Source organism: Jaculus jaculus, chromosome 2, assembly GCF_020740685.1.
Source record: "Jaculus jaculus isolate mJacJac1 chromosome 2, mJacJac1.mat.Y.cur, whole genome shotgun sequence".
Lineage (NCBI taxonomy): Eukaryota > Metazoa > Chordata > Mammalia > Rodentia > Dipodidae > Jaculus > Jaculus jaculus.
Window position 1 is genome coordinate 68347998 of NC_059103.1, and position 144179 is coordinate 68492176.

The window sequence follows — 144179 nt, forward strand, 5'->3', positions numbered from 1 at the left end:
TCTGACAGTGTAGATCAGGTTTAGGGATGTCCATGTGGTCTGATGCCTTTATCCTGTAGCCATGCACAGCTCCTCTGTTGCTCACGTCTGGTTCCTACAGGGAGCGATTCATGAGGATGGGGTGTTTCAGAAGGCTCCACTTCTTCAGGACACATGAGCATTCCAGCAGGGACAATAAACATCCATTTTACACCAATGTAATCTGGCTTCAGGTACTGGCTTCTGCCTTGCTCCTTGAGCTTGAGTATACCTTGTCCTTGTTCGTGACCAAGAAAAGGTCCAGCACCTTGCCACTGCCTTTCCTGTTAATGTCTAACTAAGGAATGTCTTGTTGCCAACAAGTACAGAACAGAGACCTTGTATTTCCAGGTACAGGTGTGACTCCCAATGTCAATCATTTGGTATCTCTAATTATTGGGGGGAAAATAACAACTTCACCACTTGGAAAAGAGAAGCATTATGCCCAAAGGAAAGCGAAACATTCCACCCACAAGGAAGCACTCTCAAGAAACAGAACCAGAGAGTAATTTGAGGACAGAGTGCCAGCCAGGGGCACATGTGTATATATTGATGAGAGGTGCAGACTTGTAAATGGACTGGTCCTGCCCTCCAGGCTCCAGGTAAGGTAATCTTTAGCTGTTATCTGATGGTCCCACTTCTCCCTATCTTAGTCTCATCCTATTTCAGAGAGCTCAGACAGGAAGTGAAGAGTCTGGACACTAGACCAGAGCTGCATCGCAGTCACTACTTTGTTGACTGTTGGCTTTGTGGTCTGTGGCATGTTAATTTCCTTCTCTTTGAGCCAACCTTTCCTCGATGTAATGAGAGATATTTTTCTTCATTCACTGACTATTAGTTAAGCACTTACTATATATCTGGCACTAGGAATGTAACAATGAATAAATGTATCTGCTATGTTATGAGACTACTTCGCATGCATAATTTTGGTAAATCCCAGTGACAGCAGTATGAACTGGATTATCAACTACCACAACCCTATTCAAACTATGGGTCACAGTTCAGTAATGGCTTGTGAGAGTCTGTGGAATTTTCTTTTAATTAAATAGACTATTTAGTTGTCAGCATGCAATGTGCATAGAAAGGACAAGAATTGTGTTATAGAATTTTTATTTCATGTGTGTGTGCACACATGTGTGCATTCACACACATACAGGAGCAGTTGTACTGGATCAGGACACAAAATGATTTCCTAATATCATATCTTAGTCTCATAGCTATGCAAAACATTTGCTGTCTAACAACTTCTTTGAACATAGGGACTTCTTTGAACAATACCAGCCATTTCTTAGACACTGAGTTTGTAAAAGAATTGATCCTTATTGCATAGTTGAGAAAACTGAGTCTTAGCTAGTTAAAATTCCTTGGCCAAGCCAGGAATGGTGGTGTATGCCTTTAATCCCAGCACATGGGAGGCAGAAGTAGGAGGATTGCTGTGAATTTGAGGCCACCCTGAGACTCCATAGTGAATTACAGGTCAGCCTGGGCTAGAGTGAGACCCTACATCTAAAAACAAACAAAAAAAAAAAGTTTTAAAAAATTGCTTGCCAGGGCTGGAGAGATGGCTTAGCAGTTAAGCGCTTGCCTGTGAAGCCTAAGGACCCCGGTTCGAGGCTCGGTTCCCCAGGTCCCATGTTAGCCAGATGCACAAGGGGGCGCACGCATCTGGAGTTCGTTTGCAGAGGCTGGAAGCCCTGGCATGCCCATTCTCTCTCTCTCCCTCTATCTGTCTTTCTCTCTGTGTCTGTCGCTCTCAAATAAATAAATTTAAAAAAATTTAAAAAAATTGCTTGCCCAGTGCCTCCCTACTGTGAATGGTAACTGAGGGAGTGAAATCTGTATTGCCGTACAGCTGTCATGAATTTAGCCACTGCGATACAGAATTTTGCTGCTGTAAAAATTGGGTTAATACATCCACCTAGGGTAGAAACGTTAAAATGTATTGTGAAGGTAAGAAGGTTAATTACCTCTTGAGTTGCTTATCTCGTCATTATATAAGTTGCGTGAAGATAAGGGCTTTGTGGTGTTTATTGTTTGCCTTGATGCCTCACTCCCTGCTTGGCACACCATAGCTGCTCAGTAGATGTTTCTTGAATGAGTAAGTAGAACTGGGCAACTTGAAAGTTTCCAGGCCAGAGAGCAGGAGCAGGCTGCAAAAATCCAAAGCTGCTTTAATAAGATGATGAGTTCAGAATGCACCCTATTTGCTGCTTTCTGCTCCAAATTAAAGACTTGGCTTTACAAAGTGTGCAATGTACTAAGAATTGGGAGGCTAGGATGACACACAAGTGCGAGTAAAGGTGTGTCTTCAGAGGGGAAGTCCCACCAACGCCAGGGCTTTGTCACTTCACAGAGTTTGCAGTTCATATGAGTGATGCCCCCAGGGTTAGGACAATGGCTCACTGAATAAACTGTTGCTTTCCAAGGGTGAGTACCCGAGTTCAGATCCACAGAACCAATGTAAAAGCTGGATGCTATGGTGAGCATGGGTAATCCCAGTGCACCTGGAGCAAAATCTAGGTGGAGACAGGAGAATCATCCTAAAGTTCATAGGCCAGCTAGCCAGGCTATAGCAGACAGATTTAGGTTCACTGAGATGAACTTTCAGACCAGACACAATTATGGAGGAAGGGATATTTATTGAAGCTTACAGATTCAGGGGAAGTTCCATAATGGCAGAAGAAACTGGCCTGCCTTCCCAGATCCAAGAAGAGAGAGAGAGAAGTACAAGCCAAAAGGTCAAAAGCCACAGCACACTTCAGGAACACCAGCTAGGCACACTTTGCATGTCTTTAGATTGAAATCTGAAATCCACCACCACACCTTAAGATCCACCCAGTGGTACTGCCTCCAGCCAGGTGGCTGCAGGATGCAAACTACAAACCAATAAACAACTGAATATATTGGGGGCCATCTATTCAAACCACCACACTGACCAACACAATAGTGAACAGGGAGAGACCCTCAAACAAGGGGAAGTGGAGGATTAACACTGGAAATTTTCCTTTGGCCTCCACATGTGTACTGTGGCACTTGTGCACTTGTACTCACACACATGAGCACACACACAAGTGGAATTGTGTAGAGCCCAACCAAAGCATTTTTCTCATCTGCGGGAAGGGCTCTCTGTGGGGAGAGCATTAGATCAGGCATTTGTCCAGTCAATCTCTGACTACAGGACCAAAGTGGCCGTGAAGGGCAGAAAGGATGGGAAGGCTATTCTCTTTGACCTTGATGCTGATGGTCATGGTGACGACCTCTTGGTTCATCGAAGCTGCAGCCAGTAACTCCACAGAAACAAGTAAGTGGTGTGTGTGTGTGTGTGTGTGTGTGACAATGTGCCCTTTGCAGAATGGCAGTCTTAATCCCTTTCTTAGTATTCCTGGAATCAAAATAATTTTAGTTCTAAACCCCTTCCATTGATTATAGTGTAAACAGGACTCACCTGGATTTTTTTTTCTTTTTTTTTTACTCTGGCCTAGCTTTACCTGGAACTCACTCTGTAGCCCAGGCTGGCCTCAAACTCAGGGTGATTCTCCTACCTCTGCCTGCCTAGTGTTGGGATTAAAGGCATGCGCCATCATGTGGCTTCATCTAGAAATTTTTCCAAGATGCAAATTCTGTTTCAGGAGGTCTGTAGAGGGGACTGAACCTGAATTAGAAACATTTCCACATGATGCTGATGCTGGCACAAGGGGCTGGAACATCACTTAGGCTTTCTGACACTTTGCTGAAAAGTCAGAAACTTACTGAGCTGCACAGGAGATTGGAACCCCCGCCCTCCTTCACAAATCCTCCCTTTCCACTGGGTGAGAGCTGCATTGCCTTCACTCCACTTTTCCCTGGCATACTTTGGGGATGTCATAATTATAACGTGGGCTCTTGATTAAAGGCACACACATTCTGTGGTCTGGTTATGTACATGTGTGACAGCTTCTCGGAGTGGCTTGCTGTCTCAGAGTTCTCATTAAAACAAAGATTGGTAAAAGTGGATTCCAGGGGGTCATTGGGAAGGATTCAGCACGCTCTTGGGTGAAAGGTACCTACTGCCAGGCATGCAGTCAGTGCTCACTAAGCAACACATCACTGTATCACTGTTGTGTACCTTTTGTAAATGCATGTGTGCAGTGTGTGCATGTTCTTGTGTGCACAGTGGACAAATGCATGTGCACATGTGTGTGTGCGCACGTGTGTGTGTGCATGTGTGTGTGTAAACCTGACCACAACTGTGAGTGTCATCCTCAGGTACACAGTCCATTTCCCTGTCCATCTCCTTTCAAGCAGGCTCTCTAATTAGTCTGAAGATCATCAAATAGACCCAAGCAGCTACCCAGCAAGCTCCTTCTCTCTCTGCCTCCCCAGCACTGGTATTGTAGGCACACAAACTCCACCATGACGGGCATGTACACGGTCACTGTGTGGAGAGTCACACTCAAGTCCTCATGCTTGCAAGGCAGGCGCTTTAGTGACAGGGCCATCTCTCCAGACCCTTTAACCATTGTTTTTGTTGTGAAGTAACAAAGGATGTCTGCCCTGCCAGGTGGGCTTGAGGAAGTCTTCAGTAAGGAGGGGACACTGAGCCAGGTCTTGATGAAGGTTCACCAGTCAGGGACGGGGACGTGGGCAGAAGGGAGACAATCTGCGGCAGCAGGCTCACTCTTCATCCTTCCAGAGTACCAGCAGTACTCTGTGTGATTCTCTGGAATGTGGTAGAATTTGAGGTCAGTGCTGAGCAGAATGGCTGATGGGTGGTCTCGAAGAACATGGATTCCTTTGCGGAGGTGGGGGGGTGTGGAGCTGTAAGGGGGTGGGAAACTTATTGCCTGAGTTCTCACGTTCGGCTCTTCTGTCCACAGGAAAGTGCTCAGAATGTCACAGCAATGCCACCTGCATGGTGGACGGGGTCATTACGACGTGCTCCTGCCATTCAGGCTTCACAGGTGATGGGCTCATATGCGAGGACCTGGACGAGTGCGCCACTCCAGAGACTCACAACTGCTCGGCCAACAGCAGCTGTGTGAACACGCTGGGCTCCTACGCCTGCGCCTGTCCCGACGGTTTCCGTCTGACGCCAGGGCTGGGCTGCACAGATGTGGACGAGTGCTCCGAGGTGGGGCTCAGCCACTGCCACGCTCTGGCCACGTGTGTCAACGTGGAGGGCAACTACTCTTGCGTGTGTCCCAAGGGCTATGGAGGGGATGGATGGCACTGTGCCTGCTCCCCGGGCTCCTGCGGGCCAGAGCTGGACTGCTTGCCCACCGGTCCAGACAGAGCACTGGTGTGCACCGACCCGTGCCAGGAGTATGCTGTCCTGGAGCAGTACTGGCGCAGCACGGACTATGGTGCGGGCTACTCCTGCGACTCAGACCTGCAGGGCTGGTACCGCTTCCTAGGTCAGGGTGGCGTGCGCATGGCAGAAACCTGCGTGCCCACGCTGCGCTGCAAGACAGCAGCGCCCATGTGGCTCAATGGCACCCATCCCTCAAGCGGCGAGGGCATAGTGAGTCGCTCGGCCTGTGCGCACTGGAGCGGTCACTGCTGCCTCTGGGAAACGCAGGTCCAGGTGAAGGCCTGCCCAGGGGGCTACCACGTCTACAACCTGACAGCGCCCCCAGAGTGCAATCTGGCTTATTGCACAGGTGAGCCTGGCTCAGGGCGCATCCCTAGCCTGTTTGCAGGGGGCCTGGAACATATCTTGTTGATCCTTGTCTGTTTGTGACGCTACAGATCCCACCTCCGTGGAGGGGACGTGTGAAGAGTGCGCAGCGGACGAGGAATGCATTTCGGATAATGGCAAATGGAGCTGCCAGTGCAAACAGGACTCCAACATCACTGGTGAGGCCAGTGGTGAGATGGCTTGCTGAGAAAGTGACCATCAAGGGAGAAAGTAACCATCAAGGCGAGGGACTCATTTCTGGAGGTGGAGGATGGCAGCGGGGGGAGACGGGGGTGAGGTGGGGAACTCAGTCACTACCATGAAAATTGGCAGAAAAGAGACTGGGAGAAAGTCTCTGTGGTAACCTACCCCCATAACCCAAGCCCAGTACTCCGAGTCTGTCACCCAGCCCTCCTATGGTGAGATGGGAGGCAGCAACCAGAGAGTCAGGGTTATACTCGCAGCAATACACCTCCCTGCACACGCGTGCGCACACCACACACACACACACACACACACACACACACACACACACACACGACCTGGCACTCCTTGAGTGGCTCCAACACTCCTGGAATCTAGGTACTGGAGCCCTCTCTCTGTCCTTTCCCAGGTCCCCACACCCCAGCAAGCACAGAGGCTGCCACCACTTGGTGACTAGATGCCTTTGGATCTCTTACCAGAAACTGAAACACACCAGCCTACTGATCTGTGTAGGAGGCTGGGCAAGGCTTTGGTTCTCTCCCAGCCTCAGTTTCCTTTTATATCTAATGAAGAAGGCCAAGATTCTTTTTTCCAGACTTCAGAAATCTCTAGTGCTGGTAATACAATTGTGCTTTTATCCAAGTATTGCCCGTACTGTGGGTTATATGATTAATGTGTTTTTCTCCAAATTGACCAAATCCTTTCCTTAGATTAATTTGGGATGTGGGTCATCATCATGTTTGTCTACAGCAAGTGATAATAACCTTAGAAGGTTAACTGTATAAATAAACACAGAAGAAAGAAAGTTATTAAATTCCCGCAGTTGAGTAATGCTACTCACTTTTTAAAAGAAAACCATAAAAATTATAGATAGGGAGATGGCTCTGGCCCAAGGGGGAAGGAAGAGTGTTTGCCACACAAGCATGAGGGCTTGAGAGGGCCTGTGACCAGTAAACAGCTGGGTATGGCCAGACATGTTTGTAACTGGGGAGCAGAGACCTGAGAATCGCGGGAGCTTGCTAACAGGAAAAGTGGCAGTTCAGTGTTGAGTGAGGCACTCTGCGTCAAGGAGACAGGTAGGTGAGTGAAAAGAGGCATCTGATGCTCTCCTGTCCTCTGCATCACACAGCACAGCACACGGCACACGGCACACGGCACACACACACACACACACACACACACACACACTAAAATAGAAAAGAAAAATACAAAAATACTAAAAATTTAAAACTAAAAATTACTTTAATAATATCCAAAAATTCTAGCTGTTTGTTATTGCCTGCCCCAAGCGATAATCCAGTTCCCTACTGAAGAGGGAAGTTAATGGACTAGGGACATGGTTCAGTGGATGAAGTGCAGATCTCCAGAACCTATGTGAAAATCTAGGTACCACAGCACTAACAACTATCATCTCAGCAAGTCTACAGTTAGAAGAGACGGAGGATTTCATGAGCCAGCTCATCTGGCAAATGCGGTGGTGGACAAGGGAGAAGCCAAGGCCCGAGATCCGAAGTTGCCCTCTGATCTCCACGTGTATGCCATACTACGCACATGAACATGCACACACAAACACAGCAGAAGAAGGGGAACTTAGTATGTGCATAACATTAAAGACATTAGCAAGCCAGGTGTGGTGGCGCACGCCTTTAATCCCAGCACTCGGGAGGCAGAGGTAGGAGGATTGCAGTGAGTTCGAGGCCACCCTGAGACTTCATAGTGAATTCTAGGTTAGCCTGGGAAAGAGTGAGACCCTACCTCAAAAAAAAAAAAAATTTAAAAAAAAAGACATTATCATTGAGTGAGGACTGTGACTTTCAGATAGAAAGTATAGAAAAATTAGAAAAATACATTATTTTCATTTTTTACTTGGAGTTAATGCTATTCAATGCTAGTCCAGTGGAAGACCTCACAACCATCCTGCATTTTGTATACATCCAACTCTTGGGGCTGGATGGTTAGCCATTGGTCTCATCCACTGAATGATGCCCAGAATTCGGTTTTATGTCCCTGTCACTCTGAAAGGGCACTGTCATCTCTAAGTAGCCCAGCTAGCAACGCCTGGTCCCTGAGGACATGTTCGGCCTCTAAGCCTTTAATCATGGGCTTCAAGTCCTGTCCTCCCTGTTTCAGATGTCTCCCACATGGAGCACAGGCTGGAGTGTGGAGCCAATGACATCAAGATGTCTCTGAGAAAGTGCCAGCTACAAAACCTGGGCTTCACAAAGGTCTTTATGTACCTTCAAGACAGCCAGTGCTCAGGCTTCAGTGAGAGAGGTGAACTGGACTGGATGTCTGTGGTCACCCCGGCCCGGGATGGCCCCTGTGGGACAGTGTTGACGGTAAGTCCTTGTCAGTGAGGAGAGCAAGGTCAGGGTACTTGCTGCCGGGCCTGCCTAAGACCTGGGTTACCATCGTATGAGCTGGGTGAGTTGTCTGACCTGATTGTATAACCACAACATGTAAAAGCAACTTCTCCACCCCACAGCAATGTTGAGAAGATGAAATGAGTCCATGTGTCTTGTGAGACTGGAACAATCATGAGCACCCAATAAATGTTAGTGTCAAATAATGAGCATGATCTATGATAATTTTCCATTTTACAGATGGGCAAAGTAAGGTTTCTATACAGTGATGGTTCCCAGAAACTAAGGGTCAGAAAGTTACTCTCTAGTGGTGGTGGGATATGGGGGGAGGGGTCTCACAGCCAGTAGTGAAAGGTTATGGATGTGGAGTCTTGCTTACTTCTGCCTCCATCCCCTCACAAGAATAAAAAAGAAAATGGGAAGAAAAGAAAGGAAGAAAGAAGTGATTTGTCAAGGATACCATGTGAGTTACATTAGTGATGGCTTGCAAAAATTTTATCATGGGGTGATGGAAAAAGCCCAGGTCTCTTGGAACCTGTGCACTGCAGAGAAGTATTTGGTTCCTCAGCTAAACCATGCTCTTCCTTGTCCCTCACATCAGAGATAGGGAGGCTGCAGTTCTTCCTTAGGGCCACTGAAAGGGCAGTGCACAGATGTGGGAAGAGCATTAACTCAAGATTTGATCCATGGACTATGCTCATGGCAGTCAATGCGATTGTAACTCTTTATCACAGAGACAGGATGGCAGCATGCAGGGGCTAGAAATAAATGCTTCAGCTATGACTTCCCACTTAGAGTCTCCTGTACCTTTCTCCCACTCTCTCCAACACAGAGGAATGAAACCCACACCACCTACAGCAACACCCTGTACCTGGCAAATGAGGTCATCATCCGTGATCTCAACATCAGAATCAACTTTGCGTGCTCCTACCCCCTGGACATGAAAGTCAGCCTGAAGACTTCCCTGCAGCCCATGGTCAGGTGTGGCCAGCGAGGGCCCCCAGAGCTCCTGGCGACTTCACCCCAAACCCCTCAGCCATGAGGTCCTTAGCTTCCCTGCCAACTGCCACCCATATGGATCTTTGAGGGGGGGGGCGTGTCTAAGAGGCAGAGTTGCTTAGTGGGGGAAGTCCAGGGCCAAGATTCTAAATCAGGCTCTGTCACATATTAAGCAAATAGCTTGGGGAATTTATAACCTCTCTAGGAGCTAGTTTCATCTGTGAAGTGTCTTTTTTTTTTTAACTTATTTACTTAGGAGAGAAAGAGAGAGAGAGAGAGAGAAAGAGAGAGAGAGAGAGAGAGAGAGAGAGAGAGAGAGAGAGAGGCAGAAGGAGAGGTACACCAGGGCTTCTAGCCACTGCAAATGAACTAGACACATGCATCACCTTGTGCATCTGGCTTACATGGGTACTGGGGAATAGAGTTTGGGTCCTTAGGCTTTACAGGCAAGTGCCTTAACTTAACCTTCTCTCCAGCCCCTGTGAAATTGTTTTAATGATGCTTTTATTGCCTTATTAGAACTGTGGTGTCCTGCACTGAATCCAATACTACAGCACCTGGCTTTTCACAGGAACAGGGTGACTTTGCTTCTGGACACAAGGAGGGGGTCTTAGTCTAGCTATGGGACTTTGGGTAGCATGGCTTATAGTTAGATGTCCGTTTTCAAAAGAATTTTATTAATTAATTTGTGTGTATTGGTAAGGAAGGTGCACCAGGGTTCTTGGTGCTACAAACAAATGTCAGATGCTTGTGCCTCACTTTACATCTGCCTTTACATGGGTGCTGGGGAACCAAACCTGGGTTGGCAGGCTTTTCAGCTAACATTTTTAACTGTTGAACTATCTCCTCAGCCCCTATTTAAGGTTTTTTTTTTCTTGGTTTCTATTCTTCTCGGTGACCTGTAGGTGTCTGAATAAAGGGGTATTTGGACAACTTGGTAGGGGAAGGGAAGTTTCTTGCTGGGATGGAGTGGGTATCTGGAGAGGTTAAACCAGAGACCCGCTTCTCATGCTGGTGAGAAAAAAAATTGTTGCTAAATAAAATTCAAAATCTTTAATTGGGACAAATCACAGGCCAACTAAGTTGATCTCAGAAAAGATAACAGTTGTAATCACTAGCATTTCCTGGAGCTTAGTGTATGTCAAACACTGTGTGAAGTTTTTTTTTTTTTAATTATTTTATTTATTTGAGAGCGACAGACACAGAGAGAAAGACAGATAGAGGGAGAGAGAATGGGCGCGCCAGGGCTTCCAGCCACTGCAAACGAACTCCAGATGCGTGCGCCCCCTTGTGCATCTGGCTAACGTGGGACCTGGGGAACCGAGCCTCGAACCGGGGTCCTTAGGCTTCACAGGCAAACACTTAACCGCTAAGCCATATCTCCAGCCCCTGTGTGAAGTTTTTTACATGCAAACTTTTATTAAAATCTTATGGTAGACATAGAAGATATAGAAATAGTTGTTATTATCACCATTATACTGACATGGAACCTGAAGCTGAGAGAAGTTTGAGTATCCCTATATTGTAAAGCTTTCTAAGTAGCAGAAATGGGGGCCAAACATCAAGTCCAGAGCCTCCACTCTACCATGGCCTTCACCTTGTAGCTTGCCCATGTCAGTCATTACAGGAAGGCTACCAGGTTGATGAGTATGTATGGCTGACTTGGAAGTAGCTTATTGAAGACTGCTATTGGTAGGAGTGCCACTTGGCTGAGCACTGCCCTTGGGGCAATGCGGCCATGTCCTAGGCCTAGCAGGTGTAAAGAAGCAGCTCTTGTATATTTAAGCCAGACACTGTATCATGTGTCTCTAATCCCAGCATGCCAGCATTGATACAGGAATCATAGACTAGAGAATCTCCCAAAAGCTCAGAGGCCAGCCAAAATGATTCTGCTCAAGCTAAGTGGAAGGCAAGGATCAATACCTGAGATTGTCCTCTACCCTCCATACATGCATTGTGGCATGTGTGCAAACTCTCTCTCTCTCTCTCTCTCTCTCTCTCTCTCTCTCTTTCTCTCTCTCTTTCACCTATTTATAAAACCAAATCTTCTGATGCAGGTGTTGGAGTATCAATGCAAGGCCCCGGAACTCGGGTCTGTAGGGCTCATGATAACTTGTCTCTTTTAACCTGCTGTAGGCTGAAACTCAAGAAGAAATAACTTAACTTGTCTAATCTTGAGGGCAGACAGGGGTTGTAGCAGGGTCTTGAAATGAGAGGCTGGACATATGACTCAAGATATGGTCCATGGACTGTAGCATTGAGGAGCTTGCTAGAGATGCAAAACCTTAGGCCCCGTCCCTAACCTGCACAACAAGAACCTGCATCTTTCCAATATGCCCAAGGTGCCCCTTGTGTGCTCATTACAATTTATAAAGCAATGGTGGGTGGGCTCTCCTCATCAAGGTTAACATGGCAGATAATGGCAAAGCTTTGTCCAGGAATGCTGATTGGACATGGGATGAGCTCATCCTGGTCCTCTCACCATCTCCTCTTCTTCTGCAGTTCTCTGAACATCAGCGTGGGTGGGACAGGCATGTTCACTGTGCGGATGGCTCTTTTCCAAAATCCTGCCTATACGATGCCCTACCAGGGCTTCTCGGTAATGCTGTCCACCGAGGCCTTCCTGTACGTGGGAACCATGCTGGATGGGGGTGACCTGTCCCGATTTGCACTGCTAATGACCAACTGCTATGCCACACCCAGCAGCAACTCCACAGACCCTGTGAAATACTTCATCATTCGGGACAGGTAAATCAGTGGTTCCGATGTGGGGCCCAGGATGAGGTTTGGGAGGGTGGCCTTGACTTGGATGTTCAAAAGTGTATCATTGTTTTCATTACTCTATAGCTGAAGTTTAGCATTTCCATCTTCCTGAATATGGACATAAAGTAACATAAGGTGTTTAGGACACATGAAATTGGTTATGCTCAACAATCCTTTTTTACTTAGAATTCCCACTATATCTTATAATTTGATGTATTTTCAACATATACATACAAACATACATATATAACACATGCCAGATGTTTTGATATAAGAAGAGTGCTAAAATTTCATTGGCTTGCTTTATGGTTTTTAAATTATTTTATTTTTGTTGAAAAGCAGAAGTCTATTGTAAAGCTTTTCCCCATTAATACTGTGCAACTAAAATTTGTGGGTACTCTTATTTACCTACTTCACATTTGTATATTCATGTCCTATTTATATAGCAAGTGATACAAAATAATTATTATTTGTGTTCATGATCTAAAGACTGTTACAAAATAAATATCAGAAAAATTCAAGAAAAACAATCAAGTACTAGTATAGATGTTGGGACATGTAGGCAAATGGTTATAAATGTGTCTAGGCAAGAGAATAAAAGAACTAAAAGTTGGAAAATGTTCACATGACAATGAATGTGGTACCACAGAGATTTGAGTCCAACTCTTGCCTTTGTTCTGAGAAGCAAAGCAGCTCATCTAACTGGATATTCATTTTCTCCAATGTTATGTGGAGATCAACAATATGTACTCCGTAAGGATTTTTAAACTTTTTTCCCCATGTATAAAGGTGCAGTGTGAATGAAAAAGAAGCAAGAAGAAATCCAGGTGTATCTGTATTTTGGCTTGGGTATATATAAAGGAGTGGGTTGAGCTTCAGAGAAGGGGGCACTTTGAAGATACTGAACTTGGCTGGAAAGGACACTCGGGTAGGTGTGTGCTGAGGACTTCCATGGATGCTATTGAATATCACTCTGTCAATTGGGAGGACCACAACATCATCTCAATGCTTTTATTTTGCTATGTGGAGTTTACAATGTGAAGATTGGAGAGGAAATGCCACCCATACATGTTCCTTTCTCAGTTCTTTTTTACATTTTTAAATTTTTAAATTAGTTTTGAACTCATTGAATATAATCAAGTTGGTACCATTGATAGCCGCTTCCCTGTCCTCCCTCTTCCTCCTGGTCCCTTCTTGTTGAGAGATAAGGGTCATGTATTATGGCGTTAGCCCTCAGTTATGGGTAGGAAGAAACGTCTATATATATCATGACCCAACATGTGGCTCTGACATTCCTTCCGTCCCCTCTTCTGCAAATTTCCCTGAGCCATGTTGGGTTTATTTTAGGTCTGCTTCAGTGATGAGGTCTTGGGATCCTCTGTGTCTCTGGATATCTGACTTGGTAGGAGTTGATTGTTCTCTGTGTCGATCACCTTCACCTTTGTGCTGGTACCAGGTTCACCAAGAAAACAGCACCATTGCTTGTTTTGCATATTATTCTTAGTTTCAGCTGGGGCCCTTTTGAGGTATGATGGGGTGATTATCTCCTTAGGATTTGCATCTATCTGAAAAAGAGAAACAGATTCTCCAATGGAGAGTAAAGTTAGCACCAGATAAATGGGATAACCCTTATTGTTTTAGAGAGAAGTAGGCTCTCTTGTAGCCCAGGATTGGTGGTAGCTTGATATGGAGAACGGACTCATTTTTTGGATATGATTCTGACTTGTTTCTCAGCTCTAGCTATGGGTTCCGTTCCACTGAGCAGATCAGTTAGCCAAATCAAGAGCAGTTGGTTGCCCACCAAGGCTGTGTGCCACTATTGCACTTATGTGAGCATCACATCAGGTTGTTTGCTGCTAATTAGGTTAGACCATGAGTTGCTTGGACAGATATTGGTCATTTTCCCCAAGTTGCCCATGTAGCACCTTCTGGCACTACACATGCTGGCTATCTGGGAACTAACTTTCTTCCAGCTTCTAGCCATGTCACTCCATGTTATGTGTCAATTGCATATGGTATCTTCAACAGTAGGGTCTTACCACTAACATTTGGTGGGTCATCACATACACTGACAGAAATCTGTTATTCTTTTAGGAAATCTTGTAGGTCTCTCTGATCAAAAGCTTATTGTGGATGACAGCCACCTTCTGGTACTGGGAGTTACAGGTCAATGCCCACTAAGATAAGGAAGAAAAACATAAGTAATATAAAAGAGTTAGAGAGAAGGGAGAGGGAGAGAAAGAGAGAGAGAATCTGTAGAAGATTAAGCTCAGTCTTCTTTGTACCCTCTCCAGTGCCTTGTGACTCAGGTGTTCCCTCTTAGGGCCTGGTGAAGGTTCAACCATTTGGTCTGCCTTTTAGGATATAAAATTTTATGGTACCTGTAGCAAACAGATTCAGGTTCGCTGAGATGAACTTCCAGACCAAGCAGAGTTATGAAGGAAGGGGTATTTATTGAAGCTTACAGATCCAGGGGAAGTTCCATAATGGCAGAGAAGCTGGCCTGCCTTAACAGGCCCAAGCAAAGAGAGCGAGGTACCAGCCAAAAGGTCAAAAGCTATAGCACACTTCAGGAACTCCAGCTAGGCACACTTTGAATATTTTTAGATTGAAATCTGAAACCCACCACCTCACCTTAAGATCCACCCAGTGACACTGCCTCCAGCCAGGTGGCTAGAGATGCGAACTACAAACAAATAAACAAGCGAATATATTGGGGGCCATCTATTCTATTCAAACTACCATAGTACCATTTCCATTTAGGAGTAGATTTGTGTCCTTCATCCCTTCCCTTGCCCTCCCTCTCTCCCTACCAACCCTATTGTCTAATCCTTGAGATGCTTGCTTAGTATGTCAGCATCTTGAGTAGACTCAGGTTAGGTGCTGTAGATGAGTGAAACTATGCAGCAATTATCTTTCTGTGATAGGGTAAGTTCACTGAGAATGATCTGTTCCAGGTTCAACTATTTTTCTTCAAATTTGTCATTTTTTCTTACTGCTGTGTAGAATTCCGTTGTGTAGATATACCACCTGTTAGTTATCCATTTGTCTAGTGATGAACACCTGGGATGATTCTAGCTCTTAGCTATTATGAATTGAGCTGCTATAAACATGGTTGACCAAATCTCACTGGACTGAGGCTTGAAGGATTTAGGGGTACATGCCCAGTAAGGGAATAACTGGGTCTGTTGGTAACTCTATAGTCAGAATTCTTAGGAGTCTCCATATTGCTTACCAAAGTGGTGGTACCATCTTACATTCCCACCAACAGTGGATAAGGGTTCCTATTTCTCCACATCCTCGCCAACATTTATTTTCATTTGATTTTTTTAATGTTTGACATCCTTACTGGGGTGAGGTAGAATCTCATAGTTGTTTTAATTTGCATTTCTCTGATGATTAGGGATAATGAAACTTTTCTTTTCTTTTTTTTTTTTTTTTTTTTTGTTTTTCGAGGTAGGGTCTCACTCTAGCCCAGGCTCACCTGGAATTCACTATGTAGTCTCAGGGTGGCCTCAAACTCATGGTGCTCCTTCTACCTCTGCCTCCCAAGTGCTGGGATTAAAGGCATGCACCACCACACCCCGGCTCTGAAACTTTTCTTTTCTTTTTTTAAATTTTTATTTATTTATTTGAGAGCGACAGAGACAGAGAGAAAGACAGATAGAGGGAGAGAGAGAGAATGGGCGCGCCAGGGCTTCCAGCCTCTACAAACGAACTCCAGATGCATGCGCCCCCTTGTATATCTGGCTAACGTGGGACCTGGGGAACCAAGCCTCGAACCAGGGTCCTTAGGCTTCACAGGCAAGCGCTTAACCGCTAAGCCATCTCTCCAGCCCCTGAAACTTTTCTTAAGTGTGTGTTTGCCGTTTGTATTTCTTCCTCTGTGAACTGCCTGTCCAGCTCTTTGCCCTGTTTTGTGAGTGGGTTGTTAGACTTATTGTTTAGGTTTTTGAGTTCTTTGTAGATTCTAGAGATTAGGTCTCTGTCAGTTGTATAATGAGCAAATATTGTCTCCCATTCTGTGTGTAATCTATTGGCTTTGCTTATTGTAAGCTTGTCTGTAAAGACACTCTTCAACTTCATGTTATCCAATTGGTTGAGTGACTGCTAAAGATCGTGTGATACTGGGGTTTTGTTCAGGAAGTCTTTTTCCATTCCTAGATCATGGAAAGTCCCTCCTGTATTTTCTTCCAGTAGTAGCCGAGTTTCTGGTCTTATATTGAGGTCTTTGATCCATTTGGACTTGGTGTTGTGCATGGCGAGATGTGTGGATCAAGTTTCAATTTCCTGTATATGGTTATCCAGTGTGTCCAGCACCATTTGTTGAAGATCCAGTCTTTTTTTTCCAGCCTATATTGTTAGAGCCTTTGTCAAATATCAAGTAGCTAAAGTTTCTTGACCCAAGGTCTGGGGCCTCGATTCTATTCCATTGGTCTATAATCCTGTTTTTATGCCAGTACCATGCTGTCTTTATTACTATGACTTTGTAATATAGCTTTAAATCAGGTATGGTGATGCCTCCAGAGGTACTTTTTTTGCTGAGGATATGCTTGGATATCTGAGGCCTTCTGCCTTTCCATATGAAATTTGAGATGATTTTTTTTTCTATCTTTGTGACAAGTAATGTTGGGATTTTTAATTGGAATTGCATTAAATGTGTATGTTGCTTCAGGTAGGATTGCTATCTTCACAATGTTAATTCTGCCTATCCAGGAGCATGGGAGGTTTTTCCATTTTCTCATGTCCTCCTCAATTTCTTTTTTGAGTGTTTTTATGTTTTCTTTTTTCTTTTTTTTGTTTTTGTTTTTTGAAGCAGGGTCTCACTTCTGGCCCAGGATGACCTGGAATTCACTATGGAGTCTCAGGGTGGCCTCCAACTCACAGCAATCCACCTACCTCTGTCTCCCAAGTGCTGGGATTAAAGGTGTGCACCACTACGCCCAGCTTTTATGTTTTCATTATATAGCTCTTTCACTTCCTTAGTTAACATTACTCCAAGGTATTTTATTTTTTTATTGCTATTGAAAATGGGACCATGCCCCTTATTTCTTTCTCTGTATCTTTGTCATTTGCATATAGAAAGGCTATTGATTTCTGTGCATTGATTTTTGTATCCTGCTAGTTTGCTATAAGAGTTAATCACCTTCAAGAGTTTTGGGATGGTGTAACTTGGGTCCCTTATGTATACAATCATGTCATCAGAGAAAGAGATAACTTCTTCCTTTCCAAATTGTATCCCTTTTATTTCTTTCTCTTGTCTTATTGCTAGAGCTAAGACTTCCAGTACTATATCGAAGAACAGAGGTGAGAGTGGACACCCTGTCTTGTTCCTGATCTCAATGGGAATTCTTCCAGTCTCTCTCCATTAAGTATTATTTGGGCTTTAGGAGCTTTGTATATAGCCCTTATTATGATTAAATATGAACCAACCAGGCCAATTCTCTCCAATGTTTTGATCATGAAGTGATGTTGTATTTTGTCAAAGGCCTTTTCTGCATCTATTGAAATGATTATGTGGTTTTTGTGTTTAATCTTGTTTATATGGTGCATTATATTGACAGATTTCCATATGTTGAACCACCCCTGCGTTCCTGTGATGAATTCCACTTGATGAAGGTAGATAATGCTTTTGCTGTGGTGTTGGATTTAGTTTGCGAGGATTTTGTTCACAATCTTTGCATCTAAGTTCATCAGGGAAATAGACTAGTAGTTTTGTTTTCTTGTGCATCTCTGCCTAGTTTTGGAATTAGGGTGATACTAGTCTCATAGAAGGAGTTGGGGAGCTTTCCCTATTCTCCCAATTGTGTGGCACAGTTTGAGGAAGATTGGTTTGAGTTCTTCCATGAAGGTTTGATAGAATTCAGCTGAGAAGCCATCTGGTCCCTGAGTCTTCTTTTGGGGGAGGCTTTTTTAAATTACTTTTTCAATCTCAATGAGTGTGATGGGTTTGTTTAGGTGATTAATCTGCTCTGAGTTTAGCTTTGGTTGATGGTATGTGTCCAGGAATTTATCCATTTCCTCCATATTATCCAGTTTTGTGGAGTAGAGGTTTTTGAAATAAGTCCTGATGATTCTCCCAATTTCATGTATGTCTGTTGTGATCTCTCCTTTTTTATTTCGAATTTTGTTAATTTGAAGCATCTCTCTCTGTCTCTCTCCCCCCCCCCCCTTTTCTATTTTTGCTTGATCAAATTGGCCAGGGGTTTGTCAATCTTGTTTATTTTTTCAAAAAAACCAGCTCTTTGTTTTGTCCGTATTCTTAATTGTTTTCTTAGTTTTTCATTTCATTAATTTCTGCTCTGATCTTAACTATTTCTTTCTGTCTGGAGCTTTTTGGTTTGGATTCTTCTTGCTTTTCCAGTACCTTTAGGTGAATGGTTAGGTTATTGCTTTAGGATCTCTTTGTCTTTGTTATGAAGGCATTTAGTGGTATGAAATTTCCCCTGAGGGTTGCCTACATTGTGTCCCATAAGTTTTGGCATGATGTGTTCTCATCGTCATTCATTTCTATAAATTTTTGCAATTTCATTTTTTATTTCATCCACTACCCATTCATTGTTTAAAAGTGTGCTGTTTAGCTTCCAGGAGCCTATGGGATTCTTGGCTGGTCTTTTGTTGTTAGTTTCTAGCAATATAACATTGTGATCTGATATCATGCATGGAATTATGTCAATCTTCCTAAATAAATGGTGGCAGGTTTTGTGACCCAGTATATGATATATTTTGGAGAATGTTCCATGGGCTGTGGAGAAGAATGTGTAGTCTGTGGATTTGTGATGGAATGTTCTGTAGATATCCATTAGGTCTAAGTGATCTATGGTTTTCTTGATCTCTCTTGCCTGTTGAGTTTCTGCTTGGATGATCTATCTATTACTGATAATGGTGTATTGAAGTCCCTAACTATGATGGTGTTGGTGCTGATTTTTGTTTTATTGTCAAGTAACTTTTGTTTTATGAACTGTGTTGCTCTTAGGTTTGCTGCCTAAAGATTTATGATTGTATATCCTCCTGATGGATCATTCACTTGAACAGTAGGAAATGGCCATTTTTGTCTTTTCTGATTTATTTTCATTTGAAGTGTCTTTTTTTCTGACACCTGCTTGTTTCTTATACCCATTTGCTTGGAATATTGTTTTCCACCATTTCACCCTGAGGAGGTGTCTGTCTTTAGTGGTGAGATTGGTTTCTTGAAGACAACAGATTGAGGGGTCTAATTTTTTGATCCATCCTGCTAGCTTGTGTGTCTTGATGGGTGAATTAAGGCCATTAATATTTAGGGTACTGACTGTGAGGTTTGATTTTATCCCTGCTATAATATGTTGATATATGCTGTTTGATATTTTCATGGACTTTGAAGTTTTTTGTGCCTTCTCCTAGTTTGGGTATTGTGATCTGCTTCTGGTAGGCAACTGAGGTTGTTTATGTGGCTTTTCTGTGTGGATAATTTCCTGAAATACTCTCTGTAGGTTTGGTTTTGTGTTCATATAATTATAAAGCTGAGTTTTGTCATGTAAAGTTTTTCTTTAACCATATATTATGAGGGATACTTTTACTGGGTAAAATAGTTTGGGTTGGAAGCCATAGGTTCTTAGACTTTGCAGTGTTCCATTCTAGGCCTTCTGGCTTTCAGGGCTTCCATTGAGAAGTCTGAAGTAATTCTGATGGGGTTACCTTTCAAAGTGCTATGCTATTTATCCCTAGCTGCTTTTAGGATTTTTTTCTTGGTGTCAATGTTTAGAGTCTTAATGACAATATGTCTTGGAGCATTTCTCCTTTGGTCCAATCTGTTTGGAGTTCTATTAGCTTCTTGTATCTTGATGGGGCTTTCTTTTGAGAAAGTGGGAAAATTTTCTATGATGATTTTGTTAAATAAGTTCTCCATGCCTTTGGTCTGAATTTCTCCTTCTGATATTCCCATGATCTGGATGTTAGGATGTTTAAAGGTATCTCACAATTCCATCATGATCTGTTCACAGAAATTTTGAACTTACTGAAACTCTTGAACTCTTGAACTGTTTCTTCTGTCTTGTCTTCCAGATCTGAATTTCTATCCTCCACATGGATAACTCTATTTTTGAGAGCTTCTAAAGAATTTTAGACTTATTCAATTAGGTTTGCCTTTTCTACTGCTTTTCTATGTATGGTTTCTATCCCTCTGTTAATCTCCCTTTTCACATCATTTTCTGATTTTCTTGATGCTTCTTGGAACTCATCCTTGCATTTCTTTATGTCTTCACTTAGCATTGCCAGCTGATTTTTGAGGTTCCCTTTCTTTTCACTCTGTTTCATATCTTTTAACTGTCTTTGAACTACTTACATTTTCTTGTTGATTACGTCTAGTCTAGTGATGGTAGCATCCACACAATTATCAGTCCTTTGTTGCTTTTCTGCAAGTTCTACCAGTATAGTGGTTAGGGTTTCATTGTTCATAGTTTCATTTTGGTGTTCTGATCCTATTGTCTCTTCTATGTTTTGATTCCTGACATTCATTGTAGGACTGGGTGATCTAACTGGATTTTCTTGCATTTGATTTTTCATGTTTTTTTTTTTTTTTTTTTTTTTTTTTTTGTGCTGTGGTCTGCCCATCATAGTGTATGGGAGGGAAAGTAGGACTGTGGTCTGGATGGGAGGGGAAGTGGCACCTCTTCAGGGAGCTGGTCTGAGCTAGCAGGCGGGCAAGCAGACAGGCAGAGTGTTCCTAAGCTCATGCATGTGTGGGCAGATCAGCCTGAGTGCTGGCACAGTAGGCTGCTGAAGGTGGGCAGATGGGTGGGCAGCCAGTGCTGCAGATGGGGGTTTGGACCTGAGCTGGTGCTGGTGGATGGGCAGAGCAAGCTTGAGCTCGTGGGGGGGGGGGTGGACGGCAGGATCAGCAAGTGGGCAAATGGGCAGAGCAGGCTGAACTTGCATGGGTGGATGGGTGGCACGCAGGGCTGATGGACCAATCACACATGAGCGAGAGTAGCCTGGGGAGCTATGTTGACCTGGGTCCACTTTCCTATAAAAAGTGTGGGAGTATCCTGAGGCTGGGATTATGGCTACAGCGGCTGCTTGGAAGAATTGGGGTACTATTGGGCTACCCGAGAGCAAGAGAATCAGCCAATTCCCTCCCTTCCCCATGTGCCCTCCCACTAGCCATGTATTAGGGATTTCTCTCCCCTAAAAGACCCAGTGAACCCTTAATGCCTTGCCTTTCTTTCCCAGGAAGGTGCGGAGCAGCTAGGCAGTCGCCATCTTGACTGGAAGTCCTATTCAGTCCTTTCTCAGTTCTTAAAACAATCATTCAATCTCTATTCTAAATCAACTTTGTGCAAAATTGTGAAATGGCAGATGGCCTACCCACTTCACTTGCCCAGAGTGCCCGCATACCCTTTCCCAGCCCAGCACACATGTGCACCTCTGCATATGCTGTGTTGACGTGTTTGGGTGCCAGTTGTGTATGTGTGGATGGGTGCATGTGCTTCAGTTTGGTCAGTAGCAGGCAAGACCCCCAGGTCTCTGTTGTTGTGACAGGAACATATTACACAGCACACAGTAGCTGGGAAATGAGGAATTTTTAACTTTCAGATAGTTTCACCTCTGCACTGATGACTTTATTTTTGCTTTTGCTTTAGCATCAAGTGCAGGTGCCACTAGTATCTATCATTTTCACAATTTTTCTGGCTTTGGTGGTGCATGCCTTTAATCCCAGCACCAGGGAGGCAGAGGTGGGAAGATCATAGTAAGTTCAAGGCCAGGCCATCCTGAGGCTAAATAGTGAATTCCAGGACAGCCAGGCTAGAGTGAGATCCTACCTCGAAAAACTAAGAAATAAAAATAAAGAAATATTAAAAACTTTCATATATGAACACAATGGTAGTGTTCCCATTGGGTTATCCTCTTATCCTCCCCCAGCTCCATTCCTTTGAGGGCTTTCTTCAGTGGGTATTGGCAATCACTGTGGGGTCATATATGTACCAGTCATTTCCTACAGGAAGGACAATGCCTGACAGCACACTTTCCCACCCTGTGGCTTTTACATTCTTTGTACTTCCTCATCTGTAATGTTTCCTGAGCCTTGGAGGGCATGTTAGAAGTCTACTTTAGTAGGCTCTCAAATGAGGTTTAAGTCTCCTTAGTCTCTACAGCCATCTCTCTGGAAGAGGTTCACTGGCTAGCCGTGAGAACAGCACACATGTTTAATTTTCCTTTCCCTCTGCAATGCTTCCTGGGCCCTGGCAGGTGTGATAGAGATGGCTTGTCTACAGCCAGGCACCTGGTTCTCTCTTATCATTCTGACAATGTTGTATCTATCTTTTGACACAGGCTGCAGTTATGACCCCCTGTATACAGGGAGAAATTGAGGCACAATGAGATTTCATAAGCTACCTAAAAATCACACAGCAAATACATGGTGATGTGATATTTAAACCACAGAAATTAAGCTTGAGTCATTGTTTAACCAACCCTGTTATATACCCTAACATGTCCTCTACCCAGCTGTCCACAAAGGGAGGACTCAACCATTCATGTGGTGGAGAACGGGGAGTCCCCTCAGGGGCGATTTTCTGTCCAGATGTTCCGGTTTGCTGGAAACTATGACCTGGTCTACCTGCATTGCGAAGTGTCCCTGTGTGACATCAAGAATGAACAGTGCAAGCCCGTGAGTCCCGTGCCAGCCTGCATGCTGTTTGCACGCTTGCACATCTCTATCACAAAGCTTTCTGGCCAGAGGTGTAAAGAAGACAGCATTTCCGTAGCATGTCTTTGATTGGCAAGGGGACACAGAGCTGTAAGAAGGATGGGTGGGGTCAGGAAGGACACTTGAGCTTTGGGCAATCAGGAGGGACCAGTGACCTCAGAGTACCTGGCTGGTAAATTTATCTTCTCTATCTGCAAGTTTATCTCCCAATAGCAGATGACAGCATTCCTAAGCTCTGTGTGCCCCTCAGGTGACTTAGCTTGTTCATGTTTCATAAAAGTTCTATAAAGGAGGTACCAGTAGTCTACTTTCTCAAAGGGAAGAAGGGCTCCGGAAGCCCCAGTGGCTTGTGTGCTGTCATAACAAGGGGTCTATTCAGACCGCGATCTCCTGTCTCATGCTTTAGGCAGGAAGAGGCTTGTCTAAATTGTCCTTCCACCTGCCCCATGGAAACTTTTTTCTGTCACCCACCCCCTGCAGACCTGTTCTAGGACCAGATTGCGAAGTGAAGGCTTCATTGACCAATCCCGCATCCTGAACTTGGGTCCTATTACAAGGCAAGGTGAGAGACCATTTCTCCTCCATGCTTCAGGTGGGGGTTGCTGTCTGGGGAGGAGGCAGGGTTACAGAGTCTGACAGGAACAGGAACACGTGGATTCTCTATATTAGCTGTCTTCCTTTCCCACCAGTTCCCATCCATCCAGTCATTCATTACAGACATGCTTTCGTGCTGATTGTGTGCCAGACCTCATGCTAGTGGTTGGGGACCTTGTGGCAAGCAGGACATATCTGGCTGACATGGAGTATGGGGATTAGCAGAAGAGAGAGTATTCAGACAGTGCTACTTAGACAATAGAAGTGCAATTTCCTCAGTGCACTGAGGAAAATGTATGTGGAGATTTGAACTGTTATACATTGGGAGCCAGAATCAGCTGGGGCATAGTGACAAACTAACTCTGATATTTGGAAAATGGGGGCTGCATGAACTAGGATGAGATAAGGAAGGAGAAGCAGGGAAGGGAACCTTAAGTACCATGTGCAAAGGGGCTGTGGTAGGAGATGTTAGAGGAAGTGAGGGAATGCCAGGCTGGCTGGAGGAGTGGGATTGCCTGGTGCACGTGGGGCCAGCCAGAGTGGGGCCTTGTGGCTCTTTCTAAGGTTTGAAGTTTTTCTTTCACAAAGTATTGGGAAGCCCTGTAAGGGTCAGAAGCAGGGTAGTGACATAATCAAATTTGGGCTTCAAAATGATCTCCCCATTGTGAGAAGAGCTGGGGAGGGGCTATTTCAGCTTTCTTGCCAGTACACACTTCAATTCTCACAGATCCTTCTGTTTCTCAAAGGTGTCCAGGCTTCAGTGTCCAAGGCTGCCTCCAGAAGCATAGGTAAGTCCAGGATCTCTCTGCATAGACACCTGCTACTCTGAGTTTCTCTTCAGCTTCATCCTGGGGTGGGCTGTGGATCTGAGGTCCAAAGAGGTGACTTATCTGTGAAAATGTCGGTCTGAGGCTGCACATGAATGCAAACCCTCTCATGCTATGTTATAGTAGTATACAAAAGCACAGGAACACTCACACAGTGTGTGAGGATGCAAGACAGACATGTTTGCCCACACATGTTTATGTCTGCACACAGATATGCCTATCTGTGCACACATTACATACACATGTTCATATCTTCACACACAGCTCACATGTTCTTATCTACACACAGAGAGGCATGCACGGCTGCAGTTGCATGCATGCATGTTTTAATTTACAGATGTGCACATGCTTATTATAACCCTATACCACAAGAACACACACAGTTTCCCTTTTTTTATTTTTTTTTAATTTTTATTAACATTTTCCATGATTATAAAATATATCCCATGGTAATTCCCTCCCTCCCCACCCCCACACTTTCCCATTTGAAATTCCATTCTCCATCATATTACCTCCCCATTACAATCATTGTAATTACATATATACAATATCAACCTATTAAGTATCCTCCTCCCTTCCTTTCTCTACCCTTTATGTCTCCTTTTTAACTTACTGGCCTCTGCTACTAAGTATTTTCATTCTCAGGCAGAAGCCCAGTCATCTGTAGCTAGGATCCACATATGAGAGAGAACATGTGGTGCTTGGCTTTCTGGGTCTGGGTTACCTCACTTAGTATAATATTTTCCAGGTCCATCCATTTTTCTGCAAATTTCATAACTTCATCTTTCTTTACCGCTGAGTAGAACTCCATTGTATAAATGTGCCACATCTTCATTATCCACTCATCTGTTGAGGGACATCTAGGCTGGTTCCATTTCCCAGCTATTATAAATTGAGCAGCAATAAACACGGTTGAGCACGTACTTCTAAGGAAACGAGATGAGTCCTTTGGATATATGCCTAGGAGTGCTATAGCTGGGTCATATGGTAGATCAATCTCTAGCTGTTTTAGGAACCTCCACACTGTTTTCCACAATGGCTGGACCAGATTGCATTCCCACCAGCAGTGCAGAAGGGTTCCTTTTTTTCCACATCCCCGCCAACATTTATGATCATTTGTTTTCATGATGGTGGCCAATCTGACAGGAGTGAGATGGAATCTCAATGTAGTTTTAATCTGCATTTCCCTGATGACTAGTGATGTAGAACATTTTTTTAGATGCTTATATGCCATTCGTATTTCTTCCTTTGAGAACTCTCTATTTAGCTCCATAACCCATTTTTTGATTGGCTTGTTTGATTCCTTATTATTTAACTTTTTGAGTTCTTTGTATATCCTAGATATTAATCCTCTATCAGATATATGTTTTTTGATTGAATGTGCACAGTTTCCCTTTGGCACTTCCAGAAGATCAAGGCTCATTTCTAACACCATTTTCAGGATCCACACACCAGGTTACAATATTTGTTGAGGACTATTTAGGACAAAAGCCATGCTTGGTGTGAGGTGAACACATCAAACAAACACAAGACCCTGTTCCTTTGAGCCTCAGGCCATAGCCAGGAACTGCTGGCATTTTATGGCCTTTGATTTCTATGGTTAATATGTTGTCTGGAAGTCCAAGTGAACATTGAATCTGCACAACCATTGGCTTTCTTGGCTTGTATCACCTGGATCCATAGGATTGTTTTACCCAGCTGGTGTTTACTTGTGCCCAGTACTGGTGAGCTCAAGGCTGGACAGTCAAGGTGCTCCTAAGTCTTAGGCTTATCTTCTATAAATATGTTCTGGGGTTTCTAAGGATGGCTGAATATGCAGGACAGTACACAGAAGTGTTCTATGGAGGGTGTCCCAATCTCGGTGCCAGAGAAGACACTACTGCCCTTTTCAAGTTAGTCTGCCTAGGTGGGAACCTTTCTCTACTTTTCCATTCAGAATAGACCTATATTCTATGTGTTATTTGGGTCTGACCAGCACAGAGTGGAGTCCCTTCTTAACTGGTTTGTCTACAGCAGTGTCTGATGCCACTCTGTGCAAAAGCACAGTCAGTGGTACCCCAGTGTCTCACAGCTGTTTCCCTTTCAGCATTCCTGAAGATATGGCTGCCTCTGTTTCTATCAGTCGCTTTGACCTTGGCCTTTCAGTGATGGACAACAGGAAAGCCAGTGCTCTGTGGTTCCCAGCTTACTTCCTGCCGGCCAGGAGGGAGCTTCAGCCATAGTAGAGTGAGCTCAGGCTGCCTCCAGACTGCTCTTATCTTCCTCTCAGCCCTGCCAGCCATAATTCTTGCTCTAGAAAACAAGCCTATGTCAATAAATTCTGCTTGTTCTCCAAATGGAACTTGTGACATGTCTGTCCATGAAGCCCTGTCTCCTTAAAGAGTATGACAAAATAAGAACCTTAAAATATAAGCTGTTTGAGTTATTCCTTCATTCAAGTATTTGCTGAGCACCTACTAGGCATCAGCACTGTCTGTGGTACTGGGGGTCATGTTGTGGGAATAAAATAAACACGGTCTCTGTCTTGAAACTGGTGTCAACAAGTTTTGTTGTGTGGTCTTAGGGGTGGCACACAACATCTCTGAACTTAATTCATCCATCATGTATTGCTCCGTTTGTTCATTCAAATACCATGTGCTGAACTGCTGCTACTATGTGCCTGGGACTATGTTAGATGTTGAAGATACATAGCAGTGAGTAAGTCAGTCATGATCCCTGCCCCAGAGTTGATTCTCTGACATGAGACAGAGAATTTGAACAAGCAATCCCAAAAGCGGTCAAGCATTAAATTAAACATTGAATTAAACATCTGCTTTTCTACAAAGGAGATATTCATGATGCCGTCATAGCGTGCTTTCAGTTTTTCAGAACCATACTTGAGGACTTTGAATGTTCTAGGCCCTGTGCTACGTGTTAGAAAATTCTGCTCTATGACACAACCCAGTATCTTGGTTCTTTTATTTTTTTTTTAATTAGTTATGGACATTCTCAGTATGTAAACAGCACTTGCTGGTACCATTCTTACCCTCATCCCTGCCCCCTCAAAGGGACCCTCTTCCTTGGGGATGCCAGTAATTCCCATGGGGATTGTGGGTCATGCATGGTGGGGGTAGCCGTCAGTTATGGGGAAGAGGCAATGTCTCTGTGTGTAATGTTCTAACTTGAGGCTCTAACAATCTTTCCACCCCATCTTCCATGAATTTTTCTGAGCCATATTGGGTTTATTTTAGGTCTACTTCGTGATGGGCTCTTAGGTTCCTCTGGATCTCTTGTTTAGTAGGAGTTGAGTGTCCTCAGCGTCTATCTCCTTCACCCTCGTGCTGATATCAGTTTAATCGAAAAAACAGCACTCTTGTTCATTTCCCCAATTCCTCTGTGGTTTCAGCTGGGGCCCTGGTGAAGTGTGATGGTCTGTTTCTCTCCTCAGGTCTTGCTTCCATCTGAAAAACAGACAGTGAAGTCAGCACAAGTTAAATGGGAAATCATTGTTAGTTTAGAAAGAACTTAATTGGTGTAGACCCTCTTGTAGCCCAAGATTGGTGGGGGCTTAATACTCGGGAGTGAATGTGTTATCTGGATATGATTCTGACTTGTTTCCCAGTCCCAGCAATGGGTTCCTTTCCACTGAGTGGATCCATTAGCCAATCTAAAAGCAGTTGTTTACCCATCATGGCTGTGTGCCACTATTGCACTTGTGTGAGTATCACATGAGGTTGTTTGCTTCTGAGTAGCTTAGATCTTGAATTGTTTGGACAGATGTTAGCCACTTTCCCACAGTTATTCATGTAGCACCTTCTGGCACCAGATGGGCTAAATGTCTGGGGACTGATTCTCTTCCAGGTTCCAGCCAGGTCACTCCTTGTTCAGTATTGATAGTATATGGTGTCTCCAGCAGTAGGGTCTTACCATTAACCTCTTGTGGGCAAACAAGTGCTCTGATAAAAGTCTGAGTATCTTGATTCTTACAGGAGCGATGCATATACAAGAGCAGGGGCCTGGCACATCCTTGGGATTCCTTCTGTTGGGCTCCTCCCTCCCAGTGAGGAAGTTGCAGATATGTTTCCAGGGCCATAGCAGCAGTGGAGGGAAGTTGCATCCACCACCCCACTCCCCAACTCACACACACTGGTGGAGAGGCTTTGTAGGGCTCTTCAGAGAGGACAAGCAGAAAGCCAGCAGCTGCTGTGCCCAGATAGCCCAGGGGTCTCTCAGCTTCTTTGCCAAGCGAGCAGAAGTTTGCTGAACCTCCTGGGAAATCTCTGTCTGGACCCAGCTGCTTCTCTGGATTCCAGCTGGGCCTTTGGAAGGGAGGCCACAGCCCTGTCAAATCCCAGAGAAAGTCACACGTGTGTATCTGCACAGGGCTACTGGGACAGGATGTATTATGCTAAGGGCCTTCCTATCACATGCAGAAACACACTGCCCATGGTCAGACCTGAGTGAGCCAATGCAGACTTACTGCAGTGTGACTCAAGTGCAGCGGAGCTTAAAGTAAAATATGGGCCAAGGAAAATAAAAAGCAAGGGCCATAAACAGACACTGCAGGAAAGGAAGCATATCAGAATAAATCCTTTTGCCCTTGCTTCCTTATCCATTCATTTCCTTTATTGACTTCTATTAGCTTGTTGCTGAGCTCCATATATCTCTCTGATAACTATTTTGGGTATAAATTCAATGCCATGCACTTTTTTCTGCTTTTTATGTTGTAGGGCATGCATGCATGTATGTATATATGTTCATGTGTATGTGCATGTGTGTGGAGGCCAGAGGCCAATGTTGGTGTCTGCCTTAATTGCTCTCCACCTTATTTCATTTTCACCAAATTTTTCAAGGTTGGGTCTCACTCCAGCCCAAGCTGACTGGCACTCACTCTGTAGCTCCAGGCTGGCCTCAAACTCACAGTGCTACTTCTACCTCTGACTCGTGAGTGCTGGGATTAAAGTTGCACACCACCATGCCAGGATCCACATTATTTTTTGAGATAAGGTTTTTCACTGAACCCAGAGCTCACTGATTCTCCCAGATTAGCTACCCAGCGAGCCTCAGGCACTCCTCTGTCTCTGCTTCCTGAGTGCTGGGATTACAGGTGCATGCCATCATACCCAGAATTTCATGCAGGTTCTTGAGAACTAAATTCAGGTTCTTTTGTGTATGTGGTAAACATTTTACCCACTGAGCCACCTCCTCACCTCCCACAAACTCTTTTATACTTACAAGGAAATAGCAAATAACCATAGCCCTTTCTGATAAAGAGGCTACCTTTAAAGAATAACTGTGATGGATGGTGACAAGTACCATGGAGAGATAAAAGCAAGGGAAGGAGAAGGAACAATAGGAGGGTTCTATAACTCAGGATGACAGGACCCAGTTTCCCTGACAAGTAGAAACCTATGAAAGGAGAACACCAGTAACCAGAAGAAGATGACAGCCAGCTGGAACAGCAAAGAAGAAAGGCCCTGAGTCATGATCTTATGTCTTTCCACCAAGGTTAAGCAACACTAGTACAGTCATACTCTTGAGGCATTGCTTGCTACAGAGGAGCTGGAGGGAACACCGTGTGATTTTGTCCATCTGTTTACTCACAAAGTACTTTCTCTATACTGATGAGAACAGCAGAGGTCAAAATCGCTGTCCACAAAGATTCTGCAGGCTTGAAAGACAGATAAGGTGGTAGGTAATTGAATCTGACCACAGTCATTCTGGAGAGAAGCAGGAAAGAGGACTATGCCAGCCAGCCTGTGGGTTTATGAAATGCCTCTTGGAAGATGCATTAGGTAGGAAAAGGCAGAACATAGAATGATCAAGGCAGAAGGAACAACACGTGAAGAAGTTGGAGGTAGGGAAGGGTTCAGAGAATCATACTTTAGCTGAGGCAGAGAAAATGCAATGATGTTACAAGGGCAGTAAAATCTGTGATCAGAGAGCCAAAGAGTACTGGCAATGGGGGGATGCAGATAGTGCACCATGACACATGGTTCCAGGGAAGACAAAATAAACAAGGGGGTATGAATGAAAGCAGGGAGACAGTCCTACAAGACAGTGGCCTGAATTTGGGTTGTTCAAATGAAAATGGAGATAGAGGGATAGAATTCAGAAGCATTTGAAATGCAAAAGGGCAAGATATAGCACTTATTGAAAATGGGGGATGGGGAGGAAAGGAGGAAATTTTGAAAAGAAGGAATCAAACTTCTGGCTTGGAAGATTGACGGACAAAAGTGCTCTTGACTAAGGTAGAGAGCAGACATGGGAGGAAGACAGAAATAATTAAATACATATTGATTGCTGCCTTGAGTGTGTCAGCTTAGGTAGAGAGGCTCTGAAGCTAAGAAGAAGGACACAGCTGGAATGAAACTCATGACCTTCCAACCTGGGAACTCACTAGCCTGTGGATGGTACTTGAAACCAGATGCTACAGTTTGAATCTGAAAGATGCCTCACTGATTCATGTTTTGAACACCTGCTCCCAGGTGGTGGTGTTATGTTGGTAGGCTGTGGAACCTTTAGGAGGTGGGTCCTGGCTTGTAGGGCTTGATCACTTGGGATGGGCTTTTAAAGGTTATATTTGACCATGCTTCTTGTCTTACTCTCTGATTCCTAGTCTGTCCTGGTGTGAATAGCCTGGACCATTTTCCCTGCTGTGATAGACTAAGGTCCTCTGAAACTAGGAGCCAAAACAAATCTTTCCCTCTCACTTTTTTTTTTTTCTGGCAGTTATTTTGGGTCACAGAAATTCCAGGAAACTAATGTCACATGAGATTATTTGAGGCCTCACTGGTAGAGTATATGAAGTGACAAGGACAATGGCACATACCAGTGTTTTATCAGCAGCTGGGGGAAGATCCTATAGGAATGCAAAGGATAGATGAATAGCTATGGAACAATAAACATACTGTTACAGACGGCTGGGTACTCAGAAAAAGCACTGAACAATATGGTGATGAAAGGACAAAAAAAAAAAAATACCCAGTAGAGTTGACTATGACCAAACTTAGCAAAAGATTTTAGTACGCAGTTCAGATTGGAATGGAAGTATCAGAAGAGGAGAGAGGAGCTGACTTTGAAAAGGAGGATGGTTTGATCAATCCCAGCCTCCCCTAACCACTCCCGTCTTTAGGAACTACCATTCTACTCTCTACTTGTATGAGATCAACATTTTCAGATTTCAGATTGTCTTTCTCGGTTTAGCTTAGTTCATTTATGTTGCCTCAAATGACAGGAATTTCTTAATTTTAGGAGCTGACTAGTGTTCCACTGTAAATATATGCCATATTTTCTTTGCCAAGTCATCTTTGATAGGTACTTAATGCCCTTCCATATTTTAACTACATAAGTAGAGCTGCAGTAAACCCAGGCTGCAAGATATGGGTTCAATGTGCTCTTTTCATAGCCTTTGAATTTATACCCAGAAATGAGATTGCTGGATCAGAGGACAGATAGTTACATTTTGTTTTTTAGAAGAATCTTCCTACTGTTTTCCATAGTGACACTACTAATTTACATCCCCACCACCCATATGTAAAGATTCCCTCTCTCCAAATCCTTACCAATTCTTCTTATTATTTTGGGAGGGGGGTCTTTTTGATGATAGTCATTATAACTAGAGTGAGATGAGTCAATCTCATTGAAGATCAAAAGGATAAGTAATTCCAGATAGATGGAAGAAATAAATAAAAGCTCTGTGGTATAGTACAGTTATGGTAGTTAATGACAACATATTATATTCTTGATAAAAATGAAGGGTAGATATTATAGGTTCTCACTACAAAAAAACACGAGATAATGCATTTTTTAACAAGCTACATTTACTTCCACTCCCACAACATACAGTCTATCTATGCTTCAAAATATCAACTTAAAAAGCTAAAATGGGGAGCTGGGTGCAGTGACTCATTCCTTTAATCCTAGCACTTGGGAGGCTGAGATTGGAGGATCACTGTGAGTTCCAGGCTAATCTAGGCCACAGATTGAGTTTCAGGTCAGCTTGGGCTAGGATGAGTCCTTGCTCCAAACAACCAACCAAAAGCTAGAATAATGACCAAGGACAAGTAATAAGAGATAACAAGGAAAAAAGAAAGGAGAAGGGCAGGACACATGACATGTATGCAGAAGGGGGGGGGGGAAACAAAAGGAAAAGAGGGGTTGGGGAGATGGAGAAAGGATAATCAACTAAAACGACAAATTTTATTTTAAAATTCCATAAGGAGGCCTGATGTGGTGGCGCACACCTTTAATCCCAGCACTGGGGAGGCAGAGGTAGGAGGATCACGATGAGTTTGAGGCCACCCTGAGACTACATAGTTAATTCCAGGTCAGCCTGGGCTAGAGTGAGACCTTACTTCGAACATCCAATAAAATAAAATAAAATTCCATAAGGATACCTAAAATATGCTAACTAATAATAAAATATAATTAAAATGATTGAAAAATGTCTGGGGAGATGGTTCAGTGGATAAAGTATTTGCCACACAAGCATGAGCACCTGAGTTCAGATCCCAGCACTCATGTAAAAGCCAGATATGGCAGCAGCACCCAGTGGTCTCAGCACTGGGGAAGTAGAGACAGGATCCCTGGGGTTGATAACTGAATTGGCAAGTTGCAGATTCAATGAGAGACCCTGTCTTGAAAATATGGTGGGGATTAATTAAAGGAGATATCCTGGTCTCCACACTTATGCACACACAACTGCACCCACATGCATACATAAATACACAGATACCACATACACATGCAGAAATACTATATGTCAGCCTAGATAAGTAAATGCCTTAATCAGGGAGGCAAAGCAAAGGAAGGGAGAGGGAAAAGAAGAGGCAGAGAGGAGAGGCGGTTGTCTCATGAGAAGGTGGGAAGCAGGAGTGGTAGAAGCAAATATTTATGTGCTAATAGAGGAAGAAGCAACATCAGATATTGTGATACTAATTTTCTTGAGACAGTGCACAGTTACCTTCTAATATTGGTGGGGTGAAGGGAATTTCAAAGATAGAGAACATTGGGTATCCCTGGGGAGTCTTGGGTGGGGCCCAGCCAGATGGATAGATCAGTGGACTATGTTGTGAATCTAGCTGATGTAAACTCCATGCCTAGGTGATATTTTTTCCAAATGCAGCCACAGCACTGCACCGTGTGCTTGTCCAGATAGCTGTTATCAAGGTCAAGAGCCCTGCACATCCTTGGTTGCCAGTAATCTTAGCTCCACAAGGAGCCCGGGAGAAACAGCAGGTCCAAGGCCATTGTTCTGCAAAAGTTTTGCCTCCTGTTTAACCCTGTGTGCCTAACCATGACGGGAGCCACGTTTCTGCCTGGAGTTCATCTTGAATAGCCTTTTCCCAGCCCTGTGCCACTCAGTGTCTGGTAGGGCCCACCAAAGAGTGCAAAGGAATGGCTATGTTGAGGCTTACATTGCCCAAGAGTCTTGGATATCCTCTACCAGTCCACGAACTACCGCTCTCAAATGCCTCCACATGAAAGATCTGAAATTGAGTAGACCTCATGGGTCAAGAGTAGGAAACTCCCATCCCTACTTCCTTATTTATTCCCTCATACTCCCAAGCCCTAAACTAATCAAGCAGAAGTGTTCTAAGATAATTAGCCAGGAACATAATGTACATTGGAAATCCATTGTGCAAACAAAGGCCTATTTGATTTCTCTACACTTTCCTTTGGGTATTATGCCTACTTGTCATTAGTGTTTGGTTTGTGGGCATAGACAGGGCACCAGCTGCTTGGGTTCACTAGAAGATTAAATGTGAGGAGTGATGGTCACAAGGCATTGGCAGTGCTTGGTGTATTCACCCTCCAGTACATACTGTGGTTGTTTATTGCGAAGCATTCCTGAAGAAGTGACTTCTGGAAGAGTTTACATTGTGGTTGGGGGCTGGGTGGGCAAAGGCCTTTCTTTCACTACCATTTGTGGGAAGTCTCTTATCTGACCTACGTCCAACAAACCCAGTGCATGTTTGGGAACTTAATTCCAGTTCTACCACAGCACCAATCATGGAGAGCCACATGGGTGGGAAACTGCAATATAAAGATGGCCCACAGCAGGCTGTGTTCCCACACTGGGCAGAGGAAGAAGAAGATACCGTGTTCTTTCTCCAAGGTAAGTCCTATTCCACATGCCAGCAAGCCTTCTCCTAACCCTGGGGTAGGTGCTTGCCCTCTTGAGCCACTGGATTTGCTAGGGTCATTTATTTTTGTACATGTTCAAAACCCAGCAGGGAACCTGAAACTTAATCATTGTGAAGTGCTTCCCAACTCACTCGACAGCTAGCTCATGGTTCTAGTCACCTGCTAGCTGTGCCACGCTAATAGAGGCTGCCCTCGCCTTCCTTCCAAGAAGATAGGGTCCCACTTGGGGTGGCATTTCTAAAAATCACAGTCCTACATTGTCCTCTCTCTTCTCTCTTATGACATATCCAAGATACCCCTTCTAGAAATGAGAGACCAACTGAGGTCTCTCAGAGACTATTAGAAGTCATCCACAGATGCCTTTTCAAAGCAAGGGCAAATGTTGCTTGAGGGTTAGCCAGCATGTACTTCTTCCCCATTTCTTTACTTATTTATTCATCCTATAATTCTTTATTAGGCAGTTCTTACTTGTCAAATTCTGTGTTTGGAGCCAGGGGCATAGAGCTCAGTCTGTCATGGTTCTCCTCTCAAAGAAATTGCAGATGTTCTTAGCAGGCAAGACCTAACACATACAACTAAGGCAATCAGCCAGTACTTTTGTATGTAGGTGTTCATAGGCACTATAATCCTTGTTTTCAATCCTAATAGAGCCTCTGTCTCCTGCCTTTGGTCTGCTTGCTATCAACTTCATCTCTTTGGAAACTACTCCTATTATCCCACCCTATTTCTGCAAGACACACTTGCTTTGAAACACTAGAATTCCTTGTGAAGGAAGTCAGTAGTTCCTGTTCTAAAGACCTGGGCCCATGGCCATAAGTGAACTATTTAACTTTTAGCAACATGCTGCCACATAGAAATAGCTTGGTAAATGTTGCTGGATTACCATACTTTTGAATCTCAACTTCTTCATCTATAAATGGGGACAATAATGGCACCTCCCTCCCTATAGAATGGTTCAGAGAGTTAAATGAGGTAGAGTATGGAAAGGGCTTAGTACGCGTGGAGTCACATGGTAGGAGCCAAGCTGATGTGAGAGCCAGTGTTACCCTTGTGTGCAACTGTAAGTATCTCTGCTACCATGACCTTCTATAAGCCTTTCCTTTTCCTTTGCACGGACAGTTTGCAGGTCACAGAATAACCTGTGCGCCTCACTTTATGGAAAGGATGAGGAGCTGTGACCTCCTCTGTCTAGCTGTGATCTCCTGTCTTCTGAGCCTGGTATCTGCATCGACAGTGCGGCAAGGTGAGTGCTCTGCTGGAACCTCAGGTGCCCATCAAGTTCTGGGAGTATCTGGAGAGATGCAGAAAAGTAATTCAGATCAGCGAGAGGAACAAGGAGTCTGAAGCAAAGACTCAGAGTGGAGGTTAAGAGGACTTAGTAAGAGAAGGGGGATCAAGCCAGTCTCTCAGGGGCAAACAGTAACTCTTCTGAAAAGTCTGGAGGAGCCAGTTACCATAACTTCCCATGCCTGTGTGGGACAAAGAACACGATTGCATGAGACCAGGAAGAAGATCACCTTGTTTCTCCTTCCTTTCTATCAAGTGGCTTATCTGTAAAAATGAAAGGGCTAAATTTAATAATCTCTCTGATGTCTTCTGTTGAGGTTGGCTCTTTTCTGTTTTTCTTTTTAAGACAGAGTCTCACTCTGTAGCCTAGACTGGTCTTGAACTTTTTTGATCCTTCTATCTCAGCCTCCTGAGTTCTGGGATTATAGCTATGTGCCACCATGCTCAATTCCAAAGATCTATGAATTGGGCCACATAAATCCTTAAAGAAAGGGTTCTCAGGGTTAGGACTAAGGTGCAAATGTGAGCCCTGTGGAGGTGAACTCAGCTCACGACCTCCCATGGGAAAACACAGGCTGTGCAGGAAATGATCCAAGAATAACAAGGACAGCAGTTCCTTTCCTTAAAACAAACACATGCATGAGCAAGGCTGAGAAATGTGGTTGTTTTTTTTTAATTTTATTTTATTTGCAAGCACACAGAGAGAAAGAGATAGAGAAGAGAGATAGACAGAGAGAGAATGGGCACGCCAGGGCCTCCAGCCTGTGCAAATGAACTCCAGATGCATGTGCCCCCTTGTGCATCTGGCTAATGTGGGTCCTAGGGAGTCGAGCCTTGAACTAGGTCCTTTGGCTTCACAGGCAAGTGCTTAACCGCTAAGCCATCTCTCCAGCCCCAAAAGTCATTCTTCTGTTTGTTTTTTTTTCTTAAGGTAGGGTCTTATTCTAGCTTAGGCTGACCTGGAATTCACTATGTAGCCTCAGAGTGGCCTCAAACTCTCAGCAATCCTCCTTCCTCTGCCTCCCAAGTGCTTGGATTAAAGGCATGTGCCACCACACCTGGCTGGGAAGGATTTTTTAAAAAATGAAAATTAAAGCTGGGCGTCGTGGCACACACCTTTAATCCCAGCACTCCGGAAGCAGAGGTAGGAGGATCACTACAAGTTCGAGGCCACCCTGAGACTACATAGTAAATTCCAGGTCAGCCTGGACTAGAGTGAGACCCTGCCTTAAAAAACTAACTAACTAACTAACTAAATAAATAAATAAATGCCTTCCTGACATTTGTTAGAATGTGATTCCCTGGCTGTGCTTCAATTATTGTGACAGAACACACACGAGTCAACAAATCAGAACTAGACACAACTGGCTTGATGCAGGTACTGCACTTCACATTATTTTATGACAATTTTCTCATTTAGTCCTCTAATCGTCCTGTAAGGCTTTATCTCCCAGTTAGAGCACACCTATCCTAAAATGACTTTAGCAATGCTTGACAAATTCCTCAAAGGCTTTAAATAGCTACATTTATTTTCATGTATATTAAATAATATAAAGTTATTAGCCCAGCTCTGTTATTGCAGATATTGTTCACTAGTTGAAACTATTCTTTTTGTTTTTATGTTTGGTAATTTTTTTATTAGATAGAGATTATTGGCATGCCAGGGCCTTCAATCACTGCAATCAAACTCCAGACACATGCACCATCTTGTACACACGTGCTTATGTGGTCTAGCTTATGTGGGATCTGGAGAGTCGAATATGGATCCTTAGACTTCGCAGGCAAGCACTATAACTGCTAAGCCATCTCTCTAACCCAAAACTAATTTTCAAAGAGAGCCATTTATTACTATAAATCAGTACTAGGAGAGGGAAACACAAGGATAGAGAGAGTATGACCCGCAGCATTGGAAGGGAGTTTGAGAACCCGTAGCCCTCAGTGGTGGTTTTGCAAATGAGTCTTAGGAGACTAAAGCTACCAGCCAGCAGGTCAGAGCTGAATTTTAACCCCCAGCCCAGATTCTGCTCTTCTCCTTTCATTTCTCTGTCTCTTCATGCCACACAGCTCCTAACAAACAGGAGACCAGCATGCCAGTCGTCCTGTTAGATCAGTGGCTTTCTTTCTGGTAGAGGTGATTTTGCCTCCCAGGGAGCATCTGGCAATGACTAGAGATGACTTCAGAGTAAGCTAATGGCCTCAGGTTGGTAGAGGCCATGGAGACTCTTAAGCGTTCTGTGAATGTTGTTTTGAAGACATCCCTACAATAGAGCATAATCCATTCAACATACCATCATGCTGAGAAAACTTGTGATAGATGACTAGTCTCCTCATGCTGCCCTGGACTGTGTCTGCTGATACAGAAAAAAATGGTGATGCTGTAGTAAGTAAAAATGCAAGTGGGAAAAGCCAAGTTGGACAGCACTTAACTGTTGTTTTTTTTTAATGATGTGTATATGCATGCACGTGTGCTCACGCAAGGGCAAACTTCAAAGATTTCAAAACAAATTTCTGATTACTCCTGAAGGTGGGAGAGGAGGTAAAATAATTTCAATTTTAATATATATTCTGCTATAAACATTAGAGTGTGACTGTAGTATAAATCAAGCAGTGTGACAACTTTTTTTTTCTTTTTTCTGGGTAACTCACTTTAACTATGTCTGAAGGTTTTCCCAGGGAGTTTGAATTGCATTTATGAGAAAAGCAAACATTGAGCAAGCAGGGCTGCCATGTGCGGCTTCACAGAAAACTTCTTGGTATCTCTGGATGGGGTGGTGGGGCTGTGCGAAGCCGTGATGCTGCATACACCATATCACATAAAGCCTTTTCTACTATTGAATCAGTGATAAAGTTCAATGTTTAACTGATTATATGCCATTACCTCGTTAGGGTTCTTCACATGTTCAAAGCAGAGTGTAGTGGGGATAAAGTCCCTAAGTTTCTTAATAAATCCAAGCTTCTTTGTTCTTTCTCAGGTTACAGGAACCCTAGAGAAGCCAGTTTCTATGGGCTAGATTTGGTATGCGGAGCCCCTGGAACCCTAGAAGCCGATATTTGTTTTGACCCCTGCCAGAATTACACCCTCATTGATGATCCCTCCCGAAGCACAGAGAACACAGCAGAAGGGCAAGAGTGTGACAGTAACCTGCATGGCTGGTATCGCTTCGAGGGAGAAGGGGGAATAAGGATGCCGGAGTCCTGTGTGCCAGTGTACCGGTGCCATACCTTTGCTCCCATGTGGCTGCAGGGGTCTCACCCCGTCCTCGGAGATGGCATCGTCAACCGCACAGGCTGTGCTCACTGGAGTGGAAATTGCTGCTTCTGGAAGTCTGAGGTCCTGGTAAAGGCCTGTCCTGGTGGATATCATGTGTACCAGCTGGATGGCACTCCAGAGTGCAGTCTGAGATACTGCACAGGTGAGCAGCAGCTGCAAGACAGGGTCACCAATGACTTCCAGGACTCAGTGGCACAAGAAGAGCTGATCAAGAGATTAATGAAGTAATCTCCACCCAACTCTTGCAGGAATCTTCTGTGGGAGTATAACCTGAAGGCTACCGGATATTTTAAGCCAGAAATTCCAATTTAACCTGAAATATTCTGACTAGCAAAAGCAGATTGCATAATACCAAGAACACAGGCTCATTTGGATTTCATGTTTGTTTGGGCCATTCATTTTACCTTCCAGAGTCTCAGTTTTCTGATCTGAGAAGAATGGGCAGTAGCAAAAATAACATCTAACATACACTGCTCACAATGTGCTTGCTACCACCCCAAGTGATTTAAATGTATTGATTCATTGAATCCTCCCACTGAGTCTATTAAATCGAATCCTTATGGTCACCCAGGCAGAGCCTTTGGTTCACAGAGGAGCTAATTAGCTCTTCCTACATATCCCAGAACTGGAAGGTAGTAAAGCTGGGATTTGAAAACAGACTGGATAGCCTTGGCATCTATGAACTTAAAATCTTTCTGCCCCATCACACATTGTTTCCATGAGGGTTAATGTGCTGGAGCATGGAAAGCACTTTCAACAGTGCCTGATCTAAAGGCAAGCATTCTTGCGCAGCCTCAAGGCTGCCACTTACTCCACTGGACTGGGAATCAGGAAATCTGAGTTTGAGGCTTGGTTCTTCCAGTAAATATCTCACACCTCAGCAACAACTGATGGAAGGAGAAGGATGGGCTTGAGGGCTTGAAATATATCCAACTCTGCATCTTGATGCTCTTCCTCCATTTCCCATCCTTCTAGACCCTTCCACAGCTGTGCCCAATTGTGAGGAACCCTGTCGCCCAGAAGAGGAGTGTCTGGATCAGAATGGTATCTGGAGCTGTGTCTGCCGTCAGGACCTCAGCAGCTCTGGTGAGCAGCTCCCAGGGATGACTACCCAAGGCAGGAGGAGGAAGCCTTAGAGAAGCAGGACAAGGTGTGACTCAGAGTCAGGGGCCATGGAACTCAGGTTAGGGGAGAATTGTGAAAATTCTTTCACTCACTCTTACAAAGTAGTGTTTTTTTCCAAGGGTGGGAGGGTGGTTCCAAGAACAGTGACTAGATCAGCTGGCCCAGAGCTTCGGGAGGTGGCTCTGGTAAGCACAAGCTTGATGGATGAGCAATGAAGGAAATGAACTCTGCCAGTGTGGGATCCTCATTCAGTTATCTACATATATTTAAGACACAAACAGTACATGCTCAGGAAGTATTCACTGAGTAAATGTTGAATGAATAAAGGAAGGGATGCTATGGGTCTGAACCTGGCCAGAGATCTGGCCTCACATATACCTAGCTTTGGGTCTAGTGTAGAATACAGAACTGTTTTTCTCCCTCAAGGGGAGCTTGGCCAATCTTATCCCTAGGATTTTTCGAAATCTTGGGCCAGTGTTCTCTTTATCAGTCTGAATGCAACTTTTATCTGAGTTTCAAGTCCCTGCAATCTATTGAGCCTTCTGGCAGGCATGAAAGCTTTGCACATAAAGTAAAATGGGCCCTCCGTACATGGCTTGCAGCTCCTTACCCACTTTACAACTTCACTATTTGCTTTCCAGATATTCAGAGCTTGCAGCCTCAGCTGGACTGTGGGGCCAATGAGATCAACGTGAAGCTGGACAAATGCTTGCTGGGAGGCCTGGGTTTTGGAGAGGAAGTTGTTGCCTACCTGAGGGACAGGAACTGCAGCAGTATTATGCAAAATGAAGATAACAACTGGATATCTGTGACTAGCCCTGCTGTGGCTAGTGCCTGTGGGAACATTCTGGAGGTGAGTGGTATTCACACTATGGCTACCAAAGGGTGAAGTATTAGCTGATGGGACTCTACTTTGTGGCTGTGAGATCTTGGGCAAGTGACTTGTCCTCCTGGACCTCTATCTAATTACACATACTGGCCAATGTAAAGAGTCTTAAGTGGTTCTGAGAAGAGCTTATGTGGTGTAGGAAGGACACAGAAGAGCAAGCATGTTGGTCTTTGACACTTTTCCAAGGTCTGTCATTGATTGCTCTAGTTTTGACTCTGTGCTCCTCATTCCCACCCATAAAGTGTTGTAGCCATAGGAGAATTGCCTCCTTGAGGTCAGAAGGCAGGGTGGTATATGGCTGGGAAAACAGACTCCAGAATAGATAGATCTGCTTTCAAAATACTCCTACACACATACATGTAAATATATGTGGCTTCACTTTTATGCCAAAGAGAAATGGAACCCATGCCATCTACAAAAATACCATCTCCTTGGCCAGTGATTTAATCATCAGAGACTTCATTGTCAATGTCAACTTCCAATGTGCCTACCCACTGGACATGAAGATAAGCCTCCAAACTGCACTTCAGCCTATTGTAAGGTAGGTGTTTACCCTTGAAGTTTTACCCATAGCTCTGACATTGGTCACACTGCCAACAGCTCATGATGTCCACACAGTGACAACAACCCCTTTGAGGAGCTTTCATTCATTTAATTTCTATCTCACAAACACTTGTTGGTTGCATGTGGAGGACACTTAGCATAAGCAAGGCACACATGAATATTTTGTAAATATCAAATATTTTCCTATAAACAAGTATATAACAGGAAGAAGTGCTTTGGAATGAAAATTCAGGAAAGTTCATTCATTTTGAGGAAGAAATGTATTCAACAGCTAATTGTAGCAATAATAACTTACAAATAAGATGAATAAATAATAGTAATAATAACAATAAATAAATAAATAAGACAAATTATAGGGGAAACATGGGGTGCTTTGGGACAGTGAAACTTATCTTGTTGAAATGGGTACAGTGGGGGAGATACAGAGGTTTTGCTAAGATTTAAGCTGAGTCCACCTTTAGAAACATGACACTCTTATCTCCATCAGAAATAGAAGCAGCAGTTTGGGTAGGGGTTGATGTAGACAAAGGTTTTGTCTGCTTTGTTCCCTGCTATACCTGTGCCTATAATGGGACCTATTGGACTAATCATTAGCATTATGAAACTTCCCAGTGGATTTTCTGAGCTTTCAGAAATCTAGAATGGTTGTCCCACTCCCTCATTACCTCTTGGGATCATGGAGTGGCAAGATGAAAAGGTTTAGAAATTCTGGTGTTCAAAGGTTTCAGGCTTTTGGAGGACCCATAGTTTATATTTAGAAAACGAAAGTGAAAGCCACTCATCTTGTTAAGATTAGACCTAACTGAAGATTGTGGAGTGCAGAGAAGGAGCTTTATGGTAAAATGAGATGTTGTGCCCAGTTTTCCAGGTGATAAACTGCTGGTTGTAAGCTAACCATTATTCCTTGAGTAAGAGATACATGAGACCAAGGGTTCAGGGGGAATGGGTAGAAATCCTCAAGACAGACTCAGTTATTTGTCAAGTTTAATGTTTAGATGTTTGTTACACTCCATTCAATGGAGTGCTGGTTGAATAGTTCATTTAGAGATCAAAGATGCACCGTTTCTTTAACTTGATACTACCTCAGAGCTTCATTGAAGTCGCTGTCTCTGGTCAAGGCCTAATGCTACCATTCTGTGGTTTTCCTTGTCTCAGTTCCATGAATGTCAGTGTGGATGGGGAAGGAGAGTTCATCGTCAGGATGGCCCTTTTCCAAGACCAGAGCTACATGCATCCTTATGAAGGGTCCCAAGTGGTACTACAGGTGGAATCCATGCTGTATGTAGGTGTAATCTTGGAGAGAGGAGATACCTCTAGGTTTAACCTGCTGCTGAGGAACTGCTATGCCACCCCCACAGAAGACAAGGCTGACCCTGTGAAGTACTTCATCATCAGAAACAGGTATCAAGGGACTCGGGGATTATCTTGGGCTTTAACCAAGTGTGAAGGAATGTTTATCTCCTCCATCTCTGACATAACTTGCATAAGTTGGTTTACCTCATTGGGAAATTATTTGCTATTACAGTTTAGAATCACACTCTGACTCCAAAATGTTTTTCCTGGTATTGTAACCTAAAGTATGAACACAATTTTATGTGAATAGGGTAAATAGTGCCAATTATTTTCCATTTCAGTATTATTGATCACGTTTCCAAAAATTTCATTGTAAAAATATAGCTTAATTAAGTAATGATGGACTATTATATAAAATGATCAGCATGAAAGTAATATGACAAATATTATTTGACAAAATATTATTGGATGCCATTCATTGACAAAAGCAAGGGAAATTCATACCTATAGACCATTATTCAAATCATAGTTATGATGCTTGATATTACTTACTATGCAGCGTGGCTATGCACCAAGCACTGTACCCAATAGTAAAGTGTTCTTAAGTGTTCACAGATACCCTACCAAGTGGATACACTGTCTCTACTTTCAAGATGAGAGCACTGAGGCTTAATTCATCTGCTCTGGATTACTTACCTAGAAACTAGCAACCAGTTTGTCTTGAAAACCAGTCAGGCTTGTGAGCTTATGGAGGAAACAGAGGTCTAGAAATGATGGTCACATGATGGGAAGGAACCTGAGTCAGAAAGCTAAGCTCTTTAATATTCTCTGAGGTCATGTCAGAAGTTACACACTTATCTTTTTCATTTCCCTAGCTGCCCAAATCAACATGATTCCACTGTCATTGTGGAGGAGAATGGGATGTCCTCAGAAAGCCGGTTCTCAGTCCAGATGTTCATGTTTGCTGGAAATTATGACCTTGTTTTTCTGCATTGTGAGGTTCATCTATGTGATTCTGTTAATGAACAGTGCCATCCAGTGAGTGTTGCTTTGGACTGCATTACTAGGAGTGTGGCAAGGGGTCTTGCATACAATAGGTTCTCCACAGACATTTATTGTAATTATGGGTGGAGTATTTGATGGAAAGAAGGGTGAATGGAAGGAAAGAGAAAGGGATGGAGGTCAGGATGAAGCAATAGAGGGAGGTTGGATGGATCTCTGAAGAGAGGTAATGACAAATGAGTAGGTGATTGATATAAGAGAGGGAAGGAGAAAGAAAGAAGGAAAAATAAATGAGTGGCCTTTGGGACAATTATTAGAGAAATTATTATCTCCCTAGGATAAAGACCAGTTTTCCTTGGCATAAGATATATTTTTAATGATTATAATAATAGGCAGAGTATCCCTGATCCAAAAAGTTGAAATTCAAAGTCCTAAACTTCTTGAGTATCAACATGATGCTCAAAAGTTTCAGATTTTGGAATATTTTAGGTTGCATATCTCTGATTATAGAGGACCTGCTAACAAAACCTAATGCTAATAATCTAAAATCTTGAACGCTCCCCAAATCTCAAATATATCTGAACACCGGCATTCAGAGAGAGGATACTCACCCTGTAGCAGGAGTTTTTCAGTGTTTACTTTGTGTTAACCACTATACTGAAACTTTCACACATTTATCTAATTTTACTCTTATAACAGCCCTTTTAGTAGGCCTCACTGTGAAGACAAGGAAATTGAGGCTCAGAGAAGTCCTTTACTCATTGACCACACAGAGTTAGGTAGTATCAAAATGGACACGTGCCTCAGTTCTTATCCCCACTGGACACTGTCTTGAATAGTTACCATTTTCTGAGTGTTTGTGGAGTGTCTATATGTTGTAGACATGCTTTATTTTAATACTTCAAACTTACTATGCTCTTATTGAATCATCCTAATTTGCCCCAACTATACAGCTAAAGCAGTGTAAAGATGAAACTCAATCTGAGATTTGTGAGTCATAGCATTGTTAATTCTCTAGGTTAAGAAAACTGTAGCATCAGAATGAGAATCATATGGTTCACGAATCCAGTGTTCTGGCCCCAGATATCCATAACTATGGCAGTCTGCAGAGGAAACATGCATTTCAATTTTGATATAATAAGAGTCCTCTCTTCCTTTATAGTCTTGCTCAAGAAGTCAGCTCCGCAGTGAAGTATCAGCCATTGAACTAGCCAAGGTTCTAGACCTAGGACCCATCACTCGGAGAAGTAAGTTTCCAGATCTTGGTGACAAGAAAAGCTGGCCAAGGGCTTATAGTGAACCATGGATGCCTGGACTGGCCACTGCTAACTACTCTGGGCTGTTTTGTCATCCCCATTGTTGACTATATCTGTCTGTGAGGTAGAGTGTACTTCCATTTATGGTGGGCCTTCTGTGCCTTAGGAACTAGGATAAACTCTAGCATCCATTAATATTCCCAATCCGCCCATGATTGTATTCATTCATGGTGGGCTGCCTATGTGATAGACACCAGGATAAACTCTTGCATCCATCAATGTACCTCATCCTCCTGTGATTCTATCCATTTTATAAGGGAGAAAACAAGGCTCAGAGAGAGTAAAGGACTCACCTAAGACCACCCTGCTTATGCATGGCAGGAATCAGTATTAAACACAGTTTAGTCTTATTCTAGAAGAGTGGCTGATTATGGAAGGTACTTCACTGGCTCAGGGTCTGTGTAACTCATTCCCTCACTGGTGAAGTCTACATTCTCACTCCTTTTTATAAAACAAGCTTTGTTTTCTGGTGAATGATGGTGTTTCCATAAGTGCAGCTACAGTACTCTGGAGATAGGATATAGGAAAACAGTTCCAAAAATTCATCCATTCTAAACATGTGTTTGTGGTATTGCCATAGCCATAATTTTTATTGCTGCCACCAGAATTTAGAAGTCAAGAAATCCATTAAAGAAAGCAAACTTTGCCTTGAAGAAATTAAGGTGCAGTAATGTTCATAACAGTCAAATAATATTTCCTTCCTAACTCTGTACTAAAAACTTTTGCATGTGTTATATGGTCTTCTCACAGTACCACTGCCATGTCCATCCCACAGATGAGCTAGCTGAGCTGTCTCATGAAGAAAGTTCTGCCTTAGTTGTCCTGCCCCTTTATCCAGCCTCCAACGTAAAGTCTCATGTTGAGTCACAGGACAGTTTGGGAACAGGAAGTCTGTGCTTTGGAAATAGACATACTGGGTGTGTTAGCTATTCATTGTTATGACCAAATAGCTGAGAAAAAAAACAACTTTATTTTGGCTCATGGTTTCTGAGGTTTAGCTCCATGTTTCTTGGTCTCTGGTGTCATGGAAGAAGGGAGTGGTGGAGCAAGGCTGTTCACTTCATGGCTGCTAGGAAGGGGGGGCAGAGAAGAGAGAGAGAGAGAGAGAGAGAGAGAGAGAGAGAGAGAGAGAGAGGGAGAGAAAACTTGTTCCATGGGCTTTCACCTTTCCCCCTTTTACTCTACCCAGGCTCACAGTCTATGAGAGGGTGCTGTCCACATTAACTTAGTTAATCTTTGTGAGTGACTGCAAAACCACACTCAGAAGTGTACTTTAACCAATCTCCTAGGTGCCTCACCATCCAGTCAGCTGGACAGTGGAGATTACCCATCATACTGGGATTTAAATCCCAGCTTTGCTGCTGACTGGCAGGTCAACTCAGTAAGCTCCTCAACACTGCTAAGCCTATCTTATCATCTTTCAAATGGAGATGTGGATGCTTTCCTCAGAAATCCTTTATGAAGGTTTAAGATGCATGGAGTGCATTTAGAAAGGTGCTTGCCACAGAGCAGAGGCCTACACGTTGGGCATTTTCACTGGTTGTGGTGAGCAGGTCCAGGAGGATGTACAGCAGCTCTGGCCCCACCGCCACAGCCAGCAGAGGGTGACTGAGGAGACCTCACCGTATGCTCTTGTCCACAGGTATTCAGGCTATTGGTGTCATGAATGAAGCGCCCGGCACCACAGGTACATGGTTTTCATACCCGCTTCTCTTCCATACTCCCTCCAACTCCCTCTCCTTTCCCCCTTCACTGCAAATTTATGCCATCCCTTCTGTGTGCAGACCCTATGCTAGGGACTCTGGCCACTGAAATAAACCAGATCCAATACTAGTTATACAGGCTAGCAGAGGAGACCACTGCTTAACAACAAACAGTTACCAAACGTCTAATGTGTGCCAGGCATTGCTCAAGCCACTGCAGATAGGATGATGAGCAAGGCAGACCAGGTACCTGCCCTCATATAGCTTGTGTTCTAGGGCAGGAACTAGACCATTAAAAGCAAATGAGACTAGAGAGATGGCCCAGTGGATAAAGTGCTTGCCATTCAAGTTGGAGTAGCTGAGTTTGATCTCCAGACCCTATGTAAAAAGTTGGAAGCTATGGTGGGCTTCTATAATCCTAGCACAATGATACTGATGAAAATATTGGAAGTTGAGCAGGAGAATTTCTTGGAAGCTCAAGGAGAACCTAGCAAAGAACATCAGAATGAGAATCCAGAGTAAAAAGAAAAAAAAAAAAAAACTGCCTCAAATGAGGTAGACAGGCAAGAAACAACCCAAAAGTTGTCCTGCGATCTCTGCACATACACACAAACACTTACATCCACACTTCAACCTGCACACAAATAAATAATAATCATAATTGGCAAGCAAAATTATTTAGAAATAGAAGGTGGTGTGGTAGAGTCTGTGGTGTGAGTAACCATGCCTTAAATTGAATAGAAGCTCATATTTAAATGAAATTGAAAGGCAAGAAGCCCTAGAGTAGTGGGGTGGTACTATGGAATCATTAAATATATAAGCTCTTTTATGTATGTAAGGTGTGGCCATAATTTGTATGGTCTAAGATGGCAGCCAGGCCACCAAATTTCCTATCTGGGCATCAGGATGGAGGAACATAAATATTTAGGAACAGTGTTGGTAGCTGACACCTCTTATCTTAATGGCTAGTGTCTAACTACGTGGCCACACCTGGCTGCAAAGGAAGCTGGGACATATAATCTTTATTTTAGGTGGCCATATGCCCAAACAATGTGTTACAGTTTTATTATCAAAGATGGAAAGAAAGCATGAATAGCAGAATGTATAAGTGGCCAAGAGCACTATTAGAGGAAGTGGTATCTAACCAAATGAAAGCTATCTAGATGGGGAAATGTTAGGAGGATGGAGCCCTATAGGCAGAAGCAACAACAGCTCATGGCATAAACAAGGCAAGGACATCCTTATGTGACAAGAGGAATAAAGAACAAAGGAAGTGCATGGAGGACCAATTAACACTATCAGAAAAGGTCAGGAATGAACTTCATGAGACAATAACATCTGAATGGGGCTTTGATGAATGACTTGTCACTGAATATGCAGACGAGTTGAAGAAATATGTTTTAGACATGATGGGAAACATGTGCTATTAAGATTTTTCTATCCTGCGAAAGACCTGTAATGGTGAACTCAGACATTAAAGGTCCTTTTATACTCATATCCCCAACTACATGGCATTCTAAAAATGTCCCAAATAAGTACAAGGTCTCTGTATGCTCAGAGCTGACATTCAGACATTCTAAGAAAAGTTAACAGTCACTGTAAAGGCATGCTGAAGTCAGGGACCTCCAGTCTCCTACATTTCTATCATTCCTTCAGGTTACAGTGTGACTTCTCAGAGTTAGCTGTCTTACGGATTTTGGAGCTTTCTGGAAAATGAAGGGATCAATCAGATGGTGAGGCAGCAAGCTACCACAAGAGGGCACTTTTGGCTTTCATAGTTTGCCATCTCCCCTAATTATACCTCAGAATTATTTCTTCATGAGAAACAGAGAGAGAGAGAGAGAGAGAGACAGAGACACAGACAGAGACAGAGACACAGACAGAGACAGAGACACAGAGAGAATGGGTGCACACTAGGGCCTCCAGCACTGCAAACAAACTCCAGACACATAATGCTCCACCTTAGTATTGGAGAATCAAACCTGAGTCCTTAGGCTTTGCAGGCAAGTGCTTTAACTGCTAAGCCATCTTTTCAGCCATATTTCTCAGATTTAGGCCTCCATATGGGTCTCATTTTGTAAGCTGGTTTTCATACACTTGTGTTTCTGAAAATTATGCTTTTTCCTTCCCCACTTTCTAGAGCATCAGCAAGTTTCTTTAAAATTGCAAGGTGGGGATTGGAGATTAATTTGGCAGTGTGGGGCAGGAGTTACATACTTTTGGCCTCTGCCTATTCCTCGTGCAAGGCAGCTATTATTATTATTATTATTATCCAGTATTGCCCTTATTCAACATTGAGTGTGCAAAAGGGTATGACCACTACCAGATCTGAATGTATAGTGTTCATTGCATTCTGGACAGTTTTGCTTTACCTGATTTACTTATTTTTAGTGTTGGCATTGCACCTAGGGTCTTACACTTGCATTCTACCACTGAGCTAGATTCTCCTGCCCTCAAACACTGTTGTTAATGTATGGTATGACTTAGCAAATTTAAGTCTTACAAAGGAATAGGTATTATTAATATTTCTGCTTTATCTACAAGGAAACTCAAGCCCAGAGAGGCTTAATATCTTGCCCAGGTCCACCCAGGATGTAGTTGTAGAGCTGAGATTTTAAGCTAAATAAGCCTTTAAGCAATGCTTTTTAACCCTGTGTCATTTTGCCTCTGTAGTATTAGTCAGTATAAGTAAGGCTTTATAACTTTATACCTTTACACAGCAGTATAATTTCCCACTAAATCCTAGAGCTAGGGGTACAGTTATGATCCAGATGTTTATTAGGAACTTATGCTCCTATTACTTTCTGGTAACTTCTGATGACCTCATTATCCCCTGTGAGTACTGTAGTGAATATTCTACAACTGGACCCTGGCTGAGAGAAGATGATGGCAGCTTTTACGACCTGGCCTATAAATGACATTGATAGCTTCCACCCATATTTCACTGATCAGATTCAGACACATGCTACCATTTACCTGCAAAGGAGGCTGGAAAACATTGCTGCCCTGTGTACCAAGAATGAAACGGGAAAAGTAGTTGACAATTAGAATTAGTTAGTTTTGCCTTGACCACAGGATTCACAGTAGTTATAGCATAGACCAATTACAAGAACCCTGTGCTTTTGCATCCTGATGTAACAAATGACAAGTAGGCCAGCTCACATTTGCTGTCACATTCCTTGACTGTCATGTCTCTTGTGTTTCAGGGTTCCTGGTGGCTTGGCCTTTGCTCCTCATGCCTGCCCTCCTGGTTTGGCTGTTTTGAGTGGCCAGCTGGGCATCTAGCCTTGAAACCAATGTTCTTCCCTCTGGCAATGTCTATGACCCACCATTCAATACACCTGAATCTCTTTGTGCACCATGTTCTAGTCCTGGTCCAGGCTGGGCTAAGTTTTGGGGAAGGGAAGAGGCACTCACACCCTTCAACAGTCTCATGACTTTGGCAGGGGTCTGCCAGCTTCACCTAGGTTGGGTTTCTCGTGTTTTTCATTGATTAGTGAAATTTGTAAGGCAAACTCACTAGTGGCACCAGCCATTAGCAAAAGTGTAGCTTGTGTTGATAACTCCTGGAAAGCGATGTCCTGCCTTCTGGGATGGGAAAGGTCATCTGTAATTTTTCCCAAACGTTATCCTGATCACGGATAAATTGAACACATTGACCCTTGCATTCTTTCTGCATCCTCTGATGTGTTTGGTCCTGGTCTCAACAGTCACCAAGGGAACATGTAATAGGTAGAAATACTTTTGGAGACTCTCAGAGGGAGGACTGGTTCCCTTGTTCCTCCTATACTGGTAACTGGGACTATGCACTCACGGAACCTGGATGCTGGAGAATGCTGTCACCCATAGAACCTTGGAGAGCTTGACTGAGTCTTCATGAATCCTCATAAGGGGCCCCACAAAGATGATACCAACAAGGAGTGCTTCCTTTTCTCACAGCTACACATCAAGCCTTTCTAAGTGGTCCTTAGGAATAACACCAGAAGCCATGGTCAGACTCAGTGCTGAGAACGTCCATCTGCTGAGAGAAGCATCTTCAGTGCACTCTGGTGTTCAGACGTGATATAGTTCTAAGACACAAACCCAATCCTATAACTCAGGCAGGGGAATGAATATAAAGATATAGGATTCTGCCTTTCATAGTTATGATTTATAATGACTAATAATATAAAACAATAACTTGTGAGGATAGAGGAACATCAATATCAAGGTCAGGAATTACTTTCTGGTTATACTAACTACAAGCAACAAATAGGAAAAACCACAAGACACCAAAATCTGTCCATCTTTCTGTCTACCATTTTTCCTGAGATTGCATCTGCTTCCTTTTTTGTGTCTCTTTCATTTCCCCCTCTCTGAAGCCTGTTTATTTCCTGATCATTTATCCCTTATCTGAATGGACTTTCCACCTGGGCATGCCTAGCCAGTTCAGTGACTAGCAGACTGACTAGAACCTTGCTGTCTCACATCTACACTGCCTCCAGGAAACTCAGATTCATTTCTTGGGATGAGACACTACCCAGGTCTCCATGTCTGAGGCTGAGTGAGTGGAACCAACTAATACAAGCAAAGCCAATGGATGTGTACCAAACAAATGGGGCTGTTTCTTTTTTATTTATTTATTTTTTTAATTTAATTTATTAGTTTTCTTTTCAGTAAATACAGGCAGTTTGGTACCATTATTTAGGCTCATCTGTGATCTACCCCCTCCCATTAGACCCTCCTTGTTAATGAAAATGGGTTGTGCATTGTGGAGATAGCCCCCAGTTATTGGTATGATAAATGTCTCTGCAAATCATGACCCAACATGTGACTCTGACATTCTTTTCGCCCCCTCTTCCGCAAAATTTCCCTGAGCCATGTTGGGTTCATTTTTGGTCTGCTTCAGTGCTTAGGTGTTGGGTGCCTCTGTTTCTTTAACATCTTTCAAAGCCTTTAGGATAGTGGCTTCTTTAAAGTTCCTAGGAGGAATTATTTCTTGTTTCCCAGTCAATTTCAGGATTCATGACTGCCACATCCCAAGGAAGGTGACGTGGTAAACTTCCCTCTCTCTAAGGCTCAGCGTTTCCATTCTGAAGAACGAAAGGTGCTGGGCTGTAATAATGTTCTCAAGACTTTAAAATGGGAAAGTCTCTTTTCAGTGTAATTCTACATGAACTCCATACCTACAGATCAAAAGTAAATAGACTCTTGTTGTTCTAAGATAGGGGCATAGCTCTTCTATTCTGTAACCCTCCTCTTCACCAGCTCCTCAAAGCATGTCTATGATAATAACACAGGGTATCATGGGCAAGGCATCGGGACTCCTTGGTATGCATGAACCTGGATATCTATGAATCAGTGGATGGAATTCCACATAAAGAGAACAACCCTGATGCCCAGCTTGCAGTCTCCATCTACCATCAAACATTTTATTTATTGGTCTATGTAACTACATATCTACCTATTATCTTATCTGTATATCTGTCTACCTATTACCTAGCTAGCTAGGTATTGCAGTCAGGTTCACATTGCTGGTAGAAATCACCCGACCAAGAGCAGTTTTGGGGAAAAAAAGTGTTTATTTTGACTTATAGAATCAAGGGGAAGCTCCATGATGACAGAGAAAAATGATGACATGAGCAGAGATTGAACACCACCTCCTGGGCAACATCAGGTGAACAACAGGAGCAGGAGAGTTTGCCAAACACTGGCATGGGGAAACTGGCTATAATATCTATAAGCCTGCCCCCAATAATAGGCTGCCTTCAGGAGGTGTTAACTCTCAAATCTCCATCAGCTAGGAACCTAGCATTCAGAATACCTAAGTTTATGGGGGACACCTGAATCAAACCACCACACTAGGTAACTAGTTGCACAAGATTTTTGTCCTCTCTACAAATGACATGTTATTTGAGTATAAAGTCTAGATAGCCAGTCTACTTTATCCATTTATTCAACATAAATTTGATGAGCAACTACTAAGTCTTAGGCTTGGGGTTCTAGGCATGATAGTGCATTAGATACAATCTTTTCTCTCAGAAGGGTCACAATCCTGTTACAACACAGATAACCAGAGATACTCACTACAAATGTACTGACCCTAAGTCTCAGACCTTGTACTCCTTAATGCTTCCATCCACACCAATGTGCATATACATTTGTGTACCAAGCTCATGAGCCCAAAGGTACATCTGGGCATGCCAGGAGCCACACTTGGGCCCAGCACTTACATATTTATTAATCTCATGAATAACACTGTAACAATGATCATTCTTTAATGTGTACTATGGAAATGTCATTCTACCCTTATATTGGACATTGAAGATGAGTACTTTTACTCTCCCCAATTTAAAGGTTTGGAGAAAATAGTTACTCACCTAGCTCTTGGGTGGCAGTGACAGCTTTCAGATGTTTGAACTCAGGTGAGTGGATTTTGGGGTATATGTCTTCATGAGCACTGTTTATATATAGTATGCAATAGCAGCTCCCATGTGTTTCATATACACACGCTCCATAAACATACATGTAGTCACAGGCACTTGGGTACACACACTTATATTCACTGATGCACACATGTACATTGATATGGTTTTCAAACCAGAGTCATACTCACTAATGTTGATATTCCATGCTAACATATGTTGATATTCGATGCTATCATGAGTTATGCATGTTTGTTTTAAGTATAGATACATAGACACACTCTCATATACATCATAGTATATAAATAGATATGAAGTCCCTAACATCTGCTGCTTATGCATATATGAACATACACACATGGATATAAATATACATACATACAAACAAGACATGGATCCTGAATTCAATGCCCTGTGAACCTGGCAGGACTCTGGCTATATCTCTTTTCCCAGTAGTTTTCTTCTCCCTCTTCTACCCTAAGTGCTACCCAGCCAGACACCTAGAAAAGTATAGTCCAGAGGGTACAGTTGACAGTGGGCTCTGGACCTGGCACACAGAAGCTCCAGAGTAAAAGCATGATGGAGGCCATGAGAAGGAAGATGATCCACACCCAAAGGGAGCCTCTGCAATTAGCTGGTGGAGGGTACTAAGGGTACAGGGCATCTCTACCCTCCAGGAGGGTAGACATCTATTGGGGAAACAGGGCATGCAGATTTCAAGCACAGAAGCAAAACAATACAAGACTAAGACAGATTATGCTACAAGATTCTGAGAAGGAAGAGCTTAGTTCAGCCTAAGGAGGAGGGATAGTTTTCATCTCAGTGAACCGAGACTTCCATTTTACAGATGGAAACTGACATCCAGAAATGACATGGCATATCCATTTTTTAAAAAATCTTTTAAAAAATAATTTATTTATTTATATGAGAGAGATAGAAAGAGAGAAGGGAACGGTCATACCAGGGCCTCTACCCACTGTAAATGAACTCCAGACACATGTGCCACCTTGTGCATCTCACTTTACATGGGTACTGGGGAATATAACCCAGGTCCTTAGGCTTTGCAGGCAAGTCCCTTAACTGTTGATTCATCTCTCCAGTCCCAGCAAGTCCATTCTTAACTTTTTAAAAGTGAGTTTGGTCAGGTAGGTATAAAAGAGGAAGGTAGAAAGGTAGAGTTAGTCACATGTAGGAGATTTGGAATGGGGTATCCAAAGCCTCTATTGCACCCAACCTACTTCATTCCTTAATCTTATCCCATTCTTCCTATCCTCCAACATCTTTCTCCGGAGGGGATAGAAGACTTTCTCTTATTTTTCTTCATATTAGATTTACCTTCTGTTATAGTAACCTTGTTGCTGAGACAAACACCTGATCTCAGGAAGATGGTTGAAGGAAAGGGTTCATTTTGGTTTACAGTCTTGAAGAGAAGCTCCATGATGGTAGGAGAAAGCAAGGCATGAGCGGAAGCTAGACATCACTTCTGCTGCAGCATGTGTAAAACAGCAGCAGGAGAGTGAACTGAGCTCTGGAAAGAGGAGCTGGATATAACACAACTAAGTCTGCCCCCATCAACTCACTTCCTTTAGCAAGGCTCTACTTCCCAAATTGTCACCAGCTAGGGACCAAGCATTTAGAACACACGAGTTTATGAGAGACATCTGATTCAGACCACCATCTTCCACCCCAGTTCCCATAAACTAATGACCATCCATGATATAGAATGGAATGCATTTAGTTCAACTTGAAAACTCCCTGTAGTTTTCATCAATCCCAACACTATTCAAACATTTCCATAGCACAAGGTCTACTAATGGTAAACTGTAAAACTAAAACCACATAATGGCAGGGAGTACACATAAATATTGAAAAAGATGATATTGGACATAGCAAAGAAATATTGAATCAATGCAAGATCAAAAACAAACGGCAAATTTCAAATCCTTTGGCTCCAAGTTTGACATCTTTAACCAGTGATGAAGTCTGTGGAGTTCAGGTCCACCCCTCCAGCTGAGCTGTTTATAGCCTGGGGAACCATTCATCCTGTACCATCAGGTTTTCTTGGCAGCCATCCCACAGTCCTGGTATCCCCAAGACATTCATCCTCATGACTCCATTGGGTCTTCACATAGGGACTCCAACAACCCTGCCTCACATTGCTCAGTGGTCACCTCCAGCAAAACCACTTTGCATATCCAATGACCCTTTCCTTCTTGCATTTGTTATACTCTCACAGTACCAGGTGGCCTGCTAACTTGTTAATGCATGGGTGGGGGTGAAGTTGTGACAAAGCTAACTTCAAAGAGAAGAACAATCCAGCACTCAGGGCCTTCAAAAGAATCTGGATTCTTCCTGCTGTTCTAATGCAGAATAGCTGGTACAACTTCAATGGTGGTTATTTATCAAACAATTGCAGCTCAAGTTGGGCTGCTGTCTCCTGCCTAGAACTTGCTATGCCATATCCTTCTGTTCACTCCAGTCCATTTCTTCTAAATTCAACCCTGCTCAAGTTCTCATGGCACAGACAGAACACAGCAAGTCTCTCAAACAAACTGCTTCTAGCCCAGTCCAGACAAAGCTCTTTTTTACCATCATAAGCCAAACCTCACAGTCCACAGATCTTACTGTATTTAGATTTTTCAATTCTGAACAAAATGGTCCATCAAACTCTGCATAGAGCACTTCAAGGTCTTGCTTGGACCAAAGTTTCAAAATCCTTCTACATTTATCCTGCAAATCAGTTTGAAAGACCAAAAGTAACACAGTCAGATTTCAAGAGGCAACAACCCCAATTCACTGGTACCACTTTTCTGTTGCAGTTACATTCAGGTTGCTGGCACATAATATCTGAACAAAAGTTGCTGTTAAGGCACCTGCCTACAAAGCCTAAAGACCAAAGTTTGATTTCAAAGGGGTAGGAAACACTAATCTAGACCCAAACAGCAATGGTACCATATAATTCTACTTCCTAAAAGGCAGACCAAATGGCTGAACCTTCACCAGGAACCTTACAGGAAACACCTGAACCACAGGACACTGGAGAGGGTAGGATCAAGTCTAACCTAAATCTTCTACATCTTCCCTCCCTCTCTCTTCCTCTCCCTTTCCCTTTTTCTCTCATCTCTCTAACTCTTGTATATTAGTTATCTTTTTCATCATTTTCTTAGTGGGCATTGACCTGTAACTCCCAGTACCAACATGAGGCTATCATCCACAATGAGCTTTTGATCAGAGAAACCTACAAGGTTTCCTAAAAGAATAACAGATTTCTGTCAGAGTACTTGATGACCCACCAAAGGTTAGTGGTAAGACCCTATTGCTGAAGACACAATATGCAGCTGACACGTAAAATGGAACAGAATGGCTGGAAGCCAGGAGAGAGTCAGTCCCCAGACAGTCAGTGTGTCTAGTGCCAGAAGGTGCTACATGGGCGACTGGGGGAAATGACCAATATTTGTCCAAGCAACTCATGTTCAAACCTACTTAGCAGCAAATAACCTGTTGTGATGCCCACACAAATGCAACAGTGGCACACAGCCATGGGGGGAACCAACTGCTCTTGATTTGGCTAACTGATCCCCTCAGTGGTACAGGACCAATGGCTGGAGCTGGGAAACAAGTCATAACCATATCCAAACATAAGCCCAGGCTCCAATATCAAGCTACCATCAATCATGGGCTACAAGAGGGCCAACACCTATTAAACTCTCTATAAAAAAAGTAAGGGTTATCTCATTTGTCCTGGTGCTAACTTACTCTCCGTTGGAGAATCTGCTTCTCTTTTTCAGATAGATGCAGATCCCAAGGAGAGAGCCACCCCATCATACCTCAAAAGGGCCCTGGCTGAAACTAAGGAAAACTGGCAAAACTAGCAAGGGTGCTGTTTTCCTGACGAATCAGACACCAGCACAAGGGGGAAGGAGACCAACACAGAGAAAAATCAATTCCTACCAAATCAGAGAGCCAGAGCCTCAGAGGCCCCCAACACCTCGTCAATGAAGCAGACCAAAAATGAACCCAACATGGCTCAGGGAAACTTTGTGGAAGAGGGGGCAGAAAGAATGTCAGAGCCACATGTTGGGTCTTGATATGTGGAGACATTTATCATACCAATAACAGTGGGCTAATCCCACAATGCACGACCCATATACCTCAACAAGGAGGGGCCAATGGGGAGGGGGTAGGCCACGGATGAGCCTAATAATGGTACCAAACTGCCTGTATTTCCTGAATACAAAACAATAAAAAAAGTTTGATGTCCCAGTACCCATGTAAATCCAGATGCACAATGATGCATGCAGCTGGAGTTCATTTGCTGTGGCTGGCATCCACAATGTGCCTAATCTCTCTCTTTCTTTCTCTCTCTCTATGCTGGGCATGGTGGTGCATGCCTTTAATCCGAGCACTCCAGAGGCAGAGGTAAGAGTCTCACTGTGAGCTCAAGGCCAGTTGTTAGTCTTTGCAGGAAAGCACCTAAACTCCTGAGCCATCGTTCCAGCCCAGAGTCCCTTCTTTTTATGTAAAAAGGGAGTAGTTGGCTTAACAACTCAGAAGATTTTTAGAAAGATACAGGGCTGTGAAGTTACCTTGCAATGCATAAGCCATAAAGCATCATGCAGAGGATAATTGCAGCATTACCACAACCATCATCACTTCTATTTTTAGCACATCTTCTCACATCTCCTTACCTCCCATATATGACCAAAAGGAGGTCATCCCTAAAAAGTGTGCTTTCTGTCAGAAGGGAATGTAAATTAGCATGCCACAAAGATACTTGCACATCCATATTTATAGTGGCCCTATTCATAATAAGAATCAGCCCACATGTCCTTCAACAAATGAATAGATAAAACAAATGTACATATAGAGAATGGAGTTTTATTCAGCTATAATAAAGAGTTAAATCATATATGTGTGTGTGTGTGTGTGTGTATACACACACACACACACACATACATATATATTTGAGAAAGGATCTCATGTAGCCTCAGGCTGGCCTGAAACTCGGTATATAGCTGAAGATAACCCTGAGCTCCTAGCCATTCTGTCTGAACCTCTTAAATGCTACGATTATAAGCATGTACCACCATATCCATGGTATAATCAAACTCAGGGCTTCATGAAGGCTAGGCAGGCCCTTTATCCTCTGAGCCACATTCCAGCCGAGAAATCATGTTGTTTGTAGAAAATTGATGCAACTGGAGATCATCATATTAAGCAAAATAAGCCAGACTCAGAAAGACAAATATGATATGCTTCCCCTTATATGTGTGTTGAGAGAGAGAGAGAGACAGTAACTTGTCAGGCTCAGAAATAAAGGACTTGGAGATAGTTTTCTTGGACTTGAGGAGTTAATGCCAGTGAGAGAGTGGCATGGTTTGGAGCAGAAAAGAAGGGGATGGAAGGGAACTGACCTGGGAGCCAAGGGGAAAGGAGCAAGTAGAAGGGAACTCTGACAAAACATGTAGAAGACAGGAGCCATGCCAGGGGAAAGGAAGCACCTAAAGGGAGAGTGGAAGATGGAAAAAGAAACTCTGAACCCAGAGGAAGAGAGGAGAGGAGAGGCGAGAAAGACAGACAGAATGAAAGTAACAAAGAGAGAGAAGGAAGAAAGAAAGAGAGAGAAAAGGGGAAAATAAGCACCACAGAGTAGGGGAGGGTTTCTAAGCCCTTTGGGAGAAAGGAAGGAAAAAATGAAAGGGGAGATTTTGCCATGCACTGCAGGAGGAGCCTTCTGGGGCCAGGCTGGCTGTACCCCCTGCTGAGCTCTTCTAGGGAATTCAGACCTTTGAAGTCTCAATTGCTATAACAGGGGGTAATACCAGAGCCTAGAGCATGACTGCTTGGGAGGGCAGGGACAGGAAGATGGGGAGAAAGGGATTCTGAGATTCTTACAGAAGTGAAACTATCTTGGAAAAGAAAAGGGCCTAGTGGAAGGAAAGCTTGAATAAAATGTCTTTATGAATCTGTTTAGTACAATGAGCATATTCTAATTAAACCACTCCCCCAAAACTTGGCTCAAACTCAGAAAGCTACAGCCTCACAGTGGACCGGTTCCTTGAAGCAAAAAGATCAGCTTGGTAGCTGGCTCAAAAATTCATTTAAGCAAGCATGTGGTACTTCCCTTCACAGGATGTCTTGACTTTATAAGATATAATTTTTAGAATGTCAGAGCTGCCTATTCATTAATTCCCTTCTCTCCAGTAAGATGTGACCAGAACTGAACAGGATATCTACAAAACTTTGTTCCTGAACACCAGTCCACACCTTCCCAAGGCCCTTCCTGAACTGGGCAAGTTGCACAGTCTCAAGGGCATGGGCATAAAAGACCCCAGATGCCACTCTCTTCCTCTAATTCTGGACCTCTTTCCTGAAATAAGGTATACATTCTCTGACTTTGAGTTTATCACTCTATCTCTTTCTGTCTCAGCCTCTCCCTAAATCTCTCTCTTCTCTTTCCTTCTCCCTTGGCTTCAGAGTACCATCCTACACATTTCCTATCCTCTCCCCTGAGTACCCTGTGGGCACATCGTTCTACCTTCTACTGGGCATTATGATCTGGTCCCTCCATCTCCCTTAGTGAGGGTTTCTGTCTTGTATACTGGTTTCTAGGAGGAATGTTTCTATCATGCTGACTGCTTTAGTCTTTGGTCTTGTGTAGTTCCCCTCCTACTCATTCTTTGCCTGAACACCCTGCCCACCCTGCCTCTTGAGTATTCTGTCCATGTACTAGTTTTTCTGGAAAACCTTCCTCCCTCTTTCCTCTTTTTCCTGATATCAATCCCATTAGGTGCCCATAGTCCTAATGCTTACTCCCTTTTACACTCCTCCTCCACTAGTCCTTTTTAGGGTCAACATATGAAAGAAAGCATACAATGTTTTGTGAATATCATTTTTCTTTACTGCTGAGTAAAATTCCGTTGTGTAAATGTACAACATCTTCATTATTCAGTCAATAGGCAACTGATTTGTTTCCAATTCCTAGCTATTGTGCAGAGTGGCAATAAACAAGGTTGAACAAATATCTCTGAAGTAGAGTGGGGAGTCTTTAGGATAGATACTGAGGAGTAGAGTAGCTAGGTCAGATGGTAAATCAATTTTTAACTTGTTCAGGAGTCTCCATATTTAGTTCCATAGTGGTTTTATAGGACAGTCTGCACTCCCATCAGCGGTGAATAAGGGTTCCTCTTTCCCCACAGCCTCACCAACATTTGTTGTCATTTAATTTTTATTTATTTTTTTTTTTTTTGATGATTGCTATTCTGGCTGAAGTAAAGGTGGAATCTCAAAGTTGTTTGAATTTGCATTTCCCTGAGGGTTAGAGATGTTGAGCATTTCTTTGAGTTAGTATTGACCATTTATATTTCTTCCTTTGAAGATTCTTTGCTCAGCTCTCTGCTCCATTTTTTTCAGTGGATTGTTTGACTTTTTTTGTTGCTCAGTTTTTTGAGTTCTTTGTAGATTCTAGTTATTGGGTATCTATCAGTGGTATAGCTGGCAAAGATTTCTTTTTTTTTAATCTGTGGGCTGTCTGTTGGTTCTGTTTATGGTATGCTTGTCTGTACAGAGCATTTTAGCTTCATGAGATCCCACTGGTTGAGTATTTGTTTAATTTCCTGAGTTTCTAGGGTCCTATTCAGGAAGTCTTTCCCCACTCCTATATCTTGGAGAGTTCTCCCTATTTTTTCTCCAGTCATTTTAGAATTTCAGGTCTTGTATTGAGGTCTTAATCCATTTGGAACTGTTTTGTGCATGGTAAGAGGAATAGGTCTAGTTTCATTTTTATACATGTGGTTATCCAATTTCTCCAGTACTATTTGTTGAAAATGCTGTCTTTTCTCCAGTGTGCATTGTTGATTTTTATGTCAAGGATCAGGTAGCTATAGTTGCTTGAATTAAGGCCTCAATCTGCTATTCTGTTGCACTGATCTATGTCTGTTTTTGTGACAGTATCATGCTGTTTTTATTACTATGGCTTTGTAGTATAATTTTAAGTCAGGTTCTTCCTGAAGTGTTTCTTTTTTCCCTGTTATTTGTTAATTTATTTGTGCACACTCATTATAAATTTGTCCAATGTAAAGCAAGCAGATATTTGACAAGGGTTTAGCAGGATTTTTAACATCTGTGCAGATACATGTAATTTATTCCTAAAGAAGCAGGTTAGAGCATGTCATAAAGCCTAATTTTAAAAAACACTTTTGCTTAAAAATGTATATGTGTATCAAAGCAGTGTAGTCATAGTACAAATCATCCCATCTCACTCAAAAGAGCCACGTGAGTTTTACACTGAGGCAGAAGTTTGCCTGCCATATCTTTAACATTTCCTCTTCCTCTCTGGTGATTTAAGTCTCACGAATGGAAAAACTCCATCTTGGACCTGACATATTTATGGCTTTCAGAAGAAAAGCAACAGGCAGAATTTTGCACCTTTCAGGTATAAAAGGTACAATGTGTTTCTAAAAATCACATTTTTATTAATATTTTCAGAATGGCCTATTTAATATTATAAAAGCTACATTTTATTAATATTGGGACGAATCCTTTGCTAAATACATTTTTGATACAGGTTACTTTTATAAACTGTATTTATTTATTTGCAAGTAGAGAGAGAGGAAAGAGAGGCAGAGAGACAAAATGAATATGACAGCGCCTCCAGCCATTGCAAACTCCACATGCATGCACCACTTTGTGCATATGACTTTATGTTTGTACTGGGGAATCTAACCCTGGGTGGTCAGGCTTTGCAGGCAAGCACCTTAACCACGAAGCAATCCCTCCAGCCCACAGGCTACTTTTTATTTTTTGTTCATTTTTATTTGTTGCTTTGATAGTGACAGACAGAGAGAGAAAGAGGCAGATAGAGAGAATAGGTGTTCCAGGGCCTCCAGCCACTGCAAATGAACTCCAGATGTGTATGCCCCCTTGTGCATCTGGCTGACATGGGTCCTGGGGTATTGAGCCTCAAACCAGGGTCCTTAGACTTCACAGGTAAGCGCTTAACTGCTAAGCCATCTCTCCAGCCCCCACAGGTTACTTTTTAATTTCCCCAAAGATAGGTTTATAATTAGTTAATTGATGTTTTGTTAGACTGAATCTGGTCAACAGTATATAAAAGTGAATAAATTAAAGTGAACAAATATAAAATCCCCTTTATTTTGCTTATTTAAAAGCTGCCTTTTATTTCTGGCACACTTAATTCATTCAAAGCTATTTGTAATGTCTAAATTATTTGAGCATTATATAATTATGTGGTATAAAATTCAGGCACAAAGCTGTATATATGAATGTGCTCAGGACCATGAGGCCCCATTTAAAGGTGCAGTCTTTCCCTCTTATCCCAAAACCAGGCACAGATCCTTCAAGAAAAGAAAACTACAGGCCTATTTCCCTGATAAACTTAGACACAAAGATTCTGAACAAAATCCTCGTAAACTAAATTCAACAACACATCAAATCCATTATCCACCTTGATCAAGTGGGATTCATCCCAGGAATGCAGGGTTGGTTCAACATACAGAAATCTGCTAGTGTAATACACCACATAATCAAGGCTAAACATCAAAACCACATGATCATTTCAATAGATGCAGAAAAGGACTTTAACAAAACACAACATCACTTCATGATCAAAACATTGGACAGAATTGGCATGGTCAGTGTATATCTTAACACAATAAAGGCTATATACAAAGCTCCTAAAGCCCAAATAATACTTAATGGAGAGAGACTGAAGGAATTCCCATTGAGATTGGGAACAAGAAAGGTGTGTCCACTCTCACCTCTGCTCTTTAATATAGTCCTAGAAGTCCTAGCTCAAGCAATAAGACAGGAGAAAGCAATAAAAGAATACAATTTGGAAAGGAAGAAGTCAATTTAGTGCTATTCACAGATGACAAGGTTCTATGTGTAAGACACCAAAAATCCTCCATTCCAAAACTCTTAAAGGTGACAAACTCCTTCAGTAAAGTAGCAGGATACAAAATCAATGCACAAAATTCAATAGCCTTTGTATATGCAAATGTCAAAAATACAGAGAAAGAAATAAGTGACATTATCCCATTTTCAATAGCAACAACAACAACAAAATACCTTGGAATAACATTAACCAAAAAAGTGAAAGGTATATACAATGAAAACATAAAAACACACAAAAAAGAAATTGAGGAGGATGTAAAAAAATGGAAAGACCTCCCATACTCCTGAATAGGCAGAATTAACATTGTAAAAATGGCAGTCCTTCCAGAGGGAATATACAGATTTAATGCAATTCCCATCAAAATCCAAACATTGTTCTCCACAGAGATAGAAAAATTGATCTCAAAATTCATATGGAAAAGCAAAAGGCCTTGGATATCCAAGCATAGCCCCAGCAAAACAAACACATTTGGAGGTATCACCATATCTGATCTAAAGCTATATTACAAAGCCATAGTAATAAAATGTAGTGAGGTAATGGCATGAAAACAGGAGTATAGACCAATGGAATAGAATTGAAGACCTGGACTTTGGGTCAAGTAACTACAGCTACTTGATATTCAACAAAGGCCCTTACTATGTAGGCTGGAAAAAAGACAACATCTTCAATAAATGGTGCTGGACAAACTGGATAACCATATGCAGGAAATTGAAACCTGATCCATAAATTTCGCCATGCACAACCATCAAGTCCAAATGGATGAAAGACTGCAACATAACACCAGAAACTTGGCTACTACTAGAAGAAAAGTTAGAAGGAACATTCTATGATCTAGGAATGGGAAAAGACTTCCTGAACAAATCCCCAGTAGCACAGGATTTTAAAGAATCACTCAACCAATGGGGTCTTATGAAGCTGAAAAGTTTCTTTACAGACAAGCATACAATAAGCAGAGCCAATAGATTACCCACAGAATGGGAGAAAATATTTGCTGAATATCCAACTGACAGAGTCCTAATTTCTAGAATCTATAAAGTACTCAAAAACCTAAACAATAAAAAGTCAAACAACCCACTCACAAAATGTGGCAGGGAACTGGACAGGCAGTTCGCAGAGGAAGAAATACAAATGGAAACACACACCTAAGGAAATGTTCATCATCCCTAATCATCAGGGAAATGCAAATTAAAACAACAACTATGAGATTCCACCTTACCCCAGTAATGATAGCAAACATCAAAAAATCCAAAGAAAAGAAATGTTTGCAAGGATGTGGAGAAATAGGTGCCCTGGCCAGTGGAGAGCTAAACAAGGACCCGAGGGGAAATTAACCTGGATGGGAGACAAGAGACACAAAGAAGGAGACAAAGTGTATATTCTGATCAAGGTCTCAGATTTATTCAGGCAAGCACAAGCTTATATACAGAAAATAAAACTTTCCAGACAGTGTCTACGTGCCCAAAGTCTGCTCCACAAATGCCTCTGTGTCTGAAGACTGTTTGCCAAGGCCATATGATAAGGCCTCTGTGCCCAGAGATCCAAAAACAGTTTCAGTTTTCATGGTCAAGGAGCAGCTACAGCTCCCAGCAAATAAGAACCCTTGTCCACTGTTGGTGGGAAGGTAAGATGGTACAACCACTTTGGAAAGCAATATGGAGGCTCCTAAAAAAAAAAAAAAACTGGCTATAGAATTACCTACAGACCCAGTTATTCACTTACTAGGCTTATACCCTAAAAACTCCACACCTCAGCTCACAGAGATTTGTTCAATCATGTTCATAGCTGCTCAATTAGGAATAGCCAAGAGCTGAAATCAACCCAGGTGTCCATCACTAGACAAATGGATAACTAAGATATGGTATATCTATGAAATGAATTTCTACACAGCACTAAGGAAAAATGACACAATGAAATTTGAAGAAAAATGGTTGAGCCTGGAACACCTTATTCTCAGTGAACTCACCCAATCACAGAAAAATAATCGCCACATAGTTTCACTCACCTACAGCTCCTAACCTGAATCTACCCAAGTCGTCAACATACCTACCAAGCATCTCGAGGACTGGACAATAGGGAGGGTGGGGAGAGAGTAGAGGGTAAGAATGGGAGGGGGTACACAAAATTGGACCCAAAAGACAATGGTACCATAAAACTCTACGTCCTAAAAGACAGACCAAATGGATGAACCTCCACCAGGAAAGGGTATGAAAAAAAACTGTTCATTATCTCCTCTTATTTATGCCGCTCTCTCTCTCTCTCTCCCCCTCCCTCTCTCCCTCCCTCCCTGTTCTATCTCATCCCTCTATCTCTTTTATAACACTTATCTGGTTCTTCCTTCTCTTCTTGGCCACTGACCTGTAACTCACAGTACCAGCAGATGGTAATCATCCACAGTAAGCTTTGGATCACAGAGACCTACAAGGTTTCCCAAAAGAAGACATATTTATGTCAGAGTGCTTGAAGACCCACTATAGGTTAGTGATAAGACCCTACTGCTGAAGACTCCATACACTGCTGGTATGTAGCATGGAGCAACATGGCTGGAAGATGGAAGGGCATCAGTCCCTAGACAGTTAGTGTGTCTAGTGCTGGAAGGTGCTGCATGAGTGACTGGGGGATAAAGGCCAATATCTGTCCAAGCAATGCATGGTCTATCTTACTTAGCAGCAAACAACCTGATGTGATGCTCATACAAGTGCAATAGTGGCACACAGCCATGGTGGGAAACCAACTGTTCTCAATTTGGCTAACTGATCTGCTCAGTGGAACAGAACCCATAGCTAGAGCTGGGAAACAAGTCAGAACCATATCCAAAAATGAGCCTGCTCTCCACTAAATTATCTCTAAGAAACAATGGTTAACACATCTACTTGGTGCTAACTTTACTCTCTGCTGGAGAATCTGCTTCTCTTTTTCAGATAGATCCAGATTCTGAGGAGAGAGCCACCTCATCATACCTCAAAAGGGCCCCACCTGGAACTAAGAATAATTGGGGAAACATACAAGAATGTTGTTTTCTTGGCAATCCGGAAACCAGCACAATGGTGAAGGAGATATACACAGAGAACAATCAACCCCTACCAAAGCAGTTATCCAGAGACACAGAGGAACCCAAAATCTCAACACAGAAGCAGACCTAATTTGAACCTAACATGACTCAGGGAAATTTGTGGAAGAGGGGATGGAAAGAATGTCAGAGCCACACGTTAGTTTGGGTCATGACACAAACTAAAGGCTAACCACTCAATGCAAGACCCATATACCCCAACAAGGAGGGTCCCAGTGGAGAGGGAAGGACAGAGGGGGGCTAACAATGGTACCAACTAGAATGTATTCATTGACTACAAAAATAATTTTTCTTTTTAAAAGGTGCATTCTTGGTCATGTGGTCCCGAGCCTTTGAGCTCTGCCCTCAGCTTGTGCTCAAAGAGTATGGTTTCCAGTCAAAATGTACCGAACTCACTCTTTTAAATGACATAAATGTGAAATGCTTGGTGTTTCACTAAGTATTCTGAAAGGATGACATTCTCATCAGGGGTATTTCTGCAGCCTGGCTGAATGCCGCAGCAACCAGGAAGTCGTGAGAGCTTCATAGAACAAGCCGCCATCTAGGTCTACTAAGTCCCACTGGTGAGAGCCAACATTTAGTCTCAGGCATGATGCCTTCTGATTTTCAAGGTTTGTGCTAGGTTGTTCCATGAAGGTAATGCAGCACTGGGTAGCTTGAGTGTACATGATGAGAAAGAGGGAAGGAGAGAGAATGTATGTAGGTTTAGAAAAAAATAAGAAGTGATTCAATAACAGGGAGGAGAACTGAAAATTCACTCTTGTGAGTCTCCATGTGTTTTCTGGTGTCCAATGTCCATGGAGAAACCATTCAGAAGGAAGAAATATGATGATGATCTCTAAGCTGTCTGATGGAGGTACAGAGGCTGATGAGTGGGTTGGATCTGCAGTTCTTGTCTGTCCACGTCAATGAGGGATGAAGGAAAGCAGAAACTCCTGATGTGTTTGTTTAGAGAGGCAGTGCTGTGATCGTAGCAGCAGGAGTTCAGCTTAAGATCAGGGCAGAGGCTACCAGGAGTGTATACTGCAGGAAAGTCAAAATGCTTCCAGATCTGCTTCTTCCTCCCAAACATCCCTTCCAGGATCTTCAGGGTCAGGCTGTGCTATGGCCCAAGGTGATGATTTCTGTGGGGAAATGGGCTTTGAGCAGGATGTCCCTCTCCTGGTTGCAGTCTAGCTCCTGGATGAATCCATACCAATAGATGACTAAGCCTGGTCCAAACCTATGCTAGCAGCTCCAGAACTGGCCATGCAGGTGGACATGGTGGCTACATTCATCACCAAATGAGGCTTTGCTTTCAATTCAGTGAATCATGTGCCCTCCCACAGCAACTGGTACTTGTAAAATAAAGTCTGGTGTTTTGTCATAACCCTTTGCAGGTAGCTGAACTTCATCAAGGAAGGACAGGTTTTTCTTTAGAAGTGAGTCTCTCAGCTGGACTTCGTGCTCATAACCAATGGCATGTTTCATGCAGTCCACCAGCAGTCCATAACAGCAGTCATTCATGATGCACTGATAGACCCGACTTGCTAGAACTCATTCTGGAATCTGAGAAGGGTCTGTAGCATACTGTTTATAACAGTTATGGAGGGTGGAGTTTGTTCATGTTCCTGTAGAAATCTCTCCAGTATAATCTGAGCCATTAATGAGGATGCACAGTCCACTTCATTGGCCCAGTGTCATTTACCTCCTGGGGACCTTGGCAGGTTATCCACACTGGGGTCCTGTGGGGTACATGGCTGATACCCCAGGCCTGATAGGCAACCTGCTATGAACTGAGGCAGTATGGATGCTTTCTGTTAACAGCTGCTCTCAGGCCCACAAGGTGCAACTCTCAACTGAGGATGACTTCCCAGTTTGCTCCACAGCTGGCCTTTGTTGTACCTCAGCCCCAACTGCATGTGGGTGCTATAGGTACAGACTCGGTGGTTTGTTTAGTGTGTTGTCTCCAATCTTGGAGAAGTGGTTGGGACCCCCCAAAGTGCTGTCCCACACACCAGCAATCAGCACTTCCTCACCCACCCTGATAGTGGCCCCAAATGTGCTGGTAATCCTCCCCTTGTCTGAGTGCACAGGCCTCAAACACACTGCACACTTCCCCTGTCCCAAGTACATTGAATTCAAACAGCCAGAACCTTCTGGCTTCACATCTGGTGTGAGAGCACAGTTCCCAAACACACTGACACCTCTCACCCACGTCAAATTCACAGGCCCCACACATTCAGCCACATCTTGAATTTCATTGAAAAAGCATCAGTGTTTATCAGAAATAGAGCTTTGGACAACGTCTCTTAGCACATGCAACAATAATGTAGGGGCACTCAGTATGTAAAAACTTGTCTGCCAAGCACTTTATATTTACTGATTCCTTCTCTTTTTTTGTATGTGTATGTAGTATTTGTGCATGTATATATGTGTTGTCAAATGTGTATGGGCACACATGGGTTCCTGGTGAGGCCAGAAGTCAATGCCATTCTCAATTTTCCTCAGCTGTTCTCTACCTCATTTATGACTTTCTGAGACAGAACTCTCACTGAACCTAGAGCTCACTGATTCAACAAGATAGCCAGCAAGCTCTAGTGATTCTCATATCTCTTCCTCCCTAGCTCTGGGATGACAGGTGCATGCCACTAAGCCCAACTTTTAAGTGGGTTCTGGGAATCCCAACTCAGGTCCTCATGAGAGGGAATTAGGTAGCTATTCAGGAGCAAGCCCAAAGAGTGAACATTGCCTGCTTCAGCAGAACCAGAGTTCAGCATCTGATCCAGTCTATCCAGGGAGCTCTTTCACCCACTACTCTTTTTTTATGAAGAGAAAGGGTTTATTTTGGCTAATAGTTTTGGAATCTTCAGATAATGATTAGTTTGCCCCATTGCTTTTGGTCCTATGGGGAGGCAGCAATTTATAGTGAGAACATAAAACTACTCACTTTATCATGAGCCTTGTAACAAATAAACAGGTAGGAAGAACAGTTCCACAATTCCTTTCAAGAACATGCCTTCTAATGCTGGGGAAAAAAAAAAAAAAAGAAAAGAAAAAAAAAAACCTTCCATTAGGTCCTACCTCTTTTTTTTCATATTTTTTAAAAAATTAGATATGGGCATGTTTTGTTTGCAAACAACACATGTTGGTACCATCCTTTCCCTCCTCTCTGCCCCTTTTCTGAAGAGGCCTTCCTCATTGGGGATGCAGGTCAACCACATGGGGATTCTGGGTCATGCATTATGGGGGGAGCAATGTCTCTATGCAAAATGACCAAACTTGTGGTTCTTGCAATCTTTCTGTATCCTCTTCTGCAAAAATTCCCTGAGCCATGCTGGGAGCATTTTAAGTCTACTTCAGTGATGGCCACTTAGGAGCCTCTGGATCTCTGGTTTGGTAGGTGTTGAGTGTCCTCAGTATATTTCTCCAGCACCCTACTGCTGATATCAGGATCACTAAGAAAGCAGCACTCTTGCACATTTCCCCAATTTCTCTGCGGTTTCAGCTGGGGCCAGGGTGGAGTGCACTGGGTCATTTATCTCCTCAGATCCAGTTCCTATCTGAAAAAGAGAAGCAGATTCTCCAATGGAGAATGAAGCAAGCACCAGTTAAGTGGGATAACTATTATTTATTTATTTATTTAGAGAGAACTAAAAGGGTTTAAACCCTCTTATAGTCTAACGTTAGTGGGAACTTGACAATGGAAAGCAGAATCATTATCTGATATGATTCTGACTTGTTTCCAAATTCCAGATATGATTTCCTTTCCACTGAGCAGATCTGTTAGCCAAACTAAGAGCAATCCGTTACCCACCATGGCTGTGTGCCACTATTGCACTTGTGTGAGCATCATGTCAGGTTGTTTGCTTCTGAGTCGCTTTGAGTTTGGGTTGCTTGGACTGATATTGGTCACTTTTCCTCAGTAGCTCATGTAGTACCTTCCAGCACTAGATGGGCTAATTGTCGGGGGACTGGCTCTCTTCTGGGTTTCAACCAGGTCTCTCCATGGTCTGTGCCAACAGTGTTTGGTATCTTCAGCCGTAGGGTCTTACCATTAACCTCTGGTGAGTAATCAAGTGCTCTGACAGAAGTCTGTCTTGTTTGTTTTGGGAGATCTAGTAGGTCTCTCTGATCAACAGCTCATTGTGGATGTAGACCACATCCTGGTCCAGGGAATTACAGGCCAGCACCAAGGGAAAAGAAAAAGGAAAAAGGCGGAGAAGAAACAGAAACAGGAGAAATTTAAGGTTTTGTTTCATCTCACTCTCTACAGGGCCCATCAATTCAGGTGCTCCCTCTTAGGTCCTTTTTGAGTGTTCCACCTTTCAGTCTGACTTCCAGGATGTAGAATTCTATGATCTGTTCCAAGTTTGACCATATTCCTACAAATTTTAATGTGTCATTTCTTCTTATTGTTGAGTAGAAGTCCACCATGTAGATATACCACATCATCTTGGCTAACCATTCTTCATTGATGGGCACCTGAGTTGATTCCAGTTTTAGCTATTATGAATTGAGTAACTATAAACATGGTTGAGCAAATATCTCTGAGCTAAGATGATGATTCTTCCAATTTCATTGATATCTGTTGTGATCTCTCCTTTTTTATTTCTGATTTTGTTTAATTTGAGATTTCTCTTTTATTTGCTTGAACAATTTTTCAAGGGGTTTGTCAATCTTGTTTTTCAAAGAACTAACTCTTCATTTTATCTATTTTTGAAATTGTTTTCTTAGTTTCCAATTCAATAATTTCTGCTCTAATCTTGACTATTTCTTTCAGTCTGGAGCTCTTTGGGTTCAATTCTTGTTTTTCCAGCGCCTTTGGTGGACAGTGAGGTTTTTGATTTGTGATCTCTCGGTCTTTGTGATGAAGGCATTTAGGGCTATGAATATTCCCCTTCTGACTCCCTTCATTGTGCTCATAAGTTTTGGTAGGTTGTGCTTTCACTATCATCCAATTCTAGGAATTTTACAATTTCTTTTTTGACTTCTTCCATGACCCATTCATTGTTTTAAAGTATGTTGCTTAGTCTCCATGAGCTGGTGGAATTCTTTATATGTTTCTTGTTAATTTCTAGCTTTAAAGCATGTGATCTGACATGATACAGGAAATTTTTTCAATTTTGCTGTGTTTATGAAGGCATGCTTTATGGCCTAATAAGTGATCAATTTTGGGGAAGGTTCCATATGCAGCTGAGAAGAATCTTTATTCTGTAGAGTTGGGGTGGAAAGTTCTGTAGATATCCGTTAGGTCTAGTTGATCTATGATGTTCTTGAACTATATTATTGCCCTGTTTATTTTCTGCTTGGATGATCTGTGTATTGATGATAGTGGAGTATTAAAGTCTCTGACTATGACAATGTCGGTATTTATTTCTGTTTTACTGTTGAGTAGATTTTTTTTATAAACTGTGTTACATATTTATTATACCTGTGTTTGGTGCATATTTATTTTATCATTTATTATTTTTTATAATTAACAACTTCCATGATTGTAAACAATACCCCATGGTAATCCCCTCTCTCCCCCCACTTTCCCCTTTGAAACTCCACTCTCCATCATATCCCCTCAATAAGTTTCTCTTTTATTTTGATGTCATGATCTTTTCCTCCTATAATGATGGTCTTGTGTAGGTAGTGTCAGGCACTGTGAGGTCATGGATATCCAGGCCATTTTGTATCTGTAGGAGCACAATGTAAGGAGTCCTACCCTTCCTTTGGCTCTTACATTCTTCCCAACATCTCTTTCGCAATGGACCCTGAGCCTTAGAAGGTATGATAGAGATATTTCAGTGCTGAGCACTCCTCTGTCACTTCTCAGCACCATGATGCATTCTGATTCATCCCATGGCACTGCTACCTGAAAAGAGAAAGCTCTCTAACAAAAAAGTGATAGTAGCATTAATATATTGGTATTAACATTAAGAGAAGTGCTTACTGGGCAGTTTGATGATCGTAGTATATACATTTAGCCAGACACCAACAGACATTACACCCCTAGGGCTCATGACTATTCCTGTTGTAAGTTTTCAGTATCAGAAATGTATTCCTTCCCATGGAGTGGGCCTCTAGTCAAATTAGAGAGCAGATGGTTTCCCCAACAACAGACATGCCACTATCACACTCTTGTCTCATTTGGCCTGACTGACCAAATGTAAGGCTTGCAGTGTCCACTGTGGAATATCTTCACTGGTGATTTCTCTCTCTCTCATTGAGCTGCATGAAGTGTGGCTTTTTCCAGCTTTCTGTCAGCCTGTCTACATGGAGGAGTTTTCAGCTCAGTTCCAGCATGATTCCTCAGGGACCTTGCAGCCCATGTATGTAGCATCTTCAGCAATAGGGTCTTACCATCTATTCCTGGTAGGAATCCAAGGGCCTCAGCAATGGCCTGTAATGTTTGGGGGCTTCAGGGACCTCCCTGGCCAACAACTCACTGGAAGGTATCCCATCCCTGACACTAAAAATTTTCTAGTAACAATCTATGGCTCCTGAGTGCTCCATTGTCCAAAAAAGTAGGTTTCCATATGATTTACTTATATCCTCTTATATTTTGATTAGCCCTCCCTCCATCTTTCCTGTATTAAATCTCTTCCCCTGACCTCACTTAGGCCTTTTACTGAGGATGATGAGGGGTACACCCAGCTGAACCAGCATCAGTGCATATACATTTGTGATTGTTATGTGTTCATGTTGGATCATTCCCTTGATGAATAAGAAGTTGTGTTCTTTGTACTTTTTGATTATTTTTGGTTTGAAGTCTATTTTTATCAGATATTAATATAGCAACACATGCTTGTTTTTTTCATGACCATTTGCTTAGAATATCATTTTCCAACCTTTAAACCTGAGGAAGTGCCTATCTTTGTGGTGAGGTCAGTTTGTTGAAGACAGCAGATAGGAGGGTCTAGGTTTTTGGTTTTTGGTTTTTTTTTTTAATCCATCCTGATAACCTGTGTGTGTCTTTTGATGGGTGAGTTAAGACCGTCAATATTTAAGGTTACTGCTATGAGGTTTGAATTAATTTCTACCATGATGAGGTGGTTTATGGGGTTTGGTGCTTTCTTGTGTTATGTACTATTTTGAGTCTGGTCTATTTTGGTTATTGTGATCTTGTTGGCTCTTGAGATTGGTTGGTTGACTGTTTTGTGTGGAGCAGTCCATTAAGTATTCTCTGTAGGTTTGGCTTTGTGTTCATATAATTATAGAGTTGACTTTTTTCATGGAAAGATTTTCTTTCACCATCTAGTATAAGGGATACTTTTTCTGGGTAAAGTAGCTTTCCTTGGAAGCCATAGCTTTTTAGACTTTGAAGTGTTCTAGGCTCTTCTGGCTTTCAGGGTTTCCACAGAGAAATCTGATGTAATTCAGATGGGATTGCCTTTGTATGTTGTGAATTGCTTCTCTCTTGCTGCTTTTAACACTCTCTTTGTTTTCATTGTTAAGAGGTTTAACTATGCTGTGAGAGTTTCTTCTTTGGTCCTGTCTTTTTGGTGTTTTCTGGACTTCTTGTATCTGGATGGGCTGCTCTTTGCAAAATTCAGAAAATTTTCTTCAATAATTTTGTTGAATATGTTTCCTTTGCCTCTGGTCTGGATTTCCTCTCCTTCTAGTATACCTATGATCTGGATATTTGGTCATTTTAGTTATCCATAACCTATGCTAATTCCCTCCCTCTCTTTATGTGCCCCTTTGAAACTCCATTCTCCATGATATCCCCTCCTCCTCTCAATCATCTCTCTTTTATTTTGATGTCATTATCTGTTCATCCCATTAATTTTTCTTTATTAGTTATGTACATACTCAGTGTGTAACCAGCCATATTGGTACCACTGTTAGCCTCCTCTATATTCTCCCAACTCTGAAGGGACACTCCTCATTGGGGATTATGGTTCATGCATTGTGGGAGTAGGCATCATTTGTGGGGAAGAGGAAATGTCTCTGTGCATAATGTCCCAATTTGTGGCTCTAGCAATATTTATGCCCCCTCTTCTGAGAATTTCTCTGAGCCATGTTGGGTTCATTTTAGGCTTACTTCAGTGTTGGGGTCTTTGTAGCCTCTTTGTCTCTGTATATCTGATTTGGTAGGAGTTGAGTGTCCTCAGTGTCTGTCTCCTTCACCCTTGTGCTGGTACCAGGTTCATCAGGAAAGCAGCATTCTTGCTCATTTCCCCAATTACTCTATGGTTTAAGCTGGGGCTCTGGTGAGGTGTGATGGGCTGAATCTTTTCTCAGGTTCTGCACTCAACTTAAAAAGAAAAGTAGATTCTCCAACAGGGAGTGCAGTCAACACTGGATAAATGGGAAAACCATTATTATTTTAGAGGGAAATTGATGTTTAGGCCATCTTTTAATCCAAGATTGGTGGAATCTTGATATTGGAGAGTGGACCCATTTTTGATATGGTTATAACTTGTTTCCCAACTCCAGCTATGGGTCCTGTTCCACTGAGTGGATCCATTAGCCAAATCAAGAGCCATTGGTTCCCACCATGGCTGTGTGCCACTTTTGCCCTTGTGTGAGCATCACATCAGGTTGTTTGTTGCTGAGTAACTTAGTTGACAAGTTGCTTGGACAGATGTTGGTCATTTTCCCCCAGTTGCTCATGTAGCACCTACTAGCACTAGACAAGCTAACTGTCTGGGGACTGACTCTCTTCTAGATTCAAGCCAGGTCTCTCTATGTTCTGAACCAAGAGCATATGGTGCCTTTGGAAGTAGGGTCTTACTATTAACCTTTGGTGGGTAATCAAGTGCGCTGACAGAAAATTTTCTTCTTTTGGGAAATCTTGTAGGTCTCTCTGATCAACAGTTCATTGTGAATGCTAACCACATCCTTGTACTGGGAACTACAGGCCAGCACCAATGGAAAAGAAGGAAGAAAATATAGGTAATGGGCTGGAGAGATGGCTTAGTGGTTAAGGCATTTGCCTGAAAAGCCAAATAACCCATGTTTGTTTCCCCAAGACCTATGTAAGCCAGATGCACAAGGTGGCACATGTGTCTGGAGTTCACTCTTGTAGTGGCTGGAGGCCCTGGCATGTCCATTCTCATTCTTTCTCTCTCTTTCTCTTTCATTTCTTCCTCTCTCTTTCAAATTAAAAAATAGAATAAAAAGAAAATATTTAATAATAAGATAGGTAATATAAAAAAGAAAGAGAAAGAGAGATGGGGGGGAGAGAGAGACAGAAGATCAAGGTTAGTGCCTATCATATGGTCTCAAGGGCCCTTTCATTCAGGTCTTCTCTCTAAGGATGTGATCAAGGTTAAACGTTTTAGTCTGTCTTTCAGGATATAGGAATTTGTGGTATCATTTCCATTTGGGTAGGTTTGCACCCCCAGCACCCTCTACTCCCCACCCCACCCTTCCTACTGTCCAGTCATCGAGATGCCTATTAGGTATGTCAGCATCTCAGGCAGATTCAGATTAGGAGCCACAGATAAGTGAGACCATGTGACAATTGTCTTTCTGTGATTGGGTGAGTTTGCTGAGAATGATCTGTCCCAAGTTTGACCATTTTCTATAAATTTCATTGTGTCATTTTGCTTATGGTGTGTAGAATTCCATTGTGTAGATATACCACATCTTTGTTATCCATTTGTCTAATGATGGACATGTGGTTTGATTCCAGTTATTACCTATTATGAATTGAGCAGTTGTAAACATGGTTGAGCAAATCTCTCTGAACTGAGGTGTGGAGCTTTTAGGGTAAATGCCCTGTAAGGTAATATCTGGGTCTGGGGCTGGAGAGATGGCTTAGCGGTTAAGCGCTTGCCTGTGAAGCCTAAGGACCCTGGTTCGAGGCTCAGTTCCCCAGGTCCCACGTTAGCCAGATGCACAAGGGGGGCGCACGCGTCTGGAGTTCGTTTGCAGAGGCTGGAAGCCCTGGCGCGCCCATTCTCTCTCTCTCTCTCCCTCTACCTGTCTTTCTCTCTGTGTATGTCGCTCTCAAATAAATTAAAAAAAAAAATATCTGGGTCTGTTGGTAACTCTATAGTCAACCTTTTTAGGAGTCTCCATATTGCTTTCTATAGTGGTTGTGTCATCTTACATTTCCACCAACAGTAAATTAGAGTTCCTATTCCTCTGTATCCTCACCAGCACTTATTTTCATTTAATTTTTTTTTAATGTTCCATCTCTTTCATGAGGTACGATTTCAATTCGAGTTCTGATTTTCTTGATGTTTCCTGTAGTTCATTCTTGCATTAGATCAAGTCTTCATTAAGCTTAATCAACCAGTTGTTGAGGTTTTCCATTTCTTGACTTACCTTTAATTTATTCATATCTCTTTGAAGTGTTCTAACATTTTCTTCAATCAAGTTAAGCCTACTGTCAAAAGCTGAACACTATAGTGGATGATTCTGTTCAATTTCATTGATATGATTGTTGGTTCTTTGATAGTTTGCTTCAAGTTCAGTGATTTTTTTTTTAAATCAGAGTCTCATTCGTTGTTGTGTTTTCATTTTGGAATAAATTTCTGTTGACTTATCTATGATTTCATTGGAGGCTTCCGTTGTAGGACTAGGTGTCCTTGGTGGGGAGCTCTCAGTTTTCTCTGTTTCATTGCCTCTTTTGCATTATTGTCTAGCTATTTTAGGAATACTCTTTGTTTTATTGAGGAGGAAGCAAATTTTTGTCCATTGGCCTGTTCATCCTTTGCCTCAGGTGAACAAGAATGTTGGTACCCAGTGGTCAGTCAGGATACCAGAGCAAAAGGCTTGATTCAACAGCTCCCACAGGGACCAAGCAAGGTACAATGGGACTTACCAGGTCCAGAGGACTGAGAGGAACAAGGGAATAAGGATCTAGCCTACTTTGTGCCAAGCCCTCCAGCACAAAGACTTGTAGGTAACCCATACTGGGGAGGTGGGAGGAGCCCAGATACAGAGGTCTTGCCTACTCACTCCAGCCCACCGAGTCCACCCACACACTGTCTGTCCAACGAACCCAGACTAGGGAGATGGGAGGGGCCCAGAAGTGAGTCTGACCTACTCACTCTGGACCATTGTGCCTGCCCACAGACTGTCTGTGCAAGGAACTCAGACCAAATTTGTTTTATTTTACTGCTGAATAAAATTCCATTGTGTAGAGTTTTGGGGAAGAGAACCCCTTTGCACTGTTTATAGGAATGTCAAGTAGAACAGTCATGTAAATCAGCATGGAGGTATCTAAAAGCTTAGAAATAGGATGGCCATATGATCCAACTTTACTACTCCTGTGCATATGCCCTAAGGAATCCACACTCTAATACCAAGATACTTACACATGTATGTTTAGTGCTCCTCTATTCTCAGTAGCTTAGAAATGGAACCAACCTAGATGACAACCAGTATATAAATGTATAATGAAACAGTAGTACAGAAACACAGAAAATCTTTTTTTTTTTTCAGAAAATCATATTTTATGATTGGATATTACCCTATGATTGAAGGGTCCAGTTTTTTTGATCTGCCCTGGGCAGCTGTGTCTTTTGATGGGTGAGTTATAACCATTAACATTTAAGGTTATTACTGTGAGGTTTGAATTAATCCCTGTCATGATGATGTGATTAACTATGATTTGTCTTGAAGAGTTTTGGAGGAGCCCGCAAATGTGTCTGATACTCACTTCAGACAACCATGCCCACCCACACCTCACCCACTACTCTTGGAACCAATCCCTGAGCCCCAAATCTCCTGTTATATTCATGCTTGCATGGTAAATACTCACTGAGCCATCTCTTCAGCCTCTTTAACTAGATCCTCACAGTAGTATTTTAACACAGAGGCTACCGTAGAGGAAGACAGTGGGGCACAGTGGAGTTTAAAATCCCCAGTCAAAGAGATAATGTGTGCTTGCCATTATTTGGTGTTATAGATGGGTCAGTGGTTCAAAGTTCACTCTCTGCAGCTGAAAGAGACAAATTCAAGAATATTATAGGTCATGTGCTCAAAGATGCAGTTAGGTAGTGGTGGAATCTAAAGATGGAACTTACATGATGTTTCTTGCCACACTACCTCCTTGCATGACCCTTGAAGTTATGCAGTGACAAAACGATGTTGCAGAACTGTGCCAAGATGTGGGTATATAGATGCATCTTTGCGCACACAACTGTACATGTGTGTGTGCATGGGTGTGTCTGTCCATGTGCACGTGTGTATGTGCATGTATGTGTACTGATAGACTCTAGTTAATTCTGACAAAACTGAAAGATATTGAACACACTTTTTCTGGCACATCATTAAGATCCCTTCACTCTCAGCAGGAACTCAGAAGAGTAGTTTGACCTTGGAGACCCGGAAAAGCTTCACTGATGATCTTATCTAACCTCCTTTCTTGTCCCTAAGGATACTGACATCCCGAGTGCAATGGGCCAGGAACCAAGAAATTCATATCCTAGTCTGACTTCTGCTGATGTGAAAGCTCAAATATGACACTAACTTCCTTAGCAAGAGCTGTAAATTAAGATAATGGGTACCGTGGCCTCCCCTGACTCTGTCATTGACAAGCTGTGAGTATGTGTCAAACCTTCTGGCCACAGCACAGCTCTGTTTTATTTATTTATTTTTATTTATGGCATTTTCTAATACAACTTGTTTTGGTTGATTCCCCTGCTGCCTCCTACCACCTTCCTTCTCTACCTCCAAATTGCCTGCCCTTGTATTTTCTCTCCTTCTTATTAGATGTCACATGCATCCTTTTTCCTGTTTTTCATCCTTCAAGCTTATCTCTTTTTACTCAACTTGGTTATGTTTCTATCCACATTTTCCATACATTGATAATATAAATATAGCTATAGATATTGATATTATAAGGTAAGACTCATGTGTAGAGAGGACATGCAGTTTTAATCTTTCTGAGTCACTTCACTTAATATGATTCTTTCTAGATCCATCTATTTTCTTGCAACTTTCATTTTCATTTCCAATACTATTCTATCACAAATTTTATTGTGTATATGGCCCATATTTTTATTATCCATTAATCTATTGCTAGGCATCTAGACATTTTCCAATTCTTAGCTATTGTAAATATAGCCACAGTAAATATGGGTGTGCAAATATCTCAATAGTAGAGGATGGAGTCCTTAGGGTATATGCCCAGAAATGGTATAGCTGGAGCATATGGGAGGCCAATTTCTAGATTTTTGCAATTCCTCCATTCTGGTCTCCATAATGGTTATATGAGTTGCACTCCCACCAATGGTGAAAGAGAGTTCCTCTTTCTCCACATTCTCACTAGCATTTGTTGTCAATTTACTGCATGATACCCATTCTGACAAGAATAAGATGGTATCTCAAAGTTGTTTTGATTTCTATTTCCCTGATGGCTAGGGGTGTTGAACATTATCTTAAGTTCTTGTTGGCCATTTGTGTTTTTTCTTTTGTGAACTCTCTATTCATTTCCTTAGCCTATTTGGTGATTGACCAATTAAATTTGTTTGGTGCTTATGCAGTTCTTTATAAATTCTGGTTATTAGCCTATGTCTAAGTTATAGATGGCAAATATTTTCTCAAATTCTATAGGCTGTTGGCTTTGATGAGGGTTTCTTTTGCTGGGTAGCACAACAATCTTACCCATCCCTGCATGATCAAGCCCAGATCCTTCCGGAAACCTTGTCTTCAGAAACCTCCAGTTGGTTCAGAACCTGGGAGAGGACTTCTCTGAGGCTGAAAAGCCTGAGTAGGAAGGAGGTTCAAGGTCAGACAAGACTGGAGAAAGGACTACCCCTTCTTTCATTCCTTTATACTCTGGGGGAGGAACACAGGGAGACAGCTTGTTGGTCAGCCATTCTTCACTCTTCCAGGACTCAGTGGAGCTGGTGTGCCCCCATCAAACATTCCCCTCCAATTGGTACTCCTCAGGTAAATACAAGTTTCACTCAGGATATTATCCACACAACAGTCCTGTCTGGGCTGGTTCTGCTAGTGGGATAGTGAATGCAGCCATCATGAGCAGGGTGATGTCAATCTCCAGCTACAAGATGTTTCTGCTACATTTTACAGCCATATAATACACAGACTATGAACACACCCATAAATGCATCTGGATAAATTTTAACAAAGTGAACACTCTCATGTAACCAGTGCGTATTTCATGAAACCAGCTGGGTGTGATGGTGCTTGCCTGTAATCCTAGCATTTTGGAGCTGAGCCAAGATGACCCCAAGTTCAAAGTCAGCCTGGGGCATATTGAAGGGCCCTGTCTGTCATGCACATACAAAATAGGACCGTAGGCACACTCCAGAAGCCTTCTCTGCTCCTTCAGTCCTTATATTTCCCCAAGACAAGCACTTTCCTAACTTCTAGTATCATAAAGTAGCTTTGTTTACTTTTTGAAGTCTTTACAAAATGAATCACATAATAGATATTTTTTAGTCCATCTTCTTATGCTCAAAGTTACTTATGTAATTTTGGCTCAGTTTGTTGTATTTAATTATTATTTTGATCATTCTAATTGCTAACATTTTTCTATGGGAAGAATATGTTCAATTTTATTGATATTTATTAATCCATTCTACTGCTGACGGATGTGTATTTTTCCAATTTTCAGCTATAGGGAAGCATGCTGCTTTTTTGTAAACATCTTTTAGTGAGCACACACACCCATTTCCTTTGGAGTGTCAATATTCAGCTTTCGAGATATTGCTAACGCATTTCCGAGGTGATTGTAACATGACCAAATGTGATAGCTGGAACATTCCAAGACTCATTTGCATTCACTAATGACCACCGACTCAGAGCTTGTTACGTGGCTCATGGGTAACACACTTGCTGCATGAGGACGGGAGTTCAGATCTCTAACCACGTAAAAAACAAGTACATGCGGCAGCTGCATTCCTAATCCTAACACTCGGGAGGTGAAGACAGAGGCTCCCCAGTGTTTACTAGCTAGCTGGCCTAGTCAATTCAGTGAGCTTCAGTTTCAGTAAGGGACCCTGTCTCAGAAAATGATGTGGAGAATGAAGAAGAAACCCAGTGTCGACCTTTGGTCTGCACTCACATGCCTGCATATATGTATTTACACTTGAACACACATAAAAAAATCACACATGCAAAGAAAAATGTACTGATTCCATGTCCTTTGGCTCCTTGAACTCAGCAAGGTCGTCTCTTCCTCCAGGCTGTTGTAATCTGTCCAGGCTATCTTCACATGGACAAGCCTTCCTTCTTTAGGCTTACTATGTACACTGCTCTCTCAAGCAGACCTGTGCCTCTTAAACTCACGACTTTACACACAGCGTCTAGCCCGTGTTTGGGGAACCTATAGCTCTGAGGAAATTTTAGTTAATGCTGCTGTAATTGCCATAATCTCTAAACCCTTCTTTCCAAAATTCTGTGATTTGGAGAAGTCATATTTCTTGACTCTCATCCTGTGCGGGGATCAGGTTGTGCCTCTGAGGATTCCAGACTTTTCTACAGGATGGAAATAGCTATCACATTGGTTAAGCCAGACCCCCAGCTGCAAGCATGTAAGGTTTGATTCTATTCTCTTGCGAATGGCCAATAGAGGGCACTGTGGAAACGCGTTCACAGGAGCCAGGCAAGCCTTGGTACCAATAACGGAGACACAGTAATTGCCAGAAGGGATCTTAAAACCCCATCTAGAGCTAAACCTTCATTTTACAGATGAGCAAACAGATATCCAGACAGGAGACGTGACTTGCCCAAGGTCACACAGCTTCTGAATAGGGAGCGGAGATGACTCTTATCCCACTGGCATTTTCCACTCAGCAGAGGAGTTGCCAAGCGCTGAATAAGACAGCTGCCCTGGGGCTGCAGCCTTGAGCCTGCCAAGGCTTCTGTTTGCCAAGCACCACACTGCCAAAGTTTCTCCTTCCTCCCTCCTATGCCATGAGATAAAGGCTTTGGATGTTGGAGGCAGGACAAAGCAGACACTGCCTCTTGGATTGGATTCCATGATCTTCGAGAAAGCATTCTACTTCCCTATTATTGGAAACTTATTAAGTGTCAATACTGCACTGTATGTACTACATACATGACCAGGAATGGTTCTGAAGTTCAATTATCACCTCTGGCGTAGGGGTCTTTTCTTGAATTTGACATTGAAAGGGACCTCTCTCTTATTTCCTGCCCCCACCCCAGTTTCAATCTTCACAGCTCTTACATTATTTTATAATCATTCTGATTACTTACCCATGTATCTACCGTTGCCTGCCTCAACTCTTCCTATGCTCCAAGTCCCCTCCACACTCTATGAAAAAACCTCTTGAGACAGTCCTGGGTTTATGTCCCAACATCATGACCTTGCATTCATCTCTGAGGTCATGTGTCCCTTTGTAAGTGAGGATCCTTACTTCTTCCAAGTTCTTGGTTGTTTTGGATTCTGGATACTAAATCTAAGCAAGGATGATACCCTTCATCTGTTAGAAAGACAAGTGAAGATGCTGTAAAGAGAATTTGGGATGTGGCTGAGAGTTCGAGTATGTACTCAGCATACTTATGGCCCTGTATATGTGTGTATTGAATAGATAAGTAGATTGAAGGATTGGTGGGTGGATGGATGAATAGATGAGTACATAGAAAGGTGGATGATAAAACAGGTAGTTGGGTAGATAGATGTATGGATAGGTAAATAGCTAGATGGTTGGATGGTTAAAAAGATATATGGGTAAATGGATGGATGGATAGTCAGACAGATAGGATGGATGGATAGGTGAGTAGTGGATAGATGGTTAAGTGTATGAGCAGATGGTTAGATAGATGGATGGACAATGGATTCAATCCTCAGCATCTTCACCCTCTACTCTATGCCAAAAGATCTAAAGGCCTTGAGGATAATCAAAGGACATTGACATTGCCCTGCATGAAAAGTCATGATGAGGCACATCAAAAAGAAGATAAAGTTGGGGGGGGGGGGAGATTTGACCCCAGATCAGGCCCAAAGCCCATACTGTTAAGTATTGTATGAGGTGCCTTTTTGACTCTAGTTGCATCTATTCTCTTGAGTTCTCTGGTCTACTTTCAATGTTCAGTCATTTAACTTGAGCTTCAACACACCTTATTCCAAAATCCTTGATCTCAGAATGACTAGCTATGTTAGGGTTAAAGATTGGACTCAAAAAGGTTGAACTACTTGCACCCAGCTGGGCAGAGTTTGAAACAAGTCTGCTTCCAAAGCCCATGATTGTTCCACTAGGGTTTGTTTTATGCCTGGAACAGGCAGCCCCTGGAACCCAGCTGCTAAATTGCCAGTGTGTTGCCCAGGAATCTTGAAATTAATGTTGAAGGATCTCGTAGAAAGGCTCATAGGAAAGTGCCATCTATTCTGGAGGTGTCTATGAGTCTACTTACTCATATCTTCTGGGAAGTTTTCCTATACTGAAGCTAAATTCCAACATTGTCATTTCCTCTTTGTCTTGCTATTGCCTTCAAACATGTTTATATCCCTGAGGTCCAGAAGTCTTTACCCTTGGGAGCCAGCATGATGAGTAAAACATAGCTTTTCACTTCCCTTCATTACCCGACAAACAGATCTCCACTGGCAAGAGTGTCTTCCTACCCCTCTTAGAACTCACTGCTGTAATGGTCTGCACTGAAATGTGGTAGTGTTTGTGTACCTCCCTCTGTAACTTGTGAACTTCCACAGAGAATGACCTATGCGATTCCCCTAGAGCATTCAGCACTTCACTGATACCATATAAATGTTTGCTGTGTGGGTAAGTGGATGGGTGGATGGGTGGGTTAGTAGATAGATAGATGAAGAATAGATGTATAGATAGGAGGGTGGAAAACTAAAAATACAGATGAGTAGATCTATGTATGGATAGATGGGTGGGTAAGTGGCTAAGTAATGGATAAGTAGCTAGATGGATAGATGGTTAAAAGGGTATATGGGGAGATGATACATGGATAGTCAGAGGGATGGATGGATTCATGGGTGGGTGAATAAAGGATACATGGATAGGTTGATGGTAAGATAGGTAGACAGATAGATGGGTGGATGGATAGACAAATGAATTAGTAGGTAGATAAGGGATAGATGGTTGGATAACTGAATGGATACATTATTGGATGGGTATATAGGTAGAGAGCAAGTTACCAAGGAACAGATGGATAATTATCAATGTAGTTGCAGATAACTCTCAATGTAACTACTTCTTACCATTGCCCCAGTCAAAACTCTACACAGCTCCTGCTCAGATTCAACAGCCTGCTAATGGTCTTTTCATATACAAAGTGCACCTGCAATCAGTCTTTCTTTCTTTTTTAAGGAATGAAGGAAGGGTTTATTCTGGGTTACAGTTTGAAGGGACGTAGTCTATTATGGCTGGGAAGGCATGTCAGTAGGAGCAGGAGGCAGCTGGTCATATTTTGTCCACATGAAGGGAGCACAGAGGGTGAACAGGCAAGAAGTGGAGTCAAGCTATTAAACTTCAAGGCTGCCCTCAGTGATCCACTTCCTTCAGCCAGGCACCATCTCCTAATGGTTCACAATCGGTATTAATCTGTTCTGTATGCTTAGTACCTAACAGACAGTTAATACTCAGTATTTTAATAGAAGATTGGATGAATGAATAAACAGACAAGGAATATTTTGACATGTTATCAGACAGAGCACACCTGGAATACTGCATATAGACATAGCCAGGCCTTTCTCCTTGTCATTGAGCATTGCTGATGATTGTTTCAGTACAGAAGCATTTAGCATGACTGTGTATTGGTTTGGATCTCTTTTTACAATTTTTTATTTACTTATTTATTTGAGAAAGAGAGAGAAAGAAAGAGGGAGAGAGAATGGACATGGCAGGACTTTTCACCACTGTAAAAAGAAACAAAACACTCCAGACACATGCACCACCTTGTGCATCTAGGTTATGTGGGTATTGGGGAATCAAACATGGATTCTTAGGCTTTGTAGGCAAATGCCTTAACCACTAACCTATCTCTCCAGCCCCAATTGGGATCTTTTTATCATTAAGTACAATTCATTTGACATTTGGAGAGACAAACTCCAAGAGGAGGGACAACTAAGATGCTTGAGTAATCATCATTCTCTTCTTTATCCTTAAAAATAGAACACATATTTTGTTGTTGGTAGTGGTATGCTCAGTTTAAAAAATAAATTTGCAGAAGAGGGGACAGAAAGAATGTCAGAGCCACATGTTGGGTCATGATATACAGAGACATTTATCATACCAATAACTGTGGGTTAAACCCACAATGTACGACCCATATACCTCAGCAAGGAGGGGCCAATGGGGAGGGGGCAGGTCATGTATGAGCCTAATAATGGTACCAAACTGCCTGTACTTGCACAATAGAAAACTAATAAAAAAATTTTTAAATAAAAAAAATTAATTAATTAGTAAACTACATTTTACAGCCTCCTTTTCAGAGAAGGATGGTCATATGACTAAGTTCTGGCCAATAGAGTTGAAGTGGGAATTGTTTGGTGTAGCTTCCAGCATATCTTCTTCAAAGAAGGTCTAACTTTGCAGTGTTACCCTTTGTGTTTCCCCATTTCTTTTTCTGAAATACATACCTGAATACCAGAGCTGAGGTGGCCATTCTGTGCCCATGAGACAGTCTTAATTATGGAAACCAATGTGAGTACAAAAGAGTATAACACATCAAATTAAGGCTCTGGAATACTGGTGACATATAGAACCTTCCACACTACCTGTGCATCACCTACCTTGGCATTTAATACCACACAAGATGAAAAATAAATCCCTATTTTTGAGAAGCCATTGTTATTTGGATTTTCTATTATGTGAAGCCAACTTGACCCATACCATATATAGTCACTAATGAGCTGGAGGCCCAGCTGGAGCTTGAAGCCAGGGACTCCATACTGAATGATTCTTTCACTGGTCTGATATGCTAGCTCGTGCATCTGATCAAAGTGAGCAAAGTTAAGACAGTGCTATCCTAGAGATGTTACTGTATACAGCCATTCTTTCCAGAAAGCAGAAGCGGCACCTAGACACCTGGGAGACAGGCACATCTTCAAGTTCTTTGCAGATCTAGAAAGTCTTGGATGGAGCCCAGCAACCTGCATTTGCACACATTTCCAGATGATTCTAATGTACTTTGACATTTGAGGACCACAGAGATAGCAACACTACAGTGTCAATAAGAGAGCCACAAACAAAGCAGGTCATGTCTATAGCTGAACAGGCTTCCACTGAATACAGAGGCTGTAGATGGCCCTAAGTCAAAAAGGATGGAGCTTTGTCTGCAACTGAGGACACACATGGGCTCCCACCAATGGGACAGGTGCGTGGTCCAGGCATCTTTGTGCTACTCAGAGTAAATTTTGCAGGCCTGCTGCACTGGCTTCCCCCAGGAGTTTGTTGGAAAGTCATTACTTAAGGCCTCTTCAGACCTACTGAACCCAGAACCTGGAATTTGATACACTCCCCAGGCGATTCATAATATATTAGTTTGTATGACTTACCAAATATTATGTGAAATCCTGCCCCCACCCCTGTGGGCAGATGTGAACACATGTCTATTCAACCCACACAGGACACAGGCAGCAGACCAAAGCATGATTACACAAAAACCACTTTGGTGAACCAATGAGTTTACTAGGTTTACTTACAGAACAGGACAGGTTACTAACAGGAATGAGCAGCCATACCATACGACGTCTCATCCCAGCATGCGTTATGGCTTTCTCATAGAGTTCTCCGTCCCTTGATCTTTTACCCTCTAATACTTCACCTCCCTCCCCCAACCACCAAAGCACCTGAGGCCAGGAGACATCATGCATCACCGCATATGACTGACACGGGGGGGGGCCTGAGAACTCAGGTGGGCTCTGACAACGATCCCCATGCTCCACCTTCTGTGGGGGAATATCAACAGGCCCAATCTCATGAGTCTCTTGTGAATTGTCTCAGCTGCTTTTGACAAAGCTGGTAATAGTTGTTTACTGCTTTCAATGCAGAGGAATTTGCCATACAAGACTAAGACTGAGGATAGAGGCAAGGTGGTTGCATGAAAAGCACATGTTTGAGACACTTGTGGGAAATACACTCATGCCTGGTGCCAGGCAAAGAAATTGGGACACAAAGCTTCCACATAACACCTGTGACCTGGCTGTGTCCACTCGTCACATCCTCTGTCTTCATCTCACCTTTCTCCATTAATTCCTTTCTTTCTACCTCAGTAGAAGAGAGAGAAGAGGGAGTAAAGGAAAGGAGAGAGAGATCCACTTTGATTCAACCTTACAACTTCCTGCCCAGTGATCTTTGATTCTGAACAGCCTTGGCACTTGTTTTGTCGAGCTGTCACAGAGATTAAATGAGTTAATTCTTCTAAAACACCTAACCCAGAACCCTCACAATCCTGAATCCCTAGCCACATACCTGAGAGGTTTATAAAACATAGTGATGGCTAGGCCAAGAAGTAAGACTCTCCAGAGATTCATATCCAAACAGATCATGGAGAAAGCCCTGCAAATTCTCCCAAATATGCAGCCAGGACAGACAGCCTCTGACCTAAAGCCACAGCAGGCTCATAGCAAATGTTGAATCCACTCTAGCAATTGCTGTTCCTGCTGTGTGTGTTCATGCACATGTGTACACACACACACACACACACACACACACACACACACACACACCCCTGTCTCAGATCTCTACTCCAGCTCTATTCTTTTTATAGATTAAAAAAATTATTAGAGTCAGAGAGAGAGGGAGAGCGAGAGTAAGAGTGAGAATGGGCGCACTAGGGCTTCCTGCCACTGCAAACGAACTCCAGACACGTGCACCTGTCTGTGCACCCTTGTGCATCTGGATAACATGAGTCCTGGGGCATTGAATCTGGGGCCTTTGGCTTTACAGGCAAGCGCCTTAACTGCTAAGCCATCCCTCCAGCCCCTCCAGCTCTATTCTTTGCCTGCTCCCCTTCTTGACAGCCTGACAAACATCTACCCTTTCAAGAATCTGCAAGAGGCTCACCTCCTTCATGAAGCCCTTCCCAATTCTCCAAAACATAACTGACCACTTTCTCCAGTGGTCCACGTGTAACTAAAGAGATGATATAAGATCTGCATGCTTACCTCCTGTCCACACTGTGGCACCTTATGGTTTTTAAGGATGAAGATGATGCTAGATCTGACCAGTTAGACACCAAACAATTCCATTAAGTGGCTCTCAGGATAGATATTATTTGTATTCATCACCTACTATGTGCTGGGCATGTTACTTACCATTGTGTCCAAGCAAGAAACCAAGTAGCTCAGACTCAAAAACTCTAGCAAGTCTTGTGGATCAAACAATGTCCAAGGAACTCCAGTCTATGACTCTTGGCAAATCATTGTCCTTGCTAAGCATTCATTCTTCATCTGTAATTGAAGATAAAACATGTGGCAACTTCATAGGATAATATATATGGTGGCTGAGTTTTATACATAAGGCACCTCGAGCAGGTGCCTGGTACTTAAGCTGCTGTTGCCTAATTCTGTGCTCACAATAACCCAGAGAGGTGGATGTGGTTGTCATATTTTTACTTTCCATTTTATCAAAAAAATTCTGAATACTGCACACTGTCACTTGCCAGAGAACGCAAAGCTAGTAAATGGCAAGGCAGAGTCTCCAATCTAAGCCTGCCTGGCAGTAGGATCTGAGTTTCTGTCTAGCTTCTCTCAGGCAGACAAAGTGGTTCTGTGACCTTGATCTCTCTCCCAGAGGAGACTTGGGGAGCTCAAAGGAAGAGCCTGACTCAAGCAAGCAGGCTCAGAGGGCGATCCCAGCCTTGTGTACTTCCCGCATCTCTGTGCATGCCCTAGGGGCAGTCAGCAGGCTGCATGTCACACAGGCCTGAGACCTCATAGCCTGAAAGGGTGGTGGCTGGCAGAGTACAGGAAGAAATGGGCAGTGGCTGCTGCTCAAGCAGAAGGCAAAGAATAATGGAGAAGACAGGAAGAGCGGGTGGGGGTGAGGCCGATGGGAGGAGTAGTGACAGCAGCAACAGCACGGGACCACTGTCAAGAGCCAAAGGAAAGTATCTAGTACTGTGGGGGAGCAAAGGGCCATGGGGCCAAAGGAGGTCCAATTGTGCCCAGCTGATCTCTCTCCATGTGGAAGAACTGTTACCATGACAACACCAAGTGCCAGATCGATGCTTTGCCTTGAATAGAGCTCTCAGTCACTGCCACCCTCCCCCTCTTCTCTTTCTTAAGTAGGGACTATGAGAGTAAGCATGGAGGGGGGGCGATCATTACTTACTCCCAGAGCCATCCTGGAGCTATGGCAGGGGTCTTCAGGGCCATTGGCTGGCACAGTCTACATCCTGCTCTGAGAGGCGGGAATGAGACAGGATCCTTCTACCTTTTCCAGGCCCTTTACCTTAAGAAAGATGGGATGAGACCTGGAATCTCCTGGCTTTTGTCACTAGGATTGGAGGGACCCAAGTTAGGTGTCACTTCTCTCTCCATAGTCACACAAAAAAGGCTACAAAGGGGATGACATGGCATTGGCCCAGAGTCCTTTCCAGGCCTTCTCTTTACCATATGGAAAACTGCAGTAGAGAGATTTCCTCCCAGCTCAAAAGGAAATGATTTCCTCCATTAGCCTGATGAGATGGAATCATCTTTGGTCTTATTTCACAGGGAGGAGCCCATAGAACCCCTTCCTGACTCAAAAAACCTCCCCACTGGCCCTTCAAAAGGCTCCAAGTTTCTATTCAAGGGTCATTTTTTGAGATTCTTGTCAAAATGGAAATCCTACAGACAGGATTCTGTGTAGACATATGCAGATAGACTGGAGCCTCCTGGAACAGACTGCAAGTCTTCCATTGGCTAACTCTTTAACCCTGGAACATTATGGGGTTTCTTGATTTCCTCTTCTACAACTAGGGCTTGGAAAACTATAAATATGGGGGTGGGGTACTGTGCATTAAGCAAGATAATAAAAGATAAGGAATATATTTAAAAGCACAGCTCATTATGTAAATATTTTAAGTTATTTTAGTCACATCCAAGTGAATTAGCCCTGGCAGGGAAGGTGGTTATGTGAGCATGGTGAGATGGGAACAAGCTTTTAGTCTTACTGAGCACCATGCACCATGCCAGTACCATCTTCTGTCCTTCCACACAACCCTGGAGAACATATCATCCCATTTCTCAGATGAAGAAACTGAGTCTTAGCAAGACTAACTGCCTTTGTTGCCAATATGATCCTAAAGGACAAGAATGGGCCTGGGATTTGAACAAACTCAAAATCTGACTTAAAAATCTTCTTGATGGTATAGTTACTGAGCTTCTGTCCAAGGAGGGCTAGGCTTTGTTGCCAACTTGGCATAAAATGTAGCAGGTTTTAGAAGGAGAACAAAGAACATAGTTCTGGTGTTTCCAACATCCTGGGGTTGCTCCTCAAATGTGTGCTTCACCTTCATGGCTTCATGCCATGGCTTCATTGGTCCTCTGGACCCATGGTGCAATACTCCATGACCCCCAAACTATTACAAGATAGATGATGCCGCCAGGCTCGACTGTTAGCTTGGGATGGAGCCTGGCCCCCTTTGGCCATGACTGTAGAGGTCTCTGTATGCCTTCCAGGCTTTCCTTGGCAAAACAACTCCTTAGGCAGTTGAGCTGAGCAGAGAAGTAACCGGCTCAGTTTCTTCCTTCAAGTGAATCTGGAATTTCACTAGGTGGAGCCTCTGATGTGGGGGGATGGGGCGGAGGGGTGGGAGGGGGCGTTGCCCTGAGGAAACTTCTGTTGACTCAGTGCAGCACAGGAGTTTTCTCTCCAAAGGTTCTGATCTCTTTAGAAATTGCATCTGCTTTCTCAGCTCCTGCCTGCATGGTAGCTTGTCTTGACAGTTCTTCCAACAAATAACTTAGTTCATTATGTTTCAGTTCAGCAGCATCCAAGTTCTTGGGACATAGGCAGAACGCAGCAGCTTCTTTGACTGCATCTAACATGAACTGCTTCTAGTCCAATTCCTGAAAGAGACCTTCTCAATTTCTCTCAGCATTTTGTGTTCTGAGCTCTCACCAGAACAGTCCTTTAAGATCTGATTACAGTATTCACAGGTTTTTTCTAGTTCAAAGTTTCAAACTCTTCAACATTTCCCCTGAAAACCAGTTCTAAATACCTAGTAACAACATGGTCAGGTTTATCGTGGCAATATTACCACTTTTTTAGACCAACTTTGTGTTTCAGTCACTTTCTTATTGCTGGTATAAAATACCAGAAGCAGCCTAGGGAAGGGAAGGGTTTATTCCAGCGTAGTTTAGAGGGGAAGTTTCTCTCACACAGGGAAGGCAAGAGCTGGTATTTTATTCCACATTAGCAGGACGGAAGTAGAGAAAACTAAGTGACACCCATCCTCTAGTAAGGCTCCACAAACTTCCTAAAAAGCTTCAGTAACTGGGGATTAAGTATTAAAACACATAAGTTTATGGGGGATGTTTTCATTCACATCATCACACTCACTGATCCCAAGTTCAAGGAGGCAGATGCATCCAGGGTAGATAGGTTTGAGCAGGTTTTCACTGACTTCAGCTAAGGAACATAGGGAAGACTTTGCAGAGTGTGGGAAGTTGTAGGTGGGTGCTGGCCCTGAAGAGAGAAGGGGGACTTGGGGAACAGGACTGGCACTGAGAAGAAGGCCATGTACTTTACTAACTAATCGTACTGTAGATGCAGCCATCTGCCATCTGCTTGGATTTGAAAATAAATACAGCTTTTAAAAGCAGGAAGATTTCCTTTTACTTTGAATCTACATTAGGAACAATCCCGAGAATGGCTTTGGACCCAGCCCCTTTTAAGCTGTTCAATCCCCTAGTATCAGTGAGATGATGTGGAAATAGCATCTTAACTATGATTTGTCTGATAATTCTGGAAATCAAAGAAACCTCAAAGGATTTCTCCAAGAACTTCTTTAGAAACAAGTGCCTTTAACCACTGAGCAATCTCCACAGCCTTGCCAGTGATCTTTTTTATATATATATATGTATAAAAAGGTACATGTGCATGTGTGTAGGCCAGAGGACAGCCCAGAAATGCTATCTAGTGGATTAGCAGTTAAGGCACTTGCTTGCAAAGCCAGGATCCAGGTTCAATTGCCCAGTAACCATGTAATCTACCTGCACAAGATGGCACATGCATCTGGAGTTCATTTGTGGTGGATAGTGGCCTTGTCGTACCCATTTTCTCTCTTTATCTTCCTCTCTTTCTCTCTCAAAATAAATAAAATATTAAAACAAGACAAATTCTGTCTACTTGCTTTGATGCAGGGTCTTTCATTGGCCTGGAACTCACCAATTCAGCTAGATAAGCTAGCCAGTGAGGCCAGTAATCCTCCTGTCCCTGTCTTTCCAGTGCTGGGATTATAGATACATGCTACCACACCTGTCACTTTAAGGGGTACTGAGGATTAACTTAAGTCCTTAATGCTTGTCAGTCAAGCATTTAACTCACACATTTTGAAGAGCCAAGAGGACTGGGTCCTGTCTTTCCTCTGTCTAACCTTGCTGAGAGGCTGTGGACGATTCACAGCCTCTCTGGGCTTCAGTGACTTAGCCTCCCTTCTTGCAGGTTCTGGTTTAGTTGATTGACAGGAGGCTTATATGCCTATATTCTTTTCAGCACCTTAGAGGTGCTCAGCATACAATTGAAGGTGAAATGACATGGAGCTCCTGAACCTGCAGCATCAGCATCACTTGGGGATTGTCTGGAAATGCTGCACCTTGGACCATCCTCAGACCTACAGAACCAGGAATTTGGGGGCTGGAAAAATGAGTAGGCTGTGCATTCAAATTTGGTGGATCTTGGTCCATAGAATTCAACCATAAGATTCACTACTTTTCATTTTTACTCCTTATACATGTATACTATGTATACATGTGTATAATGAGTATGTTACATGTATGTGGGTGCTTCTGGAGGCCAGAAGTTTATGTTAAGTGTCTTCCTCACTCTCTCTCCATCTTTTTATCAAGGAAAGGTCACTTGAACCCAGGCCTTTCTGATTCAGCTACTCTAGCTGTCCAGTTGACTCTAGGGATTCTCTGTCCCTGTCTCCTGAGTGCTGGGATGACATGCAGGCCACCATACCCACCTGACATCTACAGGGGCATTGGGATAGCAACATTCTATTCTCAATGTTCGTGTGATTAAAGCTGTGCCTACTGAGCCACCTCCATCCTAGATCCAGATTCACTACTTTTTAAGTCTTGCACAGCAGAGAAGCAAGATGAAAGAACTGGGCAAGGGCAGAAGGTCTGGATGAAGTGGGAAAACTGAGTGAGGTGAGAGGAAAGCTCTGAAGAAGCAAGCTGAGACCACAGCATTTCCTTGGGTGTGTTGGCAGACCAGGTTATGGAATCCACTAAAGATTTAAAATGCTGCAAAGACAAGTGGGGTGTGCAGTGGGAGGAGCTGAATAAAGATGATGTGTGTTCCTGGAAAATCAATTTTCTAGAAAAATGTTTTAGGGAGGAAAAAGCTAAATTATTGCACCAATGAATAATAGAAAACATGACAGTTAGATTAAGGCAAACAGATATATTATTACAGCATAGAACACCACCTGCTTCTGAAGTTCTAAGATAAAAGAAAATCCCCTAAAGTATTTCATACTTGCAGTTTGGAGCTTTATATTGAAGCCTTGGACTGCACTCCCTCTTTTTCTTCCTATGAAAAATATGATCATTAATGAGTAAATTAATGGATTGGCAAATCAACCATTTGGTTGTTGGATCAGACAAACATATGAATTAATACCTTAGTCAAACCTATTCTTGACTCCAAGGAAAATACTGTAGCAATAATAGTCAGTTTTGCCCTAAGAAAAGGTGATGAATGGTCATCCACAGGTTGTGACATGAATCCAACTATCACATAAGTAGATTCATAATTGCAAGCTATTGAACAAAGAAAACAAAAGGGTGTTTGAGAGCAGGGAACAGGGGACTTCTTGGGAAAATGGCCTCTGACCTGGAAGCACAGTGAGCAGCTCTGTGCTAGGGTGAGGAGAGCAGCTTGCTCTGGTTTGCTCATTCTGGATTCCTAATCCAACCTGAAAGTCCATTCCTCCTGAATCTAGTTAACTTGGTTTTACTCAGAGCCCAGACCTAGCCCCGCCTGTTTCAGGAAGCACTGACCCTTTGACTTCTTCATCCACTGTCCTTACATGGTTTGTTCCTTCAGTATCTTCTGGAATGGCCGAGTCTTGACTTCCGTCGTGTGAAGACAGGTACTACCAACACCAGAGTTGACTGCATCATATTCTTCCAATTTTAGTTTTAGAAACTTATTCCTTTGTTTTGAGACAGAGTCTTGGGTTGGCCCACTTTGGCCTCTAACTCCCTATATAGCTGAGGTTGCCTCTACCTCCTGTGTGAGGGGATTACAGATATATGTACACCACCACATTGGTAAGATGATTGGTTACTATTTTGGCAGAAGAAAATGGTTTATTCAGCTTGCAGTTTCAAGGCGTCAGTTCAACATGGCAGCAAAACATGGCAGAACAAGCAACTAAGCACTACATATTGTCACATCAGCTGGAAGGGAGCAGCAAGAGTGAGATAGCTGAGGCAGCTATAAATACCATGTGGATACCAGCAATTGCAGTGGAGTGGGGGCAGGGAGGAGGCAAATGACGAAGATTATTTTAAAGAAAACTTTGTTTTGCTTTTTTTAATTGGAAAATTTAATAAACATTCTGTTCATGTTCATGTTCCCAACATGTTATCCTCTTTTGTCCCCTCTTCCTTGTCCCTACTTTATGGATACTCCTACTCTTTCAAGGCAGTCCTTCCTCTGTTTTGGAAGGAAACTGTTTTTTAAGAGTGTGTGCATACACGCGCGCGGGCGCGCATGTGTGTGTGTGTGCAGGCTGTTGTGTGGGGGGGGTGAGCATGTGTGTGTGTGCATATGTATATGAAGGTCAGAGAACAACCTTGGTGGCATTCTTAGGAACACTGTACATTTTGTTTGAAACAGGTCATTAATCAGGTTGAAACTCACCAATTAGGCTACACTGGCTGGCCAGTGAGCTCCAGGGATCTGTCTTGGCCACCCCAATGCTGGGTTTACAGGTCCCACCATCATGCCCAGCATTTTCATTGGTAATGGGATTGAACTCAGATTCTCATTCTTGTGAGGCAAGCACTTTACCGACTGAACTCTCTCTCCAGCCCAGAGGAAAACCAAATATAAATAATGCCATAAATATGTCATAAGTAAAATGTATCTGTTAAAATTAAGGCTTCTGGGCTGGAGAGATGGCTTGGCATGTCCTGGGTTCAAATCCCCAGTACCCACATAATGCCAGATGCACAAAGTGGTGCATGTGTCTGGAGTTCATATGCAGTGGCAGCAAGCCCTGGAGTGCCCATACTCATTCTCTTTTCCTTTTCTCTCTCAAATAAGCAAGTAAATAAACAAATATCTTTAAAAATAAATGTTTCTCCCTTTGTTACAAAGAGAAATGGGTAATTATGAGAAGAGTGTGAAAAGAGGCTGGAGAGATGGCTCAATAGTTAGAGGTGCTTGCTTGCAAAGTCTGTCAGCCCATGGTTCAATTCTCCAGCCACCCACAAAAAGCCAGACAGACATGTGTTTGCAATAGCAAGAAATCAAGAGAGCCTAACATGACCACACACACACACATACACACACAAATAAATAAAAGAATTTAAGAGAGTGAAATGCATATCAGGACTAAAAGAATCTCTATAACATAACACAGAGACTCAAGAAAATAGAGAGGGGGAAATGCTGACATTTTGTATTTCCCTGGCTGGACATGTAGCTCCTGAACTAACTTCATGATCTACCATCTACACAGCACTGCACGCTGTGTGGTTGTGTATTGGGCATCTTACATTGTGATTTGCTTCCAGGAGGAGGTCAGGGCTAACTAAACTGTAACATCCTTCAGGACAAAGCCCCGTCACATCCCCACAGCACCTACAGCAGGTATTCGTGTGGATCTTGGGGGAGTTTATTGACCTGCCACGGCCTGCCCATGAGTGCTGAGATCAGTTGAGTCCTTCATCTTTTCTATGAACTGTGCTAAATGCTTTGCATGTTTCTTCCTCATAGTCTTACCATGATAACTCCAGGGATGGTGTGTGTGTGTGTGTGTGTGGGGGGGGGTGTCTTGTCCTTTCAATTCTGGAGAAGAAACGGAGGTCAAGACAAGGAAGAAAAGATTTGATAAGGCTTTTCCAGGAGGAAAGAGGCAGGACCAAGCACTGAACCAGTGTGGTACTGCTTATCTCCTGTCATGCCATGGTCACAGTGAAGAGCTCATCCTCAGTGCAACCATCTAACTCAGTGTCAGACACTGGACAGCTTGCTGAGACCTGAACCACAAACATTTTTTTTGGCTGATCTATCTCACTTCCTCAGAGTCCTGTCCATCCCAGAGGACTCTTAGGAAAAGAAAATCAGGACACAGATATGAAAAGGGGTGAAAGAAAGAGATGATTGTAAGTACCACAGACAACCAGCCAACTCCAGGTAGTTCACTATAAAACTCCCCATCTCCACAGCTCTTCTTTGGAACCCATGCCTGCCTGGTGGATCCCAGACATTTAATATGCATTTATTGCCATAACCTTCACTGTATATGTCACCCATATTATGATTAATATTAAAAATTGGACTCTATTTGGAACACATTTATATGCACAGAAATGCAAGCGCTACAAAAGAATAGGCAGCAAGTCCCTGACTGAGGACGGTTTGACTTACAGGGTTCACTTTACAATGATGTCGAAGAAATTTGCATTTGGCAGAAAGTATACTTGAGATTAAAATAATTATGTATTTATTTTCAGTGTGGGTAGAAGACAAGCCAGGAAATCTTTCTACTGCAAACAAATGCCAGATACTCATACCAATTTTTGCTTTTGGCTTAAAGGATGTCATAGGAATTGAGCCCTGGACACCAGGTATTACAAGCAAGTGCCTCTAACTGCTGAGCCATCTTCTCAGCCTCATACTTGAGATGTTGAAGTTTTGTCTTTCCCAGGCTGGAGGACTGTAGTAAAATACTCTGGTGATGCTGGGCAGTGGTAGTACTGGAGAGCCCAGTAAACCACGTGACTACAAGGAAACAGCTAACACTTTACAGTGTGCCAATCTGCTATGTCATGCTATCTGACAGGCTAGATGGGTTAAATATACTTTGACTTAACAATGTTTTCATCTTATGATGAACTTAGTGGAAATTCACCCCAGCAAAAGTAGAGGAACACCTCTACAGCAAAAATTCTCTTACTCCAGAGAGACTCACCATTATCTATATCTTCGGTGTCCTTCCACAGAAAGCCCATTTCATAGATAAGAAAACACACACACACACACACACACACACACACACGCACACCTTTCATAAATAAATGGGAGCATATCAGACATGCCTCACCAGCTGTCTGTGTAAGTTAACACACTTCAGAGCGTGTTCTGCAACAGAACTGTTGAAGCCTCCTCAGTTTTCAAGGCTACTTGGTCTTCATCTGCCCCATTTTTCGGCCAGTCCCTAACTGATATTCTCAACCCCTCGATTTTTCCAAACAATGTAAACCTAGATAACCTTCCAACTGTCATATTGATGATATAGCATTTTCATTGAGCTGAAAAACAATTCTCCCATCTATAAAATCTCGGGTTGGATAGATAACTTACAGTGTCTCCTCCACCACTCCCTCCCAAGTCATTGCCAGATATCCTCCACTCTCATCACATTGACTTATGTTCTCTTTTACCTTCGTGCCAAGCTTGACCATGACCCGGTGACTTTGCACAATCTACTGGAATGGCAGTGCATTTCATGCTTTGGAGAACTCCTATTCTCCCTTCAGGTCACATTCAAATTTCCAGCCCTTTAGGAAGCCCTGTGAGTCTTCATCAACTATACACTCTGTGCCATGCTGTACGCTTACTAAGCCTGGGTTCAAGCTGCAGCGCTTCCATGTGCTAACTGCTTGACCTTGGATAAGACAATTCATCTCCTGGGACCTTAATTTTACCATCTGTAAAGTGGTGATATTCCATTCTCTACCTTAGAGTAACTCTAAGAATTAAAGCATGCTCAGTGGTGCCTGACCAAGCAAATGCTTATTACAACCATCCCCTTTATGGCTGTAGCAGTTACTTTTGCATTGTTGGACAAACACCTGACCAGAAGCAGCTTGTGGGAGGAAAACATTTATTTTGGCTTACTGACTCAAGGGAAACTTCATGATGGCAAGGAAAAATGTGGCATAAGCAAAGGTTAGACATTATCTTCTTGCCAACATCAGGTGGAACACAGCAACAGGAGAGTATGCCAAACACTGGCAAGGGGAACCCCCCAACAATACACTGCCTCCAAGAGACTTTGATTGCCAAATTGCCATCAGCTGGGGACCCAGTACTCAGAAGCATAAGTTTTTGGGGATACCTGAATCAAACCACCACATTCAACCCCTGGGCCCCATCAATTGATGAACATCCATGATGTAAATTGTAATGCTTTCAGTCCAACTTTAAAAGTCCCCATAGTTTCTTCAATTCCAGCACTATTTAAACATCCCCTTAGTCCAAGGTTTCTTATCTGTTAGTCTGCAAAACCCCCAAACCCATAATGGCACAGAATATTCACATTGCAAAATATGGCACTGTATATAACAAAGATAGAACCAATACAAGTTTCAAAACAAACATGGCAAATAAACAAATTCCATAGCCCCAAGTCCAATATCTCTAACCAGTGACAAAGTCTGAAGTTCCAAACTGAGCTAGGGTGCTCAGAGCCCCAAGAACAATTATCACAAGCTGGCAGGTCTCCTTGGCCACTATCCCATAGTCCTGACATATTCAGTGGGTCTCCACTGCAACCCACAGTTCATCTTCATGGCTCCATTGGGTCTCCATGCAGGGACTTCTAACAAGCCTGGTTCACATTGCCCATGGACATTAAAAACAAAAAAAAAAAAACCCTCAAAATCACAGGCAAATCCAATGACCCTCTCGTTCCTGTATTTGGTACACTCCGTAATATCAGGTGTACTACCAATTTGTTAATCTAGGGGTAATAAACTGGCTTTGAAGATCAAGACACTCTTCATTCAGGCCTTTTTCATGAGTCAGCATTCTTTCTTCTGTCCTAATGCAGATAAGTTGGCCCAGTCTCAATAGTTGTTAGATGAACTGAGTCGTGGTCTTTAGCTCAAAGCTTTCATTTCTTTATGTGCCATATCTATCTGCTCACACCAGTCTATTTCTCCACAATGCAACCCTTCATAAACTGTCAGGATACAGGTAGGCAGAATGCAATAAGCCTCTCACACAAACTGCTTCTACTGCAGCCCCTCATAAGTCACTCTCACAGTCCATAGTTCCTACTGCACTCAGGTCTTTCAACTCTGAACAGAATTCATCAAGCTATTTTGATTTTTTCCTCCTATCTAACTATAGTTATATATCCTTCGGCCAACATCTCTCCATTCTTCCACATCCCCCACAACTTCCCAAGACTTTTCTCCTCCATTCTAAAGCTAGAGGCCAAAGTCCAAGAGTGGACAAGGTCCTTGAGACCTGCTCCTGTGTCCCACTCTAGCTTCTCCTTCTCCCACTGCACCATCTTCCTCAGTGTTCCTCAGGCACCTGGGGCAAGTCCCCAGCACAAGCTTTTCACAGCCTTGCCCTCTGTCTTGTCTTCTCCTAGGACATCACTGGCTCCTCGTTTTCATCTAAATGATGCTCAACTGTCATATCCTCAAGCCTTCTCTGCCCCTATCCCAGATGACCATCACTACTGCTCTCCTGCCCTCTCTGTTCAAAGAGCACATGGTATCCTAACTTGATATCAACCTTCACTTTGCACCACAAAGCCGCAGATTCTGCAAGAACAGCAGCGTGTCCTAGTGCGTCCCCTGTCCCAAACTCATGCCTGGCACAGAGCAAGTGCTCAAAAAGGATTTTCTGGGTGGATAAATGGAGAACTACAATGTCCCATGCAGAGTCAAGGACACTTTAAGGCTTAGGAAATGTTTGGAGAAGATTAAAAAGATGGAAAGGTAGAAGAAAAAGGGATGAAAAGGAAATAGTAGAGGATAGAAGAGGAGGGAAGTATAACTACATACTCTAAAATATCAGTTGTATGAGTATAGCTTTGTGCAATTACCTCCATGACCCAGTCTTAAAATTCATGTATCAACTCCAAAATTCCTTCCTTCCCACTTGCTGTCTAACCCTGCTTAGAGCTGTAGCCCCAGGTAATTTCTGATCAGCTTCTAATCACTTTGCCTTTTCCAAAAATTCATTTAAAAGTGCTCACTCATATGTTATGTAGTCTTTTCTGTCTAGTTCTTAGCACATTGTTCCATTATGCTTTTGAAGATATGTTCATGTCATTGCATACTTTAGCATTTAGTTGGTCCTTTTTCTTTCTGGGAAGTATTCAACTGTATGTACATACCACATCTTATTTATCCATTCACAGATTGAGATGCATTTATATTTTCTTCTGTTTTGGGGCATAATGAAGAATGTCTTCAGGATCTTCATATGCAACTTTTGGTGAGAACATAGGTTCTCAGATCTCAGGAGGTATATTGGCAGCAAAACTGCTAAGTTAAATGATAAGTATATGATGATTTAGACAATGTCCTTAGGAAATTTCTACTGAAGTTCATAAGAAAACCCTTCAAATACAGTATAGGAAAATGTGGGTAAAACTCTGAGCAGCAAGCTTGGTTCCAAGTCCTACGTGCATGGCCAATTCATTATGTTGTGTTTTTGAAGTGCATTTGTAGTTGTGTTTGATATATTGTCTGTAGGGAGACAGTGAAATTTGCAAGTTCTCAAACTAATGACTAAGCCTGTTTTTTCACCTAATTCTAAAGATATTTATTGTTAACAGTGGTTTGAGTGAGGAACAGCTGATGAAACTGAATGTGTAAAATGTTTGAGAAGAAAGGATTGGTTTCCCACAAACTGAAAGGCACAGATCAAAGGTAAGTGACAGGGAGCCAGTGAGCTCAATCACTACAAGGGACTTCCTCACCTCCTGGGAGATTCTGAGCTCTGCCAAGAAGTCCTCTATCCTTATCACTATTCCCCATCAACAAAGATCTTGAAACCTGGACTCCAGAGCCCCAGATTTCCTATCCTGCTGAGTACTTTTAAGAACTCAAATATTGTTTCAAACCTGCATCTTCATTCATTTATTCATTTACTTATTGTGTGTGTATGTGTGATAAGTCTGCATGTGTGTATGTTCATATCTGTGTGAGCATGCATGTGGAGGCCAGAGGTTGGCGTTAAGTGTTTTCCCTAGTTGTTATTCACCTTATTCCTTGAGACATGGTCTCTCACTGAATCTATAGCTCACTGGCCTTGCTATACTAACTGGCCAGAAAGCCCTAGGTATTCTCCTGTCTTTACCTCTTCAGCACTGGAATTACAGTTGCACACTACCATGTCTAACATTTTATATGGGTGCTGGGTATCAGAACTTGGGTCCTCATGCTTGTATGACAAGCCTCTTACCCACTGAACCATCTCCCCAGCCCCTCAAACTTTGTTTATTATGGTGAGATTCATCCTGAGTCAGTCTGCTTGGTAGCATTTGACACAAACTTCCAGTTTTCATCCCTTGCTTGCCTCAGATGCCCCACTTGGCTCTGGTTTCAAAGCTTTAAGCTCATGAGAACTGACTTCCAGGTGAGAACCTTATGGGTCCTCTCAACCATGGCCCCTGCATCCCTCCTATGCCATAGGAAATAAAATGCTTACCATAGCTGTCCTTGGATATGTTTTTTCACATAAAATCCCTAATGTTTCCCTTAAAATTTTTTTTTGTTTATTTTGATTTATTTAGTTGTGAGTGACAGAGAGAGAAGAGACATGCCAGGCCCTCCAGCCACTGCAAACAAACTCCAAATGCCTGTGCCCCCTTGTACATTTGGCTAACATGGGTCCTGGGGAATTGAGCCTTGACCCAGGCTCCTTAGGCTTTGCAGGCAAGTGCTTAACTGCTATGCCACCTCTCTAGCCCTAATCTTCCCTTTTTAACAATGCCAATTTGACAACAAAAACGGACGGCTGAGTCAGAGCTTCTCAGGGATTTGGCTAAGTAAATAGCCTCTGTGGTAGGCTCCTATCTCTCTGCAAAGAAGAAGGATACTGATAAAAATGGTCAACCAAGTGGGAAGATGTTTTAGAGCTTAATTGACGTAACAGGTTCAAACTGAGAGAAGGATGATTGGTGCTGCCTTGCAGGTGTGATATACAACTTCTGCTGGCCTACTGCAGGGATTGATTGATATGAATTGGGAGCTGATGGAATAAACAAGGGACTCATGGCTAGGATCTAAACCCCAAGGAGGGGGATGATGAAACATGGGAACCCTATAGGGGTTCAAGGACTGTTTGGTCCATTTTGTGTTGCAGTAACAGAATGCTTGATGCTGGATAATGTATAAGGTGCAAAAGTTTCTTTTGCTTGCAGTTTAGGAGGCTGAGAGCCTATGACAGGATGTCTCTAAGTCAGAGTTTCTGGCTGTGCAATGTAATGGAAAGGCAGAAGGAGCAAAAGCCATGTGCAGAAGGGATGATGGCACCGGTGGTCTTGCTTTATAGCAGCTCTCTCAAGAGAACCGACTACTAAGAAAATTACATTCATTCCATCCAAAGGTGGTGTTCCATGACCCAATCACCCTCTACTGGGCCCAAGCTCTTATAAGAATCTACCTCTTCTGGGAAGACCCAAAATTCATCAAAGTGCTGAGAAAAGGCGATTATTTAGTGCTCAGTGCAACATCTCTACCATTCCTTCCAAAGCTCAGGAAAGATTGCTACAGAGACAGCAGAAAGAATGCAACAGCCAAAGGAGAAGTGCTTTGTAATGCTGTCCTCTGAAGGACACAAAGTGGCTATGGCATTCATGGTCTCACAGTGGTTGTCATTTCCTGCACAATGTTAGGCCCATCAATATGTCATCATGAATGATAGGGAAAAAGGAAATCAAAATAGGAGACAGTGAAGTTGGAAAGAAGAAAGTACCTGGTGGGATGGGAAAGGGAGATGGGCAGACAAAAGAAAGTCATGGTAAGGGACTGTGATCAAAACACATTCTGTACATGTATGAAAACTGTCAATAAAATAGCTCAGAAAATCCACCTCTTCTCTTTCTTCCATGGGAGACAAGCTTCCAGCAGTTGAGCCTTTGGAGACATAAAGTGCACATAGGAAGATAACAGCCTTTACTCATTTTGGCAGAGCACACAGTGCGGCTTCAGCTCAGGAATGAATGACAGTGAGAATGCAGCATTAACTTAGACCCTGTCTCTTCCTTTGGCAAGTTACTTCATCTGTCTGACCCTTGGTTTACTCATCTGTAAGATGAATGTATTAATAGTGGTTATTTCGTATATTTAATGTGATGAATATATGACTTTATACAAGGAAGGTGCATATGGGAATATGTAGGCACTATGCAATACCTGTTAGATATTATTTGATGCTCTTATTGTTGCTGCGGACTTCCAGCTTTGGAGAGCACCAGCTGATGGCATCTCTGACTTATACATCAATGTTGTCAAAGTGGCTCCAACAACAGCTGGTGAGAAATGGCCACTAAGGAGGGGAGTAGAGAAAATATGGCATTTGAGAACCCACATGAGCCCTGTGCATGAGACTTCTACCAAGAGGAAGGAGCTCCTGGGGTATTTATTACACAGGCAGGGTGCCATGAAATAAAAAAGAAATGCCCTCTGCTAGTAATGACCTCATTACCTACTCAGCTCTTGGGGACTTTGGGAAATGGGAGCTATTCTAAGATGAATCTGTTAACACTGTTGAATGGAAAAGGCACCGAGCAGCTTAGCCACTGACAGTTATCCCTCCTCCCTTGGCTCAACTACTTTGTGTTGATTCCTGTGAGTTAAGTAAGTTTCTCTGAGTCTCAGTTTCCTTGACTTCAAAATGGAAAGTAAATCCATAGTTCACCTCTTGGAAAGTTTTTGTCATTTTAAAGAGATCAATAGCATAAAACACTTAAATTAGCAATCGTTTTTGGACAATCCCCCCAAATGCCAGCCCAGCCACAGTTTCTTCTTATTAAAGGGCATAGCAGCATCCTACCAATAGAGTGGATGACCTTGTTCAATCAAACATACACTTCTCCACAAATTCACTCTATACACAATGATCTGCCTTCTGCTTCTAGAACTTGTCAGGTTTTCCTAAGTCTGGTGGCTTTGCATTTGCTGAGTGCTGCTCCAATGTCAATTTTGTCTGTGAAGGTCTGTAGCAGTGCCCCACCCCCGCCCACATTCACATAGATGCCTGTTACTACACTTGATGGATTTCGCCATAATCTGAAATGCCACTTGTTTCCTAGCTTCTTGCGGGTTGCCTCTAGAATTTAGCCTCCAGGTAGGCTGAAATTTTGTCTGTCTTGACTGCATCTATGTCCCCAGCAGTTGTCATCGTCCCTGGCGCACAGAAGGTGTGTTGGGCCTTGAAAGGTCCTGATGTGAGGCCTAGTGGAACTTCCTGAGCCTAGCTAAAGTTTGGCCATCTGCCTCTGGCCAGCTATGACTCAGCAAGGGGCCTAATGGCCTCTGGCCTACTACTTCCGCATAGGAGTTGGAATTCCCACACACGTGCACTTAGAACTGATCATTTCAAAAGTTGCAGTATACTATTGGCCCTTACCTCTCCCCTCATCCTAGAATCCCCACCCTCGTTCTCAACACTATATAGGTAACCGCCTGTAACGATAAAGTGAGTCCCTGCTTCGACCAGACTCCCGGCTTGGTGGTGTGTTCCTGGCCATCGACACTCATCCTCCTCCTCAACCCCTTGGGAGGAACCAGCAGGCCTGGTCCTTCCTCAGCACTACCTGCCAGGGAGCCCGGCAAAGGTGCTTACTAAATAATGACTGAATATAAATAAGCTGGAAACCCCCAGCCACTCCTGGACACTTGGAGGCTTTGGAAAGGGAGCTCCCATTTCCAGATGAGACTGGTACCCACATAAAACAGAGGTCTGACCTAATCAGACAGCAAATGTGTTCTATCACATCCTTGCTCTATGCTTTGACAACTCTTGGCCACCTAGCAACTTAATCCAATTCTGATATTAACTGCTCAGAAGTACTGCACACACCACAGTTCAAAGGTATCTCCCACAAGACTACCCTACTTTTAACACCAGCTATAAGTGGGGTGCCCAGATTACCCACATTTCTGCCTGGACAACTTCAACTCCAGGGGTTTAATAAACCTCCATCTAGCTGAGTCACAGACTCAGAAAGGCTCCTTACTGTCATGAAGGGGTTAATTACAAGGGATTAATCCCAAGAACACATGCTTGGAAGAGATGTCAGGGCAGGGGTGGGGTGGGAGGGATGGAGCCTCCAAACTGTCCAAGTGAACAACTTCCTGCACACCAGTATGCCCACCAGGCCAGCAGCTCCTGAATCTCCTGGTTCATGTGTTTTCCACCTCCACCTTTAGGTGCCATCCTTTCTCTGTACCTCAGTGAGTGTGTCTGGGTCACATGTTTGGTCATTTCAGTCTCCTTCCCCAGGCTTGAAGCTGTTAGAATGTTTCTGTTTGTTACTATATTTCTATAAATTCAGGTATGTTGGAAAAGGGATTGCTATAGCCTATTTTTTAAATTAGTTATGTACATACTCAGTGTGTATACAGCCATATTGGTACCATCATTAGCCTCTTTCCTGTCCTCACCCCTCTGAAGGGACCCTCTTCGTTGGGAATGTGGGTCATGCCTTGTGGGGTTAGCCATCAGTTATGGGGAAGAGGCAATGTCTCTGTGCATAATGTGCCAACTTGTGGCTCTAACAGTCTTTCCACCCCTCTCTTCCACAAATTTCCCTGAGCCACGTTGGGTTCATTTTAGGCCTACTTCAATTGGGACACAACTCCACCCATGTGTGCGTACATTGTCTGTAACTGTATTCCCACTCCAGCAACAGAACTGGGTAATCACTACACAAACTATGGCCTTCAAACTGAAAACAATTTCTCTCTGCCCTTTGCAGAGAAGTTTGCTGGTGGTCTCTCTTGAGGGCAAAGCCTGAGGATGTCTGCACACAGCAGCCTCTGGAAGGTAAAGGGCCAGGAAACTTCTTGGGAGATGCCTGGAGGAGTTTATCATTTTGTGACCAGCCTCCTTGGAGAGAATCAGAGTCTCTAAAATACTGATCGAATTGGGGTTGAATGTGAGGGTCTGCTCAGTGAAAGACCACTACATCCCCCACTGTTCATTTCTTGTCACCTGCTCTTCCATCTCCTATACATACACATAAACACATGTCTACACGCCAAGGTCAGAAAGACCTTCGGCATTTCTCACTTTCCCATCCTAATCCTGCACCTCTTTCAAAGCCCAGCTCTTACTCATGCAATGCACAAGCACCACTTAAGTGAACTCTAACAACACCCCAGGCACTGAGCATCCTTTCTCTCCAAGAACTTTCCAGTGTCAAAGACATATAAGAAAACCGACAACAGTCATACCTTCCAGTAAGCGTCAAACTAAAGCTGGAGAGATAGTCCAGTGGAAACAACCTTCACCAGTCAAGCTGGAGTACTGGAGTTTGATCCCCAGACCCTACATAAAAAGCCAGTAGTGGGGCTGGAGAGATGGCTTAGCGGTTAAGCGCTTGCCTGTGAAGCCTAAGGACCCCGGTTCGAGGCTCGGTTCTCCAGGTCCCACGTTAGCCAGATGCACAAGGGGGCACACGCGTCTGGAGTTCGTTTGCAGAGGCTGGAAGCCCTGGCGCGCCCATTCTCTCTCTCCCTCTATCTGTCTTTCTCCCTATGTCTGTCGCTCTCAAAAAAAAAAAAAAAAAAAAAAAAAAAAAAAAAGCCAGTAGTGGAAGCATGGTGGATTTCTGCAATCCCAGCACACTCATGCTGAGGGAGAGACCAGAGGAAGAGACAGAATTTCTCAGGAACTCCTGGTGACAGCAGCAAAGAACAACAGCAAAACAAGATTCGAGAGAGGGAAACCCTGCCTCAAATGAGATAGAAAGATAGAGGACTGACCTGAAAGTTGTCCTCTAACCTCTACACACACTCTGTGGCACTTATGTCTTGCACTCACATACCAATACACAGCTACGCACCTCAGCCCACCCACACCACACACAAATAATAAAATTTTAAAAAGAGTCAAGCTAAAAGCATTCTGGGATTCTGGAAGCACCAAAACCAGTCCCTACCATGGCTCTGGGTAGTAAGAAAGGCTTCCTGGAGGTGGAGATGCCAGAATCAACTTCCAACATGGACTAGAAATGAGACAGTCTAGCATATTAGAAGATACAAGCAGCATGTGAACAGAGCCGATGGTGGAGAGAGCAAAGCCCAGGAGCCAGCAAGGAGGCAGGTATGAGGTTGCAGCACTGTAAACCACAGACCTTACAACTAGAGCTTCCCTTTACAAGTAGAGTATTAATGACTAGTGTGATTTATGGGGCATTGGAAAGTCACCTCTTAAGTCTATCTCACTAAATTGTGTGCTCTTTGAGGGTAGAATTCTGTTTTTTTCATCTCTATACTTATAACACATTTTGCTTTGCCCAGCAAGGAATGAGCACTAAGCTGGTATTTGGAACATGTTTTAAAAAGCACTGAAATTCTTCTAGATCAAGATTCTGCCCCCCTTGGGCCTCTGATGATTTGCTCTGGGACCCTGGCCAAATTGTGCCATTGATGTCCAGCATCCGCTAGACCAGCAGAAGAAAAGAAGGACATTGTTCACATCAAATATTAAGTTAGCAATAGAATCAGGCTGGAAACCCTCTTCTCTGCTAAATCCAGTGGCCCCTTTCCTCTGGACTTCTCATAGGGCAGATCAATGGAACATTTTGCTGTGTGGATGAACTTCACATCCTCCATCAAGCCTGCGTATTTATTTTCAATAAGCTGATCGATTCATCTCAAGATGCTATTTTTCCAAAGCAAGATGGAGCTGATAACAAATATTTCCAGTGGTGATTTGGAGAAGATACTCATTGCATATTGTCAGTAAAGACACTGACTGTCAAACAACTAAACTTACTTACCTGGGGTGATGAGTCACGTGTTTTGGAGGTTCCACACCAAATTGCTATGAAAATAAAAACATAATTTTAATTGATATTTTGGCTGGTGTCTTGGAGCTAGTTTAAGAAGATGCAAGGAATACTTCATTATGACTGAACAGGCATATGCCTTGTCCTCTGATTTTCTCTGTTTCTCCCTCTCTTCCTCCACCTCCCTCTGTTTCTCCATAGCTGGGCTTGAGCTCCATCCTTCCCTCATTTGAAGTCACTCAGGCATCACTATACTGTATACACTGTGGAGTCCAGGCCAAATTGGCTATTAATAAATATAATGGAGAGAGTTACCCAAATCCTCATCTCCTTCCCAGGAGATTCTACTGTGAAAAACTTCCATTGCTTTAGAGGAAGCCCTATCTGGGGTTAATAAGACAATATAGGGTTGGAGTCGTGGCTTAGCAGTTAAAACATTTGCCTATAAAGCCAAAGATCCAGGTTTAATTCCCCAGTACCCACATAAAACCAGATGCACAAGGTGGCACATGCATCTGGAGTTAGTTTGATTGCAGTGGATATGAGTCCCCAGCATGCCAATTGGCTCCTTTCTCCCTCCCTCTCTCTCTCTCTCTCTCTCTCTCTTTCTCTCAAATAAATAAATGAAAATAAGACAAAGTACCTGGTCCATTCTTAGGGTGAAGTAGCCATGCCACTCTACTCTTCCTTCAAGTATTGCTCAAGTATGCTCCATTGTGTGCTATCTAGAAGGGTTTGCACATCATTTTGTTTTTAAATATTTTATTTATTTATTTATTTGACAGAGAAAGAAGGAGAGAGATAATGGGCTCATCAGGGCCTCCAGCCACCAAAAACATACACAAGATGTGTGTGCCCCCTTGTGCATCTGACTAATGTGGGTCCTGGGGAATCGAACCTGGGTCCTTTATTTTAGCTTTGCAGGCAAATGCCTTAACTGCTAAGCCATCCCTCCAGCCCATGTTTTTTTTTTCTAAACTGAAAGCCTTTGTGCCCTTGGATATTTAGAAAAATATCTACTTATCTATCTCTATTTTTGTCTTAGGAGCAGCAGACCTATAGGAAAAGCTTAATTTCTCATCATATTGCTCATCTACACTGATGAACAGATGTCAGTCAGCACAACATAGCTACATAGTGTACAATCATTAGGAACAAATAGAGTATGTGACACCTGATACTGCACAAAGAAGGCTGGCCACCTTTGGGTTGAAAACTCCCAGAGAGTCAACAATTTCCCATCTTATAGTCCTATTTCTCCCTCAAAGAATCAATGTTTTCTTCTTGGTAATGCTGACATTCACATTTAAATCCCAGTTGCATCATAAAATATGTCTCATGCATCCACCCAGAGTTACTAAATGTATCACTGATGTTCACATTTATATTTTTCTTAAAGATCTATCTTAATCCAATATTGTGTCATCTCCATCAAGGCACCTTCCTCTAAAGCTGATTTTTTCAGGACACTCTTTAAGTGCCTGAATTTCATCCTTGCTGTCAGCTGGAATACTCTAAAAGTGAAGGACAGCAGCTTCTTAGCAAGTACCTACTATGTGCTATGTATATTGTATAATGGCAAATAACATGCTTTAAGAAATAAGTTGGTTACTAGAACTCACTCTCAAAAACAGTGGTTGTACGAATTTTACTTCCCTCCCATTCAATAGTGTAGGAATAAGCAGCCCAAGAGTGGTGTAGAAGTTCTACGATGTGATAAATCTCAGGTCCCTCCTGTTTTGTTCCTTTGCCATCAGGGCAAAACGGTGTATTTCTACATTTCAACCAGTTGTTCGAAGAATAGAGTAAAAGGACTGGAGAGATTGCTTAGTGGTTAAGGCACTTGCCTGCAAAGCCTAACGACTTAGGCTTGACTCCCTAGAACTCACAATAAGTCAGATCCACAAGGTAACCACATGCCCCAGGTGGCACATGTGTCTGGAGTTTGTTTGCAGTGGCTAAGGCCCTGACATGCCAATTCTCTCTCTCTCTCATAAAAAAGAACAGACAAGCCAGGCATTGTGGCACATGCCTTAAATCCCAGCTGGCAGAGGTAGGAGAATTGCCATGAGTTCGAGGCCACCCTGAGACTCCATAGTGAATCCCAGGTCAGCCTGGGCTAGAGTGAAACCCTACCTCGAAAAACAAAAACAAAACAAACAAACAAAAAACAGACAAAAAAATGTCATTTTCCCTTGAGGACATGAAGTTATAGATGGATGGATGGCACAGCTATACATTTCCCAGGACCCAAAACTTAGTCACATGGCTACAACTACCTGCAAGGGAAGCTGGGAAATGTAGTTTTTTGTACAAGTGACATGAGCCCAGTTAGAAGTCAGTGGTTCTATTACTATAGGAACATGGACAGTGGGACACCACCAGCAATGTATGGCATACAGATTGATTCTAAATGACACTAAATTCCAAGGTTTCTGAGACTACAATAAAAACAACTTTAGGGAGCTGGGGAAAAACGGCTTAGTGGTTAAATGTTCTTGTTTGCAAAGCCTATGTCTCGAGTTTGATTCCTAGCACCCACATAAAGCCAGATACACAAAGTGGAACATGCATTTGGAGTACATTTGCAGTGGCTCTGGCATGCTCCTTCCTTCCCTCCTTCCTTCCTTCCTTCCTTCCTTCCTTCCTTCCTTCCTTCCTTCCTTCCTTCCTTCCTTTCTCTCTCTCTCTCTCATAAATAAATAAATGAAATATTTAAAAATATTTAAAATTTTTTCAAAAGGTCCAGTTGAAAGTCAAATGATCTGAGAGAGGCACAGCCTCATTTAAACCAGATCTGTGCCTCATTTATGATTGAATAAGAAACAACCCCAGCTGTATGAATTGTCTTGTCCACATAATCCTGTGGGTACCAGTAGGGCTTTCTCTGAAGCAAAGGAAGTTTCTCATAGTAGAACCTCCTGTAAGTGGTCAGTCCTGGACAGGAGATGAGGATTGTAAAGGTAGCTCTTAAGTGAGAATGATGGGAAATTGTTTCCACTCTCTTATGAAGTCACCAGTTTGGCCTATACTCCAAAGAATAGAAGTGTCTGAACTACTACTGCCAAGGGAAGGCTGGAATTCAGGAATCTAAGTGGCTGGAGGGAACACAGAATCCCCTGGGAATGTGGGACTGTTCGGCCATAGTTAAGTGCTCTTCCTTTTATCTTCATGAACCAGTCCCAAATCATCAGTTGAAGTGAAACTGTGACATCTTAGCTGATGTTCTCTTGTGAGGGGTTAAAGTGGAGTAACTGCTTCACTCTTAGGATGAAGTAAATACCCCACTCTAGTTTTCCTTCAATTCCTCAAATATGTTATATCCCTGATTCTTCATGGCCTTTGTACACGCTTACTCCTGGAAGTCTTCCCTCCACCACTTTTGCAGGTGTACTTCGGTGCACCCTGAGCTGTCTTCTAGAGTGTCACTTTGTCAAGATAACCCTCCTAGGTTTCCTTAATGTGAACTTCAATAGGTTATTCCTGATACACATTTATCATTTCCCTAGTGGTCCAATTTTTCATTGCTGTTACAAAATACTCAGGCAGGTAAACATTATAAAGAAAAAGACATTTGCCCATGGTTTTAGGTGCTGAATGTCCAAACTTTATGGTACAGTTTCTGGTGCGACCTCACTTTTTCTATATCACTTCATGGTGGGGACACTTGAGAGAGGAAAGAGTGCACCATGAAACAAGAATCCAAAGAGTCTGAGATCCTCTTCATAGGACCCACCTCTTAAGGGTACATTACCATTCTGAGGTCCAAACTGCATCCAAAGCAGAGAAATACTATACTTGTTATATTTACAGTTTGTGATTTTAGGCATATTTGTGGTGTTACTTGATCTGCACCTTTCTCAATAAATGCCAGGCACATAGGAACCAACTTTTCTCACCTCCGAATATCTAGCACCTAGGACAGTATGTGGACACAGCATGTGCTCAGTATTTGTAGAATGAGTGAGTGACAGTGACCCACACCTGAGGTTAGAATAACAGAGAGGTTATCAGCAGAGCTCTGGTGGCCAGAGTGTGGAACCCTTGCGTGACATTGGCAGGAAGCAGCAGTATGGAGAAATAATAAGACAGGGAGAGAAAGAGTTCCAGTTAAGAAGAGTCACCAGGAGCCGCCAGAAATGCTTAAGGAGCCTGTGAGGGGGGAGGAAAACTTCACTGGTGGATTTTCACATTCTCAACTTCTGGACTGCTCACCTGGAAATGATCTCATCACATTCTCTAAGCTCCCATGAGACAGGTGTTCTTATCCCCATTTAACAGAAAACTGAAGCTCAGAAATGTTTGGCAACCAGCAAGGTCAACAAAGTGCATCATTGCACTCTGTGTTCAAATCCAGATCTACATACCTCCAATGACCCGTCTTTTCCTACAAGGCCAGCTTGCTCTCAGAGAAGCAAAAGGAAATATACAAACTTCCCGCGATGTGATGTTTGGTTCACTGCATGGTTCGCATGACAAATTCTTCTGCCTTATAGTGTTCCATGAGGACTTGGCTTCTGCGCGAATGCCTCTTTGATGAGTTCTCCCAGCCCATTTTCCCATCCTCTGCTATTTAAACTTGACACTGGCCACTTTTTATGATGTTTGATTTCGGCTATGCTCTTCAGTTTCCATAGCTTTGCACACAGCCACTGGAGCTCCCCTGAGCTGCTTCTCTCAGCCTAAATGGAACTTGTTTGCTTCTCTCTTAACTCAGGTAAAGCAAGCATGCTTTGGATCCCATCCTCTCAGCACACAGTCATTTATTTATGCTTCACAAGGGAGCATGCTGAGTTGCAATGTGTCCCCACAAAGGTCAGGTTGGGTTTGCATTCCAGAACATCTTATATATGCATTTACTACACCCAGCATATCCAAGAGCTTTAAGAACATTATCAGACAGATGTACAAAGATGCCATATCAAAGACTTTTATTAGGACAGTTGTTTATAGTAGCAAAAAAGGGGTAAAACCCAATATTCAATAATAGGGGACTGGTAAAATAAATGAAAGTATATCTAAGTATCAGGTTATCATTTAAAATGATATTTCACACTTAACTAATGATGAAAAAATGTTACAGTGAGGAAACTAGACTCAGAAGCAAATTGTGTAATGCAGTTTTATTTCTGGGGAAATAAAGATGTGCTTATTCTTTGGGCAAAATCCATTGAATCACTGCTATTTATCAAGTGCAACACTAAAAGCTGTGGATAGAGTAATAAACAACATAGATGTGGTACACTAGGGGACCCCTAATCCACAGGACATTCTCTTAGGTGTGCTAGTCAGCTTTCTATCAGGCTAATGAAATACCCAAGATAATTCATTAACAAAAAATAATATGTATTTGGGTTCACAGTTTTGGAAGCTCTAGGCCACCATTGGGCAAGACCATTGCATTGGACTTCCTGCAGGCACACTGATGGCAATAACAGAGAGGCTGTGTGAGAGAAAGCTGCTTTCCCATGACCAGGAAAGAAAAGGAAACGAAGAAAACTTGAAATCCCACAATCCTCTTCTGGGCCATACCCCTAATGAGTTAAGGACCTCCCACTTCACTCCCCCTTCTAAAGGCTTGACAACCTCCAATAGCACCAGCTGAGGACCAAGCCTGTAGTATGTGAAGGACACTTAACCCAAACCACAGCAGCTGCTGGTCATGTAGGTGAATGGCTCAAACTTTCTGCGTTTCAGTTTTCTCATCTATTAATAGCTAGCTGTGTATCAGGCTAGGGAGATAACGCTTTGAGTAAAGGGCTTGCCTGGCAAGCAGAAGGACCTGAGTTAGAGCCCTAGTGTCTATGGAAAATTACTGGTGGTGGTTTTTGCCTAAATCCTAGTGCTATGGAGGTGGAGACAGGCAGATTCCTGGAGCACTCTGGCCAGTCAGTTTAGCCCAATTGATGAGATCCAAGCCAATGAGAGACTCTTTCTCAAAAAGGGTAGATGGTTTTCCTGAATATAATCCAAAATTGTCCTCTACATACATACTCACATGCACACCCATATATATATATATCTATACCATACATACACAATACACATACACATGCAAAAATATACAGTGTATCATGATGCCTGCAGCCAGTAGCAATATATTATATACTTGAAAACTTTTAGTATTGTCACCACAAGAATCAATGTGTGCAGTGACATATAAAATAGTTGATTTAGTCACTCCCCAGGGCCTGTTTGTATCAAAATATCATGCTGTACACTATACATATATATAGAATTTCACTTGTTAATTACATTTAAAAAATAATAAAAGCAATGACCAGAGATGTAGAAAGGTCAAATGTGTCAGGCTGATGTAATTAGATGAGGGCTTGATAAATCCATGTTTATCACACCAAAATCTGATTGCTATGACTTCTAATTTGGCAGGAAATACTGGGATTTCCCAAGAGATCCTGAGCCTATTGCTGAAGTTCTCAACACGGTCATCAGAGATCTGTACAATTGAAGTTAACATGAGAATTTAGTTACTGTGGCCAGTCACCTATGATCACCCACTGTGCACTTTTGCATGGCCAACTTCCTTACCCTCTGTTCCTAGCCTTCAGCATGTCAAGTTTGATCCTCTCTGAGCCTTTTTCTTGTTTACCCCACCTGTAATACTCTTCCAGGGCCCTGAGTCCTTCAGCGTGGCTGGTTTATCTCCTCTCAGCAGGTGCTGAGCATACTAAGGCTTCCAAAATCTTCTGTCTTCTTGCTGTCTTAATCATGACAACTCTCTGACATTATCACACTCTTTTTATTTACTATTTGTTATCCCAGGTACAATGTCAGCTCCAGGACAGCAAGAATCCAGTTTGGCCTATCACTGTATCTTAGCTCTTAAAACTATGCCCATCAAACAGTGGATGTTTATTACATATTACATATCAAAGTCAGACATGGTGATGCAGGTTTATAATCCCAGCATGCAAGAGTCTGAGGTAGAATGATCAAAAGTTCAAGGTCAGCTTGGACTACACAGTGAGACCATGCATCACCAAATTCAAGGGCCAGGAATGTTTCTGAGCAATCAAGCTCTTGCCCAGCACATGTAAGGCTGTGTGTCCCATTTCCAGCACTATAATAAATAATTAGATCATCAGATGAATATGTGAATGAAGATATAAAAGGCTGTGCCCAGCATTGTGCCACACAGAGAACCCAAAAGTGAGCAAGGGATATCTCATCTTCTGTATCATTGTATCATTGCTTTGTGATGTCTCAACTCTCTGTCTCCCTCACCTCAAAGAGAACTATTCTGGACCCTGTCTTACCAGAAAATTCTCTGGAGTTACAAAGCCAGCATTTGTTCCAGTCTACACAGCTTCTTCCTGATTCTTTCTCTCTGCCAGAGTACTGTGTAATTTGCCTCTAGAATATACAATGGCTCCCAGTTTTGATTAAATGCTTTCCTGGCTTTTAAAATTCCAGGCCAGCCGATTAGGCTATGCCCTGCTATGGCATCAGCCACCACAGTGATTGAGTGAGACGAACCTTGTCCCTCTCTTACATTGCAGCGAGTTCCTTGAGTATTTTGATCCGGGTGAGAAGTATGACATTATTGATTTGCTCTGCTCCACTCACCAACAGCCTCATCTGCAAGAGCTGGGATCTTTATGGCTTCAATAATTTCCCGGAGTGCAGAGAACTCTTTTGTATTTTTGCCTGGCACTTTGTGATTCTGTAAATTTTTTATGGACTCTGGGGTTCCGTTTTGTCCTTTGCTTCCAGGTTCACTGGGATGTTGGTTTGTGCTCTAAGGAAGCACCTGACTTTTCTGTAGATAGGCAGGTCATACCCACCACATTTCAGTTAGGGAAAGAGAGATATAATGAAAGAGAGCCAGAACAGGAGAAAGAGAATATTCTAGAACTTTTTGTGTTCTGTATTTCTCTTTTAGTTTAGTTAGTTAGTTAGTTAGTTTGTTTGTTTGTTTGTTTTCAAGGTAGGATCTCACTCTAAACTGTCCTGGATCTCTCTTGGCAGTTCCAAGTTGGCCTTGAACTCACAGCAATCCTCTGACCTCTGCCTGCCAAATGCTGGGATTAAAAACATGGGAAACCATGCAGGATCTTTTTTTTTTTTTTTTTTTGTGGTAGGGTCTTGCTGCAGCTCAGGTAGATTGGAATTCACTATGTAGTCTCAGGCTAGTTTTGAACTCATAATGATCCTTCTGCCTCTGCCTCCCGAGTCCTGGAATTAAAGGCATGTTCCACCACACCAGCCTTGTTCTGTATTTCTTAATACTGAAAAGAAAAAGGGAGATAGCTCAGAAAGGGTTAGTGCCTTCTCTAAAACAACACAGCCAATAAGCAGGAAACACTCTTCTCCCTCTAGTGGGGTCACTGGTACTATTCACCAGTATTTTGGCTCCTCTCCTCCAAGGGAGGAAGGTTGCCCTTCTCTGTTCCCACAGGGCACCATGATTTTTTGTGGCCCAGAGAACATGATTAGGAGTGGGACCCATGATCTGGAAGCCTTTAAGAGCTGGTACATAAAAGTTTCATCATGTCTTTCCCATGCCTAATGATGGAGACTCTTTCTACCTGTGACGTAAATGAGGACATTGATGTAATATGCATGAAAAATGAATCTGTTGCTTTAAGACTCAGCACTAACTAGGTCTAATGGTGGTGCAAATCTGCAATCCCAGTCCTTGGGAGACTGAAGCAGGAGATGAAACAGTTCAGAGTAAGCCTAGGCTACACAGAGATACCCTGTACAAAATAAAGCAAACTATACACACACACACACACACACACACACACACACACTCACAGGCAACAAAAACTTTTGGACTATTTATTACTTCAGCATAACCTAACTCATTCTAACTGATATAGACTCTGATTCCAGAACCTCCCAATTAAGATAACCTAGAAATTGTGATATCTTAACTGGATAATCTGGATTAGTGAGAAAAGAAGAGAATCTGGAAACTAAACTGCAGTTGTGTTAACAGTACAGATTTCCCACCTTCTTTTTGAGCAAGTCAGCAATGTTCATTAACTTCCTTTCCAACCTTACATTTCCAAAACTCCTCCTCAGCCACACTAGTCCTTTTCCCTGCTCACATTTATCTTTCCTTCCCTTGCTTAGTATTCATTTATTCAGTAGATATCCACTGGGTTCTTGGTATCTTCAAAACATGCTATGGACACCAAAGTTTCAAGATGCTGCATGCATTTATCATTCTCTAATTGTCCTTGGCCCTCTCCAACATCATTTGATGTTCAGTACAATGAACTTGATTCATGTTGCAAGGCCACATAAAAATCCTATTAGGAAGGCTTTTCTGACACCACCCCCACTTTTCTAAAACATATATTTCTCTTTTATGACATGCTGCTTGTTCTGTTTGGCCTAGTGAGCACATATTATCACGGCTCATATGTTTGTCTCTTTCACCAGACTGGGTACCATTAGCAGGCAAAGGTCGTTCCTCAGGCATGTCTGGAGCATTAATGTTTGGCTCACAGTCTGTGTCCAATACTTATTCAATGATCGAGCCAGTGAATAGTGTGATTCAATCTTATTATTCTTTTGACTCTGCTTCCCACACCCTAGCATCTGAGCTCTGCAGTGGTGATTAAGATATTTTTAGTAATTTGTTGGCTAATCTTATAGAGCTTTCTTCCAAAATGGGATTGTATTATTTCTTGCCCAAGTGAGATTATGGCATGCATATTTCTTTGTGAGCTTCTTCATCTAATCGTAGTTATTGTGGAGATTTCTTGTGTGTATGTGTATGTTACATCATAGTTTGTTGTTGCTATTGTTGGCTCATTTTTGTTTTTAAGTTATGTACACAGTGTGTATGCAGCCATGTTGGTACCATCATTAGCCTCATTGGTTCAATTTTTGTGAGTTAGGGCCTTACTCTGTAGCCTAGGCTCTTCTGAAACTCACTGTGTAACCTAGGCTGGCCTCAAACTTCTAGCAATGTTCCTGCCTCAGCTTCCTGAGTGCTGGGATTGCAACTATGAGCCACCATTCCTGGTTCATACTATAATTTTTTTTTAAGTTACTTATTTATTTATTTGAGAGCAACAGACACAGAAAGACATATAGAGGGAGAGAGAGAGAATGGGCGCGCCAGGGCTTCCAGCCTCTGCAAACGAACTCCAGACGCGTGCGCCCCCTTGTGCATCTGGCTAACGTGGGACCTGGGGAATTGAGCCTCGAACCGGGGTCCTTAGGCTTCACAGGCAAGCGCTTAACCGCTAAGCCATCTCTCCAGCCCCATACTATAATTTTTAATGACAACATATAGTTCTGTTTTGTATAAGAGTCTATTGTGTATAAGTAACATTGATTCCCTATGACTGGACATAAAAGTTATTTCAAATTGTTTGTTATTATTTTAATTTTGTAATTTAATTTAATTTTAACTTTGTAATTATATTTAAATTATCTTCTCTTACCAATTCTTTCATAAGCATTTCTTGATGCCAAGTGGCTGGGTCAAAGGGTATGTATGGTCACACCCCAGTGCCTGAGACACCCTCTTTTCCAAATGTTTGGGTAGGAATTTAATCTCCAGACTTAACTGGGTGGGCTGATGTGGAGGGGGCTGTTGAACACCTCTGTATCTGCCTGGTCCAGGAGAGGGTGATCCCACAGATATGCTAATACGACTTCAGGAGAAAGATCACCAAGACTGGTTTGTTGAGGGAAGCAAATACCACTTAACGAGCAGATGCTGCCTTCTTAAAGGCCCCAGGGCATAATATGGCCAGTGAGCATGTCCTCCTTCAGATTGCATTTCAAACATAGTGAATCGTGCATGCCCTCATTAGCCCACAGCTTGGAAGCTGGTGGTAGGGCATCATCAGAGGCAGGCTGTCTAGCATCTCTGTCATCTCTCTAGCTACATCAACACCATCGATCTGTTCAACTCATCCTGACTCAACCAAGCTTTCTGTTGGTCATCTTCTCCACTCAGCTACTCTCCTGCCCACATTTATGTCTGCAAAGAAACCAAGCTCTCTATGTTTCTCTCCCCAACCACATTTGACATAATCCATATTTTCCACTTTAAATATTTATAGCAAAGTTGGAGATAAAGCATTCTCTTTTCAAGCAGCCTTCTAATTTCATTTAGCAGTGAAGGTCAGAACACTGGATGCTCTGCAGAGAAATTTCTCTTTTCATTTTTAGCAGAATGAAGAACAGAATCCTTTTACCTAACTTCTCCTCAAAACCGCTCTATTACAATCCTTTGAATATCTACTCTTAAGGGTGGAAGCAGCTGAGAAATTACTTCCTAGCAGATTATATGGTAATACATATACTATATGACATTATATTTTTCTGATTATTAAAAATATATGTCCTCTGCAACAGCTTGAGACTACACACACACACACGTTTTAAGGAGAAAATCCAGGTCACATTAAATCCACCACTCAGAAGTAATCATTGTAACAACTTGATATCTAACCTTTAGAACTTTTTTCCAAAAAGATATTTTTTTATAAAATGGGATTAGATTATGCATATTCTTTTGTAACCTTCTTTTTCTATTATTATGTCACTGGGATCTCATTTTGGACACTCCAAGCTGCAGAATACAGTGCTAAGGAGAGACAGAGTTTGTTTCATGGTGGAGGAGAGGACACTCCCAAGTGGTGATAGTGGATAATGGGCAAAGAGACCATTGCAGAACTAAACACTCTCAAGGGGTGGGAGCAGACAATGGCCAAAAGGATGATTTTCCTGATCTACATTGTAGGTATGCTTTTATATTATTTCTAAAGTCTGTGAATGGATAGCTTTTCCAAGGGGCATTTTCCCATCCAGGTGATTGACAGACCCATTTGGATTGACTCTTGGAAGAGGAGACAGTGGTGTGTTATTGTTCTTTATCAGAAAGCACCCCTCACCTTGCTATAATAATCTCATAAGGCTTAGAACTGGGGCTAGATCTAGATAGTTACCAGTTAATGACCTTCCAGGTAGTTCAAAATGTCACCTGTCCTCCAAGGGCTAGAGATAGGAATCATATACCTTTCCTCTGACTGGTAATTAAAGTCCTGTCACATCAGTTCTTAGTTTTATAAACTGCTGATATGAGGGATGGTTCCATCACCAATATTATATAATCCTGCTAATATCAAACTAGCTGCCTAATAATAATTGTATTGTGAAGTTCTTTCTTAAGTGCATTACTCACATTATAATTTCTAATAGCCATGTAAAGTCCTGCTGTATGTAAGTACAAGAGATAATCAATCCCCTATCACTGGACACTTATGCTGTTTCCACTGTTAACTATATAACTTAAATGCTTGAAGGCTGATGCTTCAGGCTGATGCTCTCTCTAACTATTTCTTTCATATAAATTTCTTTAGGCAGAATGGCTGGGTCAAAGGATATGCTTTTATTCACATTACTGAAAAGAAAGACAGGATCAGTTGGTAATATCTAATTCCTTGTAACTTCACCAGTTCTGAGCATTAAGAATCTTAAAATTTTTGACAATCTTACAGCAGAGGGAAAACTATTACTGCATTGCTGTCTCATTTCAATAATGTATTTTACTAATATCAGGTTTAAATGTTTATTAGGCATTCAATTTTTTGTGAACATGCATATTTACATATCTTACACATTTTTTTTCTGTTGGAGTAATTTGGTATGGCTGACATTTTAAATGGTAAAGAAATAATGCTCTTAATGACTTTCTTGTCCTTAAATTTTGATGCCTTCTGCTGTGTAGATTTTAAATTTTATGTAATAAAACCCATCAATGTTTTTTCCTTGGTAGTTTCTGACTTTCATTTCCAAATTGGAATGGTTTTCCACTCTCCCATGAGAAAAGAACTAGCACCTCTATATTTTTTGCAAATTTTTCTATTTATTTACTATTTACATAAGTATTTAAATGATGTTAAATTTATTATAAATTGTGTAGTGGAGATCTAACTTTATTTTATCATGTAAAGTTAATTTATCCATTCAACACCTTTTAATGTATAATTCACTTTTCTTGTTGATTTGAAATACCACACTTATAATGTCTACATTTTTATTGTGTTTTGAGATAGGGTCTTAATTCAGATTCACTGTGCCAAGGCTGGTCTTGAACTTTTAATCGTCCTGCCTTCATTGCTCAAGTGCTAGGAATATAAGCATGTGCCACCATGCCCAAATAAAGCCCACTGCTATTCCTGCCTTTGCCACCCAAGTGCTGACCATATAAGCAGGTGTCACCATGCTCAGATAAATCCTACTTTTGTATTGTGTCAGACATGTATAGCATCTTAGCTTTGTTCTTCTGTTTTTGTCACTTTTCCATAAAAATCTCTGTTTATTTTTAATTATAAATTCTATGGATGAATTATGATGATTCATCAGGCATTAAGGAGACATCTGCTAGTATTTTAATGAATATTACATAATATTTTTAAATTTTGGGTAAATTGGCACTATCCAACACTGAAAACATGATTTCCATTTGCTGGTATCTTATGCCCTTCAAGAAAGATTTGTCAGTTCACAGTCTGTTTATCATTGATTTACATTTTATCGTGATTAGAGTTTTGTTATAATGTTATTTTATCATTGATTTTACTGATCTGTAAAAAAAAAAACCTGTGTGTGTGTGTATGTGTGTGTGTGTGTGTGTCTATTTTATACATGCAATTGTGTTTAAAGGTGATTACTTGGCAGCTCCAGTCATACCATTGTACTTCATAGTTATTTGAACAGATCACAAACAGACAAAAAAGCCAGGAGTGGGCATCAGTGGTATAGCACTTGCCTAGATTGTGGGTTGGATTCCTACCACCATAGGAAACATCAAAACAACAACAACAAAAAACTACTTAATTAAGTACTGCTAGTTGTAGTTCAGTAGTATACCCAAAACCATGCCCCTGTAGGCAGCTTCTCCTATGCAAGCCAACCCAGCATACTCAGATACCTCCCTTAGCACACTTTTACACTGTAGGCCAATAATTCCTTGCCCTCCTCACCTTGGAATCATGTACCAGACAAATAGTTATTCAAACTAGCCAATCCTAACCTGGGTAAGTACACTGCCTCTCCCATTCCTCCCGTGGAAGCAAGCCAGCCCTCTCCCATGCTTCCCTGCTACAATTCTCATCTCTTGATCAACAGGATATATGTGTATGGGGGTGCTTACTCTTGGCAAGTAGCTGCCCTTTCTCTTGGAAATAGTGGATAGAGTCTGTTGGCCTCACTACACCTAACTAACAATACAGCTTGTTTTCCAATACAATAATCTAGGGGCTGAAGAGATGGCTCAGTGATTAAGGCACTTGTCTGCAAAACCAGGGTTTGATTTCCCAGTACCCACTTAAAGCCAGATGCACAAGGTGGCACATACATCTGGAGTTAATATTCAGAGGCTAGAGGCCCTGGGGCCCTCTCTCTCCTTCTTTTTTCTCTCTCTCTTATCAATAAATAGATAAAATATTTAAAAACCAGTAATCTAATACAATAGCCAGAATAGAAAGTACATTGTAGGAATCACTCTTGGGCTTTGTAGTAACATTGTTCTGAGATTAAATATAATTGCTTAGATGGTTGGCTCTGTGACTTTAGACAAGTGTCCTAACTTCCCCAATACTCTTTCTTCCTGTGAGGTGGAGATTCTGAAAAAGAAAAAACAAACAAAAAAAAAAAAAAAAAAAACACTGAAGTGGGTATCTAAGCAACTGTGATCCAAACCTACATGAATCTGTACCCAAAGCTAGAATTCTTGACACTAGGCCATATTGTCTTCCACTTATTTGTGGAAGGCCATGAAGGAACCCAGCTACCATGCAGAGCCACTGATTTCACCACCCATATATAGAAGAAAAGAAGCTCAGGTAGAGGTGTCCCAATATTAGTGGTGCCCCCGCCCCCATTCTCACTAATCCAGTGCATCGTACTGAGTTGGATTCTCACTGAGGCAGGGCTGTTATGAATCCAAGACATGCTCTACATTCACACTGTGTCATGGAACACAACAGAAACAATTTTGGACCAGCAGGAGAGTCACAGTAGAGTTGTCATCTGGATTAGAACACCTGCTCTGGGATTGGTGGTAAGGCTCAATGGTCCAGCATATGTCTAGTATGCATGAGGCTCTGGGTTCCATCTCCAGCACCAGGACAGGAAAGAACATCCACTCTGCAGTTCCTGGAAAACCCAAGAACCTCTAGTACCTGTTCTGCTCTTACAGGATGTATACAAAAGAGTCTGTGTCATTTCCTCTGCACATAAACCTACTGTTTACCAATGATCTGCTTTGTGTATGCTTTAAATATTTATAATAAATTTATTTGACATTACAAACATTCATAATCACACATTCATGAAAATCTCACAGCAGGCCTGTGAGAAAGCAATGGTCATCCTAAATCAGGAAAGTGAATGCAGAGAAATAAGAGTTTTACTCAAGGTCATATGTAAAAGAAGTAACATGGGATTTGAAACTATATCTTCTTCTTAAGTTTTTGGGGTGCAGTTTAGACAGAGTTTCATGTATCTCAGGTTTTTCAGACTTGCTTTGTGCCTGAGAATAAGTACAAATCATTTCTATTTCCCAAGTGCTGCAACTACAGGCATGTGCCACAATGCCCAGAAAATGTGCACTTTTTAATGATACTGGGCATAGAACCCATGGTCTCACATATGCTACACAAATCCTCTACCACTGAACTATAACTTCTGCCCAGTTTAGAGTCCATTTACATCCTGGCATTGGCTTGTTCTCATTGGCTTTGCCAGTAATCTTATTTCAACAAGTCATTACAGAATATCCATATGGTGCAGGTGGCATGTTGTATGTACTTTCTATATCAACCAATGCTGTTGGCCACTCTCTTGCTTTCTTTTTTTTTTTTTTTTTAATTTTTATTAACATTTTCCATGATTATAAAATATATCCCATGGTAATTCCCTCCCTCCCCACCCCCACACTTTCCCATTTGAAATTCCATTCTCCATCATATTACCTCCCCATTACAATCATTGTAATTACATATATACAATATCAACCTATTAAGTATCCTCCTCCCTTCCTTTCTCTACCCTTTATGTCTCCTTTTTAACTTACTGGCCTCTGTTACTAAGTATTTTCATTCTCACGCAGAAGCCCAGTCATCTGTAGCTAGGATCCACATATGAGAGAGAACATGTGGCGCTTGGCTTTCTGGGCCTGGGTTACCTCACTTAGTATAATACTTTCCAGGTCCATCCATTTTTCTGCAAATTTCATAACTTCATTTTTCTTTACTGCTGAGTAGAACTCCATTGTATAAATGTGCCACATCTTCATTATCCACTCATCTGTTGAGGGACATCTAGGCTGGTTCCATTTCCCAGCTATTATAAATTGAGCAGCAATAAACATGGTTGAGCACGTACTTCTAAGGAAATGAGACGAGTCCTTTGGATATATGCCTAGGAGCGCTATAGCTGGGTCATATGGTAGATCAATCTCTGGCTGTTTTAGGAACCTCCACATTGTTTTCCACAATGGCTGGACCAGATTGCATTCCCACCAGCAGTGCAGAAGGGTTCCTTTTTTTCCACATCCCCGCCAACATTTATGATCATTTGTTTTCATGATGGTGGCCAATCTGACAGGAGTGAGATGGAATCTCAATGTAGTTTTAATCTACATTTCCCTGATGACTAGTGACATAGAACATTTTTTTAGATGCTTATATGCCATTCGTATTTCTTCCTTTGAGAACTCTCTATTTAGCTCCATAGCCCATTTTTTGACTGGCTTGTTTGATTCCTTATTATTTAACTTTTTGAGTTCTTTGTATATCCTACATATTAATCCTCTATCAGATATGTAGCTGGCGAAGATTTTTTCCCATTCTGTAGGTTGCCTCTTTGCTTTTTTCACTGTGTCCTTTGTGGTGCAAAATCTTTGTAATTTCATTAGGTCCCAGTGGTTAATCTGTGGTTTTATTGCCTGAGCAATTGGGATTGTATTCAGAAAGTCTTTGCCAAGACCAATACGTTGAAGGGTTTCCCCTACTTTTTCCTCTAGCAGTTCCAGAGTTTCTGGTCTGATGTTAAGGTATTTAATCCATTTGGACTTGATTCTTGTGCATGGCGAGAGAGAAGAATCTATTTTCATCCTTCGGCAGATATATATCCAGTTTTCAAAACACCATTTGCTGAAGAGGCTGTCTCTTTTCCAATGAGTATTTTTGGCATTTTTATCGAATGTCAGGTGGCTATAGCTACTTGGGCTTACATCTGGGTCCTCTATTCTGTTCCACTGATCTACATGTCTGTTTTTGTGCCAGTCCCATGCTGTTTTTGTTACTATGGCTCTGTAGTATAGGTTAAAATCAGGTATGGTGATACCACCAGCCTCTTTTGTTGCTCAGTATTATTTTAGATATTCGAGGTTTTCTGTGATTCCAAATGAATTTTTGGATTGTTTTTTCTATTTCCATGAAGAAAGCCTTTGGAATTTTGATAGGGATTGCATTAAATGTGTAGATTGCTTTAGGTAAGATTGCCATTTTCACAAGACTGATTCTTCCAATCCAGGAACAAGGGATGTTTCTCCACTTTCTAAAGTCTTCTGCAATTTCTCGCTTGAGTGTTTTACAGTTCTCATTGTAGAGATTCTTTACTTCCTTGGTTAGGTTTATTCCAAGGTACTTTATTTATTTTTTTTTTTTGATGCAATTGTGAATTGGAGTGATTCTCTGATTTCATCCTCTGTGTGTTTGTTGTTAGTGTATATTAAGGCTACTGATTTCTGTGTATTTATTTTGTATCCTGCTACATTGCTGTAGGTCTTGATCAGCTCTAACAGCTTGCTAGTAGAGTCTTTAGGGTCCTTTATGTGTAGAATCATGTCATCTGCAAATAATGATAACTTGATTTCGTCCTTTCTAATTTGTATCCCTTTTATGTGTGTCTCTTGCCTTATTGCTATGGCTAAGACTTCCAAAACGATATTAAATAAAAGTGGGGACAGTGGATACCCTTGTCTTGTTCCTGATTTTAGTGGAAAAGCTTCCAGTTTTTCCCCATTTAGTAATATGTTGGCTGTAGGCTTGTCATAAATAGCCTTTATTATATTGAGATATGTTCCTTCTATTCCCAGTCTCTGTAGGACTTTTATCATGAAGGGATGTTGGATTTTGTCAAATGCTTTCTCTGCGTCTAAAGAGATGATCATGTGATTTTTGTCCTTTAACCCGTTTATGTAATGTATTACATTTATAGATTTGCGTATGTTGAACCATCCCTGCATCTCTGGGATAAAGCCTACTTGGTCAGGGTGAATGATCTTTTTGATATACTCTTGTATTCTGTTTGCCAATATTTTGTTGAGAATTTTTGCATCTATGTTCATGAGGGAGATTGGTGTGTAATTTTCTTTTTTTGTTCTATCTTTGCCTGGTTTTGGTATCAGGGGGATGCTGGCCTCATAGAAGGAGTTTGGTAGAATTCCTTCTTTTTCTATTTCCTGGAAAAGCTTAAGAAGCAATGGTGTTAGCTCTTCCTTAAAAGTCTGGTAAAATTCAGCAGTGAATCCGTCCGGGCCTGGGCTTTTTTTAGTTGGGAGATTATTGATAACTGTTCGGATCTCCATGTTTGTTATAGGTCTATTTAAGTGATTAATCTCATTTTGATTTAATTTACGTAGGTCATATAGATCAAGGAAATCATCCATTTATTTCAGATTTTCATACTTTGTGGAGTATATGCTTTTATAGTATGTCCCTATGATTTTTTGAATTTCTCTGGAATCTGTTGTGATGTTACCTTGTTCATCTCTGATTTTATTAATTTGTGTCTCTTCTCTCTTTCTTTTGGTCAGACTTGCTAAGGGTTTATCAATCTTGTTTATCCTTTTAAAGAACCAACTCTTTGTTTCATTGATTCTTTGGATTGTTATTTTTTTTTTAAAATATTTTATTTATTTATTTGAGAGCGACAGAGACAGAGAGAAAGCTAGATAGAAGGAGAGAGAGAGAGAATGGGCGCACCAGAGCTTCCAGCCTCTGTAAACAAACTCCAGATGCGTGCGCCCCCTTGTGCATCTGGCTAATGTGGGACCTGGGGAACCGAGCCTCGAACCGGGTCCTTAGGCTTCACAGGCGAGCGCTTAACCGCTAAGCCATCTCTCCAGCCCTGGATTGTTCTTTTTGTTTCTATTTCATTAATTTCTGCCCTAATCTTTATTATTTCTTCTCGTCTACTGATTTTTGGTTTGCCTTGTTCTTCTTTTTCCAAGGCTTTAAGGCGAAGCATTAGGTCGTTTACTTGCAACCTTTCTAATTTCTTAATATAGGCACTCAAGGCTATAAATTTACCTCTTAGAACTGCCTTCATTGTGTCCCAGAGATTTTGGTATGTTGTGTTCTCATTATCATTTGACTCTATAAATTTTTTGATTTCCTTTTTGATTTCTTCATTGACCCATTCATCATTTAGTAGTGTATTGTTTAGTTTCCATGATTTTGTGTATGCTCTATAGCCTTTCTTGCTACTGATTTGTAGTTTAATTCCATTGTGGTCAGATAGAATGCAAGGAATTATTTCAATTTTCCTGAATTTGTTAAGATTTGCTTTGTGTCCTAATATATGGTCTATTTTAGAGAATGTTCCATGAGCTGCTGAAAAGAATGTATATTCTGCAGCCTTTGGATGAAATGTCCTGTATATATCTGTTAGGTCCATTCCTTCTATGACCTCATTTAGTCCAGATGCCTCTCTATTTATTCTTTCGCTGGATGACCTGTCAATTGATGAGAGTGGGGTGTTAAAGTCACCCACCACTACTGTGTTTGGTGTTATCTGTGACCTTAGTTCTAATAGTGTTTGTTTGACGAATTTGGGAGCCCCCATGTTAGGTGCATATATGTTTAGGATTGTAATGTCCTCCTGTTGGAGTGTGCCCTTAATCAATATAAATTGATATTCCTTATCTTTCTTGACTAACGTCGGACTAAGGTCTACCCTGTCTGATATTAGGATAGCAACCCCTGCTTGTTTTCTAGGCCCATTTGCTTGAAACACCGTCTTCCAACCTTTCACCCTAAGATAATGTCTATCCTTTGTAGAAAGGTGAGTTTCTTGGAGACAACAAATTGTAGGATCCTGCTTTTTAACCCAGTCTGCAAATCTATGTCTTTTCGTTGGGGCATTGAGACCGTTGATATTAAGAGATATTATTGAAAGGTGTGTATTTATGTTTGCCATTTTTTTGTGTGTGTGTGTGTTTCTGGTTTTAACTGCGCTCTCTTCTGTTAACTAGTATTTGAGTATTGCTTGTTTTTTCTAGGTTCCTTATATGTGTGCTTTTCCTTTTCTTCAGCATGGAGGATTCTATCAAGTATTTTCTGTAGAGCTGATTTTGTCTTCAAATACTCCTTTAACCTGCTTTTGTCATGGAATGTCTTTATTTCTCCATCTATTTGAATGGATAACTTTGCAGGATAAAGTAACCTTGGTTGACAGTTGTTATCTTTCAGAACTTGGAATATATCACTCCAAGCCCTTCTGGCTTTAAAAGTTTGTGTTGAATAATCTGCTGTAATCCTGATGGGCTTGCTTTTGTAGGTAACTTGATTTTTCTCTCTAACTGCTTTCAATATTTTTTCTTTGGTGTGTGTGTTTGGAAGTTTGGTTATAATATGGCGAGGAGAGCTTCTTTCTGGGTTTTGTCTGACTGGGGTTCTAAAGGCTTCCTGTATCTGTATTGGCACCTCTTTCCCAATTTGGGGGAAATTTTCTTCTATGATTTTGTTGAAGACACCTACTATGCCTCTGGAGTGGAGTTCTTCTCCTTCTACTATGCCCTGGATTCGTATATTGGATCTTTTCATAGTGTCCCGAATATCTTGAAATTCCTACTCATACTTTTCTATAAGTTTGTCTTTCTCTTTGTTGGACTGTATTAGGTCTGCCACCTGGTCTTCTAGCTTAGATATTCTGTCCTCTCCCTCATCCATCCTACTGGTGAGATTTTCTACAGAGTTTTTTATTTCATTAACTGTGTTCTTCATTGCTAGTAATTCTGACTGGTTTTTCTTTATTATTTCTATTTCCTTATTTATGTCTTGTATTGCCTTCTTTATTTCATTAAATTGGTGTCCTGCATCTTCTTTGATTCCTTTGATTTCCTCTTTGATTTCTTCTTTGATTGTTTTGATGTGTTCTTTGACCTCTTTGAACATATTTATAATCATTCTTTTGAACTCTTTCTCAGGCATTTCCTCTAACTCTTTCTCACTGGAGGACATTTCTGATGCATTAATACTTTTAGGTGGATTTATATCATCTTGCTTTTTAGTGTTTCTTGTGTTATAATGTATATATTTTTGCATCTTGGATTAAGTTAATGCTTGGACTTTCTAGCTAGCTGTGTATTCTTAGCTGTATCAATTGATTTGATGTAATATATTTTCAGGGTAGGACCTTAAGGTGTTGGGTGTGGCTCTTAAGACTCTCAGAGTATCTACAAAGATGTTCTTAGGGGTTGAGTTTCCCTGCTATAGGAGTATTCAAGCAGGGTGAGTGGAATAAAATACAGGTAGATTCTAAAATTTAACTAAACACTGTACACATTCAATCAAAAACAGCCCCAAGTATGTATGCAAGAGTAGTTATTATAACGACCAGATCCTCTATCAACAAAGAGGTTAAGATTTCTGGTCTGTTGAGGGATCCAAGTCAGCTTGCGACCAAGTGAGACCCTTCCCTGGTGCAATCCCAGTTACCTTGGATGATTTTGGTCTCAGTCAAGTTGCTGCCTGGGTCATCGGGCTGCTGTTCTGATTTCTTGAGCTGGGCACTTGCTTTTCCTGCGGGGCAAACTGAGCCTGGCAAGTGTGGCCCTGCAGATCAGCACCCCTGCTGCTGGAACTGCTGCTGCTCAAGCTGCCCCTGCTGGGTCTGTAGCCACTGCTGCTGAAGGTGTTGCTGCTGGACCCACCGCTGCTGCTGAAGGTGATGCTGCTGTGTCCACTGCCGCTTCTCCCCCTGAAGCTGCTGCTGCCGAGTCTGCTGCTGCTGCCACTCCTGGGTCTGCTGCTGCTGGGGCCGCTGTTACCGGTGCTGGATCCGCTGATGTTGCTGCCGAACTCTGCTCCTGCTTGGGTCCCACTGTCAGCCCAAGTTGGCATGGCCGGGTCCCGGGCTGCTGCTCTGTTCACCGGAGCTGGGCTCAGGCGGTGGGGGAGGGGAGGGAGCCACAGCTGCTCTGGTTCTCTCACTGCTCCAAGCATTCTTCTACCTCGCGGTCTGCTCCTCCGTTGCTCACTGCTGCTCTCCCCTCACATTTCCCAAGTTGCGGAGAGCGCGGTGTGAGGGAAAGCTCCCGCACCTGGCTTTTCCTGCAGCTGGAGCCGAGCCTGGCGGCTTTCTGGTGCGCCGCAGCTGCGGCGGTTGGTCAAGCTGCTAGAGCCACTTTTCCTGCCTGTGCAGGCTTTGGATGCTCTGGAACTCTTCTACTTCTCCGCTGCCGCTTCAATTTCCTATACACCTCACTTTTTAGTAAAAGTGTGTATTTTGCTGAGTTTTTTTGGTCTTTCCCCCCCCTAGGGTGCTTTGGCGTGGTACCTACGCCGCCATCTTAACCGGAAGTCTCTTGCTTTCTTAAGATGGCTTCTGGTGTGTCTCTTGATGTAAAAAGCATATTTTGACCATGGAGCAGCCCACCTCAGTACATAAGAATAATACCTAACATGATGAATTCTGTAGAGGATATGTCCCTTCCACCTTATCATCCCCTGTAAAATAACTCAGAGGAAGCATAAGTGTATATTTACCAATGGAGGGATTACACATTTGTACCAATGCATGTTACCATTCAATGTGTAATCCAGTGTTTCGTGTTACTTAGACCAGCTGTTGTTCATTGGGACTAAGCCAGATGCCTCTACCAGAATATTTGTGCTCCCCAGTGACTGAAGAGCTGTGTGTCTGTTCATTGAGACGCATCATGTCTAGGAGGGACTGAGCTCCAAGTCATTATGAGTCCAGATTGTCCCAAGTGCCAATGTCCCAGGCTCCAGAGTACTACCCCTGCTGTCTGGAGTACAAGCCTTCCTGGGAAGCTGAAGCGACAGCACTCTGGAGGAAACAGGAACAGAAAATCCCTCTGCTGAAATGTTATGCATTACTATGAGGAAAACATCTGGCCCAGAAGCCAAGGGCCCCAGAGTCTCTGATTTGTGTGACCTCAGGGAGCCCTTTGTCATTGTAGACAATGCCTCAAAAACACATCAGAAAGGACGCTGCTTGCTGCTAAGGACACCAGGTCCAGAGCCTGTAGAGCATATGGTGGAGCAGATTAGGAGGACAAAAGGGACTTCCTGTGCCAAGGTGCCAGACTCATTTGAATGGATTAGCACCTGTGACTGAAGTCATTTCCTCTTAAAGGTTGAAGAGTTTGGAAGTTGGAACAGGAGACCAGCAGGGGGGCATGGAGTCAGGAGAAAGGGTGAGCTATGTCTTCTGACCTTGCCGGTCTGGGGCTTCCTGATGAGCATTCCTCCATTAGTTCCAGCAGCTCCAGAGAGAAAGGGACATCAGCAGTGCACATCACTTAGACACGGTTTGAACTTGACCATGGGGATTTCTTGGCAAAGCCTCAAAGCACCGTGTTCTTCACCTCCAGGTTATTGTGCACAACAGGCATATCTAAAACTCTTCTCACATCCTCAGCAGCCCTGAGTCTCCCCACCCTTCCACTGAGTCTTCCCACCTTACCTTGAATCTCTGCTCCTTCCCCTGCCCACAATACTAAGTGCTTGCTGCACATTGCTTCATTAAATCCTTAAGTGTCATCCAGGAGCAGCAGCCTTTAGGAAATAGCATTGCACAAGGGTCAAACCACAGAATGTTGTCTTTTTGTACAGTAAGGATTTTACAGATGTTATTAAGATGTTCTTGAGATGAGGCATTATTTCAGATGATCTGGGTAAGCCCTAGACCCAGCATAAATATCCTTATAAAGAGAGGCAACATAACCATGGGAGCAGGGATGCAGTGATGTGGCCACAAGCCAAGAACTAACAGCCACCAAAGCAGAGACATAGAAGGAATTCTGCAGGAAGCGTGGCTCTGCCAGCACATCAACTTTAGATTATTCTAACATTTCTGATGTTCTAAGCCACGAAGTATGTCCAACCACCACAAAAGGACTGATATGTAAGGATTATACCATTTCCAGAATTTTAGGACTGTTGAAGAATCAGGGGCTTTGTTTAAAGCCTTTGCAACAGTGCCTGACACAAGGCAAATACTCACAGAAGTCTTTACTAATTAATAGTGATGCCATTAATTTTAAAGACCTGCTGGCTGGTCCCTGTAAAATTCTCCTTGAGATCTGATGGGTGCCCTATTTTATAAATAAGGAAACTGAGTCTCAGAGACACCCATGTGATATAAAAGCTAAACCCTGTCAATATGCTTTTTTTTTTTCTTCTTCAGATCAAATCTTAGATGTCTAAACACTAGCAAGAACTTGCTGGGCTGGTCTCTGTCATGTCCTCTCAAGCTCTTCTGGAAGGAACATTCCAGAAGCCATGGATCAAACTATAACCACATAGTCAACTTCAAAGCATAGGCTGAAAGACAGAGCCACTCTCCTGCTGCCTTTGGCCCACATTGATTAGCCAGACCTGAAGCAATAAGACTCTCTTTTTAAAATTCCCTACATCCTGCCACCAACTAGGGTTACATATGTAGCCAAGACAATAAAAATAATAACTACTATTATCAGTTATTTTTTACTTATAGTGTGACAAGCTTTGGACTAGGTACTTTAGACATCCTTTTGTCCTTATTATACCTATTTTACAGATGGAGGAGGTGATGTTCAGATGGTTCCATGGCATGCTCAAGATTGAATGGAATCTAAACCCAGCTCCATCTTACCCTATATCCATACATCCAGCAATTGTAATAGCTCCTTATGTGCTAGGCACCTTGCTGTGGACTCACATGTGCTTTTCTCCCTGAATTATATTACAGTTCTTGTTGCAGTCAAGTTCACATTGCTGGCAGAAATCACCAGACCAAGAGCAACTTGGGGGAAAAAAGGATTTATTTTGGCTTTCATACTCAGGGGGAAGCTCTACGATGGCAGGGGAAAATGATGGCATGAGCAGAGGGTGGACATCACCTCCTGGCCAACATTAGGTGGACAACATCAACAAAAGAGTGTGTCAAACACTGGCAAAGGGAGATTGGCAAAGGGAGATTACCCATAAGCCTGCCCCCAACAATACACTCCCTCCAGGAGGCATTAATTCCCAAATGTCCATCAGCTGGGAACCTAGCATTCATAATACCTAAGTTTATGAGGGACACCTGAATCAAACCACTACAGTTCTGTGCTTGGTGTGTGTGCTCATGCCTATGTTTATGTGTGCATGTGTGTGTGTGGAAGTGTTGTTCATGTGTGTGCAAGTACACCTGCATACATGTGTGAGTGTGTGTGGAGGCTAGTGGACAACATTACGAGTCATTCCTAGAAATACCATACAAAGTATTATTAGCCTGGAGCTTGCCAAAAATGTTAGGCTAGCTGGCTAATGAACTCCAGGAATCTGCTTGTCTCCATCTTCCCTAGTGCTGGAATTATAAGCATGCACCACCACACCTGACTTTTTGTAAAATAATAATAACAATAATAATAATAGTGTTAGTCCTAGAAATCAAGCTCAGGCCCTCATGATCGCATAGGAAACACTTTACCAGCTGAGCTGTCTCCCATATTTTACCCCCAAAAGGTAAAATAATGGATGTTGATGGAGTTAGGTACTCAAGGTCACCCAAGGGCTGGCACTGAGTGAGAGCTTAAAGCCGTCTCTGGCTCTGGTGCTCCAACTCAGCTTCTGTCTAGCACCTTGTTCTCCATTAAGGCTGTAGGTACCTTGCCAGCCAGTGTTTGCAAAGGACATTAAATTCACTCCATGTCTTCCTCCATCACATCCAGAGGGGTTGGGCTAGAAAGAAGCCCTAAAATTGGGTGTGCATGGAGTACTTCTAACCCATGTTGACATTAATTGACTCCTCAAATGTACAGCATGTAGTTCATCTGCAGGAAACCTGGGGGAGAATATTCAGTATGGAGCAAGGGTGTTTCCTACCATGGAGAGACAGGCCAAGCTGCCAGAGCCCCCCTTTCTGTGATCACAGAGGCACCTCCTATTGACTTTCTCCCTAGGAAATGGTCATACCAGTTCTTTTCTGTCCCTCCAAAGCCCAATCCCTTGAAGGGATCCACTCTGAGGAGATCCCCTGTGCTTCAGCCTCGTGGCTTCCCTTCTAGCCTTGACCTTCTTAGTGATGGAAGCTTCCTCTAATTCATCTTTCTTTGAGGGCTGTGTCCTTCCCTCATTCATAAGTGGATGAGAGTGGGAAGAAAACTGCCAAGTCATGAGATCCCTGTAAAGCAGGGATTACCCATGATCCATTTTAACAACACCAGGTCCTGTCATTGAGGCTGAGCATGGTGATGAGGCCTGTGATAATGACAATCAGCAGTGACCCTCCCCGTTTTTCTATGGCAGAAATGCAGAAAGCTCTTCATGCATCATACTCAAGACTCATGAGCTCCTCATGAATAGACTCATCCATGCCCACAATTCATGAGTACCACTGAGGATGGTTATTATGGGGTATTTATATTTTCACCTTACAGACAATGAATACAAGACCCAGGGAAGCTAAATAAAGTCCCACATCTGGTAATGGACTAGGCAGGAGTCAAATTCAGGTGATTTCATTCACAACTCAATTAATTATTAATTAATTATTATCAATTGTTTTATGACAGCTGGATTCCCACTTTCCTTAACCCTGTCATGTCTATTTGCTTATTTGTTGACTGTGGAGATTTTACTGATATAACAGTGAACAAAAGAACTGAGACCCTGTGGTCCTCCCATATTAAACTATTCACTACCGACCCTTACAGAAAAACATCTGCAGAACCCTGGTCTAGCTATAGAGTTCATGCTCCTAGAAAGCCATATGCAGCCCTCTTTGGACGTCTTCTCAAAACCCAGGCAGAGTAATAGAAGGTACCAAGCTTTTGGCACCAGTTACATTTGCATAAATGCCTGTTCTGGCACAGTGAATTCCTCATCTGTAACTGTATGTTAGGATTTGAATATGGTTACTGTTCCCCAAAGGTCCAGTGTGATTAGATGTTTGGTCCTCAGGGTGGCATGTTTGGAGTTAGTGCAACCTTTGGGGATGGGGATTAATGGGAAATCATATGTCACCTGGGGTATGCCCTTGAGAGGCCATTCTCATGAGACCCTTTAAGGTTATTGGTTGTTGATATTTGGTGATACTGAGGGATGAGCCCAAGGCCTTGATTGGTCAGTGTTCTATCACTGAGCTATATCCCCAGCCAAAGTATGAACCTAAGGTCTTGAATAGCTGTGCTCAATCTCTGAGCTATATCTCCAGCCATTTTTCTGTTTCTTTTTCTTTTTTAAATTTTGAGATAGAGTCTTCCCATGTATCTCAGGCTGGACTGAACTCATAATCCTCCTGCCTCAGGTACCCAAGTAGCTGAGATTACAGGCTCCCACTTTATTCCCTCTGAAATGGGTGCTATATTCGGAACAAGTCTGATCCCTCCCATGCCCTGGTTCAAGATGCAATCACTTGCTGCCTCCTGCTTTCACATTCCATGGCTCTCTGTCCTCCACTGTTCATTATGAGGCCTTTACCAGACCACCGCTGATGCAGGTGCCAATGCCCTTGAGCCTCTAAACTTGAGAACTAAATCAGTCTCCTCTTCTTCATAAGTAGCCTGGCTCAGGTATTTGTTATAGTAAAGCAAAGCTGATTGTTCCACTTAGGGATAACCAAATCTTTCCTAGGGGTTGTCTATGAACAGGATTATATGAGATAACTCAAATAAAATACCAGGCAAATAGCAGGTACAAATAAGTGCTCATAGATCTTTAGTGGCACGAGTGAAGTAGAGACTTCCTTCGCCTGCCCTATATCCCATCAGAAGAGACACATCAGCTCCATCCTCCACCAGCCATGGAGAAACAGCACCTGTTATTCCATCCAAATGCACAACACTTCCCATCTCTTTTGCATTTGCAGATCACTTCTCCAGCCTGGCAGAGGCAGAGTGAGTCACCCATCTCCAGCACAGCTGCTGCCTTCCGCGGGATAAGAAAGAGTAGGAGTGGAGCCAAAGCCTGGTACTTCTCGGGGCAGCCCCACAGCCCCTTCAGCCCTCCTTTGTATTCAAGTGACTCCCATATCCATGTTGAACAAAGGGTCATTTGGGACCTAGGGTGGAGTCCTCAGAACCCCACACACAACTAGCTTCAACCAAATTCTTTAATTACAGGAGTCTGTATAGGACAAGAAGACCTGGAACATGCCTGCAAAAACCATCTCCTGCTCCTCTGAGAAATAGTTGGGGCGAAGGACAATTTATCACACTAGCTTCCCTGAATAGGGTCCCAGGCCCATGCTCAGGAGCCCAGCCACTGCCAATAATGGCTTACATTTGTTGAATGCATACATACCATTCAACACTCTGATTAAGCCAGTGAAGAAAGGTCTCCATATAGTTGCCTTTCTTGTTTCCAAAGCCAAATACCTAATGGCAGAAACAACTTGAGGATTAATTTTGGCCCACAGTTTCAGTGGATACAGACTGTCATAGCAGGGAAGGCAGAGTGGAGTAGCTTGGTTTGGGGCAATGGAGCTTGCGACTGTGGCCTCTCACATCCTGATAGATCTGGAGGAGCAATTAGATTTCTATCTAGTTGTATCATTTGCAGCACTGATTCCAGCAGACCTGGAAGGAGATTTGAACCTCTTCATTATAAAGGCAATAAATTCTCTCCTTCTACTTGAGAAAGAGTAAAGTTAGGATAACTGGACCCCTGAAAGTAAAACAGGCAGGAAAGTCTGCACTTGCTAGAAATCAAAGATGATCTGACTTCTTATCTCTTATCTAGTTCACTAGACCTGTTTTTCCACAAACAACCAGGACCCCTCCTGGGAGGGAAGTCTTTCATAGGATTTAAACACTGTGGTTGGTCAAGTTTAGCCCCTGGAACTAGGTGTCAGGGATAACTTCTTCCTGAGACAGCCCCTAGCCCTAACCAAGTAGGCTGTCCTTCAGGTGCACCTGAGCTGGAAAACAACCCACCACTATAAGGTTATAAATACCTTTGCAAGGGAGGGCAGGCTCTCTGAACATTTGGGACCTTCCAGTTGTGGGTGAGTTTTTCCCCTGGCTGGGCTGCGTTGGCTTGTCCCTAGCCAGGCTAGGCCCAGACTGGTTGAGTGAGGGGAGGGCCCCCTAACCCTTACTCTCCAAATGGGCTCCTTTACCCTCTCCAGGTCCCCACATGGCAGAAAATCCTTGAACTTTCTTTTCTCTCTTTTCTTTCCAGGGTTTGTCCTGGCCCTTCATGTGGCCCCTCTAGCCATGAAGGTGCCTTTCCTTGGCTCTGTACTTTCCTCAATAAATATAGTAATTTAGTAATTTTCCTTTGCAGTCTTTTTTAAATTCAACTCTTTGATTAAAATTGGAAATGAAGCTAGGGTTCTTGGTTCCAGGACATTCTTGGACCCTAAGCACCCCATTACATACTGAAGCCAGTTTGAATAGAGATGGTTTCATTCCTATAATATTTTTCAAATGTTTTTATTTGTTTATTTGCAAGCAGGGAGATATAGAGAAAAGAGAGGAGACAGAGAAAATGGGTGCACCAGGGACTCTAGCTGCTGCAAACAAACTCCAGATGCATACAGCACTTTGAGCATCTGGCCTTACATGGTTATTGGGGAACTAACTCAAGCTATTAGCCTTTGCAGGCAAGTGCCTTAACCACTAGACCACTTCTCCAGCCCCCCACAAAATTTTTGATGGTCTTCTCTAGCGGGCTTCTCTAAGTCACACATGGGGCCAGGACTCAAGGATTCTCCTTGCACCTTTCCATGAAATCCTTATTTTATTTTCTCTCCTTCTTCTCATTGTCCCTCTCTGTATTGAATCATTTCCTCTAGTTTTGATTCACCTTTTCTCCAGAGCTTTGAAAGTGTGTGGACCCTTGCTCTATCTCTGCATTGTCCATCTCTGAAGGTAATGAGGAAGCCTATGAAGTATATTGCCCTAAGACCAAGGCAAGCATCAGCAACATGCACAAGCTTCCTACAGAAAAATGATGCTCATGGAGCCTCGCAGAAATAGATGCAGGTAATAGAACTGTGAGTCAAGGGGGCTCTGACAAGAGTGTAAGCTACCTTCTCCAGAGCTCAGTATTTCTAAGCAGTGTGAACATTCCATTTTAGGAATGAGAATATGTTTGATTAGGTGCCACTATAATATCTAAAATGATTGGAATATATGTATTCCTCAAAATTCATAGGTTGAAATGCTAGCACCCAAAGAGGCGGTGTTGGAATTTAGGTCTTTTAGCAGGTAACTAGGTCATGAAGTTGGAGCATTTATGAATGGAATTAGTGTGCTTATAAGATGCCTCAGAGGACTCTTTTCCTTGCCCTCTCCTACCATGTGTGAACTAGGAAGAAGAGACCAAGCACCAAATCCACTGGCACTACAGAGAACTGTGAGGAATATTTAACTGTTCACAAATCATCAAGTCTATGATTTCTGTGGTAGCAACCTCAAAAAAACTAGAACATTACCTTCAAACCAGAGTGATGGAGAGCAGGTACTTAATGGCTACTTAGAAAAATGCTGTTTTAAAAGAATACAAATAAACTCAGTGATGGGCAACTAACAGCAAAGATACTACTGCTTTCAGAAAAACTTCTAGGATCTTCTGTCCACTAAGGCTAGACAAGGTGTCTTTCCTTGGTATCTCCCTCTTTAAATATTTTATTTTTATTTATTTGAGAGAGAGAAACACAGGGAGAGAGAAAGAGAGAGAGAGAATGGGAACTCCAAGGCCTCCAGCCACTGCAAACAAACTCCAGATGCAGGCATCACCTTGTGCATCTGGCTTACATGGGTACTGGGGAATCAAACCAAAGTTCCTTGGCTTTGCAGGCAGTCACCTTATCTACTAAGCCATATATCCAGCCTGCCATAATTTCTTAACATTGATTACATTTGTTTATATCTCCCATCTGTCCATAAGCTTCTTGCAAACTGGTCATTTCTGGCTACTCCAATGTTATAGTGGCTTAAATAGTGGTTCCCCAAAACATATGTCCATGTCTTAAACCCCAGATTCTCCAAGTATTACCTTAGATACAAACAAAAATGTGGTCAAGTTAAAGATTGAGAAAGGCTTATGTTGGATTGTCCAGGTGGGCAATAAATACAACTGTGTAAGGAATCCTTTAAAGTAGACACAGAGGAGACACAGCAAAGGAGGGGGCAATGTGAGCGGCACAAGCTAAGGAACACCAGCAAACACCAGCAGCTGAAAGAAGCATATAATGACTTCTTGCCTCCAGAGAGATTACATCCCCACTAACACCTTCACATCAGATATCTAGCTTCTAGCACTCTGAGCAATGAAATTTCCATAGCTATAAGTCAGCCAGGTTGTTTGAACATCCACAGGAAACTAAATAAGTGTTAAAACAAGTGGTTTGCACAAGACTCAGCATGTGGCAGTCAAGGAACCCACATAGATTTCAAGTCATTCATTCAGCTCAGATGAACTAATAGTGCCTACAGGGTGGGGTTAAAAGTCTAGTTTGGAACCACAAAAAAGAAAAGACAATTGATTAGTGATGTCTTCCATGGGTTGGGAAACAGACATGTGAATATAAAATGTTATATATCCATACATTCCATAAGTAAGTTCAATGTTGTGTATTGAACATGAAATGCTCCCTGTGGGCTTATGTGTTTGAACACTTGGACTCCAGTTAGTGGTGCTGTTTTGTGAGGCTGTGGGTCTTTTGGGACAGTGGCCTAACTAGCATGAGTGGATTGCTAAGGGAGAGACTTAATGGTGATATCTGCTTCTGGTTCCAGGCCAAGCCCTATACTTCTGACATACCACGCTATGAACAAACTGTGCTTCCATCTCCCACCATTAAAGCCAGAGTTTCTCCAGAGGCCATGCCTCCTCTGCCATAATGCACTGAATCCCCTGAAACTTCTTAAATTGCTTCTGTCAGGTATTATTGTCACAGTCAAGTAACTAATTCTCTCAACCAAAGAACAAGTAATTGACATTTCCCTAAAGAAGATCTTAAGATAAGTATTAAAGTAGCCTAAAGAACCAGAAATCTCCTACTAGGGAAACAGTCATTCCTGGCCATACCTAGCTTTATGCATGAATTTTGGAGGGACAAAATTGCCATTCCCAGTGGACAGACCTTTATGTTTAAGCAGAAAGTGCTGTTAGCCAAAACTCAGGACTTGCACAAGAACAAATGATTGGGCAACAGGCTGTGTCATCTATAAGTTGTCTCAGTGAATGTGGAATCACGTGTAGTAAATTCATCCACTCAGCCATGTTTTATAGAGTACTCATATTCTTCTTTTTTTTAAGATTCTATTTATTTATTTGAGAGAAAGAGGCTGACAGAGATAGAGTATGGGTACACCAGGGCCTTTTGGCACTAAAAATGATGCATGTGCCCTTTGTTCACATGGCTTTCTGTTGGGTACAAGGGAATCAAACAAACTCTGCCCATCAGGCTTTGCAAGCAAATACCTTTAACCGCTGAGCCATTTCTCCAGCCCCAATAATGTGACCTTTTTTAAAAAATTATTTATTTATTTATTTACTTGAGAAAGACAGAGAGAGGGAGAGAAAGAGGCACAGAGAGAGAATGGGTGTGCCAGGGCCTCTAGTCACTGAAACAAACCCCAGATGCATGTGCCACCTTCTGCGTCTGGCTTACATGGCTCTTGGGGAATCAAACCTAGGGCCTTTGGTTTTGCAGGCAAGTGCCTTAACCTCTCCAGCACAATTGTGATTTTTTTTTTGGTGGTGGGGGGGTTCAAGGTAGAGTCTCACTCTTGACCAGGCTGACCTGGAATTAACTATGTAGTCTCAGGGTGGCCTTGAACTCACAGTGATCCACCTACCTCTGCCTCCAAAGTGCTGAGATTAAAGGTGTGTGCCACCATGCCCAGCTCTTGACTTTTTAAAAATTGTTGACAAATTCCATAATTATAGACAATAAACCATGATAATGCCCTCCCCTTCACTTTTCCCTTCACAACTCCGTTCTCCATCATATCCCCCAGTCAGTCTCTTATTTTGATGTCATCATCTTTTCCTCCTGTTATGATGATCTGTGTAGATAGTGCCAGGCACTGTGAGGTCATGCATTTCCAGGCCATTTTGTGTCTTGAAGACTACATTGTAGGCAGTCCTGCACTTCCTTTGGCTCTTACATTCTTTTTGCCACCTCTTCTGCAAGGGACCCTGAGCCTTGGAAGGTGTGATAGAGATAGAACCCATATTCTTGCTAGTCCTCCCCTCAGGTAGTTTTAGAGCTTTAGAGCTTTAGAGTGTTATCTTCATATTGTTATTACTTTATTTCCAGATGGCACAAATATGGGAGAAAAAAAAGAGGGATCAAGCCTTCCTGTTACTCATCTAAGAGGTATAAGCTTTGTTCAGCCCTAGCAGATTTATCATCACATTCTGTTGGCTACTTTGGTGTCACACACTTATTACCTGATTGGGGAGTAGGAGTACTCACATACCAATCACATTCATTCCTCACTCTGGGGATGGGTTCTGCTGACTGAGGCTCATGGCTTAGGTAAGTAAGGGCAGGCTAGGCCGAACAAAGTCAGGTAGGAAGGATCGAGCGGTCTTGAGGTGGGGCGAAGCAGCCAACAGCCCTCACTACAAAAGAGTAGAAGACACAGCTTTTGATTTGACAAAGTCTTACTTCACCCCAATCGAAGGACTTGCTATCAGTTTATTTCTTTCTATTGTTTATTTGTTTTGAGAGAATATATTTCTATGTGTCCTAGACTAGCCTGGTGCTCACTTGTGGTTTCAATCAGATGACCCTCATAAACTCATGTATTTTGAATGCTTGATCTACTACTGATGGCAATCAGGGAAGTGAGTTCAGAGTTCTGGAGGATATGATGGAGGTGACCGATCTTGTGATCAACAGTCGGCTATCTTTTCCTGTTGTACTGATGTGTCTTGGATCTCCCCAGTATTCACTACCTGTTGTAAGGTAAAACAGATTCTCCAACCAAAATTTAGGGCAGCTAGATTAAAAGGGATAAGCAGTTATTTGAAAGAGTTATTGATGTGCATGCCCATTATTCTTAACCAAAGAGCAGTGGAGGTTCTCTCTGGAATCTATTAGTTTCTAATACATGGCAATCTGACTTGGTGCCCAGTATAAAGTATGAGTTCTCCCCACTGAGCAGGTCTCACTTCCAATCTCAGAGCAGTTACCTTTATAGGCTGTGTGCCATATACTGCACAGTTGTGTACTTGTTGCTTGACTGGTTGATTTCATCACTTGCAGGGTCTCCTGCTTACTCACACTGTCAGTAAATGCTGTTGCCCAGCTGCTCCTATAGCACTTTCCAGCACTACGAGGAGGAAGGTTTCTATGGTAGTGATTGATGTTGTCATTTGTTTTGTGTAATTCCCTTCTTACCCTCTACACCATCTACTCTCCCTATCCCCAAAGATCTTTGCATTGCCTGTGTTCTTTCTTTCCTTCCTTATTTCTTTTATTTTATTTATGTCCCTCAACTTGCTTGTCAAGTAGCCCCTACTCCCCTTGCTCCCTTTATTTATTTTTATTTTTTTGAAACAGAAAGTCTCACTAGCCTGGAGCTCACCATTCAGCTAGTCTAACTAGCCAGCAAGCCCTTGAGGTTCACCTGTCTCCACCTCCACCTCACCAGCAATAGGACTATCAGTATGGGCCTCTTTGCATGCACACATGTATGTGTGTGTGTGCGCACATGCATGTGCATGCAGATGCAGTGCCCATGTGAGCACATGTGGAAGCCAGAGAAGAACATTGGTTATCCGCCCTCCACCACCCATCTGTGCATTTCCTTGAGATGAAGAGTCTCGTACTGGCCTCCAGAAAATTGTCATTTTCATGAACCTTTGCAATTCTCTGCTCTCTACTTTCCATGAGACTGGAGTGGCAGATGTCCATGGCCATAGCCAGCTGCTTACATGGGCAGTAAGGAATAAAACTCAGGTGGTCTCAGGCTCCTTCGTCTTCATGCTTCCAGGGAAATCACTCTGAACCACCAATCTATCTCTCCAGTCCCCACCTTGCTCTTATGTGAGTGCTGCAGACCTGAACCAAGAGACCCCATACATTGCACCAAATGCTCTACTGAATAACCCACCTCCCCAGGTCTCACTGTCATCTGTTCTCCTTCACCAGCCTCTCTTCTATTTCTTAAATTTTGTTCTTTTAACTGTCTTTGACTGTGAAAAACCTCCACATTTTTCTTGGGTCGTTTATGAAGCCTCCCAAGGGCACTTTCTTTGCTCAACAAACTCTTTTCTTTATTAAACCTTTTGTATGTAGTTAATCTACTTCTTCTAATATTTGTTTTCATAGTATTTCATATATATTTAATAATATTTGTTTTCTTTTCATCACAGTTGCTGCTATTATAATTGTAAAGCATCTTGTGTGATGCATTAATTAACACTATATCCCCTTGCTAACCTGCATCTCCTATGAGATCAAGGTTGGGGCTGTCTTTCTCCTTTACTGTGTCTCCCAGATCACAGCATGGTAGGTGCTCAATCAGAAGCACAATTATTCAATACTGTGGAGGTTGAAAGTGATGTACTATATTATTTAGTACATAACTCACTATATTATTATCTAGGCTTAGAGAATTAGAATATAACTCACTATATTATTAAATGTCATTTCAGCCACTGTTTCAGAGGCTTAACAAACTAGAGAGCTTTTCCCTCTGGCATATAATGGTCTTGATGGAATGTTTTGTAGGTTGGCATGGCAGCTCCATGATGCTGGGGACCTAGAATATTTGAGCTTCATTCTCTACCATTTCTTTCAAATTGGTCTCATATTTGTGACATGAAATTATTACCTATCAACATTGTTAGCAGCATGAAGAGGGCAGAAGGAAATGAGAAGACTCGCCTTGCTCTGGTTAAGCACTCAATTTAGAGATAAC

General features: G+C 42.5%; 2 protein-coding genes and 1 pseudogene across 2 annotated transcripts; 2 read left to right on the forward strand and 1 right to left on the reverse strand.

Annotated features, from left to right (window-relative positions):
- The first annotated feature begins 438 nt into the window (after window positions 1–438).
- On the forward strand, window positions 439–26638 carry Umod (uromodulin). The gene is made up of 11 exons (XM_004665440.2): window positions 439–620; window positions 3197–3319; window positions 4875–5657; window positions 5746–5853; window positions 8009–8217; window positions 9074–9222; window positions 11743–11988; window positions 22486–22648; window positions 23168–23249; window positions 24028–24069; window positions 26195–26638. The coding sequence occupies exons 2-11, from the start codon at window positions 3226–3228 to the stop codon at window positions 26254–26256; spliced, it is 1938 nt and encodes a 645-aa protein (XP_004665497.1). The 5' UTR covers window positions 439–620; window positions 3197–3225; the 3' UTR covers window positions 26257–26638.
- Window positions 26639–30534: 3896 nt separating this feature from the next.
- On the forward strand, window positions 30535–50397 carry Gp2 (glycoprotein 2). Its single transcript, XM_004665439.2, has 12 exons — window positions 30535–30592; window positions 34094–34207; window positions 35356–35479; window positions 38496–38936; window positions 39770–39880; window positions 40561–40772; window positions 41201–41349; window positions 42528–42773; window positions 43541–43703; window positions 44830–44914; window positions 46626–46670; window positions 49893–50397. Exons 1-12 carry the CDS (start codon window positions 30587–30589, stop codon window positions 49949–49951), a joined length of 1755 nt encoding a protein of 584 aa, XP_004665496.2. The 5' UTR covers window positions 30535–30586; the 3' UTR covers window positions 49952–50397.
- Window positions 50398–67165: 16768 nt separating this feature from the next.
- LOC101611423 lies at window positions 67166–67740 on the reverse strand (annotated as a pseudogene).
- Between the last annotated feature and the right edge of the window lie 76439 nt (window positions 67741–144179).

Excerpts from the sequence above, each read along its gene's own strand:
- Umod (XM_004665440.2), top strand. The coding sequence starts at position 3,226 with ATGGGAAGGCTATTCTCTTTGACCTTGATGCTGATGGTCATGGTGACG. Across the intron at positions 22,649-23,167 it reads AGAATGAACAGTGCAAGCCC|ACCTGTTCTAGGACCAGATT; the intron begins GTGAGTCCCGTG and ends CACCCCCTGCAG. Across the intron at positions 23,250-24,027 it reads GGGTCCTATTACAAGGCAAG|GTGTCCAGGCTTCAGTGTCC; the intron begins GTGAGAGACCAT and ends TGTTTCTCAAAG.
- Gp2 (XM_004665439.2), top strand. Across the intron at positions 39,881-40,560 it reads TCAGGACCTCAGCAGCTCTG|ATATTCAGAGCTTGCAGCCT; the intron begins GTGAGCAGCTCC and ends TTTGCTTTCCAG. Across the intron at positions 41,350-42,527 it reads GCACTTCAGCCTATTGTAAG|TTCCATGAATGTCAGTGTGG; the intron begins GTAGGTGTTTAC and ends TCCTTGTCTCAG.